The sequence below is a fragment of the Hyla sarda genome, chromosome 2 (genome assembly GCF_029499605.1).
Source record: "Hyla sarda isolate aHylSar1 chromosome 2, aHylSar1.hap1, whole genome shotgun sequence".
Classification (NCBI taxonomy): Eukaryota; Metazoa; Chordata; class Amphibia; order Anura; family Hylidae; genus Hyla; species Hyla sarda.
This window is the reverse complement of record NC_079190.1, coordinates 205,339,106-205,483,284: the sequence shown is the minus strand read 5'-3', so window position 1 is coordinate 205,483,284 and position 144,179 is coordinate 205,339,106. Positions and strand designations below refer to the sequence as shown.

The 144,179-nt window shown below is 43.1% G+C and overlaps 1 protein-coding gene across 5 annotated transcripts; it reads right to left on the bottom strand.

The window, feature by feature from the left end:
* Window positions 1-75,476: 75,476 nt before the first annotated feature.
* Window positions 75,477-125,841, bottom strand: MSL3 (MSL complex subunit 3). Of its 5 annotated transcripts, XM_056556165.1 has the most exons (15): window positions 125,601-125,686; window positions 124,505-124,542; window positions 122,283-122,365; window positions 122,005-122,112; window positions 121,681-121,776; window positions 119,221-119,321; window positions 114,954-115,042; window positions 108,603-108,725; window positions 108,298-108,458; window positions 95,735-95,893; window positions 95,385-95,647; window positions 92,327-92,436; window positions 86,769-86,868; window positions 86,408-86,492; window positions 75,477-75,887 (listed from the first exon to the last, which is right to left on the bottom strand). In XM_056556165.1, exons 2-15 carry the CDS (start codon window positions 124,505-124,507, stop codon window positions 75,788-75,790), a joined length of 1,581 nt encoding a protein of 526 aa, XP_056412140.1. In that variant the 5' UTR covers window positions 124,508-124,542; window positions 125,601-125,686; the 3' UTR covers window positions 75,477-75,787. The 5 variants fall into 5 exon arrangements, with proteins under 5 accessions (XP_056412140.1, XP_056412139.1, XP_056412142.1 ...); XM_056556164.1 differs by lacking the exon at window positions 124,505-124,542 and having other exon boundaries at window positions 125,601-125,841; XM_056556167.1 differs by lacking the exon at window positions 122,005-122,112 and having other exon boundaries at window positions 125,601-125,689.
* Between the last annotated feature and the right edge of the window lie 18,338 nt (window positions 125,842-144,179).

Genomic DNA, 144,179 nt, shown 5'->3' with positions numbered 1-144,179 from the left:
TGATTGTGACATCATCATAATGCAGTGCAGCCTTGGAAAAGAGACAATGATTATTGTGACATAACCATTAATAATGTAGATATGGAAGCATCAAAAACTAAAAAGTAGCAAATTTGCTGAGGTGAATTTATATGCAAGGCTTGAATTCACTTTTCATTGTTATTATATTCATTGTTTCCTCCTGTGATTAATGCAGATATAAAGGGCACCCATGTCAGTGTAAAACCTTAGTGTCAAATTATTTCTTAACCTCAGTCATCCATGTAATAAACACTACAAGAAATAGAACTTTATTATTGTTAATTCTGTAAAGTAGTCAAACACCAAGGTCAAAAGTATGTGTTACAGAAAGACGGAGTAAGTCATCCCTTAAAAGAAAACCAAGATTTTATGTGATATCATTGATACTGTGAAATTGTGCCAAAGATTAATATAAAGCAGTCAGCCATTCCCAAATGGGATCAATAGTTAAGTAAAATCAAGCAATAAAGATCTAGTGAAAAGATAACTTCTATTGTTATTTATATGCCAGAAAAAGGATTAGGATTTTTTTTTCTTTTTTAATTAAAAGTCACATACTATAGCTAACTAATGGTGGTAGAGTAGGTAACAGAGTAGAATGGATGATTAAAGTAACAGTATGTGTATGCAAGATATCTGATATTTTATTATTTGTACTTGAAGCTGATTATTACCTTATCATCATCAACGTAATATCCGCATACACTGCCTTCCTGGCCAGCAGCCTATTGGAACAGGTAGTACCGAAGTGTAAAGACATTATTAAATGGGCTCATAATAACACAAGGGGGTGAGATACATTGCAGCTACCTGAGCCACTGATGGGACAGGGCTTGGCTTTAAAGAGGTACTCAGGCCCTAACACATCTTATCCCTTATCCAAAGGATAGGGGATAAGATGTCTGGTCGCGGGGGTCCTGCCACTGGGGACCCCCGCAATCTGTCATTGCGCATCCACCTTTGTGATCTCTCCATAGCACTGGAGGCTCCAAATGGGTAGCATGACATGAAGTCACGACTTCACCCCCGTATGATGTCGTGCCCCCTCAATGCAAGTCTATGGGGGTCCCCAGTGGCAGGACCACCGCGACCAGACATTTTATGCCCTATCCTTTGGATAGGGGATAAGATGTATTAGGGCCAGAGTACCCCTTTAAACTTTAACTTGTAATCACATAGACATTTTCAAGTTCTGGTTATATTAGACAGCGCCTGAGTAGAGAAAGCTCTTACGGAGGCTATAAACCCTACTGATGTTTGATGGGTTTGGCCAAGTTTATAAAGTGTCTGGTGGCCTCCCAACTCTTTACCAACAGATGAAGTTGGAGGACAGAAGGGTCAGTCAGTAAAAATTCCACATTGTTGTGGGAGAGATATGTCGACACCAGAGCTGACTGGCTGCAGCTTAATCCTCCCCTCTCCAAAGAGGGCAAATGAACATTGGGGAGGTTGGGAGAGATAACTGTCCTCTAAACAGTGTATGGCCACCTTTAGGCTCTGCATTGACTGTACAACCTGTGAAGTTTATAAAGTCTTCCCAGGATATCATGTAATATCATCTACCACTCTAACACAGAACACCTCAAGCTCAGTCAGCTTCAAATAAGTTGACACAAAGTAAAAAATGTTCTCTGCACATTAAAATCATTAAAAGAAGAATTAGGCGATTACTTAGTGATACATCAGCAAGCGTAGCACTACTCATTATTTGTTCCATTTTTTTGACCCTGTAGTCGTATGCTATGCCCTTCCATATGCCGATCTTTCTCTGTAGTTTCATTTTCCCTTTTTCCAACTTTTACAAATTATCCCTTATCCTGTGGAGATACCTCAGTGTTGTATTCAGATATCTTTGGCACTCCCATAGAAATTAATGGATGATGTGGTGCCTTCAGCTCCAGGACAAGTGTAAAGCGGGAACCCCTATCTGGAGATCACGGGGATGCCAGAGGTCAGACCTACTACGATCAGAAACTATGGATAGGGGATTTTTATGTAATTTTTTTTTTAAGATGTACAACCCCTAATCTTGTTCATCTGTCCAGAGGATCTTGGTTCAGAACTGGAAGTGAATCCACTTTTTATCTGGCCTTTCTGTTCATTTCTGTACACTCTGTACATTCATGAAGGTGTACATGATTGGAGACTTTGACAATTACATGTCTACCTCCTTCAGCGTCTTCTTCACTTGGCTGGGAAGATGTTATGAATGTTTTTTCTTCATTAAGGAAATAATTCTGCAATCATCCACTTTAGATGTCTTCTGGGCGCTTCAAAGCCTTGGGGTGGGGAGCTCACCATTGCTTCCTTACCTTTTAAGAATTCACCAAATTGTTGATTTGGCAGCTCTTAAAGGTTTTGTCTCTTTGTTAGTTTTTTTCTTCTACAGGCTATTGATGGTCTCCTTAATGTACACTGACACCTCTATTTATCATATACTGATAATTCTCATAAACAAATACCAAATGTAAATTTTACGCTGTCAGTAATTTCTAAATGGTTAATGCAATCATTTTGTTAAAACCCCTTTAACCCCTTAAAGACCATGCCTTTTATAAGACCTTATGAACAGCCTTAATTTCCTATATTTTCCTCTCTGCATTTACGCAGCCAAAACAATTTTAACCCCTTAAGGACCAGGGGTTTATCCATTTTTGCATTTTGTTTTTTTGCTCCTTGCCTTTAAAAAATCATAACTGTTTCAATTTTGCACCTAAAAATCCATATGAGGGCATATTTTTTGTGCCACCAAGTCTACTTTGTAATACCATCAGTCATTTTGCCCAAAAACCTACGGTGAAACAGAAAAAAAATCATTGTGAGACAAGATTTTTTTTTTTTAAACGCTGTTTTGTAACTTTTGGGGGCTTCCGTTTCTACGTAGTACATTTTTCGGTAAAAATGACACCTTATCTTTATTCTGTAGGTTCATATGATTAAAATGATACCCTATTTATATAGTTTTGATTTTGTCGTACTTCTGGAAAAAATCATAACTTCATGCAGGAAAATTAATACGTTTAAAATTGTCATTTCTGACCCCTATAACTTTTTTTTTTCTGCGTATGGGGCGGTATGAGGGCTAATTTTTTGCGCCGTGATCTGAAGTTTTTAACGGTATAATTTTTGCATTGATGGGACTTATTGATCGCTTTTTATTCATTTTTTCATGATATAAAAAGTGACCAAAAATGCACTATTTTGGACTTTGGAATTTTTTTGCACATACGCCATTGACCGTGCGGTTTAATTAACAATATATTTTTATAATTCGGACATTTCCGCACGCGGCGATACCATATATGTTAATTTTTATTTTTATTTACACTGTGTTTTTTTTTATAGGAAAAGGGGGGTGATTCAACTTTTAATAGGGGAGGGGTTAAATTACCTTTATTCACTTTTGTGGCCCCGCGTTATAGATCAGGAGCAGACACATGACGTTCCAGTACGTCATGTGTCCTTAAGGGGTTAACATGGCTAGATAAGCCCTGTTGTTTTTTTTGTGCAACTTGGGGGTACATATAAATTATTGTGTAATATATATATATATATATATATATATATATATATATATATATATATATATATATATTATTTTTGCAGTCTGAGCTTAACAAATGTTTTTATTTTTTTGTTTATTTTATACTGTTCATGTTTCACAATAAATAATCTGTTCATTTTTCAGGTTGTTGCAGATGTCAAATATGTATACTTTTTTATTAAGTGTTATGTTAAAAAAAAAAATTTAAAATGTTTACTTAACCCCTTCAGGACCAAGCCCCTTTTGGCCTTAAGGACCAGAGCGTTTTTTGCACATCTGACCACTGTCACTTTAAACATTAATAACTCTGGAATGCTTTTAGTTATCATTCTGATTCCGAGAATGTTTTTTCGTGACATATTCTACTTCAACATGGTGGTAAATTTTTGTGGTAACTTGCATCCTTTCCTTGTGAAAAATCCTAAAATTTGATGAAAAATTTGAAAATTTTGCATTTTTCTAACTTTGAAGCTCTCTGCTTGTAAGGAAAATGTATATTACAAATAAAAAAAAATTTTATTCACATATACAATATGTCTACTTTATGTTTGCATCATAAAAGTGACGAGTTTTTACTTTTGGAAGACACCAGAGGGCTTCAAAGTTCAGCAGCAATTTTCCAATTTTTCACAAAATTTTCAAACTCACTATTTTTCAGGGACCAGTTCAGGTTTGAAGTGGATTTGAAGGGTCTTCATATTAGAAATACCCCACAAAAGACCCCATTATAAAAACTGCACCCCCCAAAGTATTCAAAATGACATTCAGTCATCATTTTAACCCTTTCGGTGTTTTACAGGAATAGAAGCAAAGTGAAGGAGAAAATTCACAATCTTAATTTTTTACACTCGCATGTTCTTGTAGACCCAATTTTTGAATTTTTACAAGGGGTAAAAGGAGAAAATGTATACTTATATTTGTAGCCCAATTTCTCTCGAGTAAGCACATACCTCATATGTCTATGTAAATTGTTCGGCGGGCGCAGTAGAGGGCTCAGAAGGGAAAGAGCGACAAGGGGATTGTCACGATGCCGGCTGGCAGGAGGTGGATCCTCTGTGCCAGAGAGGGATTGGCGTGGACCGTGCTAGTGGACCGGTTCTAAGTCACTACGGGTTTTCACCAGAGCCCGCCGCAAAGCGGGATGGTCTTGCTGCGGCGGTAGTGACCAGGTCGTATCCACTAGCAACGGCTCAACCTCTCTGACTGCTGAAGATAGGCGCGGTACAAGGGAGTAGACAGAAGCAAGGTCGGACGTAGCAGAAGGTCGGGGGCAGGCGGCAAGGATCGTAGTCAGGGGCAACGGCAGGAGGTCTGGAACACGGGCTAGGAACAACAAGGGAACGCTTTCACTAGGCACAAGGGCAACAAGATCCGGCAAGGGAGTGCAGGGGAAGTGAGGTATAAGTAGGGAGTGCACAGGTGGAAACTAATCAAGCTAATTGGGAAGATTGGGCCAGGCACCATCATTGGTGCACTGGCCCTTTAAATCAAGAGAGCTGGCGCGCGCGCGCCCTAGAGAGCGGAGCCGCGCGCGCCAGAGCATGACAGCCGGGGACCGGGATAGGTAAGTGACCTGGGATGCGATTCGCGAGCGGGCGCGTCCCGCTGTGCGAATCGCATCCCCAACGGCCATGACAGTGCAGCGCTCCCGGTCAGCGGGACTGACCGGGGCGCTGCAGGGAGAGAGACGCCGTGAGCGCTCCGGGGAGGAACGGGGACCCGGAGCGCTCGGCGTAACAGTACCCCCCCCCCTTGGGTCTCCCCCTCTTCTTGGGGCCAAAGAACCTGAGGACCAAAAACTCAATTTTTTCGTGATGAGGTCCGATGCACATTAGGAGGGGTTCCGTGCGGTAACGCACGGCACAGTCCAATCTTTCATTGTTAACACAATTGATGTAGAGGGGTCTGGCGAGACTGGTCACAGGGACGTTGAACCTGTTGATAAGAGAGGCCAAAAAAAAATTTCCTGCAGATCCGGAATCCAAGAAGGCCATAGTAGAGAAGGAGAAGGTAGAGGCAGATATCCGCACAGGCACAGTAAGGCGTGGAGAAGCAGAGTTGACATCAAGAACTGTGTCACCTTTGTGCGGAGTCAGCGTACGTCTTTCCAGGCGGGGAGGACGGATAGGACAATCCTTCAGGAAGTGTTCGGTACCGGCATAGTATAGGCAAAGATTCTCCATGCGGCGTCGTGTCCTCTCTTGAGGTGTCAAGCGAGACCGGTCAACTTGCATAGCCTCCACGGCGGGAGGCACAGGAACGGATTGCAGAGGACCAGAGGAGAGAGGAGCCGGGGGGAAAAAACGCCTCGTGCGAACAAAGTCCATATCCAGGCGGAGCTCCAGACGCCATCCGGAAGAACGCATGTCAATGCGAGTGGCAAGATGAATGAGTTCATGTAGGTTAGCAGGAGTTTCTCGTGCGGCCAGAACATCTTTAATGTTGCTGGATAGGCCTTTTTTAAAGGTCGCGCAGAGAACCTCACTATTCCAGGACAACTCGGAAGCAAGAGCACGGAACTGAATGGCGTACTCGCCAACGGAAGAAACACCCTGGGCCAGGTTCAGCAGGGCAGTCTCGGCAGAAGAAGCTCGGGCAGGCTCCTCGAAGACCCCACGGACCTCAGCGAAGAAGGACTGGACTGTGGCTGTGGCAGGATCATTGCGGTCCCAGAGCGGTGTGGCCATAGACAAGGCCTTTCCAGAAAGGAGACCACGGCAGAATCTAGAGTCCCCATCAAATTTGTCCGGCAGGGACAAGCAGGGGTTAGGAGCGGCCGGTTGCTGCGGAGGAGTTGCAGGAGCCGGCGGAGGAGATGGTTGTTGCAGCTGCTGTGTCTGTGACAGAAGTTGCTGTATCTGCGGCTGCAGCTGCTGTATCTGTGACTGAAGATGCAGTGTCACGGAGTTCAAGTATGCCAGCTGTTGATTTCGTTGGGCGATCTTTAGGGCTTGCTGGGCGACCAGTGTAGGGAGGTCGGCGACAACTGGCAGAGGAACTTCAGCGGGATCCATGGCCGGATCTACTGTCACGATGCCGGCTGGCAGGAGGTGGATCCTCTGTGCCAGAGAGGGATTGGCGTGGACCGTGCTAGTGGACCGGTTCTAAGTCACTACTGGTTTTCACCAGAGCCCGCCGCAAAGCGGGATGGTCTTGCTGCGGCGGTAGTGACCAGGTCGTATCCACTAGCAACGGCTCAACCTCTCTGACTGCTGAAGATAGGCGCGGTACAAGGGAGTAGACAGAAGCAAGGTCGGACGTAGCAGAAGGTCGGGGGCAGGCGGCAAGGATCGTAGTCAGGGGCAACGGCAGGAGGTCTGGAACACGGGCTAGGAACAACAAGGGAACGCTTTCACTAGGCACAAGGGCAACAAGATCCGGCAAGGGAGTGCAGGGGAAGTGAGGTATAAGTAGGGAGTGCACAGGTGGAAACTAATCAAGCTAATTGGGAAGATTGGGCCAGGCACCATCATTGGTGCACTGGCCCTTTAAATCAAGAGAGCTGGCGCGCGCGCCCTAGAGAGCGGAGCCGCGCGCGCCAGAGCATGACAGCCGGGGACCGGGATAGGTAAGTGACCTGGGATGCGATTCGCGAGCGGGCGCGTCCCGCTGTGCGAATCGCATCCCCAACGGCCATGACAGTGCAGCGCTCCCGGTCAGCGGGACTGACCGGGGCACTGCAGGGAGAGAGACGCCGTGAGCGCTCCGGGGAGGAACGGGGACCCGGAGCGCTCGGCGTAACAGGGATTTTGGAGAGTACGTTTTTCTGAAATGGTTTTTGGGGGGCATGTTGCATTTAGGAAGCCCCTATGGTGCCAGAACAGCAAAAACCCCTCACATGGCATACCATTTCGGAAACTAGACCCCTTAAGGAACATAACAAGGAATAAAGTGAGCCTTAATACCCCACAGGTGTTTCACGACTTTGGCATATGTAAAAAAAAAAAAAAAAATTTCGCTAAAATGTGTGTTTCCCCCCAAATTTCACATTTTTCCAAGGGTTAATAGCAGGAAATACCCCCCAATATTTGTAACCCCTTCTCTTCTGAGTATGGAGGTACCCCATAAGTTGACCTGAAGTGCACTATGGGCGAACTACAATGCTCAGAAGGGAAGGAGTCATATTTGGCTTTTTGAGAGCAAATTTTGCTCGGGGGGCATGTCGCATTTAGGAAGCCCCTATGGTGCCAGAACAGCAAAAAAAACACATGGCATACCATTTTGGAAACTAGACCCCTTGAGGAATGTAACAAGGAATAAAGTGAGCCTTATTACCCCACAGGTGTTTCACGACTTTTGCATATGTAAAAAAAAAAAAATAATTTCCACTAAAATGTGTGTTTCCCCCCAAATTTCACATTTTTGCAAGGGTTAATAGCAGGAAATACTCCCCAATATTAGTAACCCCTTCTCTTCTGAGTATGAAGGTACCCCATAAGTGGACCTGAAGTGCACTATGGGCAAACTACAATGCTCAGAAGAGAAGGAGTCATATTTGGCTTTTTGAGAGCAAATTTTGCTCAGGGGGCATATCGCATTTAGGAAGCCCCTATGGTGCCAGAACAGCAAAAAAAAAACACATGGCATACCATTTTGGAAACGAGACCCCTTGAGGAAGGTAACAAGGGATACAGTGAGCATTTGCCCCCCACTGGTGTCTGACAGATCTTTGGAACAGTGGGCTGTACAAGTTTTCATTTTCACGGACCACTGTTCCAAAGATCCGTCAGACACCTGTGGGGGGTAAATTCTCACTGCACCCCTCATTACATTCCGTGAGGGGTGTAGTTTCCGAAATGGGGTCACATGTGGGGTTTTGTTTTTTTTGCGTTTGTCAAAACCGCTGTAACAATCAGCCACCCCTGTGCAAATCACCTCAAATGTACATGGCGCACTCTCCCTTCTGGGCCTTGTTGTGCGCCCCCAGAGCACTTTGCGCTCACATATGGGGTATCTCCGTAGTCGGGAGAAATTGCGTTACAAATTTTGGGGGGCTTTTTTCCCTTTTACCTCTTGTGAAAATGTAAAGTATAGGGCAACATCAGCATGTTAGTGTAAAAAATTTAATTTTTTTACACTAACATTCTGGTGTAGACCCCAACATTTCCTTTTCATGAAGGGTTAAAGAAGAAAAAGCCCCCCAAACCTTGTAACGCAATTTCTCCCGAGTACGGCGATACCCCATATGTCGCCCTAAACTGTTGCCTTGAAATACGACAGGGCTCCAAAGTGAGAGCGCCGTGCGCATTTGAGGCCTAAATTAGGGATTTGCATAGGGGTGGACATAGGGGTATTCTACGCCAGTGATTTCCAAACAGGGTGCCTCCAGCTGTTGCAAAACTCCCAGCATGCGTGGACAGTCAACGGCTGTCCGGCAATACTGGGAGTTGTTGTTTTTCAACAGCTGGAGGCTCTGCTTTGGAAACAGTGGTGTACCGGACGTTCTTATTGGGGGAGGGGGGCTGTGTAGGGGTATGTGTATATGTAGTGTTTTTAACTTTTTATTTTATTTTGTGTTAGTGTAGTGTAGTGTAGTGTTTTTAGGGTACAGTCACATGGGCGGGGGATTACAGCGAGTTTCCCAGCGCAAAATTTGCTGCATCTCAAGATGCGAGAAACCCACTGTAAAAGCCTCGCCCATGTGAATGTACCCTGTACATTCACAGGGGGGGGGGGGGGGGTGCACCAGCTGTTGCAAAACCACAACTCCCAGCATGCATGGTCTGTTAGTGCATGCTTGGAGTTATAGTTTTGCAACAGCTGGAGGCACACAGGTTAGGAAACACTGAGTTAGAAACAGACAATGTTTCCCAACCAGTGTGTCTCCAGTTGTTGCAAAACTACAACTCCCAGCATGCCCAGACAGCTGAAGGGCATGCTGGGAGTTGTAGTTCGGCAACATCTGAAGGGCCAGATGTTGCTGAACTAAAACTCCCAGCATGCCTGGACAGTCAGTGCATACTGGGAGTTGTAGTTTTGCAACAGCTGGAAGAGCACAGATTGGAGACCATTATACAATGGTCTCCAAACTGGGGCCCTCCAGATGTTGCAAAACTACAATTCCCAGCATGCATGGTCTGTTAGTGCATGCTGGGAGTTATAGTTTTGCAACAGCTGGAGGCACACAGGTTAGGAAACACTGAGTTAGAAACAATGTTTCCCAACCAGTGTGTCTCCAGTTGTTGCAAAACTACAACTCCCAGCATGCCCAGACAGCTGAAGGGCATGCTGGGAGTTGTAGTTCGGCAACATCTGAAGGGCCAGATGTTGCTGAACTAAAACTTCCAGCATGCCTGGACAGTCAGTGCATGCTGGGAGTTGTAGTTTTGCAACAGCTGGAAGAGCACAGATTGGAGACCATTATACAATGGTCTCCAAACGGGGGCCCTCCAGATGTTGCAAAACTACAACTCCCAGCATGCCCAGACAGCCAAAGGCTGTCTAGGCATGCTGGGAGTTGTAGTTTTCAGACTCCTAGAAGCAGCAGTGAAGATCTTCACTGCTGCTTCTGAGGACCACATACTTACCCGTCGCTGCTCGTCCACGTGGCCGGTCCCGCGCTGCTCCTCGGTCCCGCCGCTGGATCAGGTAAGTCCGCCTGTCCCCACGTGTTCCCCCCGTGTGCCGCAGGTCCCCGCGAGCCCCCGCAGCCATCGTCCCCCGTTCTGCCCGACTTCCAGGGGCGGGCAGTGCGGGGGATCTGAACTTTCACCCCAGATCACTGTGATTGGTCCACAGGGACCAATCACAGTGATCGCTGACCAGGACCATCAATGGATGGTCCTGGGGGTGAAGCAGAAGTTGTCCCCTGCTGGAAACAGCAGGACTTCTGCCAGTTAACCCGTGCGATGCTGCGCATCGCCGGGTTAACTGCATGTCATTTATAAACGCCGGGATGCGCGAACGCACTGCACAACCCAGCGTTTATATATGACATTCTGCGGGAAGGGGTTAATGTATTTTAATGTATTAATTTTTCTTACATTTTTTTAATACCATTAGAGGGATTATTATTTAATCATACATATAATGTATTAGCATACTGTATTAGCATATACTAATACACTATTGTGGTGCTCAGGTGGAGAATAGGTGAAGTAGTTCAGGGAAGCTAAGGGTAGTAGTCCCTCTGGCAAAGTCTATAGTCATGTCAAATAGGGCTTTGTGGTTAGCTAACTCTGTTGGTCCCCCTGTGAGCCCTTGCAGCTTTGCACAAAATAGCACATGTGGAAATTGGTCACAATTCCCTTGGAGTTGTTTTGTAATCAAAAAGTCTCTAGGTATGCCCTCAGCACTTTTTTTTTTTAAAACATGCTTTATTGAAGTTTGAATAAAAGCAGTTACAACAGCTCCACAGAATGGACATGTGTACGACAAAATAATAGCATAGGCAATACAATTAAACAGTATAGCAAGAAGTCATACAGTATCATCCATGTAGAGTCACACAATGAAGAAAAACCCAACCTAAGAACAGTAAACATAACATAAATTGAAAGGGCTACATCTTGGTGTAATGGTATAAAATCGGGGCCATGCAACATAGACCAGACATATGAAAGAGATCATAGGTGGGGTAAAAGCTATCATCAGCCATTTCCCAGAGGGGACGGTTAAAAAGGAAAGCCAAAAGCCCCAGAGGACATTTGTGATGTAAATGCAGAGGGGGAGTATCTAGTGAGGGGTGAGCTATACCAAGTTCCCCATACCTTCTGGAATTTATCAGAGCATTTTCTATGTTTAAAGACTAATTGTCACGATGCCGGCTGGCAGGTAGTGGATCCTCTGTGCCAGAGAGGGATTGGCGTGGACCGTGCTAGTGGACCGGTTCTAAGCCACTACTGGTTTTCACCAGAGCCCGCCGCAAAGCGGGATGGTCTTGCTGCGGCGGTAGTGACCAGGTCGTATCCACTAGCAACGGCTCACCTCTCTGGCTGCTGAAGATAGGCGCGGTACAAGGGAGTAGGCAAAAGCAAGGTCGGACGTAGCAGAAGGTCGGGGCAGGCAGCAAGGATCGTAGTCAGGGGCAACGGCAGAAGGTCTGGAAACACAGGCAAGGAACACACAAGGAACGCTTTCACTGGCACTAAGGCAACAAGATCCGGCAAGGGAGTGCAGGGGAAGTGAGGTGATATAGGGAAGTGCACAGGTGAACACACTAATTGGGACCACTGCGCCAATCAGCGGCGCAGTGGCCCTTTAAATCGCAGAGACCCGGCGCGCGCGCGCCCTAGGGAGCGGGGCCGCGCGCGCCGGGACAGAACAGACGGAGAGCGAGTCAGGTAGGGGAGCCGGGGTGCGCATCGCGAGCGGGCGCTACCCGCATCGCGAATCGCATCCCGGCTGGCAGCGGAATCGCAGCGCCCCGGGTCAGAGGACGTGACCGGAGCGCTGCCGCGGGGAGAGTGAAGCGAGCGCTCCGGGGAGGAGCGGGGACCCGGAGCGCTCGGCGTAACAGTACCCCCCCCCTTGGGTCTCCCCCTCTTCTTAGAGCCTGAGAACCTGAGGAGCAGACTTTTGTCTAGGATGTTGTCCTCAGGTTCCCAGGATCTCTCTTCAGGACCACAACCCTCCCAGTCCACTAAAAAAAAATTTTTCCCTCTGACCTTTTTGGCAGCTAAAATTTCTTTGACCGAGAAGATGTCCGAGGAGCCAGAAACAGGAGTGGGAGGAACAGATTTGGGAGAAAAACGGTTGAGGATGAGTGGTTTGAGAAGAGAGACGTGAAAGGCATTAGGGATACGAAGAGAGGGAGGAAGAAGAAGTTTATAAGAGACAGGATTAATTTGACACAAAATTTTGAAAGGACCAAGATAGCGTGGTCCCAACTTGTAGCTAGGGACACGGAAGCGGACATATTTAGCGGAGAGCCATACCTTGTCTCCAGGGGAAAAAACGGGGGGAGCTCTTCTTTTCTTATCCGCGAACTTCTTCATGCGTGATGAAGCCTGTAAGAGAGAATTTTGGGTCTCTCTCCATATGATGGAAAGGTCACGAGAAATTTCATCCACAGCGGGCAGACCAGAGGGCAAGGGAGTAGGGAGGGGGGGAAGAGGGTGACGGCCGTACACCACGAAAAATGGGGATTTGGAGGAAGACTCAGAGACCCTGAAGTTATACGAGAATTCGGCCCATGGGAGGAGATCTGCCCAGTCATCCTGGCGGGAGGAAACAAAATGTCGCAAATAATCACCCAAGATCTGGTTAATCCTTTCTACTTGTCCATTGGACTGGGGATGATATGCAGAAGAAAAATTTAATTTAATCTTGAGTTGTTTACAGAGAGCCCTCCAGAATTTAGACACGAATTGGACGCCTCTATCCGAGACAATCTGCGTAGGCAACCCGTGAAGACGAAAAATGTGTACAAAAAATTGTTTAGCCAACTGAGGCGCAGAAGGAAGACCAGGAAGAGGGATGAAATGTGCCATTTTGGAGAATCGATCAACGACCACCCAAATAACAGTGTTGCCACGGGAAGGGGGTAAATCAGTAATAAAATCCATACCAATCAGAGACCAAGGCTGTTCGGGGACAGGCAGAGGATGAAGAAAACCAGCGGGCTTCTGGCGAGGAGTCTTGTCCCGGGCACAGATAGTGCAGGCTCGCACAAAGTCCACAACATCCGTCTCCAGAGTCGGCCACCAATAGAAGCGGGAGATGAGTTGCACAGATTTCTTGATACCCGCATGACCTGCGAGATGGGAGGAGTGACCCCATTTGAGGATTCCGAGGCGTTGGCGAGGAGAAACAAAGGTCTTTCCTGGAGGAGTCTGCCTGATGGAGGCAGGAGAAGTGGAGATCAGGCAGTCAGGTGGAATGATGTGTTGCGGAGAGAGTTCAACTTCTGAGGCATCCGAGGAACGAGAGAGAGCATCGGCCCTAATGTTCTTATCGGCAGGACGAAAGTGAATCTCAAAATTAAATCGGACAAAGAACAGAGACCACCGGGCCTGGCGAGGATTCAGCCGTTGGGCAGACTGGAGGTAGGAGAGGTTCTTGTGGTCGGTGTAGATAATAGCAGGAGAACTTGATCCCTCCAGCAGATGCCTCCATTCCTCAAGTGCTAATTTAATGGCTAGAAGCTCTCGATCCCCGATGGAGTAGTTCCTCTCCGCTGGAGAGAAGGTCCTAGAGAAAAAACCACAAGTGACAGCATGCCCGGAAGAATTTTTTTGTAGAAGAACAGCTCCAGCTCCCACTGAGGAGGCATCAACCTCCAATAGGAAGGGTTTGGAAGGGTCAGGTCTGGAGAGGACGGGAGCCGAAGAAAAGGCAGACTTGAGTCGTTTAAAGGCGTCTTCTGCTTGAGGAGGCCAGGACTTGGGATCAGCATTTTTTTTGGTTAAAGCCACGATAGGAGCCACAATGGTAGAAAAATGTGGAATAAATTGCCTGTAATAATTGGCGAACCCCAAAAAGCGTTGGATAGCACGGAGTCCGGAGGGGCGTGGCCAATCTAAGACGGCAGAGAGTTTGTCTGGATCCATCTGTAGTCCCTGGCCAGAGACCAAATATCCTAGAAAAGGAAGAGATTGGCATTCAAACAGACATTTCTCAATTTTGGCATAGAGTTGGTTGTCACGAAGTCTCTGAAGAACCATACGGACATGCTGGCGGTGTTCTTCTAGATTGGCAGAAAAAATTAGGATATCGTCCAGATATACAACAACACAGGAGTATAACAGATCACGAAAAATTTCATTGACAAAGTCTTGGAAGACGGCAGGGGCGTTGCACAGTCCAAAGGGCATGACCAGATACTCAAAGTGTCCATCTCTGGTGTTAAATGCCGTTTTCCACTCGTCCCCCTCTCTGATGCGGATGAGGTTATAGGCGCCTCTTAAGTCCAATTTAGTGAAGATGTGGGCACCTTGGAGGCGATCAAAGAGTTCAGAGATGAGGGGTAAGGGGTAGCGGTTCTTAACCGTGATTTTATTAAGACCGCGGTAGTCAATGCAAGGACGTAGGGAGCCATCTTTTTTGGACACAAAGAAAAATCCGGCTCCGGCAGGAGAGGAGGATTTACGGATAAAGCCCTTTTTTAGATTCTCCTGGACGTATTCGGACATGGCAAGAGTCTCTGGGGCAGAGAGAGGATAAATTCTGCCCCGGGGTGGAGTAGTGCCCGGGAGGAGGTCGATAGGGCAATCATAAGGCCTGTGAGGAGGTAGAGTCTCAGCTTGTTTTTTGCAGAAAACATCCGCGAAGTCCATATAGGCCTTAGGGAGACCGGTTACTGGAGGAACCACAGAGTTACGGCAAGGGTTACTGGGAACCGGTTTTAGACAGTTCTTGGAACAAGAGGACCCCCAACTCTTGATCTCCCCAGTGGACCAATCCAGGGTAGGGGAATGAAGTTGAAGCCAGGGAAGTCCAAGGAGAATTTCCGAGGTGCAATTGGGGAGGACCAAAAGTTCAATCCTCTCATGATGAGATCCGATGCTCATAAGAAGGGGCTCCGTGCGGAAACGTATGGTACAGTCCAATCTTTCATTATTTACACAATTGATGTGGAGGGGTCTGGCGAGACTGGTCACCGGGATGTTGAACCTGTTGACGAGAGAGGCCAAAATAAAATTTCCTGCAGATCCTGAGTCCAAGAAGGCCACTGTAGAGAAGGAGAAGGCAGAGGCAGACATCCGCACAGGCACAGTAAGACGTGGAGAAGCAGAGTAGACATCAAGGACTGTCTCCCTTTTGTGCGGAGTCAGCGTACGTCTTTCCAGGCGGGGAGGACGGATAGGACAATCTTTTAGGAAGTGTTCGGTACTAGCACAGTACAGGCAGAGGTTCTCCATACGGCGTTGTGTCCTCTCTTGAGGTGTCAGGCGAGACCGGTCGACCTGCATAGCCTCCACGGCGGGAGGCACAGGAACAGATTGCAGGGGACCAGAGGAGAGAGGAGCCGAGGAGGAGAAACGCCTCGTGCGAACAGAGTCCATATCTTGGCGGAGTTCCTGACGCCTTTCGGAAAAACGCATGTCAATGCGAGTGGCTAGGTGAATAAGTTCATGTAGATTAGCAGGAATTTCTCGTGCGGCCAGAACATCTTTAATGTTGCTGGATAGGCCTTTTTTGAAGGTCGCGCAGAGGGCCTCATTATTCCAGGACAATTCTGAAGCAAGAGTACGGAATTGTACGGCATACTCGCCAACGGAAGAATTACCCTGGACCAGGTTCAACAGGGCAGTCTCAGCAGAAGAGGCTCGGGCAGGTTCCTCAAAGACACTTCGGATTTCCGAGAAGAAGGAGTGTACAGAGGCAGTGACGGGGTCATTGCGGTCCCAGAGCGGTGTGGCCCATGACAGGGCTTTTCCGGACAGAAGGCTGACTACGAAAGCCACCTTAGACCTTTCAGTGGGAAACAGGTCCGACATCATCTCCAGATGCAGGGAACATTGGGAAAGAAAGCCACGGCAAAACTTAGAGTCCCCATCAAATTTATCCGGCAAGGATAAGCGTATCCCAGGAGCGGCCACTCGCTGCGGAGGAGGTGCAGGAGCTGGCGGAGGAGATGACTGCTGAAGCTGTGGTAGTAACTGTTGTAGCATAACGGTCAGTTGAGACAGCTGTTGGCCTTGTTGCGCTATCTGTTGTGACTGCTGGGCGACCACCGTGGTGAGGTCAGCGACAACTGGCAGAGGAACTTCAGCGGGATCCATGGCCGGATCTACTGTCACGATGCCGGCTGGCAGGTAGTGGATCCTCTGTGCCAGAGAGGGATTGGCGTGGACCGTGCTAGTGGACCGGTTCTAAGCCACTACTGGTTTTCACCAGAGCCCGCCGCAAAGCGGGATGGTCTTGCTGCGGCGGTAGTGACCAGGTCGTATCCACTAGCAACGGCTCACCTCTCTGGCTGCTGAAGATAGGCGCGGTACAAGGGAGTAGGCAAAAGCAAGGTCGGACGTAGCAGAAGGTCGGGGCAGGCAGCAAGGATCGTAGTCAGGGGCAACGGCAGAAGGTCTGGAAACACAGGCAAGGAACACACAAGGAACGCTTTCACTGGCACTAAGGCAACAAGATCCGGCAAGGGAGTGCAGGGGAAGTGAGGTGATATAGGGAAGTGCACAGGTGAACACACTAATTGGGACCACTGCGCCAATCAGCGGCGCAGTGGCCCTTTAAATCGCAGAGACCCGGCGCGCGCGCGCCCTAGGGAGCGGGGCCGCGCGCGCCGGGACAGAACAGACGGAGAGCGAGTCAGGTAGGGGAGCCGGGGTGCGCATCGCGAGCGGGCGCTACCCGCATCGCGAATCGCATCCCGGCTGGCAGCGGAATCGCAGCGCCCCGGGTCAGAGGACGTGACCGGAGCGCTGCCGCGGGGAGAGTGAAGCGAGCGCTCCGGGGAGGAGCGGGGACCCGGAGCGCTCGGCGTAACACTAATTGTTCATAGGGAAGTATAGTATTGACCAGTTGTCTCCACTGGGGAAGAGAGGGAGGACGAGGGTCCATCCAGCACAGAGCCACCACTTTCCTGGCCAAAAACCAACCCTCACACAAAAATATCCGCATGTGGTGTTGCCAAGATTCTTCAGGGAGCAAACCAAATAGACAGATCAGGGGATCCAACACGACCGGGATAGAGATAAGGGATGACAGGAAATTTGTAATACTGCGCCAGTACATTTGTAGGAAGGGACATTGCCACAACATGTGCCAAAAATCAGCTCTAGGAGAATGACATCTAGGACAGGCATCGGAAGGCACCTGTCCCATTCTATCAAGCCGTATTGGAGTAAGATAACAATGATGAGTTATGTAAAGTTGAATTTGTTTATTATTAGCTACCGGAGACACTAACATATGAGAGGACAGCATCTCAGACCAATCCTCCGTCGTATGCCCTTAGCACTTTAGTGTTGCAGTTAGGAACTTCTCAACTCTTTACTTTACAAGTAAGACACGGTTCCCTATCACAGGGTGTATGCTAAAGTTTATCATGATGTGATCTACTCTGGCTGGAAGCCCACAAACATTTAAGTGTTTGCAGAACAGTCCTTGCTCAGCTTTTCCATCTACTGACTACACAATTCTCCCTCTCAGAGTAGGAACAGGATTTGCCCTCTCAATGTGGACCGGAGACAGTCAATTGCTCTCAAGACCAATATATGGTGGGTATAATCACAATTAATAACCTATAGATCACTAGGTGATCCAAAAATACCCTATTTCCCACATATAACTAACTTATCTTTATTGATATGAATTAAACACACCTGGCCAGTTTGGCATCAATTACATGCTGAATAACAATATTATATGGAGTGAAAAACACTGGCAATTTTAATAATTTTTGTTGGTGTGTTTAATTCTAATCAATAAAGATAAGTTAGTTATATGTGGGAAATAGGGTATTTTTGGATCACCTAGTGATCTATAGGTTATTAGCCATGGGTAAGAACTCCTAAATACCACATGGTGCCGTGATCACTGTGACTTACCCAGAAATATCAGGAAAGGACACAATAGGAAACAGAGAAGTGGTCCCACGCTGCCAAAACTCCAAAAAGAGATGAGTTGCTGCTAGGTAATGTAATTTTTATTATGACACACAACGCGTTTCAAGGCCAATATGGGCTTTTCATCAGGCGCCTGATGAAAAGGCCATATCGGCCTTGAAACGCGTTGTGCGTGTTATAATAAAAATTACATTACTTAGCAGCAACTCATCTCTTCTTGGAGTTTCGGCAGCACGGGACACCTTCCCTGTTTCCTATTTTGTCCTTTCCTGATGTGGTACACGCCAATCCAGCATGGGAAGCCTGCAGCAGCCTGGAAGCAATATACGCTTTCTCCCTATTGCCCTTTGAGTGTTGTGCATCAGAATTGCACAACTTGTAAGGTGAGCACATTGCTCACCTTTCTTTTTTACCCATTTGTTGTTGATCCTGCACATGGAAGTGCTCCTGTTTTTTTTATTGTTTCCGCACTTACCCATATATGACTCAGATAAAACTGTAGCAACTGGAACTGGATGTAGGGTAACTGGTTTAGCCAGGGCTTGATTACTTTTGCTTTTAGCAGGCTTTAAATGGAAGCAAGATTCTGACCAGGCCTAATCCTCTTTATGTGAGCTAGCAGGGGTAAGACAGCCTGTGACTGTACACCACTCTGGTGAGGGCCACACTCTGACTAAACTGGTTTAGACTGGTTTTAGCATGCTGGGAAGGGGAGGATGGACCTGGAAGACGCCTCACTAATCTTTTTTTGTAGTTTCTGCATAAAAACTAGCTTAGGAGAGTCAATCTTTCATGCATGCTTACATACTGTATATAGCTCACCAATGGTGGCAGCAACGAGTGAAATGTTAGTCCATGTACATCACAGTGTATGCAGAAGAAGAAATGTTACACAGAAAATTGGGAGTTACACAAGCTTAACTCACGATTCTGAAGCACAAATTTAATGGACTGACGTAGAAATATGTAAAATTTACTAATGAATATTTGTTTATATTTACCTTCCATGGGCTTTCTATCATCTGGTCAGTGCTCTGGTACATCCATTGCAATGGCAGAGTAGTAAGGAGATCATTGTATACTGTATACCTTAATATGGATGGAGGAGCGTCTGGACCAGCCAACGGTGATCTCTTTCCAGTGTGGTGCCTGCTTTGCACAACCACCTTTGTTAAGCCGATTTCCGTGCTAGGGGTCTCTGCAACCTTGTAACTACTACATCATGGAGCACTTCCAATTTGTTGTTACACCTCAGCCACATGACAATTCTCTACTATCAATAACTAAAAAATGGTACCTGGTACCTAGACACTGCATTATACTTTAAGTCACTATGTCAAAGGCTACTGTTAAGGTAACCCTTAGTGTGCCCTAACATTAGGCTTTGGCAGCTCCAAATCTTAAGAAGCACTTGAGAGCTTCAAAGCCTCCTCAACTGCAGCAAGTCAAAAGGCATCACTGCAGACTGAGGTAGTGCACCATCCATTATCAAAAGACAGTGGACAGTTGTTAATGGGTTACATTCCATCATATATTCATGGCTTTGTTTTAAATCTATTACTTCTGGACATAACTCTAAAGGTATAAAGTTCATCTTTGCTCTATAACTGACTATTTCTTCTTTAGTTTTCCCTCGCTGACTTCTCTTTTTTCTTTCCTTTCCTGCCTCATTGTTATTTCTCCTCCTTCCCCTTCTCCTCACCCTTTTATTTATGTTCACTCCTTTTTTATCATCTCATTTTTATTTGTTTGCTTTCATACACAGAGATTTACTTTGTATAATTGTATGTAAGATGTCCTGTACTTCATTTGTACACTTTTTTTTTCTCTCCCTTATGAGTTTTTATTTTTTATAAAAAAAACAGTTTAAAATAAAAAACATTCTTCTTTGAATATTGATCTAGTCTAATTCTTTTTAGAGCTGGTTAACTTGATTACCATCTACCTTCCTTTTATAGACATAATTTCCCATCCCAGGTTGACCCTGGTGACTTTTCTTTTAATCACATTAAATATATAGCTTTAACCTGACTGTAGGCTCAAACTACATACAGAGATTATGGATATTTAGTACATAAATGTGCCTCAACATGTACATAACTTTTCTGATCTGTAACTTTGAAGATTATCTTAGACTATTTTCATATAAGCTTTGTGCCTTCTCTTATTGACATAAAAAAGATCCCAATGACACTCGATGGACCACTCGATATATCAGGGTGTTCTGAAAAAGACCCTAAAAGACAGTGTGAATTTAGCCTTATGGGGCTGCATAACTAATGATTATAAAATATAGTAGTATCATGTAATACATCCATTTAAGTGCAGACTATGATGGTATATGTTGTAGTAATATGGATTTACAGCAGCCTAAACCTCCATTATTTGATAGTACAGAGGGTGCAGTAAGCAGCATCTTCAGAGAAGCCATAGAAAATTTGAATTCCCAACAGCCCTGCTTGCTGGTAATAATATCCTATAATAATATTATATATGATCTTCAAAGTGGCTCCAAGCTATATCTTACCATCAAGATCACATTAGAATACTCTTATTGAACACTGTAGTTCCCACATGACAATCAGGTAAAATGTTAAAGAAAGAAGCATGGGTTGAACGATATTACACTCTTCTAACATTATCTCCAATTGTCAATAAGTGAAAGATGATGATACAGCTGGAACGTGCATAACTGGCGATGAGCAATTCGGATTAAATTGAAATGCTAATAATCAGTCACTTCATAAAAAAAAAGGTTTTTCATTTTACAATTAGGGGAAGTAATTGTGAATATTATGAAAAACAACACTCCTGATTCATTTCATTTGCATATTTACAAAAGATAAAGAAAAATCATGCAATTACTTCCATCTTTTCATACGGCAATAAGTTTGTTTGCAGATTACAGTTGCATCTATATGCATAAAGGGTTAGTAATACAAAAGGCAGCTATAACAACAAATAGGTAATGAAGTGCATAGTTAAAATCTGTTAGCTATATATGAAATAAATGATATAGATGCTACCATGTGGACACAACATCTTAAACTTTGTCTTGTTCTCTTGGGTTATAAATGAATTTGTATTAGGTCCATAACACTTACCAGTCATTTTCTGTAGACAAATTCTGTAGGGAAAAAAATAAGGCCACCAGGACAATTTCATGACGGCAACGAATTCTCCTGAAAATATCACATCCCAATCTAAAAGCAAAGGTCTAGTTACTGGACTTGATCTCTTCAAATACACCCATGGCAATATTGCCTGTAAATAATATCTGTATAAATATCACATTCTGATGTCAGGGTCTCATAATCTCTCTGAAAAGGAATTAGAGGGTGTCATATTATTCACTGTCTTCTTCACAAGGTTTTTGCACCAGGTTAGGAGGACATTATTAGAACTTTACTTGAACTGTGGCTGTGCTTTTATATGGTTACAGAGCTCCTTGATAACTTTTAATATCCTTACGATGCCTGGCATTATGACATTTAAAATAAAGGATTTAACTGCATAACCATTTCTTGTTTAATATAATGAAATTAAATAAAATGTCACAGAAAACCTTTCACCAGACAGACCTCTTTAAAGAAGTGTAACTTTAAAACGTGTAATTTCTTCTAAAGTGAGCCAGTTACATGATCCGTATCTGCTAATAAGAAAGAGGCGTACACCCTGAAAATAATGGGGGGGCATTCAGTGGCTGCTAGTATATCCATTAATATAACATTATTATGAGATAAATATATATAGATTTTATAATTTAGTTCATTATTATTATTATTATTATTATTATTATTAAGAGAGCCTTATATGATGACAGGAAGATCTGCAAAACCTCTTTGAATAGGAGCCACCAATGAAAAGTTGTCAGTGACTATGTGAAAGTTACAAATAATTTGGCATTCCCTGTATGGTAAGTAAAAGATCATTTACCATTAGTTTCCAGAAAGTGGTAGGAGATATAGGAGAAAAAACGAGATAGAGATGGCACCTTATAGTGCCGGTTTTCTGCGGTATTTTCAGGGAGTAGAGTATAAAAGTAGAGGACCTGCTCACCTTTCCAGGTTGCGCTAATTTACAGGCACAACACTGATGATCGTTCTGGGCAGGTCCCTGGTTGCTGGTGTGTCGGGAGCAGCTGGCCGTCCGTCCCGTCGAGGACGGTGAAGAATACAATGTGGGAGGTGGGGATCTCGGCAAGGGTTTACTTTACCTTCCAGTGAAGATCCGACTTCGGTACTACACCGGCGTCATGACACAGGAGTCGGGTGTAGAATAGTAGTACTTTTTCGAAAAAGTAAAAGTGAAAGAAAAAGTACTACTATTCTACACTCGACTCCTGTGTCATCACGCGGGTGTAGCGCTACAGTGCCGAAGTCGGATCTTCACTGGAAGGTAAAGGAAACCCCTGATGGGATTCCCACCTCCCACATCTGTATTTCTGCAAGTATTTGGTGGTGACCACTCATGCAGCCCCAATCTACATGAAAAATTCTAAAGCTGTAACTCACACAGCAGGGGCTGCTGCATTATGCCTCTCACAGGGACTGATTATTCTGTTGTTAGCTAGGCTGGCTGTTTCACAATGTGTAGTGCAGTGTTGTGTGTCATGGTGACCCCTGACCACTATGTGAATTCACTACAGCAAAAGCATCTGCTACAGCACCCTATAGTGCAGTGCCCACAGTATTCCCCTAAGGACCCCCTTCCCAAACCGCTTGACCCTTCAGACTTAGCAACAGACCACTGACAAAAGTGTGTCTATGACTATGTTACTTTCTCACCACACACAGTTCTAAGATGGCCATATGTTCTAGATTAGCCAGTTTGAATGACTTTAATGTGTATCGCTAGTTCTAGTCTTAGGGCAGATGAGACTGGGTGCCAACATCCTAAAGGTATGCTCATTTGTAGCAAAATAGCTGCAAAAGCCATTTTAAAGCCTTAGGGAAATCTATACCATATGGTATAAATTGTGTTGCTACTTTCCCTGTGGAAAACAGCTAGCTGTAAAAATAGAAACATTATGCTTGTCTCCCCTGGTGTTACTATGGTAATATTTATCTGGTCCCCCTCTGGTCTCAGTACACCTGGTCTCCAGTGGGAACTTATCGTTGGAGTGTCATGTGACAGCACATCATTACTTGGGGCTGGGTGCACAGAAACTGGAGGGGGACATAGGGAGAACCAGGTTTTGACCAAACAGCTTGACCCTAAATTTTAATTCACAGCATAGGTGATAGGTTTATGACTGTGGGGGGACTGTCTGCTGGGACAACCCACCAATCATAAGAGCTGGGGTCCATTTCGAATCTGTGGCTAAGCATGTGCATTGCTACCAGATGGGATATATGAACCAAAGAATGTTAACAAATTTGTCTGACAATAAGTCTTGTGATGTCTGAAATCTGACAGTATTGATAATTTCCTCTATTGACTATAATAAAATGTATATTAGAATGTTTCTATTATTATCCATAATGGTATACAATTGTAAATTTGCAGCCTTTTACATGATCTGTTTTGTCTCCATCATGGACACTACTAAGCCTTTTTGATAGTAGTTGGTCTTGGATAGCTGCAACTGTAAGTAAAGCAGACTTATTTCGGTAGGATGTGCTTGGGCCCTAGTCAATCATATTTTTGTCTTGACTGTGAAATCCTAAATTGTCTGTACATAAACTCATCCAGAACCTACATCTCAGCAGAACAATATTAATATTATAGGTCTTTGGACCTTGTCCAGCTGTATATCTTACATTCTTTTCTCGCACAAAGCTTAGGTGCCTATAAATCAAGATGGATTGTTTACTTCAAATCTGTAATGCACAGTTTTCCTTACTCACAGCCCATATTGCTCAGGGCATTAATAAAATTTGACAGTGCATTGCCAGCAGTCTTTGTTGAATTAAAACTGTGCACATTCTAGCCAAATGTGAGGCTTTGGCAGAAATTATGTCTGACAAAGAACAACTATTGGGCTTTCTTGAGTGTGATATATCTGCACAGCCCCCGAATGTTTGCAGAATCGAAGCATGACTTAATAGGATGCGCATCGCCTCAGATATCTGTACTTTCAACAATATGCATGCGTTGTATTCATAGGCAGCTTGGTTTACCTTATTGTTAACTTGCTTCTCATGCTTGAGTTGCTGTTAACATTTTAATTAAAAAATAACAGAACATAGTTGTTAACCAAAACTTGCTTCACTTTCTCATTGCTCACCCAAAGTTTGTACAGAACCTGCCATGTATGCTCAAGAGGTTAAAAATACTAGCTTCCCAGAAATGCAGTGAAAATACGGGCTAAGTTCAGGACATTTTTTTAAGCAATGTGTTTTCTTAACTTATGAGACTGAACCCCTTAAAGGGGTAGTCCAGTGGTGAAAAATGTATCCCCTATCCTAAGGATAGGGGATAAGTTTGAGATCGCGGGGGGGTCCGACCGCTGGGGCCCCCCTGCGATCTCTCTGTACGGGGGCCAGGCTCTCCGGCCAGATAGCGGGTGTCGACCTGGGCACAAAGCGGCGGCTGACACGCCCCCTCAATACATCTCTATGGCAGAGCCGGAGATTGCCGAAGGCAGCGCTTCGGCTCTGCCATAGAGTTGTAGTGAGGGGGCGTGTCGGCCGCCGCTTCGTGCGGAGGTCGACACGCCCCCTTCCCGCGGGCTGTCGGGGCTCCGTACAGGAGATCACAGGGGGCCCCAGCGGTCGGACCCCCCCTGATCTCAAACTTATCCCCTATCCTTAGTATAGGGGATAAGTTGTTCACCACTGGGTCACCACTGGACTACTCCTTTAAGGACCAAGGCCATTTTGACCTTAATGACCTGGACAATTTTCGTTTTTGCACTTTGTCTTTTCCTCCTCCCCTTCTAAAAATCATAACACTTAAAATTTTGCACCTACAGACCCATATAAAGGCTTGTTTTTTTGCATCACCAATTGTACTTTGCAATTACATCAATTATTTCATAACAAAATCTACGGCAAAACAAAAAAAAATTGTTGGGTGAAATTGAAAACAAAAACTAAATTTTGTAAATTTGGGGGCTTCTGTTTCTACACAGTGCACTTTTCGGTATAAATGACACCTTACTTTTATTTTGTAGGTCCATACGATCAGAAGGATAGCCAATTTATATAGGTTTTATTTTACTACTTTAAAAAAATTATAACTACATGCACCAAAATTAGTATGTTTAACCCCTTCCCGCTATAGGACGTATGCATACGTCCAATCATCTGACACGTTCGCGCAATTGGACGTATGCATACGTCATAGCGACCTCCTGTATGCCTGCTACGGAAGCCTGTGAGATCCAGCCAGAGGCTGGATCACACAGGCTGTAGTGTCTGCAGCTCATCAGGTTATACTGTGCTGCAGTACAAATGTATTGCAGCATAGCATAACCTGTAAAAAGTGTAAAAAAGAAAAAGTTCTTCAATAAAAGTATGAAGTGTAATTTTTTTTTTTAGAAAATACCCCTTTCCCAATAAAAGCCCTGTATTATCACCAAAAAAGATCAAAACCCACAAATCATATATATATATATAATAGGTATTGCCACGTCCATAATGACATGTACTATAAAACTATAATGTAAATTTTTCCGCACAGTGAACTCCGTAAAAAAGAAAACATCAAAAAAAGCGCAAAATTCGCCAATTTTGGAACAAATGGTGGAATAAAAAAGATCAAAAGGTAGCACATAGCACAAAAATGATACCAATAAAAAGTACAGCTCATCCCACAAAAAATAAGCCCTTACTCAATGGCATCGGACGAAAAAGAAAAAAGTTACGGCTGTTGGAAAATGAATGGCAGAAAAAGAATTTTGCTCAGAAAAGGAAAAAGAACATAGAAAGCTATATAAAATGGGTATCACCATAATCGTACTGACCCACAGAATAAATATAACATCACTTTTACCGCACAGTGTACACCATAAAAAATAAAATAAAAAAACGCCAGAAATTTTCCAGTTTTTCACAATATTTTGAAGTTTTTCACAAAAAATGCTTCATGTGTCAACAAAAATGCACCAGTAATATAAAGTACAATCATTATTTTTTTTTTGCTTATGGGGCTGTATGAGGGCTCATTTTTGCCCCATGATCTGAAGTTTTTATTGATACTATTTTTATTTTGATGGGACTTCTTGATTGCTTTTTATGTATTTTTTTTATGGTATATGAAGTGACCAAAAATTCAACATTTTGGACTTTGGTATTTTTTTTTACGTCTACCCCATCGACCGTGCGGTTAAACTAATCTTATATTTTAATATTTCGGACATTTACGCATGCGGTGAAACCACATATGATTATTTTTATTTTTTACTACATTATTTTATTTAAAAAATGGGAAAATGGGGGGATTCAAACTTTTATTAACATTTTCTTAACACTTTATTTATTTATTTTAGTCCCCATAGGAGGCTATACCATGCAATCTTACGATTGCATACACTGTTAACACCTTAACGACGCAGGACGTAAATGTACGTCCTGGTGAGCTGGTACTTAACGCACCAGGACGTATATTTGCGTCCTAAGCATAAGCACGAGCATCGGATCGATGCCTGGATCATGCGTGGCAGGTCCCGGCTGCTGTCGCTGCTGTCGCAGCCAGGGACCCTCCGGTAATGGCTGACATCCGCGATCCTGAACCCCTCTGCAGCATCGCGGTCACTAAAATTGATGATCGGATCGCCCGCAGCGCTGCCGCTGCGATCCGATCATCCAGCACGGCAGACGGAGGTCCCCTCACCTGGCTCCGCTGCATTCCCGCCATCTTCTGCTCTGATCTGCCTTCCTGCACACCAGAGCAGAAGATGGCCGATAACACTGATCAGTGCTATGTCCTATACATAGCACTGAACAGTATTAGCAATCGAATGATTGCTATAAATAGTCCCCTATGGGGACTATTAAAGTGTAAAAATATTTTTTAAAAAGTTTAAAAAAATGTGAAAAACCCCCTCCCCCAATAAAAATGAAAATTGTCCCATTTTCCCTATTTCAACCCAAAAAGTGTTAAAAAATTATTTTATATACATATTTGATATCGTCGGGTGCATAAATATCTGAACTATTAAAATAAAATGTTAATGATACCGTACGGTGAACGGCGTGAACGTAAAAAAAAATCCAAAATAGCTGCTTTTTTCTAACATTTTATTCCAAAAAATTTTAATAAAAATGTATTAAAAGTTTTATATAAGCAAATATGGTATCAATAAAAAGTACAGATCAAGGTGCAAGAAATTAGCCCTCATACCACCGAAAAATTAGGTCTTCAAAATAGGGGGATTTTAAACGTACTAATTTGGTTAAAAAGTTAGCAAATTTTTTTAAGCGCAACAGTAATAGAAAAGTATGTTATCATACATGTCATTTTTACCATAAATTGTACGGCGTAAAAGCGAAACCTTCCAAAATTAGCAAAATTGCGGCTTTCTTTTTAATTTCCCCACAAAAATTTTATTTTTTTGGTTGCACCATACATTTTATGGCAAAGTAAGTGATAGCATTACAATGGACAACTGGTCATGCAAAAAAGAAGCCCTGAAACTAGTCTGTGGGTGAAAATATAAAAGAGTTATGATTTTTTGAAGTCGAGGAGGAAAAAACAAAAATGTAAAAATAAAATTGTCTGAGTCCTTAAAGGGGTACTCCGGTGGTCAACGTGTTTTTCCATTTTTGACTTACCCTATTTGTTTTGTTTCCTTTCTATTCTTGTTATTTAGCCTACTCTATTTCCGTTATTTGTTGTCTTTTTATCCCTCACTTTGTTTTCCTATCTTTGCTTCTATTTCCTGTTTCTTGCTGTACTGAAAACTACAAATCCCAGCATGCCACATGCCTTGCTGGTTTGGGGCGGGTCCTTTTTTTTTTTTTTTCCGCCCTTTGCCCATCCCACTATTTTCCCGGATCGGCCCCCTTATAGACAGCACACTAATATAATCAGCCTTGGTTGGGATACACTGTAATACACACACAAAAGGGACTACAACTCCCAGCATGTGTCATTCAGGAATCTTCAGTCTGTGGTATAACACCAGCATGCTCTGGCCTCTGTAGTCTCCTGGGGGTTGTAGTTCTCCACACCTCTGTAGGGCATACACCAGTGTTTCCCAACCAGGGTGCCTCCTGGTGTTGCAAAACTACAACTCCCAGCATGCCCTGACCGCCTTTGGGCATGCTAGGAGTTGTAGTTTTGCAACAGCTGGAGGCACACTGGTTGGGAAACACTGGTGTAACATGATGTGTATGCTGAATAGGCTAGAACAGTGTTTCCCAACCAGTGTCTGTCAGGGCATGCTGGGAGTTGTAGTTTTGCAACAGCTGGAGGCACACTGGTTTGTAAACACTAGCATACACACACACAACAGGGACTACAACTCCCAGCATGTCTCATTCAGGAGTCCCCCCTTCACATATAGGGGGAGATTTATCAAAACCTGTGCAGAGGAAAACTTGCCCAGTTGCCCATAGCAACCAATCAGCTTGCTGCTTTCCTTTTTATGAAGGCCTGTGAAAAATGAAAGAAGCAATCTGATTGGTTGCTATGGGCAACTGGGCAAGTTTTCCTCTGCACAGGTTTGGATAAATCTCCCCCATAGAGATCATTCCCAGTATGAGATTTATTTCCCTGCAGTCCATACATCCCCAGCCCGTGCACCTTCTCATCCTCCCCTTCAGATAACACTTATCTTCTCTGTGAGGTCCTTCTCCTGTGCAGACCTGAGTGCGTAGAATACAGAGCAGGAGGGAGGGGAGGGGAGGAGCTGTGTACTCAGCTGGATGAGAAGAGGGGGCGTGGCTTATTCCTCTCATGCAGACAGAGAGAAAAAAAAGCTGTGACATCTTGTCCACAACAGACTCAGAACTGTGGACAACAGTAAAAGAAAACCTTCTGAACTACAGAATTTCCTGCCCAACAAACCGGTAAGAAAAACACACATAAGCTGCCAAAACATATAACACATGTATATTGCAAAAAAACAAAACTTACAAAGAATATGCCATATAGTCAAAAAAAATTAACCACCGGAGTACCCCTTTAAGGCCCAAATGGGCTGAGTCCTTAAGGGGTTAAAAACTGAGTTCTGGACAGCAAGGAGGCAGGTCCACTCAGCTGATCGGGACATTGCAATTTCACTGCGATGGTCCCGATCAGCTCTGCTGAGCTGCTGGGATCGTTGACCCCGCATTTTATATGCCGCAATCAACCTGATCGGCGATGCCCAGCATTAACCATGGGTCCTGGCTGTTTATAACTTGTTAGCTCGCTCAAACACCGCTAACAGGACCAGGGCATACAGGTACGACTTGGTCCTTAAGGTGTTAAAGGGAATCTGTCATATTATACATGTAGTCTGATTTATAGGGCAGGAAGACCTAAAAAGATTTTTGGGAGGTGGGACATAATATCAGTCAACTAAAGTTTAGAATAATTGATCATGTCCCTCAGCTCCGACGAGGAGGAGATAGAGGATTCTGAAACTAAAAGAATTGAGATGTATCCACACACTCAACACTCTGTCCCCTCATGGGTTAAATGTTGATTTTTATCTTAAACACTTCTGCTTCTTATTTGTCCCCTCTTTTCTCTTTTCTTTTTTTCCCCTCTACTTTCCCCTTTTTTTTCTCCCTTTTTCCCCCCTCCTTTTCTTTCCCTCTCCTCAAAAACCATACATGATTCGTTTCTCCATACACTTTTTTCATGCTGCTTCTTATTTGTCCCCTCTTTTCTCTTTTCTTTTTTTCCTCTCCTTTCCCCTTTTTTTCTCCCTTTTTCCCCCCTCCTTTTCTTTCCCTCTCCTCTAAAACCATACGTGATTCGTTTCTCCATACACTTTTTTCATGCTGCTTCTTATTTGTCCCCTCTTTTCCCCCCTCCTTTCCCCTTTTTTTCTCCCTTTTCCTCCCTCCTTTTCTTTACCTCTCCTTTCTTCCCCCTCTTTCTTCCCTCCCTCTCCTCTACTTTCTTCTTTTCTTCTCCCCCCCTTCTTCTTTTTCTCTTCTTTCCTTTCCTTCTTCTTTCCCTTCCTTCTTCTTTCCCTCCCCTTCTTCTCTTCCCCTCCCCCCTCCTTTTTTCAATTTCTCTCCTTTTTCTACTTTCCATTTCATCTTTACATTTTGTTCGGAAATAGTTAATTATTGAACACATTTTATAAAATAAATAATATCATGCAACTGATTAGGGGTTGTTTTTAACATGAAAGAATTTTTATGGATATATTTTTTATTATTTTTTCACTTTAGGCCCTAATATCACCTTATGGAAATTGGACTAATCGGAAGAGAATACATATTGGGTACTCCACTGTTTTCATTACCAATCTGGAAGATTTATTCAGCTGCTATATTCAAAAGTATTTTTCCAGAAGATATATCCAGTTAAAAAAAATATTTTCCTTTTTCATTGATAGGACGTCACTTCTATGTTTTCGCGATTAAGGGGGATCCCTGTGTGGCAGGTGCCAGATCTGGGCTGGAGAAGCGTTCACGTGCTGGTTATCAGTGCGTGCACATCGTCCAGTCCGGAGGCGGCGCCCTCTATACAGGGAACTGCAGAGATGCACATATTTCTTGCGCATGCGCACTACCTCACGGCGAAGCGTCTGACAGACGGCGAGAGTGGAGGGATCTGCGCATGAATAAAGTTGACAGGGACTGACGTGGAGTGAGTCCACGCAGCTGCAGATGAATTGTTTACAAACAGCAGACAAGTAGGAAGTGAGGATGTGTACAGCATTGCAGCGCAGATCGGTAATAATTTTTTTTTTACTATGTGGACTCCTCATTCTCTTCTGTACGGATTGGCCAATGTAAATCACAGTATATTCAATTGTACATTACAATTATGATAAATGTTTATAATGTTTGACATATGTAGATCACATGACTAGTACTTTTGACCTATCATAGTCGGTGGCCTGTTCTATGTGTATCACTTGTATTTGCACCAATCATATATATTCTTTGTATACATAAGTTTGATATGTGGATATATTTGTCATGCTTGAAAAAGGCTATCTAGCCAAAACATTGCACATGTGTGTCCTGAACACAATAAAGACTTAAGCCTGCATAATACCGGACCTTGTCACTGGTGCTGTATCCTTCGGTTGAAGTAGTATATATATATATATATATATATATATATATATATATAGTCAAAAAACACGGTAGGGAGCCGGCACTGTATAGATGGACTTCACGTCCTAAGTGGGTGCTCAGCTTCAACAGGTTCAAACTCCAAACCTTCCAAAGTAAAATCCAAAAAGGGAGTGGCACTCCAGATTGCAAAAAGCAGTGTGTTTATTCCCCCATCAGGTCAATGCAATGTTTCAGACTCACAATGTAAACATATATCTTTGTGGGAAAACATTCAGTATAACTTGTCATTTATTGATTGAAATCTGTGATCTTTCCATACTTAGGAGTCCAGTGGGGGGGTCATATCATTGAGTAACACAGCCCTCTGGACTCCTAAGTATGTAGATCAGGGAGTTCAATAAACAAGTTATAACAAATCTTTTACTCCCAAGATATATATCAACCTGCTCAGGTCTTCCTTTTCTTCAACATGATGCCGATAGATTAGATCTCTTTAACTGAAAATTGTTCTTTAAACACCATTCCTCGTTTTCTGGTGGGGTGAAGCAATAGTGCAGTCCAACATCCCTTTATTTGAGAATAATTAATCTGGCAATGAGGAATTGGAAAATGTCAAGCATTGTAATGACAATCTCTTACAGTCTCTGACCTCTCCCACAAGCTTCTGGAGGGAAGGTGTCATGTCCGCAATGCTTTTATTAGTTAACAGTGGTGAAAAACTTTAATTTAGGAAGGTTTTGACAAATCATCCCTAGTATTGTTTAAATTATTTACATATTACTGTAGTTAAGGCGGGTTTCGGAGGTGGCCCTTTAAAGGGGTACTCCACTGCCCCAACATTCAGAAATAAAAAATTCAGTATGCTGGGGCAGTGGAGTACCCCTTTAAGGACAAGCTAGTTGCAGAACTAAACGAGGACTGACAACTTTTAATATGTCATATTTACAACCCTTGGTTCTATTAGCACAAGATGTTATAGAAATGCTATTTACACATGAATCAGCTGTTTATGCTATTTCAGTATGGTGCATAATAAAGAGAAAAAGACCAAGTCAGTCTTTTAACAAATGGAATCTTTTATTTGTAATTTGCTTGGTATTTTACCCCCAATGTAGTGGGCAAAAAAGAAAGCTTAACTTTTACAAAATGTATTAATAACTTTCTACAATGGGAATATGTGGAATACCTTGCTACGTAATGCCTAAAGACACTATAAAGAACCTCTTATTCTGTGTTTTTTTTTTTTTTGTTTTCTATGCAAATTTTTACATATATATATATGCGAATATCAGCACTTCCAGACTGGACACTGATCCCTCCCTTCTTTTAGGTGAAAGATATAATTGTGCATGCGCACTATGCGAATTTCATTATGAATTTTCGCATGGAAAAAAAAGAGAACGAACATAGCGAATATGCAAATTTTCCGAACATACGACGAATATTTGTCCATATATTCTGGTAATATTGCGAATTCGAATATGGCTCCTGCCGCTCATCACTAGTAAGCACATGGAATGAGGGAGAATAGAGGGGGGAGTAGGGGGCATGTTATGTTTTTTTATTATTATAAAGAAAACTGGTGTATCTAAGTTGATCTTGAAGTCTTGAAGTACTTGACTTAGATTAGGAGCCCCAATGTGGACAGGGAGTGACAACAAGCAGAGTTCTGTAGAATATTTTGGTGATACATAAATAAAGAAACTATTATTATCCAATATCGTTTCTTGAAATTATTGTTTGCGGTGACCTGTTGCTATTCATATGCAGTATGTTCTTTTTGAAAACCTAACTAAAAAGTATGTGCAAAAAAAAAAATAATTGTCCATTAGGGTAAGTGTTGGTCCAATTCTTGTGGAAAAAATGTATGTAGGCACATGGAGTCTTTGTGGCTTATTACTATAGAGCTAAAGCCATTGTGGGCCACTGTACAGAACCATGTTATGGAGATATTGGGTTCGGAAAAAATTACTTGAAAATATGGCTTACGCTAGAACAAGGTAATATTTTTAAATGTACGATTTATGCATAAGAATCCAGTTGTAATGTGCACCACTGGCAGCAGCTTGCCTCCCTGAGAACAAAAGGATCGGGCTTGTTAAAATCCAACATGCCCACCTCTTCTCTCCCCAACACCTGCTATCGGGATAGCTGGGAGGCTCCATAATCATATAGATGGTTGTCAGTCCTGCTGAATTGTACACATTCAGCCACCTTAAAGCTTACAATTTATTAGTTAGTATGTCTTTGCACTGTGGGAGGGGACCAAAGTAACCATGGCTTGGTCAGTGTTAGGATGCCTTGCGCAATGCCTTCAATGTTAGACTCTTTTCTTTATAACATATGCTTTCCAAATAAGGCTGGGTTGACATATGTCCGGCATAGGTGAACTCAGCCTAGATTTCTATGCAACTGATGCCACAACTGATGACAGGTTGTCATCAGTTGTATGGCATCCGGTGTCCATAGTTTCTGGAGGGCGGACTGTCCGGTGCCCTCCGGCGTGTCCAACCATCCTCCCTCAAAATTGAGATGCTGGTCGATTGTGAACTGTCCCGTTCAAATGAATGGGATCAGTTCTAGCTTCATTTTCCCTCCTGTGCATGCTGGAACGAAACTATGCCGGAACGCCAGATATATGTGAACCCAGCCTAACACTGCCTATTCAATAGATCAGGGAATGCAACTTTACAATAAACAGGGTGCAAAATCTAGATCCCCAAGGCTTTAGTCTAACATGGAAACATAGAATGTGTCAGCAGATAAGAACCGTTTGGCTCATCAATAGTCCCTGGCCCTATCTTATATGAAGGATAGCCTTATGCCTATCCAAAGTGTGCTTGAACTCCTTCACTGTATTTGCAGTGACCACTTCTACAGGAAGGCTATTGTTACGCCGAGCGCTCCGGGTCCCCGCTCCTCCCCGGAGCGCTCGCTACACTCTCCTCACTGCAGCGCTCCGGTCAGATCCACTGACCCGGGGCGCTGCGATACCACCTCCAGCCGGGATGCGATTCGCGATGCGGGTAGCGCCCGCTCGCGATGCGCACCCCGGCTCCCGTACCTGACTCGCTCTCCGTCGGTCCTGTCCCGGCGCGCGCGGCCCCGCTCCCTAGGGCGCGCGCGCGCCGGGTCTTTGCGATTTAAAGGGCCACTGCGCCGCTGATTGGCGCAGTGGTTCCAATTAGTGTTTTCACCTGTGCACTTCCCTATATCACCTCACTTCCCCTGCACTCCCTTGCCGGATCTTGTTGCCATCGTGCCAGTGAAAGCGTTTCCTTGTATGTTCCTAGCCTGTGTTCCAGACCTCCTGCCGTTGCCCCTGACTACGATCCTTGCTGCCTGCCCCGACCTTCTGCTACGTCCGACCTTGCTTCTGTCTACTCCCTTGTACCGCGCCTATCTTCAGCAGCCAGAGAGGTTGAGCCGTTGCTAGTGGATACGACCTGGTCACTACCGCCGCAGCAAGACCATCCCGCTTTGCGGCGGGCTCTGGTGAAAACCAGTAGTGACTTAGAACCGATCCACTAGCACGGTCCACGCCAATCCCTCTCTGGCACAGAGGATCCACTACCTGCCAGCCGGCATCGTGACAGTAGATCCGGCCATGGATCCCGCTGAAGTTCCTCTGCCAGTTGTCGCTGACCTCACCACGGTGGTCGCCCAGCAGTCACAACAGATAGCGCAACAAGGCCAACAGCTGTCTCAACTGACCGTGATGCTACAGCAGCTACTACCACAGCTTCAGCAATCATCTCCTCCGCCAGCTCCTGCACCTCCTCCGCAGCGAGTGGCCGCTTCTGGTCTAAGACTATCCTTGCCGGATAAATTTGATGGGGACTCTAAGTTTTGCCGTGGCTTTCTTTCCCAATGTTCCCTGCACTTGGAGATGATGTCGGACCAGTTTCCCACGGAAAGGTCTAAGGTGGCTTTCGTAGTCAGCCTTCTGTCTGGAAAAGCCCTGTCTTGGGCCACACCGCTCTGGGACCGCAATGACTCCGTCACTGCCTCTGTACACTCCTTCTTCTCGGAAATTCGAAGTGTCTTTGAGGAACCTGCCCGAGCCTCTTCTGCTGAGACTGCCCTGTTGAACCTGGTCCAGGGTAATTCTTCCGTTGGCGAGTATGCCGTACAATTCCGTACTCTTGCTTCAGAATTATCCTGGAATAATGAGGCCCTCTGCGCGACCTTTAAAAAAGGCCTGTCCAGCAACATTAAAGATGTTCTGGCCGCACGAGAAATCCCTGCTAACCTACATGAACTCATTCACCTAGCCACTCGCATTGACATGCGTTTTTCCGAAAGGCGTCAGGAGCTCCGCCAGGATATGGACTCTGTTCGCACGAGGCGTTTCTTCTCCCCGGCTCCTCTCTCCTCTGGTCCCCTGCAATCTGTTCCTGTGCCTCCCGCCGTGGAGGCTATGCAGGTCGACCGGTCTCGCCTGACACCTCAAGAGAGGACACGACGCCGCATGGAGAATCTCTGCCTGTACTGTGCCAGTACCGAACACTTCCTGAAGGATTGTCCTATTCGTCCTCCCCGCCTGGAAAGACGTACGCTGACTCCGCACAAAGGTGAGACAGTCCTTGATGTCTACTCTGCTTCTCCACGTCTTACTGTGCCTGTGCGGATATCTGCCTCTGCCTTCTCCTTCTCTACTATGGCCTTCCTGGACTCCGGATCTGCAGGAAATTTTATTTTGGCCTCCCTCGTCAACAGGTTCAACATCCCGGTGACCAGTCTCGCCAGACCCCTCTACATCAATTGTGTAAACAATGAAAGATTGGACTGTTCCATACGTTTCCGCACGGAGCCCCTTCTAATGTGCATCGGATCTCATCACGAGAGGATTGAACTTTTGGTCCTCCCCAATTGCACTTCCGAAATTCTCCTTGGACTTCCCTGGCTTCAACTTCATTCCCCAACCCTGGATTGGTCCACTGGGGAGATCAAGAGTTGGGGGCCCTCTTGTTCCAAGGACTGCCTAAGACCGGTTCCCAGTAACCCTTGCCGTGACTCTGTGGTTCCTCTTGTAACCGGCCTCCCTAAGGCCTATATGGACTTTGCGGATGTTTTTTGCAAAAAACAAGCTGAGACTCTACCTCCTCACAGGCCTTATGATTGTCCTATCGACCTCCTCCCGGGCACTACTCCACCCCGGGGCAGAATTTATCCTCTGTCCGCCCCAGAGACTCTTGCCATGTCTGAATACGTCCAGGAAAATTTAAAAAAGGGCTTTATCCGTAAATCCTCCTCTCCTGCCGGAGCCGGATTTTTCTTTGTGTCCAAAAAAGATGGCTCTCTACGTCCTTGCATTGACTACCGCGGTCTTAATAAAATCACGGTTAAGAACCGCTACCCCCTACCCCTCATCTCTGAACTCTTTGATCGCCTCCAAGGTGCCCACATCTTTACCAAACTGGACTTAAGAGGTGCTTATAATCTCATCCGCATCAGAGAGGGGGATGAATGGAAAACGGCATTTAACACTAGAGATGGACACTTTGAGTATCTGGTCATGCCCTTTGGCCTGTGCAACGCCCCTGCCGTCTTCCAAGACTTTGTTAATGAAATTTTTCGTGATCTCTTATACTCCTGTGTTGTTGTATATCTGGACGATATCCTGATTTTTTCTGCCAATCTAGAAGAACACCGCCAGCATGTCCGTATGGTTCTTCAGAGACTTCGTGATAATCAACTCTATGCCAAAATAGAGAAATGTCTGTTTGAATGCCAATCTCTTCCTTTCCTAGGATACTTGGTCTCTGGCCAGGGACTACAAATGGATCCAGACAAACTCTCTGCCGTTTTAGATTGGCCACGCCCCTCCGGACTCCGTGCTATCCAACGTTTTTTGGGGTTCGCCAATTATTACAGGCAATTTATTCCACATTTTTCTACCGTTGTGGCTCCTATCGTGGCTTTAACCAAAAAAAATGCCGATCCCAAGTCTTGGCCTCCTCAAGCGGAAGACGCCTTTAAACGGCTCAAGTCTGCCTTTTCTTCGGCTCCTGTGCTCTCCAGACCTGACCCATCTAAACCCTTCCTATTGGAGGTTGATGCCTCCTCAGTGGGAGCTGGAGCTGTCCTTCTACAAAAAAATTCTTCCGGGCATGCTGTTACTTGTGGTTTTTTTTCTAGGACCTTCTCTCCGGCGGAGAGGAACTACTCCATCGGGGATCGAGAGCTTCTAGCCATTAAATTAGCACTTGAGGAATGGAGGCATCTGCTGGAGGGATCAAGATTTCCAGTTATTATTTACACCGATCACAAGAACCTCTCCTACCTCCAGTCTGCCCAACGGCTGAATCCTCGCCAGGCCAGGTGGTCTCTGTTCTTTGCCCGGTTTAATTTTGAAATCCACTTTCGGCCTGCCGATAAGAACATTAGGGCCGATGCTCTCTCTCGTTCCTCGGATGCTTCTGAAGTTGAACTCTCTCCGCAACACATCATTCCTCCTGACTGCCTGATTTCCACTTCTCCAGCCTCCATCAGGCAAACTCCTCCAGGAAAGACCTTTGTTTCCCCACGCCAACGCCTCGGAATCCTCAAATGGGGTCACTCCTCCCATCTCGCAGGACATGCGGGCATCAAGAAATCTGTGCAACTCATCTCTCGCTTCTATTGGTGGCCGACTCTGGAGACGGATGTTGTGGACTTTGTGCGAGCCTGCACTATCTGTGCCCGGGATAAGACTCCTCGCCAGAAGCCCGCTGGTTTTCTTCATCCTCTGCCTGTCCCCGAACAGCCTTGGTCTCTGATTGGTATGGATTTTATTACTGACTTACCCCCTTCCCGTGGCAACACTGTTATTTGGGTGGTCGTTGATCGATTCTCCAAAATGGCACATTTCATCCCTCTTCCTGGTCTTCCTTCAGCGCCTCAGTTGACTAAACAATTTTTTGTACACATTTTTCGTCTTCACGGGTTGCCTACGCAGATCGTCTCGGATAGAGGCGTCCAATTCGTGTCTAAATTCTGGAGGGCTCTCTGTAAACAACTCAAGATTAAATTAAATTTTTCTTCTGCATATCATCCTCAATCCAATGGACAAGTAGAAAGAATTAACCAGGTCTTGGGTGATTATTTACGACATTTTGTTTCCTCCCGCCAGGATGACTGGGCAGATCTTCTACCATGGGCCGAATTCTCGTATAACTTCAGAGTCTCTGAATCTTCCTCCAAATCCCCATTTTTCGTGGTGTACGGCCGTCACCCTCTTCCCCCCCTCCCTACCCCCTTGCCCTCTGGTCTGCCCGCTGTGGATGAAATTTCTCGTGATCTTTCCATCATATGGAGAGAGACCCAAAATTCTCTCTTACAGGCTTCATCACGCATGAAGAAGTTCGCGGATAAGAAAAGAAGAGCTCCTCCCATTTTTTCCCCTGGAGACAAGGTATGGCTCTCCGCTAAATATGTCCGCTTCCGTGTCCCTAGCTACAAGTTGGGACCACGCTATCTTGGTCCTTTCAAAATTTTGTGCCAGATTAATCCTGTCTCTTACAAACTTCTTCTTCCTCCTTCTCTTCGTATTCCTAATGCCTTTCACGTTTCTCTTCTTAAACCACTTATCATCAACCGTTTCTCTCCCAAATCTGTTTCCCCCACTCCTGTTTCCGGCTCCTCGGACATCTTCTCCGTCAAAGAGATTCTGGCATCTAAAAAGGTCAGAGGCAAAACCTTTTTTTTAGTTGATTGGGAGGGTTGTGGTCCAGAAGAGAGATCCTGGGAACCTGAGGACAATATCCTAGACAAAAGTCTGCTCCTCAGGTTCTCAGGCTCTAAGAAGAGGGGGAGACCCAAGGGGGGGGGTACTGTTACGCCGAGCGCTCCGGGTCCCCGCTCCTCCCCGGAGCGCTCGCTACACTCTCCTCACTGCAGCGCTCCGGTCAGATCCACTGACCCGGGGCGCTGCGATACCACCTCCAGCCGGGATGCGATTCGCGATGCGGGTAGCGCCCGCTCGCGATGCGCACCCCGGCTCCCGTACCTGACTCGCTCTCCGTCGGTCCTGTCCCGGCGCGCGCGGCCCCGCTCCCTAGGGCGCGCGCGCCGGGTCTTTGCGATTTAAAGGGCCACTGCGCCGCTGATTGGCGCAGTGGTTCCAATTAGTGTTTTCACCTGTGCACTTCCCTATATCACCTCACTTCCCCTGCACTCCCTTGCCGGATCTTGTTGCCATCGTGCCAGTGAAAGCGTTTCCTTGTATGTTCCTAGCCTGTGTTCCAGACCTCCTGCCGTTGCCCCTGACTACGATCCTTGCTGCCTGCCCCGACCTTCTGCTACGTCCGACCTTGCTTCTGTCTACTCCCTTGTACCGCGCCTATCTTCAGCAGCCAGAGAGGTTGAGCCGTTGCTAGTGGATACGACCTGGTCACTACCGCCGCAGCAAGACCATCCCGCTTTGCGGCGGGCTCTGGTGAAAACCAGTAGTGACTTAGAAACGATCCACTAGCACGGTCCACGCCAATCCCTCTCTGGCACAGAGGATCCACTACCTGCCAGCCGGCATCGTGACAGCTATTCTATATATTCACTACTCTCTCCGTAAAGTAATACTAAATGTTTGCCCCTCTAATTTAAAACTAGATTTGATCATATCCCCTCTGTCTCGACTAGTGTTGCTCGCGAATATTCGCAATGCAAATTTTATTCGGGAATATTGCATATTCGCGAATTTGCGAATATTCGCGAATATAGCACTATATATTCGTAATTACGAATATTTTTTTTTTTTTTTTTCACAGTAAACATCACAGTGATCACCCCTCTCTGCTTCCAGCTTGTGTGGTGTAAAGAAGGCTCTAATACTACTGTGTGAGACTGCCGTGCAAATTTTCGCATATGCGGAAATATGCATATGCTAATTTTTGCATATGCTAATTTTGCTTATGCTAATTTTGCATATGCTAATTTTTGCATACGCAAATTTTTGCATATGCAAAAATAAAACACGAATATTACAAATATGTGAATTTAGCGTATATATAACGAATATTTGTCAATATATTCGCGAAATATCGCGAATCCGAATATGGCCTATGCCGCTCAACACTAGTCTCGACTTCCTTCCAGTGCCCCTTTTAGTAGTGACAGCTGATATACACAATCACACAGGTGGTTAACCCCTAAGTCTGGTCATGTCCAGAGGAAATGCCATATAATCAGATTAAAATCCCATTAAATGTAGCCAGTGCAAATAGAGAAAACATATTCCTTTCAGGTACACTAATATTGTGTTTCGTAAAATCAATTTGCTTAAATTGAACAGTAATGTTGAATTTATTTATTTATTTATATAGCGCCTACAGATTCTGCAGTGCTTACAATTATGGGGTACAAAATGTTGAATGATGCTATTGGATTATTGTATCACATTTGTTTCCAGTTGCAATAATACTGGCAATGAATTCTAAATGTTTCTCCTCTATGATTATACTAAACAGGTTGGCATTGTGTGACTTTGTCCAGGATGCCAGAAGTATGCCATCTCAGCTGATACACAAATTACCTCTATAAACACAGATGATATAGATGACTTGTAAAGAAAGGGCAGAATGCATGCAAACACTTTCATCATTTTCCTCCAGTGACAGATGACATAACATGTCCGCTCAGTTGTACATTTTTATACAGTGCATGAGTCATGTGAGCAATGTTATTTTAATGATGTCTAATTAAACATGCTTTCAGCATATTCTCTATAAATATATATGCAATTATTCATACATCAGTAACACATCTATTAGCATTAGCTGCACAAGCTTACTGTTTCATTATGTAATTATACTGATTTAGCAAAGTAGGAAAAATATGGCAATAATTTATATTTTTACTTAAATTGTCCTAAAACTATTTTACAAATCACAGCAATTACCAGGTGCCCATACACATTTATATTTTGATCAGGTTTTGTTCATGGTTTTCTTTTTGTGTTTTCACTTTGCAATTGAAGTGTTTTTTATGCATTTTTTCACTGCATACATAATGCATATGAAAACGCATGTTCACACAATGTATTTTTGCCTGTATTTTGGAGCCGGTGATTTTACTGCCCAAAAAAAGTTTTACAGCCTATTCATATTCTTTACCATATTCCCACAATGTTTATGAATGTTATTTCCAGCCATAAAAAACAGACATTTTTCATGCAAAAATGGCTTAACCCCTTAAGGACTCATGGCATACCTGTACGTCCTGAATCCCGTTAACGGCGTTTAAACCGTTCTCACGAGCGGACAACGGGTTAAATGCGGTCTGTCCCTGTTGCTACGGGCAGCCAGGACCCACGGCTAATGCCGGGCACCGCCAATCGGACCGATGCCTGGCATTAACCCTTTAGATGCCACGATCAAAGTTGATTGCGGTGTCTAAAGTGGAAGTAAAACTATCTCAGCAGCACAGCGGAGCTGATCGGGACTATTGCGACAGAATTGCGATGTCCCGATCAGCTTACTGGACGACAGGAGGGTCCTCACCTGCCTCCTGGTCATCCGATCGGCAATCTACTGCTTCAAGCCTGCTCAGCAGGCTGGAGCAGCAGAGCGCCAATAACACTGATCAATGTTATGCTATGGCATAGCAGTGATCAGTGTATGCAATCAGAAGTTTTCCTATTTTTTTTAATAAAATAATGTCATGAAAAAAATCATATGTTGTACTGCCGTATGCGTAAATGTCTGAACTATTAAAATATAAGGTTAGCTAAACTGCACGGTCGATGGCATACAGGTAACAAAATACCAAATTTGTGAATTTTTGGTCACTTCCTATACCATACAAATAGTAATAAAAAGCAATCAAAAAAGTCTCATCAAAACAAAAATGGTACCAATAAAAGCTACAGACCATGTTGCAAAAAATGAGCCCTCATATAGCCCTGTATGTGGAAAAATAAAAAAGTTATAGGGGTCAGAATATGACAATTTTAAACATACTAATTTTCGTGCATGTAGTTATAATCTTTTTTTTTAACTAGTAAAATAAATAAAACCTACATAAATTGTATATCCTTGTGGCCATATGGACCTACAGAATAAAGATAAGGTGTCATTTTTACCGAAAAGCGCACTGCGTAGAAACGGAAGCCCTAAAAACTAATTTTTTTTTCATTTCACCCCACAAATAATTTTTTTTGCTGCAGATTGTGTTATAAATAAGTAATGTCAGTACAAGTACAATTAATGATGCAAAAAACAAGCCCTTATATGGGTCTGGAGGTGCAAAATTGAGCACGTTATGATTTTTAGAATGTGAGGAGGAAAAAACGGAAGTGCAAAAACTAAAAAAGTTTTGAGTGCTTAAGGGGTTAAAATAGGCATTTTTTTTTTTCAAACATTCCAAGTAATTTTCTATTAAGATTTTTTGAGCCATCTTCATGGAAAATGGTTGGAATTGTTAAAAAAAATTCTGCCATTTTAAGCAATTATTACATGAAAACAGCATGCTGCATTAAAATCACACACCAAACATAAATTTTGCCATATATACATATAGATTGATAGATAAATAAAAAACTGCAATTATACAATAATACAAGAAGCCAAGCCTGGTAATGCTTAAGTAATGTGTCATGTCTGTAGTGGCCAGTGTTCACACACAGCTATTGGTTTGGTTGTGTTTGAACAGTTTTATGTTCCCTGGTCAGGAAATAGTTAAAAGCCTTTTGCTTTCTAGCCAATAGCTCCTAGGGTGTGTCTATTTAAAGTCAGCCCAGTCTAGCCTCACTGCTGTTGATTGAGATCATTACATCCTGGCTTGCGAACATGCTAGACATGCTGCTTTGGAGCTCTTGGTGAAACACTATTTATTTGAGCTTTTAATCTACTATCTCTTTCTTAGCATACACTTTGTATTTTCTAGTTTTAGCCATGGATAGGTGGAATGCTTGTAGTAGATTTTAATCTGTGTTTGTATAGTCGGTTTTAGGATTTGTATATCCTTTCTGTTATGTATCTATTCACACTATGTCTGAGTCTTGCTTGTTACCTGTACCCTATATGTTATATTCCTGTTTGGTATCCTGGAGCCTATTCAGACTTATCTACTTTTTGTCTAGTGTTTCATGTATTATATTTCAGTTTCTTACTGGGCCAGCATCATGACCACACAGTGGATTGTGTCCGCTGGCCAGTAGTCTATTTGGCTTTATTATTAATGGCTACTCCTTTAGTGGAGTGGAGTGTCCAGTTTGTGTCCAGTGTGAACAGTGTCCTATGTTAGATCTCTATTACCTGTCTAGTGGAGGTTTTATAAGGGATTGTGATTCCTGTCTTGTGTTCAGTGGGAATAGAGTTCTATGTTCCTGTTATGTTTCTGGTTTGTGACTGACTATTTATTAGTATGTTTTTTTAGGCCCCTGCACTTTAGTTCAGGGAGGGACCGGCACCCAATTGTCGATCCACCATTTAGGGTGGATGGGCAAGTAGGCAGGGAGAGCGGTTTTAGGGTCAATTTAGGGCTCACTCTCCCTGTCCCCTGGTTGGTCCCTGACACAATGCTTGTAGAAAATGACGCCATTTAAAGAATGGCAATAATAAGACATAAAAAAGACACTTCTGACATTTAAAAAAAAAAAAAAAGTCCTCTGAGAAGCTGTGGGAAACAGTTTTTTTTGAGCTGAAGCCAGAAGTAGATTCAAAAACAGCAGTGCCAGTTTTCCAAAACACTGCCAAATGGAAATGTGGCCCTAGGCTGTTGTCAGTCAAAATTTCCTAGGCTGCAGTTTTCCCTTCAGTTTTTTTAGAGCCAAAGCCAGAAGAGGACTGAAGGAGGATGGGAAATATACATCCATACATCTACTTTCTGCTGGATCCCCCTCAGGCTTTTTCATAAAAACTGCATAAACTGTTTTCTAAAATAAAAAATAAAAAAAGTCACCCTACGGCTAGGTTTCCTTCCACACAGGGTTTTTTTTTCTGAAAAACTGCCCCTGCAGTTCCTGAGCCAAAACCACTCCTGTATTGAAAAGGAACTGGGAAATATAAAGGAAGGACTTATACTTTTCCTCCCTTATGGATCCACTTCTGACTTTGGCTCGAAAACTTCAGTGGCATTTTTTTTTTTTTAAATTGGGGCGAAAAAACCTGTATGGAAACCTTGCCTAAAGGAAGTAAGATTTCTATGAATAAAATAGAAATGCAGAACTCTATGATGCTGTAACTTTGTGCTATTGGACCGTCGGTCAGACAGGGATTTGCTGTTGTTATATGAGCATATAATCTCGTATTCTGCTCAGTTTACACTAGACTTCTGTTATTGTTCACATACTGCAGATTTGCAGGGATAGTCAACATTTCTGAAACAAATATGCTACCTGTGAATATACCCTTATATGCCATCTACTGTCATAAATGTTTTATGTTTTACCTAAATTTAACATTAGAATAGAAAACTCTTGTATATCAAAAGCACTTGCTAAAATGCTCAGGTTTTGTATGACCTACTATAAATAATTCATTATTGCATCAATTAAGCACATAGTATAGACATTTTTGTGTACTGGACATATTGACATATTGGGGGAGATTTATCAAAACCTGTGCAGAGGAAAAGTTGCTGAGTTGCCCATAGCAACCAATCAGATCAATTCTTTCATTTTGCAGAAGGAATGTCATTGGTTGCTATGGGCAACTGGTCAGCTTTTTCTCTGCACAGGTTTTGATAAATCTCCCCCATTGATTGCACATATTTACACTTCTCAACATACATAGTAAAATATATAAAGGATTGGGAACTCATGAAAAATAAAATTAAGGGCTCATCCACACCCCCCCCCCCCCCCCTATTATGGATCAGCACCCAAGGATTCTATAATAATCCTATTGGACTTCTATATACAGTCATTTAAAAAAAAAAAAACGTGCATTACGAAATAATTCTTCCCTGGAACCCTTGACTTAAAGTGGAGACTAACCCTGCCCTATGGTGTCATAGGTATGCATATAATGGAGATATTCTCCCTTGGATGCATTGCCTTAGATTAAATGTGTCATTCTGTGTCACATAAGGATGAATGATGTAATAGGGATGCATAGTACAGAGGATGTAGCTGTAATTCTGCTGCAGTTTTTTCCTCTAAACACTGTCAGGGAAAAGCAGGTAGGAATAGGTATTTCCCTGTTATTGGCCAGACAATGGCCCTCATTTACTATTCTAAACCCAACCTCTTTTGTCGGGTTTTTTTGTCGCATATTTGTCTGCGCCATGTCGCAGACATCGTGCGCCAGTCTGTGACACTATGCGACATTTTTTCCCGACGGACCCGATGTGGATTCTCCCAAACCCGAAAAAGGGGCATAACCCGACATTTCTGAGCTTTCCCACGTATTTATTAAGGTTTCCAACCCGAATTTGTTGTATTGTTGTGGATTTTTTCCCGAGAGCTCAGAGGAGTTGGAAACCAAAACCAACAAAACCCACGTGCGACAAACAGTATGCGATATAATAATAAATACCAGGGGAAAAAGTAGTCGGGTAAGAAAGCAACATAGACTTACAACCCGATTTTCTTAGTAAATGAGGGCCAATGTGTGGAAAGAAAGTCCCTGTGTGAGTACTGCTGGCAAACAGCTGAGTTCTGGTCATGTCACATGAGAGAAAGTATTAGTTATGTACCATAAAGGAAACTCTCAGAGTCTCTGCAATAACACTAAAATCTCCTTAACACCACTCTGACGGGTTAAGGTAACAAAACCATTAGGATTTTTAAAATTCTTTTGTAAATACAGGTATGCTTTAAAAAAATACCTAATTTGCCCTTGTTTATTTATCATCTTTCCCTGAAAATTAAATAACTAAGAGCAGACTAGAAGGACCATGTGGTCTTTTACTGCTGACAATCTTCTAAATTACTTTAAAAAATATTATTATATATTTAAAAATGTATTTGGTATTGAACTTTAAAACTTAAGTACAGCAGCTGCCATATCGTCTTGTGTTCTATTTCATAAAATGTATGTGAGTCATTCTGACGCTCAGTATATTTTAGGCTGATTATACCTATCAAATATTGTAACTGCAAAACTGACACATTTTAGATCAGAAAGATTGACACTGGGTTTTTATGGCAGTTTACCTCAGTCTAACCTTTTTATAGGTATAATTGGTTCAGCTACCTACTGCCACTGTCTGGTACATATTCAGTCTAAGTGTTACTGTTAGCGCTGACTGACTCATATCAGGTGGCTCCATCTCGGCCTTCAAAATTATTTAGATTGGGGAATAAACAATGCTGACATTCATTGTGCGGCTGGTTCTAAATGATCATTTTATCTCAAATGTTTCCTAAATTATCCTCATTACGCTAAAATAACTTCAGCGGGCGACTTAATAAAACTGCTGTACCGACTGAATAATAAGTCAATAAAGATACAGGAAGCTTTGCCTATGAAATGTAGTTTTTTTCATTATCATGTAATAATTTCATTACCTTGAATGTTTCATGACAGAATAAATGAAAATAAACTCAGATAGTTTCCTGCCCTGCTGTTTGACTGGCCAGCATTTTAAAACGCAATAAAAAGAATCTTTAAAAAAAATCTATAAGAAAATCTAAACAAAGACTGTATGACACTAACAGTATTATTATGTTATGCAAGGATATAACAAATGTAAATAGACAATTTAGGTAAATTTTGATTACAAATATGTAATCAAGTGTAAATATTGATAAGATTATGGTATGTATATATATATATATATATATATATATATATATATATATATATATGCTTTTTCTTATTACGATCATAGGCAATCATTTACTGTTTTTTTACTGTTTTTAGTTTTAAGACAAAGATGCCATTTGTATGGAAGAAAGACAGCAAGATCACATTACTACTGTTCCCACATGGCAAGATGCTTTATATCAAATCACAGACACCCCATACTGTTCACCTTCTGTGCACAAGGGAGGATTATATTTAACTGGGTAAGCAATTAACTGTAATGGAGGCTAAAATCTTTAATCTAAAAGTTTGATGTAAGAAACTGGGGACTGTCCTTACACTTGCTTTATATATTTATATCCAGAGCATGTCTATGTCAAAGTAAAAATATATACGATAACCTATTTCATCATAAATATACACAGAAATGTTGTCACTTGCATAGCACATCATTGTAATGTAAAAGTATATACAAAAGAAAGGTAGATCCATGTATAGTATTTCTATGACACACTGTTTACAATTTATTTGACATATTTTATAACATTATCAATAATTCCCTTCAATTTACAGTCTAAACTCCTACACTGTGCTTTTCCAAGAGAGGATGTCCACCTCAAAGCCTATTAATATACATATATTCAATATAAACTATATATACCTAAAAGATAAATTCAAAAAGATTTTAAGAGACTTACTGGCAAATGAAATTGTCTGCAATGTCATTTTCATCACAATTCATGTTCCAGAGAGAATGATCAATACATGGACATCCATCGATATCGCAGTCTTTCTCCATCACGGCTCACAAATATGCAGAATCTAAGTAAAGAATTTAAAGCAAACTTTGTCTCTCTATATATGTACAAAGAGCAGGCGGACAATGATTCCCTACACCAAGTGCACAATAGGAATGAAACAGTGTTGACAATGGAGGACAGTTTGTTTCGCCTCGGAGATAACATGAAACAAGATATGCTTTTAGCATCATGTGATTTTAGTGAATTAGTGATACTGCGGCTGTAATCTGATCTCACGTTCACCTCTGTTTGAATGATTAGTCAACCATTTCATAAGTTAAGATTTTAAGACATTGTAAGAACCAGCTTGGCCATGTAAGAAAAAAAATAAAATATTTATAAACAGTAAAAATAAAATAAATAATAAAACCATTTAAAAAAAATGATAGAAAATACCACTGCAGTACTATACACAGCTTTATATTTAAAGATGCAAAGAACGTATTAGGTATTAGTTATGACATGAATATTGTAATGTAACCAATTTAGTAGACATGCTTTGGTATAAAAATCCAGTTGCTATTTGTGTATAAAATGTCAATTTTCTACAATATAGGCAATTTATTTTTTTTATGTTTGGCTGGAGAAAAGGTGCCTTTCCATTCCCAAAGTTGTACTTATTTGGACCTTGAGGTTTCAGAGATCAATAGGAGTCTTAATAAGGGCAGGTCCTTCACCCTTGCATGTTTATGTCCCAGGCAGTTGTCGTCATTAACCATCCTGAACTCTGTACGAGAAATAACTTTGGCATTTTCAAATTGTCCAATTGTCCATAGCCTTTAAATTTTAACCTGAGGTTAATTGGAAAAAGCTGGGGGGGAAAAAAAAAACTGTATCTAGAGGTTATGATTTCCAAAATCTGTAACAAGAAAGAAAATGTAAAATGTGAATAGAAATGTTATAAATTTGCATAAAATATGGCCTTACAGAGTAAAGAGGACATTGGAGGGCAACTCACACTGATTGTAGATAGAATGCAGATATAATCGAGTTTGCAGGGGTAAATGGGTTGTTTACAAAGTTAGACAAATAAGGAGTATTATCAAAACCTGCGCAGAGGAAAAGTTGACCATTTGCCCATAGTAACCAATCAGATCGCTTCGACTTTTAAAATGGACTCTAAAAACTAAAAGAAACACTCTGATAGGTTGCTATGGGCAACTGCACCACTCTTCCTGTACATAGGTTTTGATAAATCTCCCCGAAAAAGAACTCTGTAGAGGCTGTAGAAGGGAAACTGAGCAAAATGTTTTTATATACAGTCCTATTGAGAAAAACCGGGATGGGGTGACTGCTGATATCTATCAGCAGGCACCCCGTGCAAACCCCTGGGGGTCTTGAGACACCCCATGTCGGCGAACAGACCGGCAATTCAGACCGGCAATTTGCGGCGATTCCGGGTCAATCGGGTCTCTGGTGACCCAGTGACTGGGAAAAAAAGGGTGAATGGGGCTGTCCGAGACAGCCCCATTCACCCTTACCCAGCAGGAGTGAGGTAGCAGGGGTGCCGCCTCACGATCACGTGATTAATCGGTCGGAACGAATTACCAATCACGACCCTGCTGGGCGATGATCGGGACGGCGATCATGGCGACGATCGGGCCGGCGGGGTCTCCTACCTTTCCCTGGTCCAGCGGGGGTTCCCTCAGGAGCGGTGGCGGCGACAGGAGCAACAGGATCAGTGGCAGCAGCGGCGGCAGTCCCGGCAGCAGTATACAGCAGGAGGTGAGGCCTCTTCACCTCCTGCTGATGCTTAGCAACAACTCTCAGCATGCAAAGCCAAATGGCATGCTGGGAGTTGTAGTTTGCAACAGCTGGAGTCCCAACTACAACTCCCAGCATGCCCTTTGGTAGTCTGTGCATGCTGGGGGTTGTAGTTATGCAACAGCTGGAGGCACATTTTTTTTCTACAAAAAAGTGTGCATCCAGCTGTTGCATAACTACAACTCCCAACATGCACAGACTACCAAAGGGCATGCTGGGAGTTGTAGCAGTGTGCCTCCAGCTGTTGCAAAACTACAACTCTCAGCATGCCCTTCGACTATCAATGCATGCTGATTGTTGCAGTTTTGCAACAGCTGGAGACACATTGGTTGCGAAACCGAGTTTGTTTCCTAACTCAGTGTTTTGCAACTAGTGTGCCTCCAGCTGTTGCAAACATACAACTCCCAGCATGCACTGAGAGACTGTACATGCTGGGAGTTCAAGTTTTGCAACAGCTGGAGGCACCCTGGTTGCGAAACACTGAGTTAAGCAACAAACTCTCAGTGTTTCGCAACCAATGTGCCTCCAGCTGTTGCAGAACTACAACTCCCAGCATGTATGGTCTGTCAGTGCATGCTGGGAGTTGTAGGTTTGCAACAGCTGAAGGTTCCCCCCCCCCCCCCCCCCCCCCCATGTGAATGTACAGGGTACATTCACATGGGCGGGTTTACAGCAAGTTTTCTGCAGCAAGTTTGAGATGCGGCAAATTTTCCGCCGTAGCTCAAACTCCCAGCTAGAAACTCACTGTAAACCCGCCCATGTGAATGTACCCTAAAAACACTACACTACACTACACCTACACAAGATAAAAAGTAAAACACTACATATACACATACCCCTACACAGTCAGTCCCTGCCCCCCCCCAATAAAAAAAATAAGTCTTGTACGGCACTGTTTCCAAAATGGAGCCTCCAGCTGTTGAAAAACAACAACTCCCAGTATTGCCGGACAGCCACTGACTGTCCAGGCATGTCAGGAGTTTTGCAAAAGATGGAGACACCCCATTTGGGAAACACTGCTGTAGGGTATTTTTGTTGTGGATTCAAATCCCTAATTTAGGCCTCAAATGCGCATGGCGCTCCCTCGCTTTGGAGCCCTGTCGTATTTCAAGGAAACCGTTTAGGGCCACATATGGGGTATCTCCGTACTCGGGAGAAATTGCGCTACAATTTTGGGCTTTTTCTCCTTTTACCCCTTATGAAAAGATAAAGTTGGGGTCTACACCTGCATGTTAGTGTAAAAAATTATCATTTTTACACTAACATGCTGGTGTTGCCCCATACTTTTAATTTTCACAAGCAGTAAAAGAAAAAAAGAACCCATAAAATTTGTTACGGAATTTCTCCTGAGTACGGAAATACCCCATATGTGGGCGTAAACTGCTCTTCGGGCGCACAACAAGGCGAGTGAGAGCGCACCATGTACATTTGAGGTCTAAATTGGGGATTTGCACAGGGGTGGCTGATTTTACAGCAGTTCTGACAAAAACACAAAACAATAAATACCCAGATGAGACCCCATTTTGGAAACTACACCCCTCACAGAACATAACAAGGGATGTAGTGAGCCTTAACACCCCACAGGTGTTTGATGAATTTTCGTTAAATTTAGATGTGGAAATGCAAAAAAAATAAAAATAATGTCACTAAAATGCTGGTGTTCACCTACATTTTTTTATTTTCACAAGGGAGAATAGGAAATTTGTAGCCCCATTTCTTCTGAGTAAGAACATACCCCATATGTGCTCTGCGGGTGAACTACAATGCTCAGAAGAGAAGGAGCGCCATTGGGCTTTTGGAGAGAGAATGTGTCCGAAATTGAAAGCCATGTGTGTTTACAAAGCCCCCATAGTGCAAGAACAGTGGACCCCCCACAGGTGACCCCATTTTGGAAACTACACCCCTCATGGAATGTAATAAGGGGTACAGTGAGCATTTACACCCCACAAGTGTCTGACAGATTTTTGGAACAGTGGTCCACGAAAATGAAAAATGTAATTTTTATTTTGCACAGCTCATTGTTCCAAAGATCTGTCAAACGCCAGTGGGGTGTAAATACTCACTGTTACCCTTATTAAATTCTATGAGGGGTATAGTTTCCAAAATGGGGTCACATGTGGGGGGGGTCCACTGTTCTGGCACCACAGGGGGCTTTGTAAATGGACATGGCCTCCCACTTCTATTCCAACCAAAATCTCTCACCAAAAGCTCAATGGCGCTCCTTCTCTACTGAGCATTGTAGTTTGCCCGCAGAGCACTTTACATCCACATATGGGGTTTTTCCATACTCAGAAGAAATGGGGTTACAAATTTTTGGAGGCTTTTTCTCCAGTTATCCCTTGTGAAAAAGAAAAATTTGGGGCAACACCAGCATTTTAGTGGAAGAAATCTAATTTTTCATTTTCATGTCCAACTTTAGTGGAAATTTGTCAAGCACCTGTGGGGTGTTAAGGCTCATTGTACCCCTTGCTACATTCCTTGAGGATTGTAGTTTCCAAAATAGTATGCCATGTTTCTTTTTTTTTTTTTTTGCTGTTCTGGCAACATAAAATTTCAGCAAAATTTGCTTTCCAAAAGCCAAATGTGACTTCTTCTCTTCTGAGCATTGTAGTTCGCGCGCAGTGCACTTGATGTCCACACATGGGGTATTTCCATACTCAAAAGAGATGGGGTTACACATTTGGGGGTATTTTCTCCTATAACCCTTTGTAAAAATAAAAAATTGGGGGTAAAACGAAAAGTCGTCAAACACCTGTGGGGTGTAAAGGCTCACTGGACCCCTTGTTACGTTCCTTGAGGGGTGTAGTGGGGGACATGCTCCCCAAAAAATGTTTAAGAAAAACTCACTCTCCAAAATCCCATTGTCGCTCCTTCCTTTCTGAGCCTTGTAGTGCATCCACAGAGCACTTTACATCCACATATGAGGTATTTCCTTACTCGAGAGAAATTGGGTTACAAATTTTGGGGGGCTTTTTCTCCTTTTACCCCTTGTAAAATTTCAAAAACTGGGTCTACAAGAACAAGAGTGTAAAAAATGAAGATTTAGAATTTCAGTTTCTGTATGTCATTTTGAATACTTTGGGGGTGCAGTTTTTATAATGGGGTCATTTATGGGGTATTTCTTATATGAAGACCCTTCATCCACTTTGAAACTGAACTGGTGTCTGAAAATTTCGATTTTGAAATTTTTTTGAAAAATTGGAAAATTGCTGCTGAACTTTGAAGCCCTCTGATGTCTTCCAAAAGTAAAAGCATGTAAACTTTATGATGCAAATATAAAGGAGACATATTGTATATGTGAATCAATATATAATTTATTTGGAATATCCATTTTCCTTACATGCAGAGAGTTTCAAAGTTAGAAAAATGCAAAATTTTCATGAAATTTGGGGATTTTTCACCAAGAACGGATGCAAGTAACGACAAAAATTTACCACTATATTAAAGTACAATATGTCACGAAAAAATCTGAATAATCGGTATGTTCGGTGAGTTATTAATGCACATAGTGACAGTGGTCAGAATTGTAAAAAAGGGTTCAGTCTTTAAGGTGAAAAAGGGCTTAGTCCTTAAGGGGTTAAAGCTCTCCTGTGAATACATTAATTTGGGAATTGTTTCACTGTAACAAATATAATTGTTTTTAAACAATTTCCTTGGCTGCTGTGGCTTCTATAATGTAGAAATCATATAAAAGAAAAACAGAAATAGTCATGTTCACAAGCTTATTAAAGGAAAAACAAAAGCATGTTAACTATTACTATTCGTTGGAAATTGCTAGGCATTATTTGCCTACATTTAGTCTCTTGAGTGCACCATATTCTTGTCAATTTACAATTTCTTGAATTTCACAAAAAGGTTACTTATTGCAAAGCCAATGTTTTCCTATTTTACCTGTCAGAATGTCGATTGAAATGGCTATTAAGGGTATGGGGATATGATGTATGAAAAGAAAGTTGTGATTTAATATTTTGATCTTGTGTATAATTCTAAGGAAAATTAATTGATATAAAAAAATACTGACCAAAGCCTCACACACATAACCCTTTGTACTACCCATTAAAACACAGTGCTTAATATGGGCACTGTGGGTTTTCTGAGGAACCATGCTCTATTCAACACATGTTTATTTTTAATTGTAAACATTGTTGTCTTCATTGCCAAATAAGTTATCTGTAAATCGGTCCATAATTATTAAGACATTACCAAAATCAACCTCAAATGATCTTGTCTTCTGCTAGACTCCTAAAGCCCAATATTGCATATTTAGACCTGTACCCATTGGAAAACAAGATGTAGGGTGTTGTAACTTAAAATAGGACTAGAAATTGTCTTATATATTGCAGTCTTTGTGGTTCATTATTGGGTACCGCATATTGCACTATATTCCACTATAAAGCAGTGAAACTGCTTTCTCTGGTTCTGAGTCTGTACTGCTTTTGCCCTCCTGGTTCTGACACTTTGACCTGTCTATCATTTTCCATTGAGTTCTGATTCTGTCCTAGACGTTACTATTTGGTATTAACCAAGCCTGTCCGACCATTCCTTTAGCACCCCGTGCACTAAGTCGGGATAAGGACAGTCAGTCATTTGGGGGCCTCCACTTAGGGCGGGTGACCCAAGTAGGTAGGAACAGTGGTTGGGATAAGATAAGAGCTTAACCGATCCCTGCCTAACATGAAAAAAGTAATATTGTATACAACTATGTGAAAGTACAAAAAGCCTGCCTCAATAGGAACACATTATTACTCTACGCAAAGTTCAAATTTTGATCCAAAATAAAATTATGTACACAGGACATAAGTTTCCTTATAATTTATAGCAGTAAAGTTTATTTTACACGAGTGGACAGCTGCCCTATAAGAGCACTTATTGACTGTATAGAAGTAGATCAGCACTTGTTAAAGGGACCCTTCAGATAAACCAATCACTAAATTGTTTGTGTGGCTATTCACTTGCCATTTTTGTCAGCAGCACATCCCCTGTTTACATGAGGAGCTGTGCTTCCAACAAATGGTGATTTCTAGGTCTGTGTAATTAATAAGATGAGCCCATCAACATGTTGCAGGCCAAGCCTTATATTACCAATAATTAGCACTAATGGCTAAAAAGAGCTTAAGCACAATTCATGAGAAGTTCTATGATAGCATGCCTTGTAAACACTCTTCATGCTGCTGACTGGTTGAGGTGAATCAATGATCTCATTGAGGCTGTTGTTTTTTAAATGAAAATGTATCCTTATAAAGCTCATGTGAAACCCACCTAAGAAGGGGAAGGGGGTGGAGATAACACAAAAACTCCTTGGGATAAGTATCTTACTGTATTGTTGATCTTCTAGTAGAACATCAGGGGGTATTTTACTGGGTTTAATAATATAGCCTAATTGAAAAGGGTTTTCATGTGTGGCTTTACATTAACATTATTCAAATTTTTATTAATAAAAGCTGCTATTGGACTGCTGGGCAACTGCCAAACTGCTGCATATGGTAGAATTAAAGGGGTACTCCACTGCCCCAGCATTCAGAACATTCTGTTCCGAACACTGGGTGCGGGCTGTGGGGGTCGTGGTTGTCACAGTCGCGCCCCTCGTGACATCACGCCACGCCTCCTTAATGCAAGTTTATGGGAGGGGGTGTGGCAGCTCCCATAGACTTGCATTGAGAGGCCTGGTGTGATGTCACGACCCCCGCAGCACGCACACAGTGTTCGGAACAAAAAGTTCTGAACGCTGGGGCAGTGGAGTAGCCCTTTAAAGGTTTAGCACAGTCAGGCAAGTGATAACATTATTGTGATACACTTTTATATGCTGATTAGTGGGAGTCTATCCCCTGAGATACCACTGGTCAGTATAATGACATTTATACTATATGCACAGGTCTGATAGATGCAGATCCCACCTGGGAGTTACATACCCAGTGTAGCTCAAGGTGCTACGCTATTTATTCAACTCCCATTAAAGTTAATGAAAGATAAACAAATTGCATAAAACAGCTTGCTTGGCTGGATGGGGCATTTCGACATCCTTTGGTGGCCCATGTAGGGCATATATTCTGTGGAATAGTGTTTATCTGCAGCCTGTTTAAGCATTGTTCAAATGCACAACAGTCTTTTCTTGACCTTTTTGTAATCATGTCACTGAGAGTTCAGTCTCATAGAGGTAGTGTATGTTAAATCAGAAATGAAGACTAGTTGAAGGTATTTCTTAGCACAGAAAGGACTTTATAATGTTGAACTACACTTGGTTATTAAATGCAAATTCAGCTGTAGGTTGATTGTCCACCCAGTTATCCTAAAGACAACTTATGACTTATGAGTAAAGGTACTGTTCAAGAGTTTGATTCATTTTTCAGTGTGCCCAATGGATTGAGGAAAAAATATATTGCTTTCCATTAGATGAGCAAAAGCCAATTTGTTTCCTCAACCTGAACCCATATTGTCAGGAATTCAATGTCATTTAAATACTTCACAAATCATCAGTTTGGCAATTTGTCCCCCAAAGTATCCACTTATTAACTGTGAACCAGACTTTATTGGTCTGGGGTTTGCAGATTGTGAATGTAAACATGAGTATTCTAATTAAACAACAGCAACTACTTTAACCACTTCACAACAAGCTCCGTAAATATACAGCGCTGTAGTGTGGGTCCTAATGCACAATGCCGTATATGCATGGTCATCAGCAGCCGCAACTCACAGTCAATGACTGCCATTAATGATCAGGACATTTAAAAGGTTTGTCTCCAATCACCTAAGTCCCCAATGTGACTAAGTAATGCTAACAGCATTGTTCAGTATAAGCAATCTAATGATTGCTTAAAAAAGTCCCCTACAGGGACTTAACCCCTAATGATGAAGTTATTTTCGTTTGAGGGCTTGTTGTTTCCTGGACCAATTGTACAATGTAATCATTTTACCACAAAATGTACGGTTAAACAAAAGAAAAACAACTTTAGTTTTCTTTATTTATACGCCATATACTTTATAGATTAAATGACACGTTATCTTTATTCTGTAGGGACAAATGATTACAATGATTTTATTTGCTGACATGCATTGGTGTGGTTTATATACTTAACCCCTTGAGGACACAGCGATTTTTCATTTTTTTATTTTCATCTTTTCCTCCTCGCCTTTTAATAGCCATAAGACTTAAAATTTTTCATCTACAGGACCATATAGGGCTTGTTTTGCAACTTTTTTGCAAAACAAGTTATTTGATTGAGGGTTACATTTCTATGCAGAACACTTAAAATTACTTTTTTCTGTATTCTGCAGGTCAATACAATAACAATGTGACACAATCAATACAGGTTTTTTGTATTTTTTTTACAACTTTAGAAAAAAGTTTACTTTTTGAAAGAAAATAAGTATGCTTTAATTTATCCACCTATGACTCTCATAGGGTTATCCACCTATGACTCTTATAAGGTTCTATCAGTACTATTTTTGTTTTTATGGGATGGGACTTTTTGATTGGTTTTTATTCATTCATAAAGTGACCAAAAATTTGCTATTCCGCACTGATATTTTTTTACATTTACATTGCGGTTTCATTAACGTTATAATTTTTATAGGTTGCAAATTTCTCTTATTTAGTTTGCATTAAATGAAAAAAAGGGGGGGGGGTATGATTAACATTTTTATGGGGGGGGGGGGGTTAGTCACATTAAAGGGGTTCTCCACTGCCTTAACCTACTTGTGGCAGTTAGTTAGTACTGTGGCTATATGTTATTATGGCTTTTTTTTCCAGTTGCTCACGGTTCTGTATGTGGTGTTTTTCTTACCTTGGTTCCAGACCCGGAAGCTGGTTTCTTCATTTGCTTCCTGCCTAGCCTCGACCACTTTATTTTTTTTCTTTCGCTGCCATCTTGCCATCGGGACGTCACCATGGAGGGTGGTGTGTGGGAGGCCGGCCTGCCCCTCGCTCCCTACGTGCCCGCCTCCCACGCGACTGAATCCTCTGGCGTCATCAGCGCGCTGACATCACAATGGCACATGCGAGGACGAACTGCGCATGCGCCCATCACGGGATCCGATTTGCCAAAAGCAGCCCAATCCGCATTCTTCTTAGAAGAAGCAGAAAGTAAGGAGGTGCGCGCTGATGATGCCAGAGGATTCAGTCGTGCTGCAGACGGGCACGTACGGAGCAAGGGGCAGGCCGGCCTCCCACACACCAACCTCCACGGTGACGTCCTGATAGCAAGATGGCGGCGGAAGAAAAAAAAAGTGGTCGAGGCTAGGCAGGAAGCAAATGAAGAAACCCGCTTCCGGGTCTGGAACCAAGGTAAGAAAAACACCACATACAGTACCGTGAGCAACCGGAAAAAAAGCCATAATATCATATAGCCACAGAGCTAACTAACTGCCACAAGTAGGTTAAGGCAGTGGAAAGTAGGTTAAGGAGAACCCCTTTAATTACATCATTATTTTTATTATTTTTTTTACACTTTCCATAGGGAATCTGCAATTGTTAGACAGGTAATACTGATCAATAGCACAGCATTATTGGCCCTCAGCTTCTCCAGACTCCCAAATGGGGTTGTAAAAAAAATAAAAAAATAAAAAAATAAATCTACAGCACAGATCTGCAGCATGCCTAATCTTTTGTAGAAATGAATTTTATCTTTGCATCTCTATAAGCGAAATCCACCACTTAATTGTGCATCAAAGCCAATAACGAAATTCGTATACAACACTGCGTTCACTACAGATTATGGTATAGATTTTTAGGCTGGCATCACAATTGTTATGTGTGAAACTAGCTTTAGACCCATTTTTTGTACTGGGTAGAAGTCTGAAACTGTTGCCTTTTAGCGTCCGTCTCCTTTTGGCAGGGCGGCACCATGTCTTATGCCAGCAATGTTCCCTGTGCTTCAGTTTCCTGGCTAGCATTGTGTAGTGCATGCTACGACAAAGGACATTTATATTGTACATTCGAAAAGCATGTTTTGGTGTTCTAGCAATAAATTATACAATATTCTTTGGCATTACATACTACTATTACTTTGGTAATATTTGAATTGCACATTTCTGGGCCTACATATTATAAACAAGTATTGTGACTAAACATTCTGTGTAGAAGCTGCAAAGTTCCAGATCACTTGAGTTAGAATAATTTTCAGAGAGGTGCACAATAAAAAGATGCCATACAGAATATGACCAGTACAGTACCATAAACCAGCTGTCTACAGGGCATGTCACGTCAAAATGGATTTAAATGCCAGTTTGGCCTTGATGTTCCTCTGAAGTGTAGAAAATAAAACATTATTACGAGGCCTTAGACAGAGCAAAGGCAAGTCAAAAAATAACAATTTGATGATGACAAATTCAGTGCAGGGTTAAAGGCCTTGGGTACTTTGAGCTGATAACAATGACGGAGCAGTGGGCATTGTGGTAAAGTGTAAGTGTTGTTTTCAGGAGTAAGTTACACATCTTGTAACATCTGAAAGGTAATAAAATGATTCTGATAGATGCAGTGAAGACAAAATGTATCTATAGACCGACACTGTTTCTTAAAGGGGTACTCCGGTGGTAACTTTTTTTGACTATATGGCATCTTTGTAAGTTTAGTTTTTTCGCAATATACATGTGTTATATGTTTTGGCAGCATGTGTGTGTTTTTCTTACCTGTTTGTTAGGCGGGAAGTTCTGTAGTTCAGAGGGTTTTCTTTTACTGTTGTCCACAGTGGCCATGTTCTGAGTCTGCTGTGGAAAAGATGTCATAGCTTTTTTTTTCTCTCTGTCTGCATGAGAAATAAGCCACGCCCCCTCATCTCCCCCCCCCCCCCTCCTGAGGTCTGCATGAGAAGCCATAGTACACAGCTCCTCACCTCCCCTCCCCCTGCTCTGTCTTCTGAAGATGCAGGTCTGCACAGGAGACGGAACACAGAGAAGATGTGTGTTATCTGAAGGGGAGGATGAGAAGGTGCATGGGCTGGGGATGTATGGACTGCAGGGGAATAAATCTCAAACTGGGAATGATCTTTATATGTGAAGGGGGGGGAGGTGGACTCCTGAATGACACATGCTGGGAGTTGTAGTCCCTGTTATGCGTGTGTATGCTAGTGTTTACAAACCAGTGTGGCTTGTAAAACTACAACTCCCAGCATACCCTGACAGACTTTGGGCATGCTGGGAGTTGTAGATTTGATTTGCAACAGCTGGAGGCACACTGGTTGGGAAACACTGTTCTAGCCTATTCAGCATAAAACTCATGTTACACCAGTGTTTCCCAACCAATGTGCCTCCAGCTGTTGCAAAACTACAACTCCTAGCATGCCCAAAGGCTGTCAGGGCATGCTGGGAGTTGTTTTGCAACACCTGGCGTCACAATGGTTGGGAAACACTGGTGTATGCCCTACAGAGGTGTGGTGAACTACAACCCCCATCACACTACAGAGGCAGCATGCTGGTGTTATACTGAAGACTCCTGAATGACACATGCTGGCAGTTGTAGTCCCTTTTGTGTGTGTATGATAGTGTATCCCAACCAGGGCGGATTTATATTAGTGTGCTGTGTATAAGGGGCCGACCCGGGAAAATAGTAGGATGGGTAAAGGGCGGAACAAACAAACACACAAAAAAAACTCTGTAGAGCTTACTTGTCATGTTGACTACCAGTCATTTGTCCACCTTTTTCATGCAAGGAGAGTCCACTAGGGCTTAGCCTACCTGAGGCTTACATTGACTTGGCTGATATTTTTTGTAAATAACATTCTAAAACATTTACATCACACCTGCCTTGTAACTGCACCACACCTTCCCACTGGTACTACAACTTCCCGAGTCTACCCTTTCCCTCATAACATATTTCCATATTTTTTTTTAAAGACAAAATTAACAGATGGAGAAAAATGATGGATTTTTGTGCCCTCTGTATTAACCCCTTAAGGACACAGCCCATTTTGGGCTTGAGGGCACAGCCAATTTTATTTTTGCGTTTTCGTTTTTTCCTCCTCGCCTTCTAAAAATCATAACTCTTTTATATTTCCATTCATAGACCCATGTAAAGGTTTGTTTTTGCATGACCAATTGTACTTGTAGATTGTAAGCCCTTGAGGACAGGGCACTCTCCCCCTCTATGTCAGTCAGCAAGTTTTTTTAAACAGTTTTTTACTTTATTTTTTCTTACACTTTTTATGTCCCCATAGGGGACTATTTATAGCAATCATTTGATTGCTAATACTGTTCAGTGCTATGCATGCCGCCAGCGATACGATCATCCATTCAAAGTGTTGCATTGCCACAGATGCTGTGATCTGTATGATTACGGCATCTGAGGGGTTAATGGCAGATATCAGCGGGATCACTGATGTCCACCATTAGCGGTGGGACCTGCTGTGCATGATGCGAGCACTGTTCTGGTGCTCTCGTCATGTACAGGATGTAAATATATGTCCTGGTATGCTAAGTCTCAGCACATCAGGATGTACATTTATGCCCGTTGTCCTTAAGGGGTTAAAAGGATTGTCTTGGCAAAGTTATTTTTGTATTATGGTGCCCACGGAGGTGGGGAAAAACATCACACACTTATACTGTATTTAAAGTGTATCAAGGCTTTCCTTATGCATTTGTGGAGCTTTTTTATTTATTTATTTATTTTTGAGAATATTGGTAGCATGCTTAGTTATGTTGTTTCTTTCAAGCTTATGTCTAAAGTCAGTTTAATAGTTATTGTTTGCTCATTACCTTGAAACTCTGACATCATTGTATAATGTATCTATTATATGACTGCAGTAGATATTTTAGTATCCTGGGGGGGGTGGATGGAGTTAGATAATGTTTTGTGCAAAATAATCCCACTTCATTTTAAATGCAGAAAAAAGAGCAGATGCATCCATGGTTAGGATGTTCTCATCAGGATTGGTTATGTCACCAATATCTCAAAATCGTCTGCCAACATATGTGTGCTTGGATCGGCATGGAACCAGTTCAATTCAATGACCTAAACATAGTCAGCTAGTGACTTCGTTTGGGTCATACTCTGTGTAATGATTCTTGTGTCGATCTAGGTACAGATACATTTGCAGCCGATTTGAGACAATGATGACATAACCGTGCCTCGGAGGTGATGTGAACCTGGCTTTAGCAGTAAATAATTGAATTTCTCCTGTATGTATCGTAGCTGAGTTCTTTAAATAACTTGGAAGTTTGTTAATGTATTCCTGAAGATATGAATCAGGAAAGTAAGGGGGGTTGCTGGTTGTAGAGTGTAATATAGACAACCTGAAATTTCGGTTATGGATTTGAAAACTTTAAAAAGTTATCTAAAAAACGGTATTGTTTCTTGTGAAGGCCGATGTCATTGTAATTAATAATTATAATGACATCGTCCTTCACAATTACATTAAATACATACATACATTATTGTCCCGGCCATCTGCCTCCGCAAATTACAATTTGAAGTATCTTTGCTTTCTGATAGAAGACCTCTGTAAATTTATGGATTTTTGGTAAATCAGGGAAACTCAGCCTTTCTTTTGCCTACTGTAGTATACATATTACTGATGTTCCTGTCCTCGGCTCATCTCTGACCCCCGCAATTATTCATGGCAGCACCGCTAAATGCCCGAAAAAATAAAATAAATGGGGCAAAAAAAAAAAGTTACATGAAAAGAAAAAATATATGATTTAGAACAAAAACTAGAAAATAAAATTATGAAATGCACTGCTCAATCATTTTTGATAGTGAGTGCTGTATTTTTTGGTCCCTGCTGACTCCCGAAAATTGAAGGACAAAAAAGATGTTAAGGTTAATTTTTAAACAGGGATCAATTTATGTAGGCAGGCAGGGACCTAAAAATGTAGCCGACAATAATAAAAATGTAGAAAGGGGCCGTTTAAATGCAAAAATAATATATTTTTTATAATAATTTTTTTTTATTAGTAATGTATTTTAATATTGTGTTTAATAAAGTGTGTGTATGTGTGTATCACTTTTTTTCTCTATTTTTTAAATCTTTTAGGTAGTACTACTACTCCCAGCATGGAACACACTGTTCCATGATGGGAGCTGTAGTACCTGTACTAATAGATAGATCACAGCAGGTGTCGCTCCTGACACCCGATGCAATTGTCCTATCTATTTTAGAGATGGAGCAGCTGTCTCCTGCGCTCGCATCTCTGCACTACACTCCGGCCGGCCAGTTATGTGAATAGAATTCACATCACTTATTCATATTTCCCACAGGGAGCTGTGATTGGCCAGATGGTTCCAGCCAATCACAGCTCTCTGCGGGAAATATGAATAATAGGTATATATATGGCATATACTCATACTACAGTGGGACCAGAGAAGAGTGGCCGACTGCCTGCATCTATACATTATACAGGACGATCGCAGCAGGTGTCAGAAGTGACACCCGCTGCAATCTGTCTGTTAATGCAGGTACTACAGCTACCCGCATGGAGCAGAGTGTGCTCCATGTTGGGAGCAGTAGTACCTGCAGTTAAGGACAGATCACAGCAGGTATCACTCCTGACACCCGATGCGTTCGTCCTATCTAGATGCGAGAATGCCACCCGCATCTATACATTATACAGGACGATTGCAGCGGGTGTCAGGAGTGACACCTGGGGCGATCTGTCTATTAGCAAAGGTACTACTACTCCCATCATGGAACAGTCCTTGGTAAAGGAAAAGCTAGCTGCACCAAACCATTAGCTGCAACTCCTATAAGGTGTAATGATGATGATAGTTCATGCTCAAAGTTATCCCCTATCCTGTGGATAAGTGTCTGATCAGAGGGGGGTTGACTGGTAGGACCTCCTGCCCGTCACCTCGGCTCTTCCAGGCAGGTACCACTCTGTGCATGGAGCTGTGTTGACCACCGCACAAAGCAGTGGGCAACACGCCCCCTCCTGGCATCTCTAGGGGAGAGCCCTGGAGATACACATGTGCCGTACTCGTGTATCTCTTGCTCTCCCATAGAGATTGATGGAGGGTGCGTGCTGACCCCCGCTCCATTCACGAGAAGAGACGGGGCACAATACAGGAGACCGCAGGGGGGGGGGTCCCAGGGGTCCGACCCCCCACAATCACAATCAGACACTTATTCTCTATCCTTTGAATAGGGGATAAATTGTCCTAAATGACACTTCTCCTTAAAGTGCACATCATGTAAAGAAATGGGGGGAGGTTATCATTGTAAATCGAGTACTTATAACCCTATTTGCCTGTGCATATGTCATGTGTACTTACCCCATATTTTTTTCAAAGATGCATGTTCTTCATGAAATGCTAAATAGCATAGATCCAAGCCAGTTCCAAAGTATGATCTGGGCTGAAGTGAGTTTGCTGTAGTGGTCCTTTTTTTTGTGACTTACAATAAATCGGTAACCACTGCAAAGGCAAAAATAAATAAATAAAAATTAGACCTAATAAACAGCACATTTAGTAAAAGGCTAAGGTTAAAAAGTCGCCAAATAGCTGTGAAAACCACAGTTTTGTGTAAACTACAACAAATGTAAAAAAAACAACAAAAGAGCTAATGTAAATCTAAAGATAAACTGTCCCCATGGAATTAAATTTATGTTTTATCAACTACAGGTATATAAGAGAAAATTGTTATGATGTCATCATTCTAATATTACATTGTTATGTTAATCTAGAGCAGGGGTCTCAAACTGGTGGCCCTCCAGATGTTGCAAAACTTCATCTCCCAGCATGCCTGGACATGCCTAGACAGCCATTGGCTGCAGCTAACAGCTGTCGGGCATGCTGGGAGTTGAAGTTTTGCGACATCTGGAGGGCCACCGTTTGAGACCCTTGATCTAGAGTAAAGATTTCAAATTGTTTCCTTTCCTCAGGGAGCAGATACATTGAAGGCATTATACTGCCCCCTGGTGGACATATAAGACATTTTTTATTTTGTTAAAAAAAAAATACTATAAATATCACATGAAAGCTTTATGAACATTGTATCTAAGGCTTTGATAAAGATAAAATGATTAGAGCTTTGTGCTTTGGCCTTTAGGTTAGTGCTACTGCTATACAGGCTCCACTGGGAGCTATATTTATGCCGTTATTTTCCCTAAAAGGAAAAAAATGTAACTGGAGCATGCAACAATTTTTTGTTTGTTAAACCTTTACAGAATCCTACATGTCTATGGTAGCTTTATTGTGACTGTATTATGATCTGTGCAGAAGCCCTAAACTTACATGCACAGACCTACATACAAGATGGAGGAAAATGCACACAATTGCACAATTGAAAAGCAAATCTTGAGCTTTGAGGATAATTTTCCTATAGCCTTAATTTTTTAGTTTGGCATTTTTTTTTTTTTTTTCTGCTTCTCTTATAATAGCTATAACTCTTATTTTTCCATCCACAGACCCATATAAGGGCTTGTTTTTTGCGCAACCAATTGTACTTACAATTTTTTTTTTTACATTTATTGCAATCTTTTGATTACTAATACTGTTCAGTGTTATGGATAGGTAATAGGTATAGCACTTATAAGTGTTATCTGCAATCCACTATGGCAGACCATAAAAGTAGAATGCCAAAGCGGCTGTGGAGTTGGTAGGTGGGGCTCCGGCAGCCATGTTGACTGACTGGACCACCTAGAAATTTTTCTTTTTCCTTCTCACCTTTTAATAGTCATAATTCTTTAAATTCTCCATCTACAGGGCCATATTAGGGCTCGTTTTATGCGGGACCTATTGTACTTTGTAATGGCATTCCTTATTGTACCACAAAATCTAAAAAAAAAAATAATAGAATATATTTATGGGGTAAAATAAAAAAAATAAACAACTCCATAATTTTGCTCCTTTTGGGTGCTTTCCTTTCTTCTTTATGGTTAAAATGGCATGTTGTCTTTATTTTGTAGGACAATCTAATGAAAACAACACCCAACGCATGCATGCTACGTAGTCGATAGCTAATAAACAGCGATTTTCAGAACACTTCAGATAGGGCAGCATAAACCTGGTGGCAGATTCCGGTTAAGCTTTAAATCTGTAGCAACGTCCTTATCATACTCCATCCCTCAACCTCTCTGAGCAGAAGTTAGAACTGGCTAAATTTTTTTGTATTATCAACCACAATTTCAAAAGAAGCACCATGATTTTTATTCCACTCTACTATTACATATGTATTTATCTGTCTCAACGCTTTTAGACTAAACGCAATGTACAATGTGGATAACAATCACTGGGGTAATTACATGCATTCTTTACAATGTCAAACACCAGCATCTGGCAGTGGATTCAGTGTTTTGAACTGAAAGCAAATACAATGATCAGTACTGTGGGTGTCATACGGACTATAAATTCAATTGTAACATGAGTAATCGTTCTGAAATAAAAAAAAAAGAATATAACTTACACTATGTTTTTATTTTAAAGGGAAACTGTCATCAAATTTTACCATATATAATGTGTGGCAACATGTTATATATGGAAAAATCTTCTTCCTAACCATGCCCAGGAGACGTTTCTGCCGGCAGAGATGATGAGGATATGCAGTTTTAAAGTTGTCCCCAGCCGGCCATATGTAGTCCGCTCATAAAGATCTATTATTGGGGGATAAATTAATTACGTAATTAATTAAAATAATTTACTTTAATATTTCATGAAGCCAAAACCTTCCACAATTAAACTACCGGTACCTTGTATTATATTTGTGCATTTGCTATAAAGTAAATATGCTGGGCAACGACCTTCTAGGGCCCGATTCATATTACATTTTGGGGCTACATCACATGTAATAGTCTCCAAAAAAAAGGTATTTGTGTGAATTATCTGATATTAAAATCATTTTCAAAGATCAACAATACGGGCCCCTGAGAACAGCACTTATACTCTATCTTTCTCCAGCTGTGCCCTTTTCATGTAACTGCACACCAACCACAGGGCTACTCCCATTTATATAACACCAGCCAGTTGAGAAGCACCGAGACCAGCACAATCAATTTCTGTCCTGCTTCACCATCTAGCAATGCAAACAGCACCCCCTCACTGCTTTTAAGAATCAGCCCCCACTGCTCACAGTCTCTACTCCCAACTCTACAAGGACTTCAGTTCATGGAATCAAGCAGGTCGTCTATTGCAACCAGTGGCACCACCTTTAGCATCTGTATTCAGCTGTGATGCCTAGATCTCCAGCAATGGAGATGGCACACAACCCATAAACATTTTATCAACAAACAGGTAGCCCCTTCATTAGCTGTGATGCCTAGATCACCGGCACAAAAAGAAACGTAGGCTGTTGCAACCAGTAGTGTCAGAAAGCTGCTGTCAGGACAAATAAGAACATAGGATAAATTGAAAAAGGCATGGATGCACATGGCATAAACAGAATTCTATCACTTTACAAATCACTAGTCAGACCGCACATGGAATATAGTATACAATTTTTGGCTCAAGTGTAAGAAAAAGATATAGTGGACCTGGAGTTTTTAAAGATAGGTGACCAGAATAATAAATGCCTTGAATTGACTACAGTACCCTGAGAGATTATAATAATTAGGATTAATCAGTTTAGGCAAAATGCTAAGAGTTAACATAACTATATGTAACTATATTTAGGGGTAATAGAAAGATCGTTTTCATGACCTATTTATACCCAAGACCGTATTCAAGTCTATGGTTAAAAAAAAAAGGGTAAAAAAAATAAATAAAAGGGTTCTACATCAACATAGAAGATGATAGTTTTTGAAAGAGCTATAAAACTATACAACTCTATTCCACAAGCATCTAGACTCTTCCAATAGATGAAGTCAATGGAGAGAAGGCAACTAAAATGTACTCATTAAAATGTTTCCTTTCCATGAGTCTATAGGCAGCACAGGAACAATAGGGTTAACTCATATCATCCTACCAGGCAGAAGAAATGGAGTAATATTATTTTTCAAAACGACATTGCATACTATATGAGTAGCATGTTATTAAGTTAAAGGATGTGACAACAGTAATAAAAAAGATTAATTAAAATACTGTTAGCACCCAAAGGGTTAATCTGCACTGTGGTCTTTTGTTATTCTGGTTACTGTGGAAACGTTCTGTTCACTGGATGGTCAGCTGACCAGTTGGCTTTTCACCTGCTTAGCTCCCTATTTAAACCCTCTGTATTCATCCAGCCCTTACCTGCGAAAGAGCTCATACTCCTAGCTAGCGTTTGTACTGTATCTTGTATTTCTGGCATACTTGACCCATTGGCTCCACTCTCTGACTCCTCTCCTGTTTCTGCTATTTGGCTTTTCTGTTATCTCTTGGTACTGACTCAGCTTGTGGACTGTGACTCATTGTGTATGTTTGATAAGTTATTATTTCTGTTAGTGTGTGTTATTCCATAGAGTGTCCTGATCTCTGTCTGTATTGTAAATTAATTTTATTGACGTTTTACTCCCTGCACTTATTTAGGCAGGGACTGTCACCGTGGTTGTGGACCCATTGCCTAGGGCGGGTACGCAAGTAGGCAGGGTAAGTGGGAGTGGTTGAGTTCAGGGCTTCACTCCTCCCTGCCCATACGTGACAAATACATTAGATTGTAATAGGATTAAATGATTTGAAGCATTTCAAACAAATATCTTATTTTTCCAAATCAACACTGTCAAGCTGACAAAATGGTATTATTAAAAACTGTTCATAGAACAAAATCAAATGCAAAGACTCTTGTGTACATCCACCAGAATGACATAATTCATATTCACTCTAACCTTAGATTCAAGTGTCTACAAAACAAAGGAGTAGTTATCACAATGATGGATAATTTCATTATGAAACAATAATGTGATTAGGAGGCGGCTATTTAACATGAGGATGAACAGCTTTCATGTTACGACAGGAAAAATGATACAAAGCATATCAGGCAGTAACTGAAGCCATACTCCTTATCTATTCTTCAGGACAGATTTTAAAACCCATTTGGAACCTGCAAACGCTTGTCATACATGATGTTCAACCACTTTTACCTAATTAAAATGGAAGGAATTTCACTTTCCTACCTTAAAACTATAATGTTTCACTAACAGGATACATTTAGGTATCTAATCTAATTAAACAGTACTGTGTAGTACATTGACAGACAAAACTGAACAATGATAAGACAACTGTGATAAGTAACCTGTTTTAATACAAGATAAACAAAGTATTCTACTAATGCCTAGGATATCCTGGTTCATATCCATATAAGCCACAGCACTAAGATGATGTAATATGCAATACACATGTAGAAAAATAAATTGTGTGACATTTAGCAATAACCACTTGTACCCCAGTACCCTGTGCCTTTAGATAAGCGGTCTTTCAAAATTTAAAAACATTCCAAAAACTAATAGTTAAGAATGAAATCTGTTCTATTATTTAATCCAGAGGGATGAATGCTATTGAATAAATAAATCCACATAGCCTCCCTATTATGCAGGTGTCTATGTGGATTTATTTATTCAATAGCATTCTTCCCTCTGGTTTGAATAATAGAACAGATTTTATTCTTCACTATTAGTTTATAGAATTTTTTGAAATTTTGGCATTGCCTTTTTTTGTTAACTCTTGATTTCCCTTTTTTTTTTTTTTTCAATGTCCTCTTTTATATGTTTGCTTCATTGTACTCTGGACAATAAAGTTGGTTGTCCAAATGGGTTGGTCACCGGTTCTCCCTCCCCTTGTGGTAGGCGAACTCTTGGACCTTCTCAGTATAAAAGAGTGTGTTGGAGAGACAACATGTATACCATGACTAAGGGCCAATTGGCCTGAAATGCATCGGCATTCTGAGGTGCTCCAACCATGCACTTTTGTCCTTGTGCTCATTTTTTCCTTGCCTTCCATGGACTTTTAACTTGGATTACAATAAAGAAGTATTTTTTACTCAGTGCTGGCTCCACCCTTCCTCGATTTACATTTTGTATCCAGAGGCTGGCCGTGCACGTGTTGAATCAGGTGAACTGAACTCCTTCTTCTCTGATTTAATTTACATATCTGTTTAACTTTCTGGCACCAGCATTGATCAGTGTTATCGGTGCTTCGCTGCTCCAGCCTGAATCTCAGGTATGGAGCAGCAGAGCAACGATCGGACAGCGGGAAGCAAGGTATGAAGTCCCCCGCTGTCCTCTCAGCTGTTCGGGACGCCGCAATTTCACCACAGAGGTCCCGAACAGCCCACTGAGCTAACCGGCAGCTGGGCTCTCCTGTTTTAGATGCCGCAATCAACTTTGATTGTGGTGTCAAAAGGGTTAATACTGGACATCAGCCCAATGGGGTATTAGCCATGGGTCCTGGCTGCTGATAGCAACCGGGACCTGCCGGGTATGAAGCGCGCTCAGCTCCTGAGCGCGCTTCACATAACAGGAGCCAGCCGCGAGCGTAAATATATTTACGCTCGTGGTCATTAAGGGGTTAAAAGGGGTACTCAAGCGGAAAACTATTTTTTTAAAGTCAACCGGTGCCAGAAAGTTAAACAGATTTGTAAATTACTTCTATTTAAAAACCTTAATCCTTCCAGTACTTATCGGCTGCTGTATGCTTCACAGGAAGTTCTTTTATTTTTTTTTCTGTCTGACCACTGTGCTGACACCTCTGTCAATGTCAGGAACTGTAAAAACAAATTATGGTGCAGGACTCTAGCTATATATATATATATATATATATATATATATATATATATATATATATACATACACTGACAGACTAGTTGTATATAGGGTATTATTTATTTGAAAATTTTAAATATATGTCCAAGAAGGGTCCTTGCTATGGACTAGAACATATATATATAGAAAATAAAATAAAATATAGAAAATTATTGCACAATATGTATAGATTGTCCATAAGTCAATTAAACAGTCACCTATTGCAGCGATACTGTATCCAACTATTGAACAGCCATTTATTGCACTGTTACTGTATCCAACTGGATGGAAAATAGAGTTAGTAGTTGCATTGTATTATTGAGGTTGATACAATGATGCCTGTAGTAGATAAAAGATATTGGCGTACAAAAGAGGGGGGGGGGGCCACCCCTGGTGCCACTCACAAGGGGGGTGCCAGGGGCGGACTGACTGGCCGGTCCGATTGGATGTCGTCCGAGGGCTCGGCCGGGTTAAGGGCCCGCCGCCGCCACCACTGAGGATCAGGGACAATCCCAGATCCCCAGCAGACAGTGCTGCCTTCTCCTCTGAGATACACACACATACAGGAGAAGGCGTCCCCTCTGTCTGAGAGTGGGTTCACACCACGTTTTTCAAGTACATTTCCCGTATACGATTTAATTATTGAAAACGTATGGAAGCGTATTGAAAACCGTATACATAGACAAATAATTGAATTCCATATGCACCCGGATGCATACGGTTGCGTACGGTTTTCTCCCGTACTCAAAACCGTGGTTGACCACGGTTTTGTCTCCAGTTTAAAAACCGTGCTGCAACCGCATTTTTTTTTTTTTACATGGACATCAATGGGAACCGCATATGTATACGGTTCCATACGGGAAACCGTACACGGTTTTTAGTTTGCAAATGTGCATTTGCATCCTAAAGTCCCCACCCAAGACCCCTACCATTAAAAATGGACAGATCTTTCAAAAACGTATGTTTTTTTTTTTTTATAACAACGGACGGAACTGTATGCACTTTTAAAAACAGTATAGTTTAAAAACGCATACGGTTTACTTTTCCCATACTGTTCCATCCGTTTTTTTGCCATACGGTTTTCTTTAGAAAAAAGGATTGAAAACAGTATGGCAAAAACGTGATGTGAACCCAGCCTAAGCCGCATCTGCAGCTAACACAGAGGAGACGTGACCTCCGCAGCACGCAGTACAGGCGCAGATGACGTCACTCATCGGCACCTGTACTGTGGAGGGGAGAAGACGCGGGCCCCTGCTGCTGAGGAAATCGCTGCGTGGGACATCAGGTGAGCATCATTTTTTATTTATTTATTAACTCTGCATATACCTATGGGAAAGAGGGTGGTGGGGGGCGATGTGTAACTCTGCATATACCTATGGGGGGGGAGTGTAACTCTGCATATACCTATGGGAAAGAGGGGTGGTCCCTGCTTATACCTATGGTAAAGAGGGGTGTGTGTAACTCTGCATATACCAATGGGAAAGAGGGGGGGTGTAACTTTGCATATACCTATGGGAAAGAGGGGAGAGAGTAACTCTGCATATACCTATGGGAAAGAGGGGGGTGTAACTCTGCATATGCCTATGGGAAAGAGGGTGGTGGGAGGATGTATAACTCTGCATTTACCTATGGGAAAGAGGGGAGGGGGGTGTAACTCTCCATATGCCTATGGGAAAGAGGGTGGTGGGGGGATGTATAACTCTGCATTTACCTATGGGAAAGAGGGGAGGGGGGTGTAACTCTGCATATACCTATGTGAAAGAGAGGGGGTGTAACTCTGCATATACCTATGGGAAAGAGGGGGGGGGGTTTCCCTGCTTATACCTATGGGAGAGGGGGGGGTGTAGCTCTGCATATACCTATGGGAAAGAGGGGGGTGCAACTCAGCATATACCTATGTGAAAGAGGGGGGGGTGGAGTGTAACTCTGCATATACCTATGAGAAAGGGGGGGGGGGGGTCCCTGCTAATACCTATGGGAAAGAGGGGGGGGGGTGCAACCCTGCATATACCTATGGGAAAGAGGGGGTGTAACTGTGTATAACTATGGGAAAGAGGTGTGTGTGTGTGTGTGTAACTGCATATACCTATGGGAAAGAGGGGGGGTGTAACTCTGCATATACCTATGGGAAAGAGGGGGGGTCCCTGCTTATACCTATGGGAAAGAGGGGGGGGGTGTAACTCTGCATATACCTATGGGAAAGAGGGGTGGTGTAACTCTGCATATACATATGGGAAAGAAGGGGGTGCAACTCTGCATATACCTATAGGAAAGGGGGGTGTCCCTGCTTATACCTATGGGAAAGAGGGGGGGTGTAACTCTGCATATACCTATGGGAAAGAGGGGTGGTGTAACTCTGCACATACCTATGGGAAGGGGGGGGGCTGAATTTATATTGTCCATGTACTTTGATTGACATCGGTTTCAGTTTATTATAAAGTGTGGACTGGATTATGAGTGCTTATATAGTATAGAATAAAACATTAAAATGTATGACAATATATAAAACTAGTCACATATAAAAAGAAATGTATACAAATATATAAATGTGTATAGATATGGATATATGCATAAAATTGTACAAAGTAATGTGTAAAGGAACTACTCAGACTGACTTGACTAGGTGGGATATATGAAGAGAATATATGTGTACATGCACATGCCCATGCCCATTACAGATAGAGAAATGCAGGGTAATGGTTATTAAAAGAGTACGGTGAGAAGAGATAAAATACAATATAAATTGCAATATAAACATTAAATTGCAATATATAAATGGCTATATAAAAATTAATAAAATTGCAGTATAGTGTAGAAGAGAAGAAATTGGTAGGGTTAAAGGGGTTATCCACCAAAAGGTGATTAAATGACTTACCTGCTAGACAGTAATGGACATGCTTAGGAAGGATCAGTGTTTGCCTTGGGGCTAAATGGCTGTGTAGTAAGATTACCATAACGCTGAGACTGTCTTTTTGTGAACTGGCTATTTCCTGTTAGAAATCCCTCTATCAAACTACAAATACTGTAATACCTTGTTTGTAAGTGTGAGGTCCCTTTTCTCCCCATACATCAGCCACCCCACCCATTGACGTACAGGTGTGCTGCCTTCCATACTCAATCAAGTGTCTTCTAACCAGGGCGCCTCCAGCTGTTGCAAAACTAAAATTCATTGCAGAATGATCTCCTTCCGACCCAGCGGTCGCCCCACCCATTGAAGAAGACAGGCTCCCTGTCATCACCTGACTAGCAATGTGATGTCTCGAGCTGCACTGCAACCTGAGAAACCCAGAAACTATAGCAATTTTGTATACTGTGGAAGCCCCTTTCACACTATTTATCCTTCAGTTTTTAAAGATCCGTTATATGTTCCATTATGAAAACCCTAAAAATCGTTACAAAATTCCATTATAGTCTATGGGATTTTTACATTATCAGTTTTAACCCGTCATAGCCAGTTAATAGTAAGTAACGGACGTTATTTTGTGACGGGAGAAACATAGCAGATGTACTAAACACCGTATAGCTGACCCATACCAGTGTGGTCCTGCCAGTGTCTTTTTTTCTTTGTATATAGCATGAATTGGTTTGCCACAAATCTGCATTTTAGGGGTACTCCGGTGGAAAACTTTTTTTTAAATCAACTGGTACCAGAAAGTTAAATATATTTGTAAATTAGAAAGCTAATAGGAACAATGGTGCAGCTCACAATTGGACACTGACCAAGGTGAATTGGGCAGTACACCTATACCAGAGGTGTGAGAATTTTAGAAAATGAAAAAAAAGGCAAACTCACACCTCAAGGACAGTGATAATGAATTCCTTGTGATGGTGGTGGGGCTGGTATTGAACTAAAGTCCGGACTTTAAGCTACCAGCTGTCCGATACTGGCTCCAGCGACTTTTGGTTCAGAGATCCATTGCTCCTATTAGGATCCATCCCATACAATTGTGATCCACTTGCTGCCACCTGATTCATACACCGCTCCTGTGGCCGACATACTTGCCACTCCTGTGCTTCCATCATCCACCTCCATCTTCTGCTGACGTCAACCACCACCACCACGAGGAATTACCGACAGTCTGCTCTCACAGGCCCTTGGAGACACCGCACGGCGATTACCGGGTACAGCGCAGTCTGGAACAGCCACGTTCGGCGATTGAAAGCGCACACAGTTCAGCCTGCAAACAAACTCTAGATGTGAAGCGCATCAGCGAGAAGAGACGGCACCCACAGTGAAGTCGGTAAGATAATATATTTTTCCACCAGTGGCTAACTGTACAGTACTGTTTGGATACATAATTCTACTATTACTCCACCATTATTCACATTGCTGGATTATCAGTTGGTACATTACTGGACTATTAGATAATCAAGATTGCCAGAGAATCAGTCACATTGCCGGATTATTTGGCAGTCTGCTATCTCACATTATTATTATTGCACATATTGTTATCATATTTCATGCTATATCTATGTGATTATTCCTCCCACAAGGGCCCTGTGAGAGGAATTTATATATACATAAAACATTTTTATACATTTTATTAATTTGATATTAAAAGCACGGTCTCAGACAATAATTATTATGCAAATCTATTTAAAGATTTTTACACAGAAGTAATTTACAAATCTGAATAAAAAAGGCAAACCCACACCTCAAAGACAGTGATAATGAATAATAAAAAAATAAAAAAAAGATTTAAATAATTATTCATTATGACTGTCTTTGAGGTGTGGGTTTGCCTTTTTTATTCAGATTTGTAAATTACTTCTATGTAAAAATCTTTATCCTTCCAGCACTCATCAGCTTGTCTGTCCACAGTGCTCTCTGCTGACAACTCTGTCCATGTCAGGAACTGTCCAGAGCAGGAGCAAATCCCCATCTCAAACCGATCTTTCTCTGGACAGTTCCCGACATGTCAGCAGGTGTCAGCAGAGAGCACTGTGGACCGACAGAAAAAAAAACCAAAGAGAAAATAACTGGAAGGATTAAGATTTTTAAATAAACAGATTTGTAAATAATTTAACTTTCTGGCACCAGTTAATAAAAAAAATATATATATATATGTTTTCCACCGGAGTACCCCTTTAAAAATGTTTTAAAGGTCATTACTAGAGATGAGCAAACTTACAGTAAATTCAATTCGTCACAAACTTCTTGGCTCGGCAGTTGATGACTTATCCTGCATAAATTAGTTCAGCTTTCAGGTGCTCCGGTGGGCTGAAAAAGATGGATACAGTCCTAGGAAAGAGTCTCCTAGGACTGTATCCCCCTTTTCCAGCCCACGGGAGCACCTGAAAGTTGAACTAATTTATGCAGGATAAGTCATCAATTACCGCGCCGAGAAGTTTGTGACGAATCGAATTTACTGTAAGTTCGCTCATCTCTAGTCATTACTGTGAAATTGAAGCCAATACAGACAAGATTTTTACTTTGATTACATACATTATCTTCATTGAAATTAAGATGTTCTTTGTCTAGGCAAAAACCTACCAAACCACAATGAAAATCATTTCATAAACACAAAGTTTATTTTACACAATTCAACGTGACAGTTCATAAAAGCAGATGACATTTTAAAATCCTTGTTGTGAAGTGACTTCTGGGAAATCCATTTTGTCCCTCCGGTTTTCTTTTACAGAAAGTGTTGAGAAAGAATGCAGCAAGAGTCCTCTGTTCATCTGCTTGTTCATTACATGCGTTTCTTAAGTCCTTTTCACAAATTCACATCAACTTTCCAAAATATACAACAAAACTTATGAGGCGTCCAAAGAGTTCACAAAATGGAGGAATCAAGAATGACCACGCTGGATGGTAACTTCAGTATATAGCACGAGGATTCTTGGTGCTATATTGTGTCTCGCAGGCGGCCACATACGCCGACTCTGGGAAAAAGTCTTCATGATATTCTGCAAGAAATCTGAAGAAGAAAAAAAAAATGATATATATATTACATATACAGATACAGTATCCATTACCCAACAGTTATACACTTTTCTAAGCACTACTTATAACAGTAAAAGGGAGGGGGCCTTCAAAACATGCCATGGAAGAGAGGACATTGCGAAAAGGATCTTGGTCCTCAATAAGGTTTGAAATCGGTGAAAGGTTGTAGACTCAGTGTTATCTAACCATTTCTCCATGGCATGTCAAAATATACAGTCTGGATAGAAGTAGGAGTCAAGCTGATGGTACAGAGAACTCCATTTCATTACCCTTCCCCGTACATGAAAGAGGGACCTATTACACGTTAATTATTAGAAGTGGCGCACAAAACCATCTGTTGGATTTGACCTGATTTGGGCCACATACACATACGCTATATGAAGAAAAGTATTAATGTATTCAGGTGTATCAATCCAGCACCAACCAATGCAGTCTGCCTTCATTTAAGAGAATACGGTAGGTGGTTTTAAAGAGTCCATTAAATTCTAGCGTGTTAACAGGATGCCACAGATGTGACAAGTCTGGTATTTAAATATCTATCCCCCTGGATCAGTGTTTCCCAACCAGGGTGCCTCCAGCTGTTGCCAAACTACAACTCCCAGCATGCCCGGACAGCCGAAGGCTGTCCGGGCATGCTGGGAGTTGTAGTTTGGCAACAGCTGGAGGCACCCTGGTTGGGAAACACTGCCCTAGATCTCCCACAATAAACCGTGAGTGGTATTAGTGAAAGGTGGAAGGGTTTAGGAACTGCAGTGACTAAGCCACAAAGCGGCAAGTCATATAAAGTTACAGAGCGTCGTCTCTGAGTGATGAGACACATGGTGCATAAGTGTCGCCTACACGCTGTTTAAGAACTTCAGAGTTATCTGGCATTTAACCCAGCACAGAAACTGTGCTCTACCAGTTTTATGGCGCGAGTTTCCAATGAACAGTAGTTGCATGCAAGCTTTACGTCACCAACCCAATGCCAAGCATCAGATAGAGTGGTGAAAAGCATTGTGATGAATCCTGTTTCTCTAGCAGTCTGATAGACACGTCTGGGTTTAGTGAATGCCAGGAAAACATTACGTTCCTGACTCCATTCTGCCAATGGTAAAGTTTGGTACAGGAGAAGTGACTAAAACTTAACTTTTAATTGTATATTAAAAATCAATACACAATAAAGTGAATGTACTGTGCATAATGCCCAGTTGCGCATGGCAGCCGGCATGATCGCATAGCTCCCCGCCACTGCAGGTTTGCACAGGAACAGGCATTTGACCCGGACTGAATGGTCCAGTAAGGTGTTCTGTCTTACTGGACCATTCAGACCGGGTCAAAGGCCTTTTTATATCTGTGCTCTACAATTAAGAGAGCACAGTGGTACCTATACTCTGATCTATAATAGGGCTGCTACTGTATCAACAGCCCTATATGTGCTTTTTGTGCGAATTAAGTGTTTGGAAGGAGTTTTCTTTACAGTATACATAGGCTATTGTCTCCCACTAAGCCCCTGAGGAGGTCACTCTTACCGTGTCCGAAACACGGACAATTTTTGGGGACTACATTCTATTGTTATGTGGTACCATTTTGATTTAACAGTGTGTCTTTATTCACTCTTTTGCGTCTTATTGGTGGAAAGGCCTAACTGGGCATTATCCACAGTACATTCACTTTATTGTGAATTTTTTTTTTTTTTTTTTTTTATAAAACACATTTTATTGAAAATTTTCAAGGAAAAGGAAGGAAAACAATCTAACAATCTAACTATAGAGCAAAAATAGCCGCCATTTTCTTACAGAGCCGTGCAATAGGGTCATTAGGACATGTAGATATATACTGATACATGAAAAATATGCAGTCTGAACAGTATATCATCATATCAACAGTAAAGCCACACAAATCGAAAATCCCATTTAAACGTGTATGCATAGACATCGTAAACGTGTACCCCCTTGACGGACATATCAATGGTGCATTCATGGTGGAAGTTGCAAGGCACCTAAGGTATTCCTGATGACTCCCAAGCAGTACCACTCAGTGGAACTGAAGGGCCTAACTATTTCTGCAATTTCATCTGTTGAATAATGCTCACTTCCCATTTATCAAAGAATTTGGTAGTGCGTGTAGTCTTATGTCTCTCTGAGTCAAGCCTGTCAAGGTTACATAGATGTTTCATTTGGGAAGTCACCATAGAAATAGTAGGTGGTGAGGATGAAAGCCATGAATCAAAAATACATCTCAATGCCACCAATAGTGTAATATGGACCAATTGGGGTACTTTCGGTAGGGAGTGTTGTAAGGGTCAGGTGGTCTGAATTGATGAAACAGTAGAGCTCTCGGAGTGTTAGGCAGAGTCACAATCCATGTTTGTGTGATATAGGCGAGCAAATGTCTCCAGTAAGGTATTATGTGAGTGCAAGTCCAAATTCCATGCCAAAGGTCAGTTAGGGGCATGGAACATTTAGAGCAAGCAGTGATCCTATCCGGGAAGTTGGGGGTCGGTAAGATGTTAAAACCATAGATCGCTCTATGAGCTAGTTTAAAGTATGTTTCTCGCCAACGTTCATTAATGATACACCTACGAATGATCGACCACCCATGTAATACACAGTCGGAGATATCAGCATCTGGAATCCATTCGGACCAGGACGCAAACATTTTTGAGGGGTCTATCTTGAACAACAGCTTTTTAAGTGTCGCGTATATGGAGGATATTGACAATTTATGAGGAACCGAACCAATAAGGTAATATAGGGCGTGGTCGTGTGTTTCTATCTCAGGGTTGCGTAAGCGTGAGAAAAAAAAAAAAAAAAAAGAATATATATGATTTAAATCGAAGATATGTGAGGGAGGCAGGTGAAAGGTGGTCTATAAGGTTTGAGGAGATAGCCAGCGTTTGTTGGGTTTATCAATCAGATCGCGTGCATAGGATAGACCCTTGTGTGCCCACAAAGTTAATGTGTGTGTAGGGATGGCTACAGGCAATTCAGGATGACAACTCAACGGGTGATATTTAGATATCAGGAATGGTAGTTTAAATAATTTACGAACTTCCTTCCATGTGGCCACGGTGTCCCTTAGAAAGACAGATCGTTTCATTAAACTGGGCATTTTTGCATAAACTGTGTGTAAAAGGATCCGCAGGTCCCAGGGATACGCCAGTGCCCTTTCCAAATCGCCCACCACATGAAAGGAAGAGCCATGGATCCAATCAATCACAAAACGAAACAAGCAAGAAAGATTGTATCCCCCCACATTAGGGAAATTTAGTCCCCCCTCCTGTTTGTCTAGCATTAATTTGTGGAGAGCAATACGGGGACGTTTGCCAGCCCATATAAATTTGGTCAAGGCTGAATTTACGTATATCTGCATGTTTAAGGAGTAGCGGTAAGGTCTGGAGTGGATATAAGAGTTGCGCGAAACTAACCATTTTAACTAAATGACATCTCCCCATGAAGGTTAGAGGAAGGCCATGCCATCTTGCCAGTTCTGTGCATATTTTAGATATGATTGGGGGGGAAGTTAAGCGAATAAATCGTACCAGGGTTTTTTCCTACTTTAATCCCCAAATAGGTAACCAAGGAGTCCGCTATGAAGATACCCAATTGAGCTATGTTAGCCAACCAGTGTGGCAGGTGTATACCCAGCGGAAGTAGTTCCGATTTGGAAACGTTGACCTTATAGCCCGAGAAAGTGCCAAAGAGGGTTAGGTGGTCTAAAATAATATGCAGCGAGGCGCTTGGGTCATTTAACCCCTTAACGACCATGGACGTGTATACACGTCCAGGGTGGATGCATGTTCCCGCACCAGGACGTGTATACTCGTCCATGGTTCTCGTGGGTGCTGCCCAGTGCACCCACGAGATCGCGGCGGAGACTCGGCTGTAACACACAGCCGGGACCCTGCCGCATTACCGGGACTGAAGTAAACTTCGGTCCCGGCAGTTTAACCCTTACAGCCGCGGTCGGAAGTGACCGCGGGCTGTAAGTGTTATGACAGAGGGAGGGAGCTCCCTCTGTCACCCCTGCAGCGCGATCGCTGGGTGCTGTGTGTGATCCCCGGCAGGCGGGGACCTGCCGCACTGCCGGGACCGAAGAAAACTTCGGTCCCGGCAGTTTAACCCTTACAGCCGCGTTCGGAAGCAACCGCGAGCTGTAAGGAGTTTTGACAGAGGGAGGGGAATCCCTCTGTCTCTCTCCTGTAGCACCCCGCAACGATCGCGGGGTGCTGCTGCTTACCTGGGCAGCCGGGGGTCTTTACAAGGACCCCCAGGTCTGCCCCGGTTATTGCCTGTGAGGACATGCCAGAGGCACGTCCTCATATGCTGCCAGCTAGTGTAAAACTAGCAGGCAGCCTATATCTGCAATGCTTTGGAATACTAAGTATTCCAAAGCATTAAAAAGTGAAAAAATAAAATAAAATAAATAAAAGTGTACAAAAACAAGAAGTATAAAAAAAGTGTAAAAGAAATAAATAAATAAAAACACATTTATTAAATAAATATAGTAAAAAATAAAAATGTATAATGTGTAGGATCACACGGCTCACATCCGCAGCATATTACGTGCTGCGGATGCCCGCCAACAGTCACAATAATGAGCTCCCTGCTGCGGCTGGGTAGCTTTGTGTGTCCTCTAATAGCGGTGGATTTCCCGCCGGCAGTCATGAGCGGACACACTGAGCTACCCAGCCACAGCAGTGATCTCGCCCTTGTGACTGCCGGGGGCATCCGCGGTGTGAAATATGCTGCGGATGCGCTCTATGTGACCCTACACTGCGTCCCATTCATACTGCGTTTCCGCAGTGTTAGAGGTATCCGTCAGCATCACATCAAAAAGAGTGTTGCTGACGTATACTGTAGCAGCTCCATTCATTTCTGAATGAGACTGCTACAGTATACATTGGCATCCCTTTTTTGACATGACAACGGACACCTATACTGCAGAAACGCAGTATGAATGGGGACTATTCATATAATGATGCCCTGAAAGCCAAAGGGGGCTCCTCTCCTTCTGGGTCCTTCAACGCGGCCAAGGAACCAAATATGGCCTAAACGGGGGTATTTCCAAACATGGGCCGAGCAGCTTAATAAAATATAGGGTGCATTTCTTGCAATATCAGAAGTGATGTACGAAAAATATGCCCCACAAATGATGCATTTGTGAAAAAAGGCAAATTTCGAATTTTTAACACTGACATTGTAATTCCTGCCCAAAAACTATGGTGTTAAAATACTCACTGTACCCCTAGCGAATACCTTGAGGGGTCTAGTTTTTAAAATTGGGTAATTTGGGGGGGGGGGGGGGGGTGTTCCTATGTTCTACTACCTTAAAATGTCTGCAAACCTTGCATAGCACACAAAAAAAGAGATGAAATTTTGAAAATTTGAAAAGTACAAGTTAAATTGTGAGGCTTCTATTTAATTTTAAATGTTAATTAAAAACAAAAAAAATGCTGTCAAAATAAAGTAGACATCTGAAAGTATAAGTTTCATAAACTATTTGGTCAGTATGTATAAATATATGCAAACTATTAGTGTTAAAATATCAAAAAATTTTAATTTTTTAAAAAAAAAGTCATTTTTTGCATTGTAAAAAAAAAAACTACAAATGATATCGGCTTACTTTTACTATGTACATGAAGGACGACTTGTGACAAAAAAACAATGTCAGAATTATCGTGATTAGCAAAACGTTACCAGAGTTATTCTCTAATAAAGACAGACATCCCTGATTTGAAAAAACAGGCCTGGTCTTTCAGGGGCGTACAGGTTTATTTGTGTTGGTCCGTAAGGGGTTAAGAAGAGCAGAATGTCATCTGCGACCATGGTAAGTTTCACCTCCCGCTCTCCGACCCTGATGCCATCGTACACTGAGGAAGTCAGTAATGATTGCGCTAGAAATTCCAATGCAAGGTCGAAGAGAAGGGGCGAAAGAGGGCAACCCTGTCTTGTCCCTTTAAATAAAGCAATGGGTGATGACAGTATCCCTGACATGTAAATCCTGGCCATGGGCGCCCTATATACTCCCGTTAAATAATTACAAAATGCACCGTGTAGGCCCGCCCGGTCCAGCACCATCCCCAACCAGTCCCATCTTAAATTATCGAACGCCTTTTCGGCGTCAAGAGCCAGTAGGGCTGGTCGATCTCCCGGTTGAGGGCCATGCTGGAGCCGATCCAAGACTGCCATGACTGTTCTGATATTCATGGTTGCGGATCGTTGTCTGATAAAGCCTACCTGGTGAGTACCCACTAGTGTCGGCATGAACTGCGCCAGTCTGTCTGCTAGGATTTCGGACAAGATTTTGACATCCTGGTTTATCAATGATATGGACCTGTATGAGCCGGGATCCTTTAAGTCTTTACCCTTTTTAGGCAACACTTTAATGTAGGCCATAGAGGCTTCATTAGGGATATTGCCCATAGACAGAAATTCCTTGTATACATCGGTAAGTAGCGGTGAAAGTTGTGGTAAAAGTGATTTAAAGAATTCCCCGGTGTACCCGTCAGGGCCTGGCGCTTTATTGTTATGTAAATTGCGGATGACAGCCTGAATTTCTACCTCCGTGACTGGAGCATTAGGCACCTCCCTCTGATCATCCGACAGAAGGGAGATCAAGACTCCTCAAAAATGTTTCCCCTGCAGGTAGATTAGAAGCGGAGTCTGCATATAAAGTGGCATAAAAGTTTTCTAATATTTTATTAATAGCATGAGGATCGTGTTTTAATGTACCCGTTGAGTCCCTAAGTGTAGTTATGTGGGAGGGGGGCTGTCTCCCTTTCGCCAGGCAAGCCAAAAGACGTCCAGCTTTGTTGCCGTGACGGAAGAGATCAACCTCAAATTGAGATCTTTTCATACGTTCATGTCTGTCAAACCATATCTCATATTCAGATTTGGCCCGTTTCCATGCCTCCCTATGTGATTTATTCGGGGAATTAAGAAAAAGAGCGTAGGCCTCCTTTAGGCGTGAGCTGGTGGCGTGAAGTTGTGTGCAGGATTTGCGCTTTAGTGCCGAGATATGGGCCATCAATCGTCCCCTGAGCACTGTTTTCCCCGTTTCCCAGAACAATATCGGGTCTTGTCTGTGTGAGTTATTAGTAGTCGAAAATTCAAACCACCAGGCCCTGAGCAACTCCACAAAGTCCTCGTCTTTTGTCAGATAGGAAGGAAATCTACAAGTATATCTGTTCCCTTGGGATAAGAGGGATATAGGTGCAAGATTATTGGGGCATGATCTGACAATGCCAGATCCCCAATGTCCACCGAACACAATCGATAGCTCAACTCTATACTCTATACCGGTTGTTCCGGTCTACTCGAACATCTAGAACGGTATTCAGGTCGCCCCCTATCAGTTTTCTGCCTACTGTATACGATTGAATCTCAATGGCCAATTCCCTAAAAAAGATCCATTCTCACCATTAGGTGCGTAGATATTGTAAAGGGTCAGAATCTCCCCATTGTGTTCTATGGTGAGGTGTGATACTCTGCCGTCTGAGTCAGTACTGTGAGAGATAAGAGAAAAGGCAAAAGATTTGTTTAATAGTATGAGGACTCCCGCTTTGCCGTCTTTGGCGGAGTACCCATACACCTGACCCACCCATTGTTGACGCATCCTGAAGAAATCCTGGTCTGTTAGGTGGGTTTCTTGTAATAATACAATATCTGGGGAATAGGACCTCTTCAGGAAGAGTAAAAATAATCTTCGCTTATGTGGGGACCTAAGGCCCCTTACATTCCAGGATATTATTTTAAGCATAACAAAATCCCGCTAATGAGACCGGCAGATATGTACCAGAAATCACTAAAGAATATGAAGTCGGAAGAATGCATGTCATAGCAGTGGCTAAAAGAAACCAATGTGTGTTCTGACTATACCGTGTAACCATAGTGTGTGGTATGAATCCCCTGTCCTGCAAAGATAAACAGCATGGAGAATAATGCAACATATTCCTCATAATGAAAACAAACTAAAACAACCCAAAAAAAACACTAAGGAAGACCCAGGGGGCCGACAGTTGTAACCAGACTTCCTTTTTTCGGACGACATCGGTATCACCAAAAACAGCAAAACAATGAGTCCCCCCAAATAATCGGCTCCTAGACCCAGAGATGTCAATGTTAGAAAACATGCGAGAGACACTAAAGCCCAGGGAAAAGTAACCTCCGCTCGTGGCCTCTTGCGATTGTATGCCCCCTCCACAAAAAGAAAAATATACAAACATAGTGGAATAATAGGAGAGGAGAAGAAAAACCTGTTCCCAGTGGCTCGAGTACCGGTCGGTCTGTTCAAAAGGCAGGATCAGTCAGCGAGGCAACGCAAAAAGGAAGTCAAGTCTCAGTCCGGTGAGGAGTTGCGTTCCCCGCCATATCCCTTCTTTGGAGAGCGCTGTCTACGTCGGCGGCTTCTCGGTGCAGGAGAGCATTCTGCATCTCTGGCAGGTGATCTGGAGCGGTCGTCTCGCCTAGGAGAGCGGGATCTCCTAATCGGGGTAGAGCGTGCAGATCTTCTGGATGAGGAATTCAGGATTTGTTCCAAGGATGAGGAAGCGGCTTCTGGAGTTTTATAGGTAGAAATAGATCCGTCTGGGTGGAATACTCTCAATATAGCAGGATACAGTAACTGAAATCTATACTTGGCTTTAAAGAGTGTAGTACAGATGGTGCTGAAAGCTCGTCTCCGTTTAGCCACCTCCACAGAGAAATCTTCAAATATGAGAAGGCGCATACCCTGGACTACAAAGGGCTGGGACAGTCGTCTGTAAGCACGTAATATCTCCACCTTATCATTGAAGTCCAGGAGTTTCAAAATTACTTGCCGAGGACGATGCGCCAAAGCTGCAGGACCAATTGAGGCTGGATCTGGAGGCGGCCCGATCCTGTGTGCCTTTCCACCCTGCAGGGGTGTGACAGGCCCAGTGTTTTAGGCAAGTCCCTCTCACAGAATGGTTGCAGATCAGCGGAATGGATAGATTCTTTCACACCAACTATACGCAGGTTATTCCTTCTGGACCTGTTTTCAAGGTCCTCCATTTTCTCTGACACTCTGGATAGTTCAACCTCTGCCGCTTTCAATCGTCGTTCCGTAAGAGAATCGCCATTCTCCAATTGCGACACCCTCTGTTCAATGTCTGTGATTCGCCCTGTATGAGCAGACACTTCCAGAGTCAGGTTCTGTAAGGTAGCTTTGAGTACCTCCTCAACTATCTGTTGCACGTTAGGGGTAATGCAGAGTGCCATTTCAGCGGCCAGCAATTGATAGTCAATGTGGACTGGCAGTCCTTGTGAGGCAGGTGGCTGGCTTGTGTGCGACGCACCCTCAGAGGTGTTATTCATGCCCCTTTTATCAGCACTATCAGCCTGTCCTGAAGGTAAGGCACTGGCAGGTGAGGGGGCTGACAAAGTGACCTCCATTTCCCCCTGAGAGTCCTCGGTGTGCGGAGAGGGCAGAAGATGCTGTGGGGCTGCCCACGTCACTGCAGTGGTATTAGACGCGGTCGCGGCCATTTTGTGTGAGCAGTCTTTTGTCTTTATGGTGGAGGCCGGTGTCGGCGTTGCGGGCGGACCTCTGCTGCGCTGAATGAAGCGCTCCATACCTGGAGGTGAGCAGCGTCTCCGGGGGCCTGTCACCGGATCGTGAGACTGCGTGGAGCCGGGAACGGGCAGGTACAAGCTGGGGAGGTGCGGGAGCTCACTGCAGAAGCTCCTACATCGGCCGCGTCGGAATCGGAAGTCGAATTGATTTTTAATATACAATTAAAAGTTAAGTTTTATTCAGTTCCCCTGTATTCTCTGGTAATATATATTTTTTATTTGTTTTATTGAAAAGTAAACAACGTCAGACCACAGGCCCATCAAAGTGAACGCATTGTACATCCATAATACACAGGTTAAGGGTCATGAAACCTAGTACAAGTGAACAGAATGTAAACAACAGAATATTATCTGGTAATATTTAAATGGGAAACCTGCTTATTCTCGGTTGGTAGATACCTTTACTATATCTACTTTTTCTATAAACAATTATAGGTCTCCAACTTTGTAGAACGGTTTGGGTTCAGCCCTTTTCTGTTCCACATTAATGTGTTGTAGTGCACAAATCAAGGTCCATAAAGGCACGGTGGATGAATTTGACAGGCCTGCACACAGCCATAACCTCGACCTCATAAAAATCTATGAGCTAGGAAAGAGATTGTGAATCTCTTCCAACATCTGTGATTGACTTAACAAATGCTCTTCTGGATGAATGGACAAACTCAAATATGTTGTAGAAAGTTTTTCCAGAAGAAGGAAAGCTGCTATAACTGCAGGGGGGAGGTGGAGGCATAATAGAGTAATAATTTCGATGCATTTAGAATGGGATGTTCTAAAAGCTCCAATAGATGTATTGTGTAGGTGTCCCAATAGTTTTGTCTAGTCTAACTAGAATTAAAAACACAGATATTTTGGCATTTCCCACTATACCCTACTTTAAACAAAGGTGAATTAAAACTGCAGGACATCTACATACCTTAGAAAAAGTTCAAAGTGCTTGAGCAAAACCTTCAAGTTCTTCTCCGCAAAGAACATCTTCCCCATTATTTCTGGAAGTTTCACTTAAAGAAAAAAAAAAAGTAAACAAGGTTTTTTTTTTAGTTTATTTTTTTTATTGCATTAGTTATTACATTTTTATTGTCACTATTACTAAGGACAAAGAAATCAATTAGGAACTTAAAAATATCAAACTTTAAAAAGAAAGATCTAAATGTCTGGGAATGTAAACTGAAGAAGCAGCAGGAAAGTGCTTTATAAGGAGACAAAGCTTTGAAGAGCACAACAAGCAGCAGTTAGCAGAGAATCCAATGTGTCTTTGCCACTAACATATCTCTTACCAAACAAACGAAGTAAATGCTGCGAGCCATATATATAGGAAGGAGGAGGTGGCTGGTCACTTTGAGGGTAATTTTCTGGCATTAGTTTCCAAGACAACACCTACAGGAAAGTTTATTATGCAATTAGAATATACAAGACGTTAGTATCCACAGGTTCACATTACCATTATGTATAAAATCCAATGCTGACATTTATTACTATTAATGTGTACATGTATACAGGACTTTTTAAAGCATTTTCTGGAAGACCATAAATCCCACTTGTCAATGTTGTGTCTCCTGGTGTTCAGCAGAATGTAAAGGCAGCACAGTTGGTCAAGGGAAGTGAAAACCAGCACTGATAAGTACAATTCTAACATTAATCCATAGGCATTAAAACCATCAGAAACGGCTACCACATGTTGAGCACAGCGACTCAGCATACTGCCTTCAAATGGCTCTCTTAACCCCTTAAGGACCGGAGGTTTTTCCGTTTTTGCATTTTCGTTTTTTGCTCCTTGCCTTTAAAAAATCATAACTCTTTCAAATTTACACCTAAAAATCCATATGATGGCTTATTTTTTGCGCCACCAATTCTACTTTGTAATGACGTCAGTCATTTTGCCCAAAATTCTATGGTGAAGCGGGGAAAAAATTCATTGTGCGACAAAATTGAAAAAAAAAAAACGCTGTTTTGTAACTTTTGGGGGCTTCCGTTTCTACGTAGTACATTTTTTGGTAAAAATGACACCTGATATGTATTCTGTAGGTCCATACGATTAAAATGATACCCTACTTATATAGGTTTGATTTTGTCGGACTTCTGGAAAAAATCATAACTACATGCAGGAAAATTAATACGTTTAAAATTGTCATCTTCTGACCCCTATAACTTTTTAATTTTTCCGTGTATGGGGCGGTATGAGCGCTCATTTTTTGCGCCGTGATCTGAAGTTTTTAACGGTACCATTTTTGCATTGATAGGACTTATTGATCACTTTTTATTCATTTTTAAATGATATAAAAAGTGACCAAAAATGCACTATTTTGGACTTTGGAATTTTTTTGCGAGCGGTTTAATTAATGATATATTTTTATAATTCGGACATTTCCGCACGCGGTGATACCACATATGTTTATTTTTATTTTTATTTACACTGTTTTTTTTTTTTATTGGAAAAGGGGGGTGATTCAAACTTTTAATAGGGGAGGAGTTAAATGATCTTTATTCACTTTTTTTTTGCAGTGTTATAGGTCCCATAGGGACCTATAACACTGCACACACTGATCTTCTATGTTGATCACTGGTTTCTCATAAGAAACCAGTGATCAACGATTCTGCCGGATGACTGCTCATGCCTGGATCTCAGGCACTGAGCAGTCATTCGGCGATCGGACAGCGAGGAGGCAGGAAGGGGCCCTCCCGCTGTCCTGTCAGCTGTTCGGGATGCCGCGATTAGCCGCGGCTATCCCGAACAGCCCGACTGAGCTAGCCGGGAACTTTCACTTTTAGCCGCGCGGCTCAGCTTTGAGCGCGCGGCTAAAGGGTTAATAGCGCGCGGCGCCGCGATCGGCGCTGCACGCTATTAGAGGCGGGTCCCGGCTTCACTATGACGCCGGGCCCGCCATGATATGACGCGGGGTTACTGTGTAACCCCGCGTTATATCAGAAGAGCAGGACCAAGGACGTACCGGTACGTCCTTGGTCCTTAAGGGGTTAAAGGGGTACTCCGGTGAAAACCTTTTTTCTTTTAAATCAACTGGTGGCAGAAAGTTAAACATATTTGTAAATTACTTCTATTATTAAAAAATCTTAATCCTTCCTGTAATTATTAGCTGCTGAATACTACAGAGGAAATTCTTTTCTTTTTGGAATGCTCTCTGATGACATCACGACCACAGTTCTCTCTGCTGACGTTATTATAATAATAATAATAATGCTTTATTTATTGTTGTCCTTAGTGGGATTTGAACCCAAGTCCCCAGCACTGCAAGGCAGCAGTGCTAACCACTGAGCCACCATGCTGCCGTTAGCATACATCTGCTATGCATGGTTGCTAAAATGGACAGATATGTCAGCAGAGAGAACTGTGCTCGTGATGTCATCAGTGTTCCAAAAAGAAAGGAATTTCCTCTGTAGCATTCAGCAGCTAATAAGTACTGGAAGGATTAAGATTTTTTAATAGAAATAATTTACAAATATATTTAACTTTCCGGCACAAGTTGATTTAAAAGAAAAAAGGTTTTCACCGGAGTACCCCTTTAAATGTAGGATTTTACAGGTCTTTACTTATTCCCCATACCTGATTCAGAAAGTGTTTACTTGCCATAAGTACAACATACCTCAGTCCTTCATAGAGGACCCGCACCCCACTTATTTTGATTGACCTTTACCTGGAATTATCTGAGAAGATTTGTTACAATAGCTAAGAACATTTCTCAAGCCATTTCTTATTAATTGTGAATGATTAAGAATGACCCCCTCCTAAGTGAGTCCTGACTCATTCACACTGGTATTCAGCTGGTATCAGACTAGCTAATACATTTCTGTGTGTATTATGGATGCATGTCCTGGCTTGACTAGGAGTAATGACACAAACCTAAAGGGGTACTCCGGCCCTAATACATCTTATACCCTATCCAAGGGATAGGGGCAAAGGTGTCTGGTTGCGAGGTCCCCCGCTATCTGTCATTGCGCGCCCACCTTTGCGAGCTCCATGCAGCGCTGGAGGCTCCGAGTGTGCAGCGTGACGACCACGGGGCAGGAGTATCATGACGTCACCTCCCCTCCCATAGACTTGCATTGAGGGGGCGGGGCACGATGTGACACAGGGGCGGTGTCGTGATGCCATGATACTCCAGCCCGGTGGTCGTCACGCAACACATTTGGAGCCTCAAGCGCTGCGGAGAGCTCACAAAGGTGGGTGCGCAATGACAGATTGCAGGGGTCCCCAGCGGCAGGACCCCCCGCGACCAGACATCTTATCCCCTACATATGATGTATTAGGGACGGAGTACCCCTTTAAAGCCCCTATGGATCGACTATTTTTTTCCATGAAAGGAACTGAAAACATAATTGTGTTAATAGCGGAAAATATATTCTATTGCTAAACAAGACACAGAAAATGTATCTAAGAAATTTACCTCCAGAAGGGGGCAGTATTGTCTTCATGTCTACAGAATTAAGACCTATGTGATGTTAAAGGAGATATGCGGCAAAACATTTTTAACTCCTCCTGTGCCCGGGCTGCAAGAAAAAAAAAAAACTTTCAAATCACCTTCCTATGTTCCCCTGTTGTGGAGATATTGGCGTCCCGTCCCTCCGGTGCTCCTGGCTTCTTAGGATCGAAACGGCACAGCGCTATCAGCATATCAGCGGCCGCAGCAATTTCCCGCCTCGGCCGGTGATAAGCTGATTGCACTGTTAAGTACGGAGCCCGGGCAGCAGGGAGAAGGCGGGGACCAGGCTTCTTACATGACAGTGCGCTCAGCCTATCACCGGCCGAGGCGAACATCACTGTGGCCGGCGATACGCTGACAGCGCTGTGACGTTTTGAGCCTAAGAAGCCAGCAGCATCGGAGGGACGGGACACATATCTCCGCAACGGAGGAACGCAGAGAGGTGAGTTAAAGTTTTATTGTTTGTTTTTTTTGCAGCCCGGGCACAGGATGATTTAAAACATTTTCGCCGCATATCTCCTTTAAATACACTTTTATAACAAAAAGAACGCTTCACAGAAATAATACTGTTTTGGGGCAATCAGAAATATAACTTCATAGGACACATGACCATATATATGTTATTTTTTTTATTTATTTTAGTAGTGAGTGAGAACCTGCTTGCCCCCTTTCCCTGTAAGCCAACCCTGCAAAACAGATCTAACAGTTTTCATCTAGTGATAACTCATGGTGGGTGGCCCTGGCAGCTGGAGCTGGATTTCCATGAACAGCTTATCACCTAGTGATTTTAACTGGACCTTTCAAAGACCAGGCCAATTTATGCGAAAAGGAAAATATTTACAGTATATATTTCTATAAATCCAATAGCAAAGAAGAAAGTGTCTGCACTCACCACAGGATCCCTTTTAAAATCAGGAATTTATTCAGGCAATAGGCAATGTCCATACATAAGGATTCACACCCGAGTGCACAGGGAGGGAGAACAGCTAGCGGCTAGGCAGCCGAAGTATACTGGAACAACAGCACCGTTTCACGTCTATGATGCTTCTTCCGGTTCCGGTGGAACCGGAAGAAGCGTCAGAGGTGAAACGGTGGAACCGGAAGAAGCGTCATAGAGGTGAAACGGTGGAACCGGAAGAAGCGTCAGAGGTGAAACGGTGCTGCTGTTCCACTATACTTCGGCTGCTTAGCCGCTAGCTGCTCTCCCTCCCGGGTGTGAATCATTATGTATGGACATTGCCTATTGCCTAAATAAAGTCCTGATTTAAAAAGGGATCCTGTGGGGAGTGCAGACATTTTCTTCTTTGCTATTGGATTTATGGAATTGCCTCTGTTTCCTTGATTTGTCTTGCACCCCATAGAACCACATTCACACCGGGTCGAAATTATTACATGGTCTCTCTCAGCTGCAAGCATTAGGTGTTGCAGTGCCCATCCTATCTACGTTTTACTTTTGTATATATTTCTATACTAAACCAAATACACTGGGTTACAGTGGGGGGGGGGGGTGAACAGGAGTAAAACAACGTTTCACTTACAGAAATTGGTCCAGTTGGTGAGTTATGGCCCCCCATTGCTGTTTTATTTGTTACAGAGGGGACCTGGCTTACCCAGCTTCTCTGCCTCGTCTCTATGCTGTGCTATGTCCACCCTTTTTATAAATATTCAATTTTCATTACTCACAACCTAGTAACGTGAGAGCCTGCGGTCGTGTGAGCAATTTGCAATTGCAGGAGCGCACAGGCACCACTCTGCCAGGTGTAGCGAGGGAGCAGTGCGCTCATAGGAGCATAGGCTCTCACGTCACTAGGATGTGAGAGTAAAGAAAATTGAACACTTATATGAAGGGTGGGCATAGCGCAGCATAGAGAGAACGTAGGAAAGCTCTGCAAGCCGCCTCCCTGCCTCCATTGCAGACAGAAGTCTTATAGCAAACAACAACAGGCGCCCATTTTTTCTGTAAGCGAGACAGTTTTTCTACTGTTCACAAGCACTTGGGTTTAGAGAGTGTGTGTGTGTGTGTTAACAGCCTGTCAGTTTTCCTTTCAAAGTAAAAAAAACTGTACACACAATGGTCAAGAAAACCATCTGTTGCTCTGCGAGTATCGAGTGCTGGCCCTATTCTATTTAATACAGCCTGTGCAAGGTACTCGCTGTATGGTCAGGTTGTTGCCTCTCTTTATGTCCAGTGAAGGTTTAGTAAGAAGAGTAGGTCTTGACATCTCACGTAAGAAATAATGACTCTAACATGTCTCACTTTGCATGTGCTGTATGCCTCCAAACCATCACATGTGCACGGTACTATAGGACTAGAGGCATCATACAGACTACAGGAATCATACAGTGGGTAAAAAAAAATAAAAAAATTAAAAGGCACTTTAAAAACTGCAAGTTTTTACCTCATTGAGCTCATTGTTTCGACGACCTTCAAGTCCAGAAAACACAGAACTTCCCTCTTTGCTGGGAGTTAAAGTAATTGGTGATGATGAGCCACTATGAACAGGCGTTTCTAGAGAGGGGATAAAGAAAAAAAATGATATACTCAAATGCTGATCTGTTATTTGAAGGGGCCATGGGGCTCATGCGAGCTCTGTGGCCGCTTCAATGTTTACTGCATTATTTCATGCCCTTTCCATCACTACTAATTATTATTTTTTTTTTAACATGGGACACTGCTGCAGTACCTTGCACCCACAGAAGGTATAAGCAGCAGTGCACAGTAAAGAAAGAGGTTCCTTCAAACTGCACAGGTTACGGGAGTTGGGCCTCTGCCTATCTAATATTTTAAGGCTGCGGTGGTTTTTAACCCCTTAATGACCAGTCCCGTATATATACATGCGGCAGGTCCATGAATCGAGCTCAGGAGCTGAGCTCACTCCATATGCGTTCGGTCCCAGCTACCATCAGCAGCCAGGACCCGTGGCTAATGCCGGACATCAGCGACCGGGCCAAATGACCTACAGAGTTAAGATATGTGTGGAGATTTATCAAAAACCATGTAGAGGAAGAGCGGAGCAGTTGCCAATAGCAACCAATCAGATCACTTTCATTTTTAAAAAGGCCTCTGAAAAATGAAAGAAGCAATCTGATTGGTTGCTATGAGCAACTGCACCGCTCTTCCTCTACACAGGTTTTGATAATTCTCCCCCAATGTTTCTTTTTTATGGAAAAGTGCACTGCATAGAATGGAAGCGCCAAGATCGTATACTTACAAAGTACAATTGGTGGCGCAAAAAAACAAGCCCTCGTATGGGTCAGTAGGTGGAAAGTTGGAAGCATTGGAATTGGAAGCAAAATTAAAAAACCCCGTGTCCTTAAGGGGTTAATCACAATTATTAAATACAGCAACAGGAATGGATTTGAAAATATGTGTTTTTTTTTGTTTTTTAAATGTCCTACATATATCATCCAACAGGCTTTGCATTCAATAATTGCAATTAAAAAATAAATAAATGATAAAAATGAAAATCGCATAAACCTTAACGTGTCACCCCAAAAACACAGATAATCTCTAACGGGAAGCCTAGGTTAAATTTTCTTTATTTGTTAAATGGATCATGTAACATTCTTGCCTCACAAATGAGAGTACAAGGAGCGTTGAACAATACATATCCTTAAAGGGGTTCTCCGGTGAAAACTTTTTTTCTTTTAAATCAACTGGTGGGAGAAAGTTAAACATATTTGTAAATTACTTCTATTAAAAAATCTTAATCCTTCCTGTACTTATTAACTGCTGAATACTACAGAGTAAATTCTTTTCTTTTTGGAATGCTCTCTGATGACATCACGAGCACAGTTCTCACTGCTTATAATAATAATAACAACACTTTATTTATTCTTGTCCTTAGTGGGATTTGAACCCAAGTCCCCAGCACTGCAAAGCAGCAGTGCTAACCACTGAGCCACCATGCTGCCCTTGGCAAACATCTGCTATGCATCTGCTATGCACGGTTGCTAAAATGGACAGAGATGTCAGCAGAGAGCACTGTGCTCGTGATGTCATCAGTGTTCCAAAAAGAAAGAAATGTCCTATGTAGCATTCAGCAGCTAATAAGTACTGGAAGGATTAAGATTTTTTAATAGAAGTAATTTACAAATATGTTTAACTTTCTGCCACCAGTTGATTTAAAAGAAAAAAGGTTTTCACCGGAGTACCCCTTTAAACTGGTATTCCAGAGTTTAAAAAAGATTGATATATTGTTGGGACTGGTAAAAAGAATAAATGTACCTACCCCCCACAGTCCCACATAGATTTTGTTGTGGCTCAATTTGGTCCTGCACCGCTAGTGTACAGAAGCTGCCACTACAACTTCCTACCATGCAGCTACTGGCTAAGGCTTCACCTCATGTATTTTATGCTTTTCCTGCACCCCGCATTTACCTGACATATAATACTGATGATACCAATGGTGCTCTGCTCTATTGTTGCTGGGTTTTTTATTTGTAAATTCTTGTATTGATTGTGTATTTTCCTGAATAAATACAATGGGGGAGATTTATCAAAACCTGTGCAAAGGAAAAGTTGCTGAGTTGCCCATAGCAACCAATCAGATCGCGTCTTTCATTTTGCAGAGGCCTTGTTAAAAATTAAAGAAGCGATCTGATTGGTTGCTTTGGGCAACTCAGCAACATTTCCTCTGCACAGGTTTTGATAAATCTCCCCAATAAGTGGAGAGAGCAGGTAGGTAGTGAGGTAAAAGTTAATAATGATGGTAGCTACCGAGCAGAAAGGGACGTTAGAGAAGGGCGTGTTTTAGGAATGTTTCCAGTATAACCCAATAATAAGCAGCCATTTTGATATTTCCTTGGAATTGTATTTGAAGACGAGAGGAAGAGCCCTGGAATGTTACATGACCCCACTAGAAATTTGTTATGCTCTCCTATCAGACTTTGCCAAGGAAGTATGAGCATTTGACAAAGCACTTAAAGTGGAAAATTGACTGCAGTGCTTGAGATTCACATACAATGATTTGTACTGTAAATCTGCTCATCTCTATTAGGAAAGGATTCCTTTCTGGCTAATATCCTACATGGGTAATTTAACTGTTTATAGACATTTGTATGGTAGGGGAACAGCTCAGTGTGTACATTTTGTCAAAATGTCTGCTACATAAAAAGAGTAGTATAAGGGTCTGTGCTCACTATGGAATCTTTGCCTGGAAAAATTCCGGATGGAGATCCCAAGGGCGGTTGGTGCAGTCAGTGCTAGGATCACGCTGCATTGCTAGATATAGGATCCGAGAATGCATTCTGTTTGATATTCCGACGAAATAACGAACGGGTTCATTATTTTGGCAGCAGAAAGCTCCGCAGAATCCCCTGGGACTGTTCTGTACCAGAATTTCTGCTGGGAAATTCCATAATGTGGATGGGCCCTAAGGATACGTATCCTAAAAATAAAATATATATATAAAAAGAAAGACTATGAATATGGCTTTAGCATATGATGTCACCTACTCTTCTCTAAGTGTAGAAATAGCTTTGGCATTGAAGTTGGTGTCTCTTGATGCCGTCGCTTGGGCTGTGGAGAAGCGCTACTCTCGGACATCCTATCACAACTTGTACTGTGTCGTGTTGAGCGCCTCAAGGACTGCAAGATGTCTGGCTCTGTTCTCCGCCTCTTTGGAGTTGTGGATTCTCCAGTGGTAGGCTGGCTGTCTGTGGACTGTGGTGTTGGTGGATTTAAAAGTGGTGGACTTGGTGAAACTTCCTCTTGGTTCCTTAAAAAGAAGAAGGAAGTTTTTTTCTCTCTTTTTTTACTTTGTAAAAAATACACACAAAAAAACCACAAAAACATAAAAACATACCTATTTCCAAAAGATGTAATTTCTTTAATAGGAAGAAAAAATTTAGATGAGATCACCTTCTTATATTGTGCTTGCTCATATGGGTAGAGGAGGATCAGTGGGAGTGTGAAGTCGAATGTAATTCTCAAGCCATCCACCATTTCTTTGCACAATTCCACACTGGAAAAAAAAAAAAAAATTTGAAACAAATATTAACAGACATCTCTCTTACAGGATCCCTACTGTCAGTTTACTCTGCAGTGGGCCAGGTCACCAGAAATGGATATGTGTGGGGGCCAACTTATTTTTTACTAAGAAAAAAAGCATGTTAATACTCCACAGCAATACAACACATACCCTTAATCATCTGTGTCCCCTAACTCAATATCAAGGGGTCGGCAACCTCTGCACGCGTGCCACTCATGGCACAAGAGGTGCTTCTGAGTGGCATGCGGGGCTAGCTCCGGGCAGAGATGTGCTCAGAGAGGTGCACACACAGCTTAAGCCTCTTCTCAGTGTGAGCTGCAGGACCTGCTGCTTCACTGAGAGAAGACCTGTCAACTCTGCCCCCCACGTCACTCATCGGCATCTGCACTGCAGGTGGAAAAGAACGCAGCTAGCTTGTGCTGCCCAGGAGATCCCTGCCTGAAATATCGATGAGCAAATGTTATTATTTTTTTTTTTTAATCATCCTGGAATCAGCAGAGCAGGGGAGGGAAGATGACGGGAGGGGAGGGAAGGTGACGGGAGGGGGGGGGGGGGGAATGCAAGTGATGATGATGATGGGAGGGGGGAGTCGTGCAAGTGATGATGAGGGGAGGGGGGTGCAAGTGATGATGAGGGGGGGTGCAAGTGATGATGACGATGAGGGGTGCAAGTGCTGATGACGGGGAGGGGGTGCGCAAGTGCTGATGACGGGGAGGGGGTGCGCAAGTGCTGATGACGGGGAGGGGGTGCGCAGGTGCTGATGACGGGGAGGGGGTGCGCAGGTGCTGATGACGGGGAGGGGGTGCGCAGGTGCTGATGACGGGGAGGGGGTGCGCAGGTGCTGATGACGGGGAGGGGGTGCGCAGGTGCTGATGACGGGGAGGGGGTGCGCAAGTGCTGATGACGGGGAGGGGGTGCGCAGGTGCTGATGACGGGGAGGGGGTGCGCAAGTGCTGATGACGGGGAGGGGGTGCGCAAGTGCTGATGACGGGGAGGGGGTGCGCAAGTGCTGATGACGGGGAGGGGGTGCGCAAGTGCTGATGACGGGGAGGGGGTGCGCAAGTGCTGATGACGGGGAGGGGGTGCGCAAGTGCTGATGACGGGGAGGGGGTGCGCAAGTGCTGATGACGGGGAGGGGGTGCGCAGGTGCTGATGACGGGGAGGGGGTGCGCAAGTGCTGATGACGGGGAGGGGGTGCGCAAGTGCTGATGACGGGGAGGGGGTGCGCAAGTGCTGATGACGGGGAGGGGGTGCGCAAGTGCTGATGACGGGGAGGGGGTGCGCAAGTGCTGATGACGGGGAGGGGGTGCGCAAGTGCTGATGACGGGGAGGGGGTGCGCAAGTGCTGATGACGGGGAGGGGGTGCGCAAGTGCTGATGACGGGGAGGGGGTGCGCAAGTGCTGATGACGGGGAGGGGGTGCGCAAGTGCTGATGACGGGGAGGGGGTGCGCAAGTGCTGATGACGGGGAGGGGGTGCGCAAGTGCTGATGACGGGGAGGGGGTGCGCAAGTGCTGATGACGGGGAGGGGGTGCGCAAGTGCTGATGACGGGGAGGGGGTGCGCAAGTGCTGATGACGGGGAGGGGGTGCGCAAGTGCTGATGACGGGGAGGGGGTGCGCAAGTGCTGATGACGGGGAGGGGGTGCGCAAGTGCTGATGACGGGGAGGGGGTGCGCAAGTGCTGATGACGGGGAGGGGGTGCGCAAGTGCTGATGACGGGGAGGGGGTGCGCAAGTGCTGATGACGGGGAGGGGGTGCGCAAGTGCTGATGACGGGGAGGGGGTGCGCAAGTGCTGATGACGGGGAGGGGGTGCGCAAGTGCTGATGACGGGGAGGGGGTGCGCAAGTGCTGATGACGGGGAGGGGGTGCGCAAGTGCTGATGACGGGGAGGGGGTGCGCAAGTGCTGATGACGGGGAGGGGGTGCGCAAGTGCTGATGACGGGGAGGGGGTGCGCAAGTGCTGATGACGGGGAGGGGGTGCGCAAGTGCTGATGACGGGGAGGGGGTGCGCAAGTGCTGATGACGGGGAGGGGGTGCGCAAGTGCTGATGACGGGGAGGGGGTGCGCAAGTGCTGATGACGGGGAGGGGGTGCGCAAGTGCTGATGACGGGGAGGGGGTGCGCAAGTGCTGATGACGGGGAGGGGGTGCGCAAGTGCTGATGACGGAGGGGGTGCCATGATCATGGGGAGGGGGTGCGCAAGTCATGATCATGGGGAGGGGGTGCGCAAGTCATGATCATGGGGAGGGGGTGCGCAAGTCATGATCATGGGGAGGGGGTGCGCAAGTCATGATCATGGGGAGGAGGTGCGCAAGTCATGATGGTGGTGATGCAAGTGATAATGCAAGTGCAAGTGATGGTGGTGCAAGTGATTGGAAGAGGGGTGCAGGTGACAGGGAGGGGAATAATGATTTGTTTGTGAAGGAGCACTGGCTACCTACACAATTACCTGCCTGGATGCCTACCTTATTAATTTCCGGGTTACATATCCACCTACTTAGCTACCTGGCTAACTACCTACATAGTAACCTAAGTACCTACCTACATACATAGCTACCCATTTACCTACCTTGCTACCTACCTATGAACTTTCCTCCATATCTACTTACCTACCTGCATAGCTACCTACCTACCTACTTATATCCAAGGAAAATCAAGCTCACCAAAGTAAAGTGCAGAATTCAGTGCAATTTATTCCATTTCAAAGAGTGTTACAGAGCAGGCTACGTTTCGTCGCCTCTCATGCTTGACAAAGGCGGAGACGCAGCCTGCTCTGTAACACTGTTTGGAATTAAATAAACTCCACTGAATTTTGCACTTCTGGGGAGAGCACTGGAAAAATGCAGAAACTAAGATGTTTGTCCTGCAGATGCTGCAGTGATGGGTTTTAGCTGGAAGAAGTCATCATGGTGGTCTGAGCCAGAAGGAGAACAGAAGGAAAGTGGACGACGCCTACCGCAAAAGATGTGAATTGAGAGTCAGTTAATGTAACTGTATTTATATTATTGTGCAAAATGACTGGGGTCTGTATTATGGTGGGTGGTGATTCTGGGGTCTGTATTATGGTGGGTGGTGATTCTGGGGTCTGTATTATGGTGGGTGGTGATTCTGGGGTCTGTATTATGGTGGGTGGTGATTCTGGGGTCTGTATTTTGGTGGGTGGTGATTCTGGGGTCTGTATTTTGGTGGGGACTGATTCTGGGGTCTGTTTCTAGGGTCTGTATTATGGTGGGGACTGATTCAGGGGTCTGTATTGGGGTGAGGACTGATTCTAGGGTCAGTATTATGGCCAAGTCTGGGATCTGTATTATGGTGGGTGGTGATTCTGGGGTCTGTATTATGGTGGGGTTTGATTCTGGGGTCTGAATTATGGTGGGTTGTGATTCTGGGGTCTGTATTTTGGTGGGTGGTGATTCTGGGGTCTGTATTATGGTGGGATCTTATTCTGGGGTCTGTTATAGTGGGGTCTGATTCTGGGGTCTGTATTATGGTGGTTGGTGATTCTGAGGTCTGTATTATGGTGGGGTCTGATTCTGGGGTCTGTATTATGGTGGGGTCTGTATTTTGGTGGGGACTGATTCTGGGGTCTGTATTATGGTGGGGTCTGATTCTGGGGTCTGTATTATGGTGGGGTCTGATTCTGGGGTCTGTATTTTGGTGGGGACTGATTCTGGGGTCTGTATTATGGTGGGGATTGATTATGTGGTCTGTATTATGGTGGGGTCTGATTCTGGGGTCTGTATTATGGTGGGTGGTGATTCTGTGGTCTGTATTATGGTGGGTGGTGATTCTGTGGTCTGTATTATGGTGGGGTCTGATTCTGGGGTCTGTATTATGGTGGGTGGTGATTCTAGGGTCTGTATTATGGTGGGTGGTGATTATGGGGTCTGTATTATGGTGGGTGGTGATTCTGGGGTCTGTATTATGGTGAGGTCTGATTCTGGGGTCTGTATTTTGGTGGAGACTGATTCTGGGGTCTGTATTATGGTGAGTGGTGATTCTGGGGTCTGTATTATGGTGGGTGGTGATTCTGGGGTCTGTATTATGGTGGGTGGTGATTCTGGGGTCTGTATTATGGTGGGTGGTGATTCTGGGGTCTGTATTATGGTGGGATCTGATGCTGGGGTCTGTATTATGGTGGGTGGTGATTCTGGGGTCTGTATTATGGAGGGGACTGATTCTGGGGTCTGTATTATGGAAGGGACTGATTCTTTGGTCTGTATTATGGTGGGGACTGATTCTGGGGTCAGTATTATACAGGTCTGCATTAAAATGGTTGTTCTCACTGTAAGGTCCTTACAGCGAGAAAAATATATAGGGACAATTTGAGCCAAGCCACACCCACACAAACCCCACCCACCGAAAGCCACACCACAACAAGCCATATTAACGACACAACAAGCGACTTAAAAAAAAATTTGGGCACAGCACTACCAAAAGGTTGCCTACCCCTGCTCTAAATCATTGTCTAAATCTGTGGCTCTCTAGATGTTGCAAAAGTACAACTCACATCACACCCCGATAGCAGGACCTTATGGCAGTTGTAGTTTTACACCATCTGAAGAAACACAGATTGGGGAATAAATGTGGATAGAGGAGAGAGGAAGGCATCAAATGCATATGGCTTCTCAAGGGTTAACGGTGTCAGCGAGACAATATAGCAAACAGGGAGATCAACTGATGAGCTGGGTGGTGGTGCTGGAACAAATGCAAAGAGACAGCTAGATATATCGTGTGTAGCAAAGAATAAAGGAAATATCCGCACTCACCGCCAGTATCGATAATGGCTGCTCCTAAATGGACTTCATAGCCGGACCGGGACTGCAGAGACTCTGGATGCGCTCAGAGGTTATAACCGGTTTATTTTGCGTATTCGTGCTTCATCCAGCCTGATGAAGCACGAATGCGCAAAATAAACCGGTTATAACCTCTGAGCGCATCCAGAGTCTCTGCAGTCCCGGTCCGGCTATGAAGTCCATTTAGGAGCAGCCATTATCGATACCGGCGGTGAGTGCGGATATTTCCTTTATTCTTTGCCACACACGACAGTTTGGGGAATACTGACCCTAAATAACTGGTTTGGGCTCGTCCGATGCTTTATTAGGGTCTGATTACTGTGGATGAAGAGAGTGCCAGGACAGGGAGTAGAGCACTGTTAGTCCAGCAGCGCTCTTCCTTTTCATTGTCTTTTGGTGTCAGAAGGAGGCCAAAACAATTCAATAGAGGGAGGATATCTCCAGCAGGCTGCATTTGGCAAACATGATGGACACCATGGCTGTAAGAAGTTTCAGATAGTCTTAAAGAAATGCAACCTCATCTCTATTGAAGCCACTGGTCTATTTTGCCTCAGAGTGCTGTTTTTTTTATTATTTTATTTTTTATCACTAAATGGCTGAAATTTGTGTGGACTACAAAGACAGATTCTTCCTACCTCCCCTACCCTTAACCTCTTAAGGACCAAGCCCATTTTAACCTTAAGGACCAAGCCAATTTTATTTTTGCATTTTTGTTTTTTCCTCCTCGCCTTCTTAAATGCATAACTCTTATATTTCCATCCACAAACCCATATGAGGGCTTGTTTTTTTGTGTGACCAATTGTACTTTGTAATGACACCTTATTTTACTATAAAATGTACGACGAACCCAAAAAAATATTTTTTAGTGAGGAAATTTAAAATTAAAACCACAATTTTGCAGGGTTTCGTTTTCACACTGTACACTTTATGGTTAAAAACAACACGTTTTCTTTATTCTGTGGGTCAATATCAATAAAATGAGGGCTCATTTTTTGCTCCGTGATCTGTACTTTTTATTGATACCACAATTGCATATCTGAAACTTTGAAATCACTTTTACAAATTTTTGGGGTTAATAAAATTTTACTTATTATAATTTTGCCCATTTTCTTTTTTAATACGTTTACGCCGTTCACCGTACGGGATCATTAACATTATATTTTGATTTTTCGGATATTTACACACGCGGCGATACCAAATCTGTTTATTTATTAATTTTTTATGCTTTTTGGGTAAATGGGAAAGAAATAGGAAAAGGGAAGATTTACATTTTTATTGGGGTAGGGGATTTTTCACAAAAAGTGTTTTTTTTTACACTTTTTTCTTTTTAATTTTTTTTGTCCCCATAGGGCACTATCATTTGATTGCTAATACTGTTCAGTGCTATGCATATGCATAGCACTGATCAGTTTTATCGGCGATCTTCAGCTCTGGTCTGCTCGATCTCAGACCAGAGCAAAAGACCCCAGGAGACATACAGAGACAGGTGAGGGGACCTCTGTCCGCCCTCTTAGATGATCGGATTCCCTGCGGCAGCGCCACGGGCGATCTGATCATCCAAACACACGCATTGCCGCAGATGCCATGATCTGTATTGATCACGGCATCTGAGGGGTTAATGGCAGACATCAGCATGATCGCTTATAGCAGCTGGGACCTGCAGTGCATGACGCGAGTACCGCTCCGATGCTCGTGGTCATGTACAGGACTTAAATGTAAGTCCTGGTGGGGAAAGTCCTTCCGCACCAGGACGTACATTTAAATCTGTTGTAAAAAAAAAAAAAAAATAAAAAGAATTGTTGCTCATAGCAATAAAATCACAGCACTAATTTTTTTTTTATCTGCTCTGCTAAAATTAAATCTGAGCTGTAATTAGTTGCTATAGGCAACAAGGGCTACTTTACTTAAGACAACCCCTTTGTAAATTGAAAACGGTATAGTTACATAGTTCATAAGGTTGAAAAAAGAGCAGAGTCCATCAAGTTCAACCTATAACCCTAATGAGTCCCTACTGAGTTGATCCAGGGGAAGGCAAAAAAAACCCTCATACTAGAGGTAAAAATTCCTTCCCGACTCCAAATATGGCATCAGAATAAATCTCTGGATCAACCTTCTGTCCCTATAAATCTAATATCCATAACCAGCAATGTTATTATGCTCCAAAAATGCATCCAGACCCTTTTAAATTCTTTTACACCATGATCCCCTCCTCTGGCAGAGAATTCCACAGTCTCACTGCTCTTACAGTAAAGAATCCCCATCTGTGCTGGTGTAGAAACCTTCTTTCCTAGAGGATGCCCCCTTGTTATAGATACAGACCTGGGTATAAATAGATCATGGGAGAGATCTCTGTACGTTCCCCAGATATATTTATACATAGTTATTAGGTCTCCCCTAAGCCTTCTTTTTTCTAAACTAAATAACCCCAATTCTGATAATCTTTCTGGTTACTGAAGTCCTCCCATTCCCCGTATTACTCTGGTTGCCCTCTTTGAACCCTCTACAGCTCCACTATATCTATCTTGTACACTGGTGCCCAGTACTGTACACAGTATTCCATGTGTGGTCTGACTAGTGATTTGTACAGCGGTAGAATTATTTCCTTGTTGTGGGCATCTATGCCTTTATTGATGCACCTCATGATTTTATTTGCCTTGGCAGCAGATGCCCGACACTGGTCACTACAGCTAAATTAACTATTAACTAAGACTCCGAAGTCCTTTTTCATGTTAGTCGTCCCAAGTGTGCTCCCATTTAATACATAATCTTAGCCAGGATTTTTCTTCCCCATGTGCATTATCTTACATTTGTCAGTGTTGAACCTCATCGGACACTTCCCAGCCCAAACCTCCAACCTATCCAGATCCATTTGTAACAGTGCACTGTCCTCTATTGTGTTTACCGCTTTACAGAGTTTAGTATCATCTGCAAAGATTGCCACTTTACTAATCAACCCCTCTACAGGGTCATTAATAAATATATTAAATAGAACAGGACCCAAGACTGACCCTTGTGGTACCCCACTAGTAACAGTTACCTAATAAGAATAAGTACCATTAATAACCACCCTCTGTTTCCTATCACTGATCCAGTTACTTACCCACTTGTACACATTTTCCCCCAGCCCAATCCTTCTCACTTTATGCACCAATCTTTTATGTGGCACCATATCAAAGGCTTTGGAAAAATCCAGATATACAACATCCAATAATTGCCCCTAGTTCAGTTTGAAGCTCACCTCCTCATAAAAGCTAATCAGGTTGGTTTGACAGGACTGATCCCTCATAAAACCATGCTGATATGGGGTCACACATTTATTTTTATCAAGATACTCTAAAATAGCATTCCTTAGGAAACCCTCAAACAAGTTACATACAACGGAGGTTAAACTAACAGGCCTGGGGTCAACTTTTGACCCCTTTTAAAATATTGGCACCACATTTGCTACGCGCCAGTCCTGGGGAACAGTCCCTGTTACTATAGAGTCCCTGAATATTAAAAATAGTGGTCTGTCTATTACATTACTTAATTCCTTTAGAACACAGGGGTGAATGCCATCTGGACCTGGTGATTTGTCTATTTTGATTTTTTTTATAGGCGGCACTGTACTTCTTCCTGGGTTAGACAGGTGACCTGTACTGGGGAGTTTACCTTATTACACTGTATTTCACCTGGCATTTGTTTAATATATTTGCTTTTTCCTGATCCCCGTCTATAATTTCATCCTCTTAATTTTTAACCCCTTAACGACGAAGGACGTAAATGTACGTCCTGTGAGGTGGTACTTAACGCACCAGGACGTACATTTACATCCTAAGCATAATCGCGAGCATTGGAGCGATGCCAGGATCATGCGCGGCAGGTCCCGGCTGCTGATCGCAGCCAGGGACCCGCCCGCAATGGCGGACACCCGCGATCCTGCGGATGTCTGCCATTAACCCCTCAGATGCCGTGATCAATACAGATCACGGCATCTGCAGCATCGCGGTCACTAAAATGGATGATCGGATAGCCTGTAGCGCTGCCGTGGCGATCCGATCATCCAGCAAGGCAGACGGAGGTCCCCTCACCTGGCTCCGCTGCCTTCCCGGCGTCTTCTGCTTTGATCTGCCTTCCCGCAGACCAGAGCAGAAGATGACCGATAATGCTGATCAGTGCTGTGTCCTATACATAGCACTGAACAGTATTAGCAATCGAGTGATTGCTATAAATAGTCCCCTATGGGGACTATTAAAGTGTAAAAATAAAAGTAAAAAAATAAAAGTAAAAAAATTTGAAAAAAAACCCTCCCCCAATAAAAACGTAAATTGTCCCATTTTCCCTATTTCACCCCCAAAAAGTGTTAAAAAAATATTTTATATACATATTTGGTATTACAGCGTGCGTTAATATCTGAACTATTAAAATAAAATGTTAATGATACCGTACGGTGAACGGTGTGAACGTAAAAATAAAAAAAAAGTCCAAAATAGATGTTTTTTTTATAACATTTTATTCCCCCAAAAATATACGCAAATATGGTATCAATAAAAAAGTACAGATCGCGGCGCAAAAAATGAGCCCTCCTAACGCCGCTTATACGGAAAAATGAAAAAGTTATAGGTCTTCAAAATAGGTGGATTTTAAACGTACTAATTTGGTTAAAAAGTTAGCGATTTTTTTTAAGCGCAACAGTAATAGAAAAGTATGTTATCACGGGTATCATTTTAATCGTATTGACCCAAAGAATAAAGAACACATGTCATTTTTACCGTAAATTGTACGGCGTGAAAAGAAGACCTTAAAAAATTAGCAAAACTGCGGTTTTCTTTTTAATTTCACCACACAAATAGTATTTTGTTGGTTGCGCCAAACATTTTATGGTAAAATGAGTGATGGCATTACAATGGACAACTGGTCGCGCAAAAAACAAGCCCTCATACTAGTCTGTGGATGAAAACATAAAAGTTATGATTTTTTGAATGCGAGGAAGAAAAAACTAACGTAAAAATTAAATGGTCTGCGTCCTTAAGGGGTTAAAAGGGCCAACACTTTCACTTTTGACCTTTTTTGCTATTTATATAGTTAAAGAACATTTTGGGGTTAGTTTTACTCTCTTTGGCAATGAGTCTTTCTGTCTCTATTTTTGTGGCTTTTATCAATTTTTTGGTTTTGTTTAACATATGCATTTTAATCCTCATAAAGAGTATTAACCTCTTAAGGACGCAGGACGTCAAACCTATATACCGTATATACTCGAATATAAGCAGAGTTTTTCAGCATGATTTTTCGTGCTGAAAACACCCCCCTCAGCTTATACTCGAATGAACTCTCTGCCCTCAGTGGTTTTCAACCTGCGGACCTCCAGATGTTTCAAAACTACAACTCCCAGCAAGCACGGGCAGCCATCGGCTGTCCAGGCTTGCTGGGAGTTGTAGTTTTGAAACCTCTGGAGGTCCGCAGGTCAAAGACCACTGCGGCCTTCGACATCATTCAGCCCCCTCTCACCCCCTTTAGTTCTGTACTCACCTCCGCTCGGCGGGACGTTAGGTTGCGCTGGTCCGGTGCTGCAGGACTGTCCGCTGGGGAGGTCGTCCGATGGGATAGTGGTTCCGGGCTGCCTCTTCTCCGCGCTTTGGGCCCGGAATAGTCACGTTGCCTTGACGACGACGCAGAGGTACGTTCATTACCAACGTCCCTCTGCGTCGTCGTCAAGGCAACGCCTCTATTCCGGGCCCGAAGCGCTGAGAAGAGGCCCCCTCGGTGAAGATGGCAGCCCGGAACCACTATCCCACCGGACGACCTCCCCACCGGACAGTCCTGCAGCACCGGACCAGCGCACCCTAACGTCCCGCCGAGCGGAGGTGAGTACAGAACTAAAGGGGGTGAGAGGAGGCTGGATGATGTCGAAGGCCGCAGTGGTCTTCAACCTGCGGACCTCCAGAGGTTTCAAAACTACAACTCCCAGCAAGCCCGGACAGCCGATGGCTGCCCGGGCTTGCTGGGCATTGTAGTTTTGAAACCTCTGGAGGTCCGCAGGTTGAAGACCACTGCATCAGACATTGACAAGCGGTGATCATGAAGGGGGGGGGGGGCTGATGACATGGGGATGATGAAGGGGGGTGTGGGATTATGACAAGGGGATGATGAAGGGGGGGTGTGGGATGATGACAAGGGGATGATGAAGGGGGGGGATGTGTGATGATGACAAGGGGATGATGAAGGGGGGGGGGGGGTGGGATGATGACAAGGGGATGATGAAGGGGGGTGGGGATGATGACAAGGGGATGATGAAGGGGGGAGGGGATGATGACAAAGGGATGATGAAGGGGGGTGTGGGATGATGACAAGTGGATGATGAAGGGGTGATGATGACAGGTGGTGATGATGATGAGGGTGTTAATGACGGGGGTCTGGATGATGACAGGGGGGGGATGATGTATTTCCCACCCTAGGCTTATACTCTAGTCAATAACTTTTCCTGGGATTTTGGGGTAAAATTAGGGGCCTCGGCTTATATTCGGGTCGGCTTATACTCAAGTATATACGGTAAGTAGGGTATCATTTTAACCATATGGACCTACAGAATAAAGATAAGGTGTCATTTTTATGTGTAGAAACGGAAGCCCCCAAAAGTTACAAAATTGCATTTTTTCTTCAATTTTGTTGCATATTGAATATTTTTCCCGCTTTGCTGTGGATATTTTGGTAAAATGATTAATGTCACTGCAAAGTAGCATTGGTGGCGCTAAAATGAGCCATAATATGGAATTTTAGGTGCAAAACTGAAAGAGTTATGATTTTTAGAAGGTGATGAGGAAAAAATAAAAATGCAAAAGCGGAAAAAGCCTGCGTCCTTAGGCTAGGATTCCACTTGGTTTTTTTTCTGGCAGTTTTTGGAATACTGCCACTGCAGTTTTTGAGCCAAAGCCAGAAGTGGATTTATAAGGAATAGGACATATAAAGGATGGACTTACACTTCTTCTCCCTTATGGATCCATTTCTGACTCTGGCTCAAAAACTGCAGTGGCATCCTAGCCTAAAGGGGTTAAAATGTGCATACTAAATGTAAACAAAATGTACATGCTAAATGTAAACAATTTGCTGTGTTTTTCTTTATCAGTATAAATAACAAAGTTATCAAGGCATGGTAATCAGCAGACAGGTAAAATATATATAAAGAATCTTCTGACTCCAGTTACTCGGAAATAACTCCAATGTATTCTCATTTATTCTTTAAACTTCAGTTTGACATTTCAAATTTCATGATGTAAGATATAGATGATTTCATATAGCAAGATGGATAACGCACATACCTCGGTCAGTTGGAGAGAGACACGGGTACAAACCTGCCACGCTACGTTTCAGGGGCAAACCCCTTTAGTCATGTGCATGACTAAGGGGGTGTGCCCCTGAAACGTAGCTTTATCCATCTTGCTATATGGAATCCTCTACCTGTCTTAAGAGAGGTAAAGAGTGATATACACACAAACTATAATATATATATATATATATATATATATATATATATATATATATGGGATAGATATATATATATATATATATAGAGAGAGAGAGAGAGAGAGAGACAGAATATCTTACTTTTTCTCAGGTGGAACATAGTGGAGATTCATGTTGACATTTGATGTGGTCTGATGATGTCTAATTCTTTCATTTGCAGAAAATGCTGCGTTTATCGCAAAGTGTTTGACGTACGACTCAAGAATAGTGATGATGTTGGTCTGACAAGGCAGTTTCACAAGCTGGAACGAAGTAAAAAAAAAAAAAAAAATATTGGTCAATTCACATAGCTGGCAAATGTAGTTCTAGATTTTGTAAATATGCAAACAATACCACGTCCTTGTACACCAAGCTGCAAAAGATGAAAATATTTAGCATTAATGTACCCGTTTGCGTTTGTTTATGTAATAGCAATCCTCTTCCAGCTTCTTTTTCAAAGTTTCAGGTATTTCAATTACAATGCTTTTTTCTTCCATGTCCCTTTTGGAGAGAATTTCTTGTTCTTCTTTCTACAAAACAATGCAAAGAAACAACTAAATTATGTAACGTGTCTGAAAAGATCAAACACAAATTAAAGTTAAAGATGATATCTAATAGATAAAAACTTATCCCCTAGATGCATATATATGTGTTATACCAGCAGAACGATATACTGCCGCTTACCCGAAGAACGCCCATTCAGTTCACTGAGCTTAGACTACATTCAGACTATTTGAGCATATACCGTATTTTTCGCCCTATAGAACGCACTAGCGTATAAGACGCACCCAATTTATAGGTGCAAAATCTAAAAAAATAAAGATTCTGAACCCAACAGTGGTCTTCAAACTGCGGACCTCCAGATGTTGCAAAACTACAACTCCCAGCATGCCCGGACAGCCAACGGCTGTCCAGGCATGCTGGGAGTTGTAGTTTTGCAACATCTGGAGGTCTGCAGGTTGAAGACCACTGGTATAGGAGGTAGTACTCATGTGTCCCCGCCGCTACGGACGCGTCACCGGTGCCCTGGATGTCGCTCCATCGCTGTCGCCGCGTCCCTGTGGTGTCCCCAACGCTCCGGACTTCTTCTTCCCCGGGATCCACGCACTCCGTCGCCGTCATCACGACGCTACACACGTCGCTCCTATTGGATGACGGCGTGTGCGACGACGTGATGATGCCGAAGGAGAGCGCAGGGGATCCCGGCACGGAGAAGACACCGAGGAGGCAGGTAAGGTCCCTCCCGGTGTCCTGTAAGCTGTTCGGGACGCCGCGATTTCACCGCAGCGGTCCCGAACAGCCCGACTGAGCAGCTGGGTTAGTGTTATTTTCGCTTCAGACGCAGTGGTCAGCTTTGATCGCCGCATCTGAAGGGTTAATACAGGGCATCACTGCGATCGGTGATGTCCTGTATTAGCGGCGGGTCCCGGCCATTGATGGACGCAGGTATTCGCAGTATAAGAAGCACCAACTTTTCCCCCCAGTTTTGGGGAAGAAAAAGTGCGTCTTATACGGCAAAAAATACAGTACTGTAATTTTGCAGGATGCCATAGTAGTTTAAAAACTGCTATAAAGTGTATGGGCAATTTAGAGCTTCTCTTACTTTCCCCCTATTTTTTTTTTTTTTGTGTTACACAGTCACAATAAGTATATTCATTACAACACAATACATATTTATTCCATCTTTTCTTTCCCCCATTCAAAAAAATAATAATAATAATTCTCCAATCTTCTACTTCGATACCATATTGATTACTTTGTATAATCTCTTTTTACCATTTCTAACCATTCCCTCTTACTAGGAGGATGCAAATTAATCATTTTTTTAGGAATCATAAATCTAGCACAGAATAGCATTCTATGAAACGGTTTGCTTTTTCTCTCCTTTCTTCTATCACCGGTTCATCGTCTCCAATTGTTTTCCTATTTCATCATATACATCGAACCAAAATTTCTGAATTCTACCACACATCCACAAGATGTGTAGAAAACCCGCTCCTTCTCTATCACATTTAGGGCAGTTACTATTGGTTTTCTTTCCTATTGTTCACAAAAAAGATGGGGTATAATATAATCTATACACTATATTAAATTGGACTATTTTATGGTTATTATTCAGCAAGATCTGGTTAATCTTTTTATATATACCCTCCCACTGATTCTCCTCTATTGTTCCTAAATACTCCCTCCATGCTCAAGTGCTACCGTGTTTCAAATTTGGTTTCAGTACATTAATCAGTGTTGAATACACACTAGACATTATTTTCCTATTTACTCTACTTTCTATCATTTTCTTAATAAATCTGGGTGTATCATTAATCACAAGTCCCTTCTCCACTGTATTCCTAACTGGGCCGTCCATCCTTCAAGTCCTATATTTAAACCAAGTTCCCATTCCAATTTCCCTTTTATTTTCCCCCATTCTATAAATTTACCTTTCTTCCAAACATCTTTTACCACATTAAACCCTAACTCCTGAAGCGTTTTCATCTCTACCTTCCTCAAAACATTTGTGAAATATGTGTTTTCCTAAAGTGGTGCTGTATCTAACATACCTACTATTCCCAATTCCTTTTTAAATAAGTCCCAGGATTTTACCAAACTCCCAACTATTATATTACCTTTCCATTTTCCCTCTTTCAACTGCCCAGATTCTAATAACTGATAAATGTTGTCATAATCTCCATTTGAATTTTTAATCAGATATTCCAAAAATAAAAAAAATTCCACTCTCTAATAAAGTATACTTGAGCTGCCAAAAAGTTCTTCATAATATGTGGAAACGCCAGTTCACCTCTATCTCTGGGAAGTCACAAACATTCTATCTTTATGCGAGTCCTTTTCCTGCCCCATATAAGTGAATTCAAAACTGCTATTATTTTTCTAAACAAATGTTTCTCGCACCACATAGGTGCTGCTCCAAACACGTACAGGAGCTTAGGAAGAAGGATTGTTTTAATCAACGCGATCTTATCTGCCCTCGAAATTTTTTATTCCCCCCCATACTTTGGTTTTCATTTCCATTTTGTCAATCAGAGGTTTCGTATTCCATTTAGGATACTCATTCACTTTCCCCGATATCTGAATTCCTAAATAACCTAGCTGTTCATCTTTTCCCAGAATTTTAACCTTTAAGTCCGGGATCGCCTCCTCTGTTCCTAAAGGCAACACAGTAGATTTTGACCAATTTATTCCTAACCCCGAGTACCCTCCATATTCTCCTATAATTTCCATTACTCTAGGTATTGATTCTATTGGATTTTCCAAAAAGAACAATATATCATCCGCGTATAATGACAGTTTGTCCTCCTTCCCCCTCGCTCCAAACTCACTTATTCCATCCTCGTTATCGTCCAGCAGCTCCATGGCAAAGAGCAGGGGGGAGAGGGGGCAGCCCTGTCTAGTCCCCCTAGTAAGAGAAAAGGTCTTAGCAATCCCACCATTTACAGAAATCCTTGCTACTGGGTTATTATAAAATAGTTTAACCATATCCACGAACCTATCCCCTAAACCTAATCCCACTCCACCCTATCAAACGCCTTAATTGTGTCTAAAGACAGGATGGACTGGGAGCCCCCCTCATTCTCATTACCCAGTTGAATATTAGATCGAACCCTATATTATGTTTAGCCATCCTCCCCGGAATAAAGCCACACTGATCATCTCCAATTAAGCCCGTTATCACCCCTTTTAGTCTAATGGCCATTACTTTTGCTATGATCTTAACATCGGTATTTAATGATATGGGTCTGTACGGCCCCATATATTCTCTCTCTTTGTTCAGCTTTAATATTAAAATGATTGTGGCTTCACACATTGATCCAGTGAGTTGGCCCTTTTCCAGTCCTGTATTAAAAACTCTTACCAAAGCTGGAATGAGAACCTGACCAAACTTACAATATATTTTAAACTGAAAACCATCCCCCCAGGCCATGTGTTACCCTTTATTGATCTTAATGTTAACTCCAGTTCCCTTTCCGTTAACGGGGCGTCTATTTTTTCTATCGGCTGTCCGGGCTTGCTGGGAGTTGTAGTTTTGAAACCTCCGGAGGTCCGCAGGTTGAAGACCACTGCGGCCTTCGACATCATCCAGCCCCCTCTCACCCCCTTTAGTTCTGTACAGTACTCACCTCCGCTCGGCGCTGGTCCGGTGCTGCAGGACTGTCCGGTGAGGAGGTGGTCCGGTGGGATAGTGGTTCCGGGCTGCTATCTTCACCGGGGAGGCCTCTTCTAAGCGCTTCGGGCCCGGCCCCAGAATAGTCATGTTGCCTTGACAACGACGCAGAGGTACGTTCATTGCCAACGTACTTCTGCGTCATTGTCAAGGCAACGCCTCTATTCCGGGCCCGCAGCGCGGAGAAGAGGCGCCCCCAGTGAAGATAGCAGCCCCGAACCACTATCCCACCGGACCACCTCCTCTCCGGACAGTCCTGCAGCACCGGATCAGCGCCGAGCGGAGGTGAGTACTGTACAGAACTAAAGGGGGTGAGAGGGGGCTGGATGATGTCGAAGGCCGCAGTGGTCTTCAACCTGCGGACCATCCGGAGGTTTCAAAACTACAACTCCCAGCAAGCCCGGACAGCCGATGGCTGCCCGGGCTTGCTGGGAGTTGTAGTTTTGAAACCTCCGGAGGTCCGCAGGTTGAAGACCACTGAGGGCGGATGATGAGAAGAGGATGATGAAGGGGGGGTGTGGGATGATGACAAGAGGATGATGAAGGGGGGGGGGGTGTGGGATGATTACAAGGGGATGATGAAGGGGGGTGGGGATGATAAGGGGATGATGAAGGGGGGTGGGGATGATGACAAGGGGATGATGAAGGGGGGGATGTGTGGGATGATGACAGGTGATGATGATGAGGGTCTGGATGATGACAGGCGGTGAGGATGATGAGGATGTTAATGACGGGTCTGGATGATGACAGGGGGGGGATGATGTATTTCCCACCCTAGGCTTATACTCGAGTCAATAACTTTTCCTGGGATTTTGGGTTGAAATTAGGGGTCTCGGCTTATACTCGGGTCGGCTTATACTCGAGCATACACGGTATATAGGTTTGATTTCGTCGCACTTCTGGAAAAAAATCATAACTACATGCACGAAAATTTATACATTTAAAATTGTCATCTTCTGACCCCTAAAACTTATTTTTCCGCGTACAGGGTGGCTTGAGGGCTATTTTTTTGCGCCGTGATCTGAAGTTTTAATCGGTACCCTTTTTATTTTGATCGGACTTCTTGATCGCTTTTTATTCCTTTTTTTATGGTATGAAGTGTGAACAAAAATAAGCTATTTTGGACTTTGGAATTTTCTTTGCGTGTACGCCATTGAACGTGCGGTTTAATTAATGATATATTTTTATAGTTTGGACATTTACGCACTCTGCGATACCACATATGTGTATTTTTATTATGGTTACATATTTTTAATATGGAATTTGGGAAAAGGGGGGTGATTTAAACTTTTAATAAGGAAGGGTTTTTAAACTTTTTTTTTTTTTTTTTTTTTTTTAACACTTAGTCTCCTTAGGGGACTTTTAGGAGGAATCATTAGATTCCTCATACAGATCATTGTGGTTTCATAAAACCACATTGATCTGTGTGCTCTGCGCTCGATTGATAAAGTCTGGCCCTGCCAGGCTGTATCATTCAGAGACCCAGAGCTGCTGCAGCAGGACAGGTAAGCCCTCAAGCTACCTCAGTAGTGGATCGTCCCCCCGCGATCGTGCTGCGGAGGGGCGATCCACCCCACCGGACCACCAGGGACAGGATACAGGCACCTTTAGACGCCGCTGTCAACTTTGACAGCGGCGATCTAAAGGGTTAATAGCTGGCCGCGGCGATCGCCGCATGTCGGCTATTAACGCCGGCCCCCAGCTACAAGAATCAGCTGGGGGCCGGCCGTTATGACGTGGGCTTGAGTCGGGAGCCCTCGTCATACCCCGCGGTAACGGCCATTGGACGAGCATAGATGCCTATGGTCATTATCAGGTTAAAAAAATATACAAAAAATAAATAAAAGTTTTATATACACAAATGTGGTATAAATAAAAAGTACAATTCATGGGTCAAAAAATTAGCCCTTATACTGCTGCTTATACGGAAAAATGAAAAAAAGTCATACGTTGTCAAAAGAGAGGGATTTTCAACGTACTAATTTGGTTAAAAAGTTTGTAATTTTTTTTTTTTAAAGCGCAACAATAATAGAAAAGTATGTAAACATGGGTATCATTTTAATCGCATTGACCCACAGAATAAAGAACACATGTCATTTTTACCGTAAATTGTACGTCGTGAAAACGAAACCTTCCAAAATTTGCGGTTTTCTTTTTAATTTCCCCACACAAATAGTATTTTTTGGGTTGCGCCATACATTTTATGGTAAAATGAGTGATGTCATTACAAAGGACAACTGGTTGCGCAAAAAACAAGCCCTCATACTAGTCTGTGGATGAAAATATAAAAGAGTTACGAATTTTAGAAGGCAAGGAGGAAAAAAACGAAAATGCAAATATAAAATTGGCCTGGTCCTTAAGGTGAAAATGGGCTTGGTCCTTAAGGGGTTAAGTGGAAAGCCACCACCATGTAACATTGACAACAGTGTGTTTGGTGTCCTCAATATCAGCAAAAATATTAGAAACAGCTGCATTACAGGATGGAAGAAATACATGATTGTGGGCAGCTTCTGACCCTTTTTCAGGCTGTGCCCTTATGTTTCCTTTGTCATGGTTTTCCATCTCAGTTGTGAAATAGACTTACCATTTCTGCCTTCTCTTCAAAGTCACTTTCTTCACTTTTTATTTCCTCATCCGTTCCTTCCTCACTGTCCTCTGATGAACTGCTCAGTGCTATGGGATAAATACAGTGGGGCTGGTTACCTCAATTGTTTGTGTAATACATTCTTTCATCTTTTAACACCACACAACAGAATATAAACATTTAGATCTCCGCACTCATGAAACAGTTTACTCTCAGCACAAACACTTGCACAAAAATGGAACACACACGTGAAGTATGGTACACAGATTATGCATTTATTTCTGTATATGTACCCCAAAATACACCATAATACAGAGAGAAATTTAATATCAAATTTATCATTTGTTTATCATGAATAGCATAGCCAGAACTCCTTGTATTCTTTAAAGGGGTTTTGCCTCCATGGACCTGTATCTCTTTTCCACAAAAAGTTGACTCGTGAAACTCCTTGTCTGACTGAAGCAGTGTGCATTTCCGACTGCCACTCCATTCATTGCCTATGGAAGCGCCAAAAATAGCTAAGCATTGTACTGTGCCATTTCGGCACTATAGACAATAAATGGCGCGCACTGCTGCTACATTCACATGAACCTTAAAAGGGGTACTCCGCTGCTCAGCGTTTGGGAAAAACTGTTTCGAACACTGGAGCCGGGAGCTTCTGACGTCATAGCCCCGCCCCCTTATGACGCCATGCCCCCTCCCATAGACTTGTATTGAGGGGGTGGGGTGTGGCGGCATGAGGGGAAGGGGCTATGACGTCACGAGCTCCTGTCGCCGGCTCAAGCGTTGGGAATAGTTTGTTCCAAGTGCTGAGCAGCGGAGTACCCCTTTAAGTGTCCCATTTTTGAGATTGCAGGGGGACCCCTGAACAGACCCTTATCCTGTAGATAGAGGATGAATGTCTTTGACAGAAACACCACTTTAAAATCTAATCACATAGAACGGAATGTGTCAGCTCCGTACCAGGTATGGAACTAGACACGGGAAGATGGGTGCTAGGTAGATAACGCTAATCATACCTTTGTATGTGCTGACGGGGCTTTATAAAGTTATAAAATAGGTTTTTCCTTACCACTCCAAGTGTCATAAGAGGCACTGCAAAAGTTGTATGCACGCTTCCTCCTTCACACAGCTTGGTTAGTACTACTATTCCCACAATGCAATTTCTACAGAGCAAAAGAGTCTGCAGAATCTACTACTCTTTTGCCTGTGGCATTGCTTAGCACAAGGCAGCATGCTGCAAACACACATTCTTTCCCAAGAGTAGGGTTACATGTAGCGCATGCTACTTCCTGTCCCTAGTGTGTCTTCAGCTGTTTTACCCGTGTCCTGCTTGCAGCAGCATTCCGCCACTACGAGCAGAGGGAGCTGCAAGTTGCCTGCACAGCGTACTCCAGACATAGCAGCCGCTCTTGGCCTAGCTAACGAAACAGGGGGAGCGGCAGCGATATCAAGCGACTCGCAGCTCCCTCTGTGTCTGCTCGTAGCGGTGGTAGCAGTGGATATTACCATGAAACTTGGCACACGTTACTTATATGTCAACAACAAACATAGGATAGGTGTTTTAACCCTTACCTACCCCCATTTGCCAGGGTCGGGGTTTTTGTTTAAAGTCCCATACAAGTCTATGGGAAATATGTTACTGCATAACTTCCAAACAGCTGGAGATATTTAATAATACTTGGTCACATGTTACTTACCGTATTTATCGGCGTATAACACGAACTGGCATATAACACGCACCCCCATTTTAACAGGGAAATTTAACCCCTTAAGGACTCAGCCCATTTTGGCCTTAAGGACTCAGACAATTTAATTTTTACGTTTTCATTTTTTCCTCCTCGCCTTCTAAAAATCATAACTCTTTTATATTTTCATCCACAGACTAGTATGAGGGCTTGTTTTTTGCGTGACCAGTTGTCCTTTGTAATGACATCACTCATTATATCATAAAATGTATGGCGCAACCAAAAAACACTATTTTTGTGGAGAAATTAAAACGAAAAACGCAATTTTGCTAATTTTGGAAGATTTAGTTTTCACGCCGTACAATTTATGGTAAAAATGACGTGTGTTCTTTATTCTGAGGGTCAATACGATTAAAATGATACCCATTATTATGTACTTTTAAATTATTGTTGCGCTTAAAAAAAATCACAAACTTTTTAACCAAATTAGTATGTTTATAATCCCTTTATTTTGATGACCTCTAACTTTTTTATTTTTCCGTATAAGTGGCGGTATGGGGGCTCATTTTTTGCGCCATGATCTGTACTTTTTTTTGATACCACATTTGCATATAAAAAACTTTTAATACACTTTTTATAATTTTTTTTTTAATAAAATGTATTAAAAAAGTAGGAATTTTGGACTTTTTTTATTTTTTTTCGTTCACGCCGTTCACCGTACGGGATCATTAACATTTTATTTTAATAGTTCGGACATTTACGCACGCGGCGATACCAAATATGTCTATAAAAAATGTTTTTTACGCTTTTTGGGGGTAAAATAGGAAAAAACGGACGTTTTACTTTTTTATTGGGGGAGGGGATTTTTCACTTTTTTTTTTACTTTTACATTTTTTTTTACACTTGAATAGTCCCCATAGGGGACTATTCATAGCAATACCATGATTGCTAATACTGATCTGTTCTATGTATAGGACATAGAACAGATCAGTATTATCGGTCATCTCCTGCTCGGGTCTGCTCGATCAAAGACCAGAGCAGGAGCCGCACGGAGGAAGAAGAGGGGACCTCCGTGCGGCGTTCTGAATGATCGGATCCCCGCAGCAGCGCTGCGGGCGATCCGATCGTTCATTTAAATCGCGAACTCCCGCAGATGCCGGGATCTGTATTGATCCCCGCACCTGAGGGGTTAATGGCGGACGCCCGCGAGATCGCGGGCGTCGGCCATTGCCGGCGGGTCCCTGGCTGCGATCAGCAGCCGGGATCAGCCGCACATGACACGGGCATCGCTCCGTAAATGTACGTCCTGGTGCGTTAAGTACCACCTCACCAGGACGTACATTTACGTCCTGCGTCCTTAAGGGGTTAAAGGGGTATTCCAGGCCAAAACTTTTTTATATATATCAACTGGCTGTGGAAAGTTAAACAGATTTGTAAATTACTTCTATTAAAAAATCTTAATCCTTCCAATAGTTATTAGCTTCTGAAGTTGAGTTGTTGTTTTCTGTCTAACTGCTCTCTGATGACTCACGTCCCAGGAGCTGTGCAGTTCCTATGGGGATATGCTCCCATCATGCACAGCTCCCGGGATGTGACATCATCATTGAGCAGTTAGACAGAAAACTTCAGAAGCTAATAACTATTGGAAGGATTAAGATTTTTTAATAGAAGTAATTTACAAATCTGTTTAACTTTCCGGAGCCAGTTGATATATAAAAAAAAAAGGTTTTGCCTGGAATACCCCTTTAAGTAAAAAAAATAAAATGTAAAATAAATGACTTTTCAGAGCACAAGTTATGGAAAAATGAAAGGTGTCATTACAAAGTACAATTGGCGACGCAAAAAAAAAAAAAAAACAAGCCTCATATGAGTCTGTAGGTGGAAAAACAAGAGTTATGGCTATTATAGGACGAGGAGGAAAAAAGAAAATTGCAGAAACTAATAAAGATCTTATTTACGTACTATTTTGGTTGAAATTATTTTGTCTTTTCATGAGGGACAAGTAAATCGTGTTCCATTTTAGTCCCTTGGACAAGCAGATTTTTTTTTTATTTCCACACCCCTGCTCAGTAAGGCTGTGTTCACATGTTGCAGTATTAGACCAATACACCTCTGATTTGCGAGTTCAATGTCATTTAAAAATGAACTTCAGCTACAACAGGTTGTGGTAGCTAAACTGCTCTTTTGCTGCAATAGTGTACAGCTATAACCAAGCAAACTGCGTGAAGCTGAAGTGGATTTAATAGCCGAACTGGAAGCGACTGCAATTTGCAAACCAAGCCACTGGATTTTTAGCCACTGGATGAAAACAGGAAAAGAAAAAGTAGTGATGAATTAAGTAAACTATGTATGAAACTTGCAGATCTTTCAAACATACAATGATTAAGTCGTATATACATAAAAACTAGAAATTCTTTCCAGGAGCTCATACACACAGCAATACTGGCCGCAACTAGTGCTTGCAAATAATGAAGTGCAGGTGGGACCTGGGCTTGCCACTTTAACCAGTGCTGAATGTAAGAGCACCCTCAAATATACAGTACAAAGTCTCATCTGGCTTTCTGAAATAGCACACTTACAATGCTCCTCATTGTCTTCTTTTTCATTAGAAGGAAGACTTCTTAGAACAGAGTCGACCCCAGGCAACCGGCACCGTCTCTTCTTCCTTCCTTTCCTCCTCCTAAAAGCATAAAAGTTGGGAGACTTTATTTTGTATATATTTCTTATTGTGGTAAGACATACACAAATAAAGCAGGAAGCTACTTACATGAACCGTAAAGTGCAGTTATTGTTAGTGGAGCAGGGGTGTGGACATAAAAAAATTAAAATAAAAACCTACTTGTCCAAGGGACAAAAACTGAACACAATCTACTTGTCCCTCATGACAATCCACTTGTCCTGGTACATAAAACAATTTCAACCAAAATAGTCTGAAAATAAGGTCTTTATTAATAGAAACTTAATAGGCAGACCAGTATGTCACCCCATTAGGTGGATAGGGTCCCTGATAAGTAAGTCCGCCCCATTAAGTAGGTAGTCACATCCCCTCATCAGATAAGCAGGCATGAAGGGCTCCCCTGGTATGTAAATAGGGCACATCGACAATGCACAACGTAGTACCAGTATCAGAAATGTGGTTTCTACCATCCTGTGCCAGTTCATCTCCCCCCCCCCCCACCCTTTATCACTCCCTGTGCCACATCTTTCCCCCCTTGATCCTCTCCTGTGCCATATCATTCCCCTGTGCCATTATATTCCTCCCCTCTCTGATGCTCCCTGTGCCATTATATTCCCCCCCTCCCCCCTGTGACAATTTCAGCCCCCTCCCCCCTGTGCCATTATATTTCAGCCCCCCCTCCCCCCTGTGCCATTATATTTCAGCCCCCCCCTCCCCCCTGTGCCACTATATTTCAGCCCCCCCCTCTCCACCCGTGCCACTATATTTCAGCCCCCCCTCTCCCCCAGTGCCACTATATTTCAGCCCCCCCCCCTCCCCCCGTGCCACTATATTTCAGCCCCCCCCCCCTCCCCCCGTGCCATTATATTTCAGCCCATATTATCTAGCCTTTTTTTGGCTAGATGCTGACATATACCCAGAAAAACACTGCATTAACAGAGTGTGAATGCAGACTTGCTAAAGAATATTTGTACGGTACAAGACATCTGGTACACCGACAAGTTCTCCCTCTGCATGGACTACACCTTCTAAAACACATCTTTCACATATTACCCAACAGAATCAACAGTCTATACTTTAAATTAACCTTAAATGAACAGTTTACCATCCTATACCAGCAGTCACAACCATTTTTCCATGAGCCGATTATTCGTCTAATTTAGGTTCATATTTTTTTGGTCCACCACAATGGCAAGTATGAACCTACAGAACATTTTACATATGTGTATAAATGTACTACTTATACCCATTATACAGGTGTACATGCTGCACAAGTCTATCAATAATGGTTAAAATACAGATGCATTTCTATTCCAATGAAGCAGCGGTGCTTCCCTAACCCCCCCCCCCCCCCCCCCCGTTCCTACTTAGAAGACTACCCACTAGAATTATGGGTACAAGATGCTCTGTGGATATTGGGCTTGGGAGATTTGCATCCCTTGGACTTCAGATTCACTTGCCACTGAGCTTAAGATTTACACCCCCCTTCTCAATGAAAGATACCACCCAGCTGACTATTGGGGAAAATGTGCAGATCTGCAGCTATAGAGTAAAATTCCAATAACTTGGAAATGGTGCAAAGCCCAAATATAAAAACAATGTCCTAATACTGGCACCAGAGGCTACAAACCGATCTAAATAACATTTTTCTTTTTTTCAAATTGGCCACAGATGCACTTTAATTGGACCTGGATGAGAACATTTAGGGCAGGGTCACACGTATTTAATGCTGCGGATGCGCTGATGTCAGTCACTAGAGAGCAAGCTCCCTGCAGCGGCCGGGTAGCCCTGTGTGTCTGCTCGTAGCAGCGGATTTCCTGCTGATCTGCTAAGGGCAGACACACAGGGTTACCCAACAGCAACAGGGAGCTTGCTCTCTAGTGACTGGCATCAGCGCATCCGCAGCATTAAATACACTGCGGGTGCGACATGTGTGACCCTACCCTTAGGATAAACTGCATTAATAATTTGACAATATACAGTATTAGTCAGCTTACAGTTAATTTTTAATTCTAGGAAAAATAGTTTCACTGCTCTAATCTAATTCCCTAGAGGTCAGGCTAAGAAGACATTTTATCATCACGTGGTCCATGTACGGAGCTGCATCACTGCCTGTAGGCATTTGAGGTATCAACAGCAATAAACGGCAATAACAATGTTGCTCTATTTTCATGCACTATTACCATTAGTTGTAATTGTCATGTGTTTGTCCAGATAAGTCTATAGACCAGAAGGTTTGAATAATCTCACAGTTCCCATTAAACACAGCAATAAAGAATTGAAGAAGACAAACAAAAGAAGGGGAAAAAAATGGGGTATGTAATGTAGCAGCAGTAAGTGTCTACCTAGAGAGGTTCCTTACATGCGGGCCACTGCTTTCCTTGCCAGCTTTCTTTGTAAACGCCTGTTTTCATCAGTATCACGAAGAACATGGTCTTCTGCTGCCCATCTATCCCAGCTATTAAAAATAAGCAATAACAATTACATTATTGTGACAAGACAATTAGTAAACAAACCTATGAGACGTGTTACAAATAACTAGAAAACAAAACAGTGGCACAAGACCAAGGGCAGCCATACATACATAGGCCTCAACAAAAGGGCCGTCATTCCACTCTCAGCCAATGGCAGACGTTAGGAAATAGAGGGATCAGGGGTCTTTGATCTTCATATATTGTGGCATAACCTTGGAAATAACTGCCGGTAACTGCAGTGCAAGTCTTGTGGCAGCCGTAATGGAGAAGCAGCTACTTGGCCAGGGCACCACTCCGCCTCTGCCAAGGTAATGCCTTCACTGCAGCAAAGGTCCAAAGATAATACCTTAGCTTTCCAGTGTTGTCTCTGAATTGCACATTAAAGTTTGCCCCATAATATTCCATTTATCATATGTTAATGTTTTTTTTTCTACATACTAAGCAAAGACAATTCTCTGCAGTACAGCATATCTCACTTGGCATTACTTACCTTCTATTCCAACCATTAAAATGGATCAGATACTCTGGGTTTTTTCTGCCTTTGTCATCTTTGCTGACAACAATATCAACAACCTAAAAACAAGCAAGGAAACCATGAACAGATAACAGATACAGCCACAGCTACCTACATCAAATTATGAGCATAAGGGTAGGATCATAGTACTTTTGTGTCCCTGTTAGTTGTATCAGTCGGCAACATGGCAAAATCTTGATGCCAGTGTATACTGTTAACAAAAGCAGCAGATCCCACTGATTTCTATGGCCAACAGAGTTACCATGTGACTTCCTTCAGGACCTATGAGCTATTTTTAGTGGACTCAAAAACACTTGAAATTGTGCACAGGTCCCGATCAGAGTAACTAGGAGACTCAGTTTAGCCATATAAACCAATGGGATTCTCTGCTTCCATTAGCAATATACACAAGTAATTGAAGAAAAGAATGCACTAGGCACTGCTAGCCTGCTTAGTCAAGGAACAATCAGGAAAATACAGGTGTGTGTGGGGTACTATTCACTGACAGCAAGTCATAGTGGCAAAAGTCCTTGTATGGTAGAAAAAATGAATGCACTTACCACACCGGAATGATAGCTCTTCAGAAGCCGTTTCTGACAAGCTATCATTTCGGTGTGGTGAGTGCTTTCATTTTTTTCTACCATACAAGGACATTAGCAATATACGCCATCATTGTGTTTTTGGCAAGGTGCCAACAAATACGACTAATGGGTGCACAAACATAGTATGAACCTTCCCTTTAGAGAAAAGCATCATAGCAGGTGTCACATATAAAACATATTCACCATCCACCTCACTGGCCCTCCTCCACTCCACCTATAACTCTTACCAGATCCCAACTGATCTGGTCTTCCTGATCCCGCCTCAACACAGGAAATGCCCACTAAACCAATCATCAGCTGAGGCGGGTCTCTGCTTCGGTCATTCATTAGCTGTGTGGCATCTGCTTTCATTTCTTGTGTTGAGATGTGAGTGGAAACTTGGTAAGTGTTGGAGCTACCGCGGTGGTATGAGTACTCTTTCATTTTTTATAGAGAAAGAATGAATCAGGACAACCCCTTTAAGCTTCAATTTTTTCAAGTGCTATTGACAGTCAATGGACAAACCTAAATGTATCCCATATTGTAAGTTGGCCATATATTTCAATAGCTGTTATCTCTCCTGTTCACCCCATAAACATAAATGCTCAGCTCAACCAAGTGTTTATGTGCTTTAAATAGGGAAAACTGAGAAGCTTCTAGCAGCCCCTTATCTTCCCAGGAACAAAAGGTTCAGTCAGTTAAAAAAAAATCCAACATCCCCTTGTAGTTCTGTCAACATATAGTGTGCCTCCAGCTAGTATAAGGCTGTCAAGACCAGCTGGGAATTGTGATTCTGCAACAGCTGGAGGCATACTGGTTGGGAAACAATGCATCAGATGGACACAACAAAAGCATTAAAGGACAAGTATCATGGAAAAAACATATCCCCTAAGTTTTAGATCTCGTGGGGTCCGAGCGCTGGGGGCTGTGAACTCGTTTAGAGCCCCGGCTCTCCTTCACAGCGGCACGTCACGACCCTTCTAAATAGTTATATGGGAGAGCAAAGATCGCCAAACTATAGAAGCTATATGGAGGGGCGGAGCCGGGGTCGTGCCGCACCGCTGTGAGGGAGATCCAGGGCTCTAAACATGAGATTGAGAGGGGGCCCAGTGCTCTGAACCCCCCTTCCCCCACCGCAATCTAAAACTTATCCCCTATCCTTCAGTTAGAGGGGTTAAGTTTTTTTTCCATGATACTTGTCCTTTAAATGTGGTCAACTGAGGCAATGTTCACATGGTTGAATGTCTGTACAGAACATTTTCATCAATTCCATTGACAGCGGAGCGCTGGCAGAACATGCCGATGCTAGGCCCGCTCGGAAATACGTTCTCATAGACGGCAATGCATTTCTGTGCGGACTCCGCAGAATGAGTAGACATGACGCCAGATCCAGAGTTTCCGTGCCAGATGTTTCTGCCATGTGAACAGTGTAGCAGAATCTCATTGAAATCAATGGGACTCTGCTGCGGAATCGCTCGTGGAACTTCCATCTGTGAATGTAGCCTAACAGGTAATGTGTATGGTGGCCGAGTTGCCCGATCCTTTTCCCCCCTAGACATCATCTGTCAGGCGAGTTGGGAGGCAACGTGTGTATGGTGACCGAAAGCCCAATAATACCATCCTATATAAAGCAGCCACATATTGTTTCAAAAATCCTGTAAGGAGAGATTACAGAGAAGGGGGTGAGTACAAAGCAAAGAATCTCTATTCTATTCATAGATGTCAATGAAAGCGGCTGAAATCCACCTCTGCCTCCTTCCTCTCCCCACCTAAACAGCCTCCAATTTTATGTGCTTTGCCATCAGAACATTTCGTATAGTGTTTCCCCAGAGTGCCTCCAGCTGTTGCAAAACTACAACTCCCAGCTTGCCCGGACAGCCGAAGGCTGTCCGGGCATGCTAGGAGTTGTAGTTTTGCAACAGCTGGAGGCACTCTGGGGAAACATTGATTTTGTATGACTGTCGCATAAACACCATTGCTGAGGTAATCTCCACAATAGCGTTTCCCAACTAGTGAGCTTCCAGCTATAGTATGCGGCTGTCCAGGCATGCTGGGAAATGTAGTTCTGCAACAGCTGGAGGCACACTGGCTGGGAAAACACTGCCACAAGTGAGATGTATTCTCATCCAAGGTGCATATATTGTGTCGTGCACGTGCAATGTGACGCCCATAGGTAATTTTAGGATAATGGGCAGGTGTACTGTGGCTTTTATTCCGGGGATATTCACATGCAGCAGTTATGCTATAGTGGGCACTGCACCACCACCAATGCATGGAAATACCACCCCAGAGGCGCCATGTACACCAAACAGTGGGCACTACATTGTAGCCAGTATATAATGCCATTTTATAGTCACTGAGCATCATGTCCATCAACAAGCCGGCCACGTGACCACAGCAACCAATCAGATCGCTTCTTACTTCCTAACCTCCACTCTAAGCTGGGATCTTATTGGTTGCATAGGACCACTGCTCCCCTATTGGATGGCTTTCGTATGTACAGGGTCCCCTGTAATGGAGGTGATTGCTGCACACAATTCACACAGCGCGGTAATCCTTTAATAATATAGCAAAGCATTAATGGCGTGACATGAATGATGGCGCTGCCCATGCAGGGGATGCTGAGCACAGCCACACACTGTCACAGTGGAGGCCGTAGAGGGATGAGGTGCCCGCTCCCCTCCCAACCCCACTCCCGCTACACTACGCGCACCTTGGCATCGTACAACACTTTAGCCTTGGTCGGGTCTGGTTCAAAGCAGAGAACTTTCTCCCCTTTTTGGAACTTAAATTTCATTCCCCGCGAGTTCATTTGTTCATCATGGCGAAAAGCAGGAAGCGAAACTCCCGCAGCGGCCTCGGCGCTGCACAGAGCACAGGGGGAAAGGAGGACACCGCCATTCGGGGGAAACAAGAGCCACGCCCTCACGAGCTCTGATAACCAATCACAAGGGCGCTTCGGGAGAGTTGTGGAAATGCGGCCAATCAGATGTAAGGGAGGGCGGAGCAGTTCTAGGAGAAGCTAATCGTACTGAGGGGCGCGACCGCGGGGATAGGTTGTGTCATGGTCACGTGATCACTGTTTAGCGTTTCATAAATATTGTTTCGCGAGGTCTGTTCTGGAGCATGCGCGGTTGTTACTCCACGGCTGAAGTGAATTTTTGTATCGCGCCTATACTCGTTCTGCTGTGCAAGATACAAAAAACATGCAAAAAAAGGTTTCTATATACCTGGGACATATACAAGCATCCACCTATAATAAATGCCACAATGGGAAGGTAACTATAGTAGTTTCTCGAATGAGAAATGGGGTGCTGTATCACTAAAAAGCCCTATTGATGTGACAAGAAAAGCCAACTAGACTCCAAAAAATTCAAATAAACAACAAAGAGAGGGGAGCTATTTGAAAGATAAACAATTCATCTTTATTGAAGAAATACATATTCAATACCATGCATGAATAAAAACATTAAAACAGGAGGAATAGACGACAAGAAGGCGGCAAAACCTGGGACAACACACTTGTCAAGCCGTAAGGGATATCATTCATAAAAGTACCATATAAACAGAAAGATGTGAAGCAGCTGAGAATTTAAATGTGCAAAATGGCAAGGAATCTGGACAACAAAAGTCCTAAAGTGCAGGTGCAATTCACTATCCGCCACAATGAGCACAAAAAGTAATAAAGCTGAACAGACATCAAGCTATTACATACCAAGTAATGATAAGAAGTACTGCAAGTCCCAGGATGCCGCCACCCCTCGTTCTGCTGTGCGCCTAGCGCTGTTTTTTTTCTTCCAAACAGTGTGCCTCCAGCTGTCGCAAAACTACAACTCCCAGCATGCCTGAATTACATGCAGGGAGTTGTAGTTTTGCAACAGCTGGAGGCACACTGTTTGGAAAAACCACTGGCTTAAAGGAGATCTCCAATCCTGAAAAACATATCACCTATCCTAAGGATAGGGGATGTTTCAGATTGCAAGGGGACCCCCGGCTCGCTGGCCACAGAGCGTATGTTGACCACGGCAGGAAGCAGCGGCCGACACGCCCCTCAATACATCGCTATGGCAGAGCTGGAGATTGCCGAATGCAGCGTTCCGGCTTTGTCATAGAGTTTTATTGAGGAGGCGTGTCAGCTGCCGCTTTGTGCGGGGGTCAACACGCCCCTTCCCGGGGGCTTCTGGGACCCCATACGGGAGATTGGGGGGTCCCAGCTGTCAACCCAATCCCCCCGCGATCTGAAACATCCCCCTATCCTTAGGATAGGGGATACGTTTTTCAAGCCTTGATATCTCCTTTAACAGGTTCTCCTATAATGGCTTTCGTATATGCCTTTACATAAGTGTTTTTAAACCAGTGGTCTCCAAACTGATGGTGCAAAACTACTACTCCCAGCATGCTTATACAGCCAAAAGGGGGGGAGGAGAAGTACAAGAAAAGAAGTCACTAAAATCTACAGTTGTTTCTCTGTTTTGCTGGGGGGGAAAAATCAACCCTGCTTCATTCATTTCAATGTTTTAGGGTATGTTCACACTACGTATTTTGAACGGAGTCTCCGCTTGTAGAATTCCACGGGTGGATATTCCATTCTGGTGGCCACTGCCAAAATACTTAGGCAATAGGTCACCATTGACGGCTATGTAGTGCTTGCGGACTTCCAAGCAAAGAATGAACATGTTCAAATCTAGTGGAAACCCATTCACACTGATGTTTATGTTCACAGTGTGGAATTTTGTGGGCATTTGTGGAACATGCCCTTACTGTCCTGGCTGCAGTTCCACACATAACCAGAGGATAGATGTGGCACTGTTTTGGGGAGAAAACTAGTCTAGAAGCACAGATTTTTGGTCATTTGATATACCAGAAAAAATAATAATGAAAAGTGATCAAAAAGAAAAAAAATAACCTAAACATATATAAATTGGGTAGTGTTGGACTTGACCTACAAAATAAAGATATAGGTGCTATTACCATAAAGTGCACTGCTTAGTAACAACCCCCCCCCCCCCCCAAGTGCTATCAGACAGAAGAAAGTACAGAGGAGTCATATCGGACAGGAGAGAGCACAGAGGAGTCCTATCGGACAGGAGAGAGCACAGAGGAGTCATATCGGACAGGAGAGAGCACATAGGAGTCCTATCGGACAGGAGAGAGAGCACAGAGGAGTCCTATCGGACAGGAGAGAGAGCACAGAGGAGTCCTATCGGACAGGAGAGAGAGCACAGAGGAGTCCTATCGGACAGGAGAGAGAGCACAGAGGAGTCCTATCGGACAGGAGAGAGAGCACAGAGGAGTCCTATCGGACAGGAGAGAGAGCACAGAGGAGTCCTATCGGACAGGAGAGAGAGCACAGAGGAGTCCTATCGGACAGGAGAGAGAGCACAGAGGAGTCCTATCGGACAGGAGAGAGAGCACAGAGGAGTCCTATCGGACAGGAGAGAGAGCACAGAGGAGTCCTATCGGACAGGAGAGAGAGCACAGAGGAGTCCTATCGGACAGGAGAGAGAGCACAGAGGAGTCCTATCGGACAGGAGAGAGAGCACAGAGGAGTCCTATCGGACAGGAGAGAGAGCACAGAGGAGTCCTATCGGACAGGAGAGAGAGCACAGAGGAGTCCTATCGGACAGGAGAGAGCACAGAGGAGTCCTATCGGACAGGAGAGGGCACAGAGGAGTGCTAGCCCACCCTCACTTACTGGACGTTGTCCATGCCTGTGCTTTAGCTTGGACAAAGCCATGATTTTAGAGGACATGATTCCTATAAAGTATATTAGAAAGATTAATGTTTTGCTAAGATGTACATATAAAAAGTTTTTGTGTCTGACAGTGCCCATTTAAGGAGAAACTGCCAGGCTGTTCATCCACACTAAACCAAATATAATGGGTTATAGTGCAGGTGAACAGCTTTATTATTAGATGTTAATTAATTTATTCTTTGATGTATTTGTAGACTTTAAGCTTGTTTACTCTTCTTTTCCTACTATACAGCTCTGCGTAATGGAGATGGGGGCCAGCTCACAAGCTCCCCTTCCTCCTCCATATTTCCTCTCCGGCCCGCTACAGTAATGAATATTCAAATGGCTGCCAGGGGTGAGCACTCTGTTTTCTGAGGAGAGTGCTGTCATCCGTGTGTAGCAAGGCAGCGGTGCTTGCGCTCTGCTTAGAGAACAGAGTACTCACCCCTGGCAGCGGGCTGGATAGGGAATATGGAGAATGCAAGGGGGTGCAGAAAGCCGGCTCCCTGCCTCCAATGCGCAGTGCTGCGCGATAGGAAGAGAAGAATGAAGGGCTATAAATACTTTACAAATTGAAGTAGCAACTTTTAACCCAGTGTACCAACTGTAACCGAGTATATTGATTTAGTGCAGGGAAACACCCTGTCAGTTTCTCCTTAAATGAAAATTAAATGGTTAAGCACCAATACCAAAGAAGACTTATGCATGTGGATTTAGAAAGTCTGTTCTGTGAATATACCTGTAATTGAAACCTGTCATCAGATTTGACCAACTCAGGGCATGCAGCATCCTGTAGTAGCCACTGCTACTCCTGCTTGGGCATGATTGACAACACGGGAACAACCAACATCACCACTCTAACCCCGGATGAAGTGAAGGGTAATGCAAGACATATGCAGGGTACAGTAGTGTTCTCTGTGTTACTTATCTCCATAAAAAAAAGAGTCCATATACCGCCAAAACATTTTATTAAAACAAAGAAAAAATAAAAACATAAATTGTGTATAAGGCATCAGGAAAAAAGCAAAAGTAAGCACAATCATTTCTAAATGCCTGGATACTTTTTATTTACGTGTCTGAATCTAAGAAATTTTAATGGAATATTATGACAGTTGGGAGCCAGAGAGTGACTTGCACAATGAAAAATGCTAAATTTCAAACTTTAACTCCCCTTTTGCTGCTCCCCCAGTGTGCCAATCTCCCCCTCTTGTCTTCTAGGCCCCGGTCTTCTTTCGCATTCTTGGGCGTGACACTTCAAACTGTGCTGAGATTATCGCTGGTTGAATTGCTGTCCCGCCTCAGCCAGTGATACGATGAGCTGCAGTATCATGTAACGGGCCTGAACGGGGATGAAGGCTGGCACAGTCATATGTGTCGGACCCCAGAATTGGAAAGAAGCTTTTTTTTCCAGCTAGGGCACAGTAGATATATAAAATCATTTACTGACCACGCACGGGGGGATTGGTGGGGTAGGGTTTGGGTGGTGGTTGTAGGTTAGGGAGTTGGAGTAGTGGTGGGCAGGGGATGAGCGCTCTGCTCCTCGCTACAGCTGACTTCCAGACATAGCGGGGAAGTGGTGCCTGCACTCTGCTCTCACCTCTTTCCCCCCAAACCCCCGGAGGCTCTCGTGTCTCGGACATGAGAGTAAAGATATTTATGAAGGGGAGCTGGGCGAGGAATATTGATGAGGCAGTGAAGCTGGGCGAGCCAGCTCCCCCCTCCATTGCGCAATAGCTAGGGTATTATACATGGCTATAACTTAGGGAATACTTCATCGACAAAATGTGAGAAACCCTTCTTTTTAAATCTCTTTACCCGCACTATAACCCAGTATAGTGTGTTTAGTGCTGGTGAACTAGCTGTCCGTTTCCCCCAACTTTCTTATTTGTTTCTTGTGTATTCCTGTATTTCACATCAATACAGTTGTTCTGAATGCTGCAGAATAATGCTAAATTTGTCTAAACCTCCTCCTTGGGGACCGGGAAAAAGATTTTGGATAGCAGCTGATAGATTTCAAATGACAAAGATGTTAATATCTGTGTAATGTAGAAATAGTGATACATTTCTTACATAAGAGTTCTGCAAAAGGGATCTGTTAAATATCTTTTCTATTTTTAGTACAAAAAGGTCTGGAAACACACTTTAAGAAAACACCTGGAAAATGTTTTACAAAGTAACTCAATCAGCAACTAAAACGGTAGTAAAATATGTCCAAACTATTTAACCTCTAGAGGACACAGGCATACATGTACACCCTGCACCCGCTACATGACTTTGGATCAGGGGCTGACCTCTCTTTAAAGCTGGTGAGAAATGGCTATAAGCAGCCAAGACTCACTGCTAATGCCGAGCTTCAGCCATCGTGCCGATTTCCAGCATTAACACTTTAGATCCTATGAAGTGTTAATAAAAAAATATGCCCCTTCCCTAATAAGTTGAAATCACTGACACCGATTTTTTTTTTCCAATTACTTAAATAAAATAATGAAAAAAAAGCTTGCATTATCAAAATGTAACTGAAGTGCTCTCGGGGCAGAGCACTCGCCTGCACCAACCCCCCTCCGATCTCACGTCCTCGTGACGTGAAAGTGAAAAATCTAAATATTTTAAGACAGGAGCGGGCCGCTGGCAAAATATAGAGGACGCAAGGGAACTGGGAGAGCTGGCTCCCCGCCTTCAATGTGTGCTGAGCGTAATATGATAAAATGCATAATAATCCCTAACTCTGCACAGAAGCCACAGAAAAACTTAAGTGACCCTTCATTTTACAGCTCTTCACCCACACTAAAAGCCAAGGATATTGGGTTTAGTGCGGATTCAGATTCAAGTTACATGCTAAGTCTGTAACAGAGTGCCTACCTAGTACAGTGCTGTTAAAATTTGTCACAGTTAAATGTTTCAGATAGTTAAATTTTATCACCAGATAAAGACAACGTAAATAAACACAAAATGCGGATAATTTCATTTAACAAAGACTACTACTTTTTATATTGGGGTTGTCAGTGTATTAATAAACATAAACTAAATCAATTTTATCATCGTCTTATCTTGTTGCATAGTCTAACTGCGCTTGAGTTTTAGGTCTTGAACTGACCAGAAAACTTTCTCCTACAGGATTTTATGAGAGTTAATAGAACTTATGGTTCAATTTATTATGTCAAGTCATCCATATACTGCAAAAACAAAGCAGTCCCAGACCATCATATACCGCCATTACTTCTGTTGGTTCCACCTTTGACTCCTTAACCCACAGAATATGATATTAAAAGTCTTAGTGCACATCCACAATAGATCCCATATATGCCCAATGTCTTTTTTTAAATTTATTGTGGAATTATGCACGCTGACCTTTAAAGGGGTTGTTCAGTGAATGACAACGCGCTCCATTAATTTTCCATGGTAGCGCCGAAGGGAGCCCAGTGCTGTACTCGAGCATCTACAGGGCTCCCATAGAAATAGAGCTTGTGCTCCTCTTAGATAGCCGGGTCCTCTTAAAGAGATTGCTGGGGTTCCCAGCTGTTAGACCCCCAGTAATCAGACACTTTATCCAGGTGTCTGGATAGGGGAGAAGTTGTCTTCTAACTGGAAAACTCCTTTAACCATGGCAGCTCTCTAGATATTCATCTGCAGTCTTTTATGACCTCATGAATAAGCTGTTGATGCGCTCTTGGTAAAATCTAAGTAGGCCTGTCATTCCTGGGAAGGCTTATCACTGTTCCACGTTTTCTCTACTTGTTGATAATTGCTTTTCCCAGGGTTTACTAGAGTCTCAGTCATTGTGGAGCACAATGCTGCCTGCCAACCCAGCTTAAATCTCCCTAACGTAGCAGGTTTCAGGAGTAAGCCCTTGGTATGATTAACAACTTTCGAAACAGTAATGCTTTAACCCCTTCCCGCAGAATGACTTATATAACCCCTTAAGGACTCAGGATTTTTCAGTTTTTGCACTTTCGTTTTTTCCTCCTTACCTTTTAAAAATCATAACCCTTTCAATTTTCCACCTAAAAATCCATATTATGGCTTATTTTTTGCGTCGCCAATTCTACTTTCCAATGACATTAGTCATTTTACCCAAAAATGCACGGCGAAACGGAAAAAAAATCATTGTGCGACAAAATCGAAGAAAAAACGCCATTTTGTAACTTTTGGGGGCTTCGGTTTCTACGCAGTGCATATTTCGGTAAAAATTACACTTTATCATTATTCTGTAGGTCCATATGGTTAAAATGACACCCTACTTATATAGGTTTGATTTTGTCGCACTTCTGGAAAAAATCATAACTACATGCAGGAAAATTTATACGTTTAAAAATGTCATATTCTGACCCCTATAACTTTTTTATTTTTCCACGTACAGGGCGGTATGAGGACTCATTTTTTGCGCCGTGATCTGAAGTTTTTATCGGTATGATTTTTGTTTAGATCGGACTTTTGATCACTTTTTATTCATTTTTTTATGGTATAAAAAGTGACCAAAAATGCGCTTTTCTTGACTTTGGAATTTTTTTGCGCGTACGCCATTGACCGTGCGGTTTAATTAATTATATATTTTTATAGTTCGGACATTTACGCACGCGGCGATACCACATGTTTGTTTATTTTACACTTTTGTTTTTCTTATGGGAAAAGGGGGGTGATTCAAACTTTTATTAGGGAAGGGGTTAAATGACCTTTATTAACACTTTTTTTTTTTTTTTTTTGCAGTGTTATAGGTCCCATAGGGACCTATAACACTGCACGCACTGATCTCTCATCATGATCACAAGCGTGTATTAACACGCCTGTGATCAGTGTTATCGGCGCTTGACTGCTCCTGCCTGGCTCTCAGGCACGGAGCAGTCATTCGCCGATCGGACACCGAGGAGGCAGGTAAGGGCCCTCCTGGTGTCCTCTAAGCTGTTCGGGATGCCGAGATTTCACCGCGGCGGTCCCGAACAGCCCGACTGAGCAGCCGGGTCACTTTCACTTTAGAAGCAGCGGTCAGCTTTGACCGCCACTTCTAAAGGGTTAATACCGCACATCGCCGCAATCGGCGATGTTTGGTATTAGCCGCGGGTCCCGGCCATTGATGAGCGCCGGGACCGACGCGATATGATGCGGGATCGCGGCGCGATCCCGCTTCATATGGCGGGAGCCGGCGCAGGACGTAAATATACGTCCTGCGTCGTTAAGGGGATAAACGTTGGGTTATGCAGGTAGTTCCGCATCCTGTCATTCAGTTAACCCAGCGATGCGAGGCATAGCATGGGTTAACAGGCAGAAGTCTCGCTGTTACCGGCAGGAGACAACTTCTGAAAGCCACCCCAGGACCATCTGTGAATCGTCCTGGTCAGCGATCACTGTGATTGCTCCCTGTGGACCAATCACAGTGTCTCAGCTGACTGGGGGGGTGAATGTTCAGATCATGACCCGAGAGCTGCTCTTCCAGATGTTGCAAAACTACAACTTTAAGCATGCACAGACTGTCTAAGCATGCTGGGAGTTGTAGTTCTGCAACATCTGGCCCTTCAGGTGTTGCCGAACTACAACTCCCAGCATACCTGGGCAGTCTGGGCATGCTTGGAGTTGAAGTTTTGCAACATCTGGAGGGCTACAGTTTGGACACCACTACACAGTGGTCTCCAAACTGTTCTCCTCCAGTTTTTGCAAAACTACAACTCTCAGCTTGCACTGACATACCATGCATGCTGAGAGTTGTAGTTTTGCAACAGCTGGAGGCACACAGGTTGGGAAACACTGAGTTAAGTAGCAAACTCTATGTTTTGCAACCAGTATGCCTCCAGCTGTAGCATACCTACAACCCTCAGCATGCACGAACAGCCAAAGGGTATGCTGGAAGTTGTAGTAGTATGCCTCCAGCTTTTGCTTAACTACTAGTCCCAGCATGCCCTTCTGCTGTCACTGCGTGCTTAGAGATGTAGTTTTGCAACAGCTGGAGGTTTCACCTCCCCCCCCCCCCACATGTGAATGTACAGTGTACATTCACATATGGGGGGTTTACAGCGAGTTTCTCATTGCAAGTTTGAGATGCAGCAAATTCTCCGCTGCAGCTCAAACTCCCAGCGGGAAACTTGCTGTGAACCCCCGCCCATGTGAATGTACCCTAAAAACACTACACTACACAAAATAAATGGTAAAACACTGCAAATACACAAAGCCTAATTTCCAAACAGTCTCGTCAAACACCTGTGGGGTGTTAAGGCTCACTGTACCCCTTGTTACATGCCTTGAGGTGTGTAGTTTCCAAAATAATGCCATGTGTTTTTTTTTTTTGTTTTTTTTTTGCTGTTATGGCACCATAGGGGCTTCCTAAATGTGACATGCGCCCTTAAAACCATTTCAGCAAAATTCACTCTCCAAAATCCCATTGTCGTTTCTGAGCCCTCTAATGCACCCACAGAGCACTTTACGTTCACATATGAGGTATTTCCTTACTCGAGAGAAATTGGGTTACACATTCTCAGGGGGCTTTTCTCCTTTTACCCCTTGTAAAATAAAATAAAAACTGGGTCTACAAGCAGGGCCGGATTGGTGCTTATGGAGCACCTGCTCCGGGCCCCGTGCCCACAGGGGGCCCCGTCACATTCGGGACATCCCTGCGGGCTGCTCAGTAGCGGATTGGGGCCCTCCGATAGCCTCGCCGCAGCCACTTTAAAACAGTGACCAGCGGCGGCTCCTGTGGGCCCGCCCTGGACTCCTCCTGCTTTTTCTATATTTCATATTTCCTTACCTGGCCGCGCTCGGCAGGCTCAGGTGATACGTCGGGTCATGTGGGCTGTGACGAGTGACTTCCCTGCGGCTCCTCTGCACAGTGCCAGGGACGTCGCTCCTCATTTCCGGCAGCCGCGCCGCTACAGGGCACAGTTTTCTTCATTACACCCCAGCACTGCAGGAAATGACGAGTGACGTCGTGCAGAGGAGCCGCAGGAGACGTCACTCGTCACAGCCCACGAGACCTGACGCTACCTGAGCCTGCCGAGCGCGGCCAGGTAAGTAAATATGAAAAATAGAAAAAGCAGGAGGAGGGGGGAGCAATGAGCAGGGGAGGATTATGAGTGGGGGAGGATGATGAGGCAGAGGGGGGTAATGACGAGCAGGGGGGGATGACAGGTGGGGGGGATGATGAGCAGGGGGGGAATGACGGGCAGTGGGGGGGGGATGATGAGCAGGGGAAAACACAGTCTCTTGTAGGGTTATAATCATTGTTGTCTTTACACAGAGGATGAGGATCGGCTGGCAGAGTGAGGAACCAAGGATGTCCAGGCGTCAAACTTTACAGAGGAAGATGGAGCTGGAAGAAGACCTGGCGTCTGGACCAGATGAAGAAGAAAAGGAAAAACAGAGAAGACGTCTCCTGTGAGTCTTTTTATGTTTGTGTATTCTCCTGACTGTCCCATTGGATCTCTCCTCACTTCTAAGTTTTGCAGTAATAATGGATGAATCTGTACCCCAATTTGAGGCTCCAGCTGTTACAAAACTACAACTCCTATAACTCCTGAAGCTCTCCAGACATAATGGGGGTTGTAGCTTTGCAACAGCTGCAAAGAGTGACCTGAACTAAAGTGATTTTAGACCATGCAGCCCGTTTAATTTTAACGGGGGCCCAACTCCTGTTCCACTAAGTGGAAGGGAAGGGGGACTGTCGGGGGGGGGGGGGGCATCATAATGAAGTGCCCCGTCTTCCAGGCAGCCTTAATCTGGCCCTGTCTACAAGAAAATGTTAGTGTAAAAAATTTAATTTTGAATTTTCTCCTTCACTTTGCTGCTATTCCTGTGAAACACCTAAAGGTTTAACAAACATTCTGAGTATCATTTTGTATACTTTGAGGGGTGCAGATTTTTTAATGTGGTCATTATGGGGCATTTCTAATATGAAGGCTCCTCAAATCTACTTCAAAACTGAACTGGTCCCTGAAAAATTCTGATTTTGAAAACTTTGTGAAAAAATTTGAAAATTGCTGCTGAACTTTGAAGCCCTCTGTCTTCCAGAAGTAAAAACATGGCAACTTTATGATGCAAACATAAAGTAGACATATTGTATATGTGAATCAATATATCATTTATTTGGTATGTCTATTCTCCTCACAAGCAGATAGCTTCAAAGTTAGAAGAATTCTAAATCTTCAAATTTTTTATTAAATTTTAGAATTTTTCACCAAGAAATTATGTAAATATCGACGAAAATTTACCACTATGTCAAAGTAGAAAATGTCACGAAAAAACTGTCTCTGAATCAAATTCATAAGTAAAAGCATCCCAGAGTTATTAATACAGGTATATAGAAAAAAGTAAACCAGCACTGAATAGCTTCAAAAAGATTTGTTTAACGCCAATGTAGAATACACATAGTGAAAGTGTAGTACAGTTTTTAAGAAATGTAACTTTAAATCCAGATGGACCAAACTGCAGAGGTGTGTGTCGGTGCTTACGAGAGAAAAAAGAATATATCCATCAAACAAGTAGAAAGAAAAAAATCGTCCCACTCACCACGTTGGGAATTTCAAATAGTTCATGCTTTATTCATTGGTGCTGTAATTACAGATAGGAAGGAAGGGAGGGGAAGCGGACATCAGCTCCGGATAACTGATCAGAAGCGACAAGTCGTTTCGCAGAAGATCTGCTTGTTCATGCTACTGACTGAGGAACCGGCACTGACTTATATACACAGTGCCGGTAACACGGGGAAAAGTGTGCCTGTACCTGTCTCCATGACGTAAGTTAATTGATACGCCAAAGTGTGTGTGAAGTGTGTACGTGAGAATGTGAAAAAGGGGGAGGAGAGAGTCAAATGCACGTGACTATGGCAACGCGGCTGAGGATGCTGTACAATCAAAAGGATCCAAAGCCTGGGCAAATTTATTGCTTGAATATATATTATGATTCATGTGAATAATGCGCAAATTCGCCAATATAATGTACGCATGTTGCACGACAATAATGCATGTCACGGCGCTGGTGTCAGCTCTGCTATATGGAGGTATGTGAATACATATAATAGAAGAATGAGCAAGGAAATATAATATAATTTCCTGTGTCACTGGCACTGCGTATATAAGTCAGTGCCGGTTCCTCAGTCAGTAGCGTAAACAAGCAGATCTTCTGCAAAACAACTCGTCGCTTCTGATCAGCAGACCTGCAGTGAGGCCACTCCCCCTCCCTTTGAGAGGAATTCAGACTAGTGAGCTAAATTAAAAGTGTAATAAAAAAATGTATAAAGGTGCTAGACACATAAAAATTAGATGTACATGGTCAGGATTAGGTAGAGTGATATATTTAAAAAAATAAAATAAATCTTGTTTGATCTGACGGGTACGCTTTAATGTCAAAATGGGCTTGGTCCTTAAGCGGTTAAGAGGTATTTTGGCACAAGAAAACTTGCATTTAAATAAAACTATCACCCTAAGACATATAACTTTCTAGTTAAATCTTATCACTAATTGTACTGACTTCAGTGGAAATTTATATTTAGGTCCCAATGTGTCAATATTTTGTGCGCCCACCATTATTTTCAAGCACTGCATTAAGCATGAAGTTCACCAGAGCTTCACAGGTTGCCACTGGAGTCCTCGTCCTCTCCTTTATAAAAAACATCATGGAGCTGGTGGTTGTTATTGACCTTATGCTCCTCCACCGTTTAACCCCTTAAGGACCCAGTGGCTTCCTGGTAGTTAAGGACCCAGGGCGTACCTGTATGCCCGTGGGAATTTCGGTCCCTGCCGCGACTGCTGATGTCGATCAGCAGGCACCCCGCGCAAATGCCCAGGGGGGTCATCAGATCCTTCCTAACCCCCCCCCCCCCATGTCGCCGCAAATCACCAATGTGAATTCACACAAGCGATTTGCGCGGATTCCGAGTCATAAGGGTCTATGGTGACCCAGTGACCCGGAAAATAAGGGGGACCGGGGTTGTCCAAGACACCCACCATCCCCCTGAAGGGCCATGAGTTAGGTGGCAGGGGTGCCACCCCTCCTATCCCTGCTATTGATCGTATAGAAGCGACGACCAATAGCAGCTCGAAGGCGGGGGGGTTGGCTTTCGGTTTCTCCGTTCTGCCCACCCACAATAGGCTGGGCAGAACGGGGAAACCGTCATGGACCGGCGCCGAAGTCCAATTACCCATCTGCGGAGGCTGCGGGTGACTATCGGGTGTGGTGATCGTCGGGCCGCGATGTCGTGCGGCTGGATCCCTAGATCCTACGGAAGCCGGTGAGTTGCCTAGCAACATCTGGAGGGCTACAGTTTGAGACCACTATACAGTGGTCTCTAAACTGTAGCCCTCAAGATATTGCAAAACTACAACTCCTAGCATGCCCAGACAGCTGTTTTGGCATGATGGGATTTGCAGTTTTGCAACAGCTGGAGGGCTACAGTTTGGAGATCACTGTGCAATGGTCTCTAAACTGTCGCCCTCTAGATCTTGCAAAACTACAACTTCTAGCATGCCCACACAGCAGCTTGCTATATGGGCATGCTGGGATTTGTAGTTTTGCAACATCTGGAGGGTCACAGTTTGGAGATCAGTGTGCAGTAGTCTCTAAACTGTAGCCCTCCAGATGTTGCAAAACTGCAAATCCCAGCATGCCCAAACAGCAAAGGGCTGTCTCGGCATGCTGGGAGTTGTAGTTGCGTTACCTCCTGCTGTTGCATAACTACATCTCCCAGCATGCCCTTCGGCGATCAGTACATGCTGAGAGTTGTAGTTTTGCAACAGCTGGAGGCACACTGGTTCTGTTACCTAACCTAGTATTTTCCAACCAAACTGAAGGTTTTCCAACCAGTGTGCCTCCAGCTGTTGCAAAATTACAACTCCCAGCATGCACGGTCTGTCAGTGCATGCTTGGAGTTGTAGTTTTGAAACAGCTGGAGGTTTGCCCCCCCATGTGAATGTACAGTGTACATTCACACGGGCAGGTTTATAGTAAGTTTCCTAGTGGGAAACTCACTATAAACTTCCGCCAGTGCGAATGTACCCTAAAAACACTACACTAACACATAATAAAGGGTAGAACACTACATATACGCCCCCTTACACTGCCCCCCACAATAAAAATTAAAAACTTATTGTATGGCAGTGTTTCCAAAACCGAGCCTCCAGCTGTTGCAAAACAACAACTCCCAACACTTCCGGACAGCCACTGACTGTCCAGGCATGCTGGGAGTTTAGCAACAGCTGGAGGCACCCTTTTTGGGAATCACTGGGGTAAAATACCCCTATGTCCACCCCTATGCAATCCCTAATGTAGTCCTCAAATACGCATGGCGCTCTCTCACTTCGGAACCCTGTCGTATTTCATGGAAACAGTTTAGGGCTACATATGGGGTATTTCTGTACTCGGGAGAAATTGCACTACAAATTTTGGGGGCTTTTTCTCCTTTTATCCCTTATGAAAAGCAGAGCACTTGACGTCCACACATGGGGTATTTCCATACTCAGAAGGGATGGGGTTACACATTTTGGGGGGAATTTTCTCCTATTACCCCTTGTAAAAATTTTAAATTTGGGGGAAAACTAGCATTTTAGTGAAAAAAATAAATAAAATCATTTTAACGAAAAGTCGTCAAACACCTGTGGGGTTTTAAGGCTCACTGTACCCCTTGTTACGTTCCTTGGGGGGTGTAGTTTCCAAAATAGTATGCCATGTGTTTTTTTATTTTATTTTTGCTGTTCTAGCACCATAGGGGCTTCTTTAATGTGACATGCCCCCCAAAAACCATTTCAGAAAAACTCTCTCCAAAATCCCACTGTCGCTCCTTCCCTTCTGAGCCCTCTAGTGCACCCGCCGAACACTTGAAATACACATATGAGGTATTTCCTTACTCAAGAGAAATTTGATTACACATTTTAGGAAAATTTCTCTCCTTTTACCCCTTGTAAAAATTCATAAATTGGGTCTACAAGAACATGCCAGTGTAAAAAATGAAGATTTTGAATTTTCTCCTTCACTTTGCTGCTATTCCTGTGAAACACCAAAAAGGGTTAACAAACCTTTTGAATGTCACTTTGAATACTTTGAGGGGTGCAGTTTTTATAATTGGTTCATTTATGGGGTATTTCTAATATAAAGGCCCTTCAAATCCACTTCAAACCTGAATAGGTCCCTGAAAAATTTCGATTTAGAAAATTTTGTGGAAAATTGGAAAATTGCTGCTATACTTTGAAGCCTTCTGATGTCTTCCAAAAGTAAAAACATGTCACCTTTTATGATGCAAACATAAAGTAGACATATTGTATATGTGAATCAATATATAAGTTATTTGGAATATTCATTTTCCTTATAAGCAGAGAGCTTCAAAGTTAAAAAAAAAAAAAAAAAAAAATGCACAATTTGCACATTTTCAAATTTTGGAATTTTTCACCAAGAAAGTATCGACAAAATTTTACCACTAACATAAAGTAGAATATGTCACGAAAAACAATCTCTGAATCAGAATGAAAGGTAAAAGCTTCCCAGAGTTATTAATGCTTAAAGTGACAGTGGTCAGATGTTCAAAAAATGGCCGGGTCCTACACTGAAAATTGGCTGGGTCCTTAAGGGGTTAAAAGGGTACTCTGCATTTGACATCTTAGCCCCTATCCAAAGGTTAGGGAATAAGATATCTGATTGTTGGGGGCCCCATCAGTCAGGATGTTTAGAACACTGGGTTCTGGCAGCGGGAGATGTGATGTCACACCACGCCCCCTCGTGATGTCACTCCACAGCCCCTCCATTCATGTGTATGGGAGGGGACGTAGCATGACATCACGAGGGGACGTGAACCCAGTGCGGGAACCCAGAGTTCTAAACATACTGTTTAGAATGCTGGGTGCGGCACGGAGATAGCGGCGGGTCCCAGCAGGGGTCCTCTGCGATCAGACATCTTATCCCCTATCCTTTGTGTCCTTCTCTACTTTAGTATGTCACAGTACATGGTGGCATTCATGGTTACCTCAATGAACTGTAGCTCCCTAGTGCCAGCAGCAGTCATGCAGTTCCAAACCATGATGCTCCCTCTATGCCCATTTGCCAAAGACAACCTCTGGATATCATGCTAAGCACATGTACCCACCTTCTTTGTTTGGCCATTGCAAGGGGCACATATCCTGTGATACCACTGTTTAGTCTTGCCCACCTGCCTCAGCAATTTTCTTATAGCTTACGCCATTTTTATGTAGAGCAACAACTTATTTTTTTTCCAGATCTTCCATGAGGTGCCATATTGAACTTCAAGTGACCAGTATTAGAGAATGTGTGAGCGATAACATCAAATTTAAGACACCTGCTCTCCTTTCACACCTGAGACCTTGTAACTCTGACAATTCACATGACACCAGAGAAGGAAAATGAGTTGAGTTATTTTAAGGGGACACAACATGAACTCAAAGGAAATTTGTCATCAGTGTCACAAGTACTAAGCAGGTAACACTGATGACAAGGATACTTACCTGGTCCCATTCCGTGCTCTGGTTCTTCTACAATGTTTCTCCGTATGTTCTGTTCCAGGGTAAACTTGTGCTGACTACACAAAGCTCCGCCCATGCTCCAAGTCATCCCCAGAACAGAAGATACTGCGGAAGTTTGTGGAAAAATCAGAGCACGGAACAGGATCAGGTAAGTATCGTCGTCATCAGTGTCTTTGCCCACTGGTTAGTGCTGGTGACACTGATGACAGATTTGCTTTAAGGACAATGAGGGCTTATGAGGGCTTGTTGTAATTTGTGATGACATCACTCATTTTAACAAAAAATGTACGGTGAAACTAAAAAAAAAAAAAAAAAACCTTGCAAATTTTTGGGGCTTCCGTTTCTACACAGTGGGGGAGATTTATCAAAACCTGTGTAGAGGAAGAGAGTTGCAGTTGCCCATAGCAACCGATCAGATTACTTCTTTCATTTTTCACAGGCATCTTTAAAAATGAAAGCGACCTGAATGGTTGCTATTAGCAACTGCACCACTCTTCCTCTACATATGTTTTGATAAATCTCCCCCATTGTTTATTTTGTAGGTCCATACAATTTACAATGATACCCAATTTGTGTAGTTTTTATTTTATTTACCAACTTTTAAAAACGTTATGACTTTTTGTACAAAAATAAATATGCTTAAAATTGTCCTCTTCTGACCCCCTTGTCAGGCCCAAGGCCTGATTATGGAAACATACATGTGTTTTATAAGACATGGGTGAGGGGTCATTCAGACTGTGTGTATCCTTTTTGTTTTTTGTGTATTGCATTTTATTGGGGGGGCCTGGCTATTTGTTTGTATCTCCTTTGAAGTCATGCACTCTGGTCTCATCATATAATGAAAGAGATAAGGGGTCAGGAAGAGAGATGCCCCACCTGGTGGGATCAGAGGGGAGGGGGGAATGGAGTTTCCCTCCAAAGAAGCAGATAAGACTTAAAAATGCTGGACTCAACTGTTGTTCAAGGCTGTGCCAAAAGCTGACAAGACCATCCTAAGAACCATCCTAAGAACATACCATCATGCTGTAAGAACTTCATCTTTTGTTTTCTGAACTTGTCTTGCAAAACTCTTTCATATATATTTGTACCTGTATGTCATTTGTTCCTGTATATATATGTATATGTGTGTATATATATATATATATATATATATATATATATATATATATATATATATAGCACTGTGATACCTTTTATCAGATTAAATGTTTAATCAGCTCTGGTCTTTGATCTCTAAATATATGAGCTCACCTTTCTGAAGGCAGCTCTGGTGGAAACACGTTTATCTAAGGGTTAATTTGGTGACTTGCTGGGACTAGTAGTGGATACCCAGAGGTCTGGTGGCTTTAACCCTTGCACCATCACACTCTCTCTAATGTTTTGGCTGGACCGATAGGGTGTGATCGTGACAACTGGTGGCAGCATCGGGATATATTTAGAGATTTTTAGTGCTTGCTGGATTTTACCTGTAAGGAAATCTTAGCACGAAAAAAGAAATTGCATACATCTTCTTGTGTGTAAATTCCAAAGACAGAGCTCAGTGCTGGTTTGAAAGACATACAAAAAGAGTGCAAGACAGTTCTGTCCTCCCCATCTCCTGTTTTACCTCCTCTGTCTCATCTCGGAAATATGGAGGCATATCGCAAGCAGTCCAAGCCTGCACTGGAGCTAATGTGCCAAGAAAAGGACATCCCTACTGCAGGAAAGAACAAGGAACAACTTATTGCTGATCTTGTGGAGTATGATGCCCGTGCAGAAGAGCTGAGTGACATGAGACAAAGTCCTACAGCTGGAACTGCCATCCAAGGACTGATATCTCCTGGGGAATACAACATTACTCCCCATCAGGACAGTACTCCACATGAGGCCTTGGACTCATATGCAGACTGCCTTACAACACCTTGGGAATGTGGATGCCAATATGAAACTCCAACTGCTTCTCCAGTACCAAACTGCAGAGAGGGAGGCCCAGGCATGAGCCGCAGAGAGAGAGGCCCAGCGGAGGCATGAACTGGAGGTTCTGAGGCTGAGAAGGGATGCTTCATCCGCACGGAGTGATGTGCAGGATCAAGGAGACCACAAACCCCGCTTGGAACATTTCCCCATGTTGGAGAAA

Excerpts from the sequence above, each read along its gene's own strand:
- MSL3 (XM_056556164.1), bottom strand. The coding sequence starts at position 125,699 with ATGAACTCGCGGGGAATGAAATTTAAGTTCCAAAAAGGGGAGAAAGTT. Across the intron at positions 108,726-114,953 it reads TTGAAGAGAAGGCAGAAATG|AAAGAAGAACAAGAAATTCT; the intron begins GTAAGTCTATTT and ends ATTGTTTTGTAG. Across the intron at positions 92,437-95,384 it reads ATTTCTACACTTAGAGAAGA|AAACGCCTGTTCATAGTGGC; the intron begins GTAGGTGACATC and ends TCCCCTCTCTAG.